Source organism: Haliotis rufescens, unplaced genomic scaffold (assembly GCF_023055435.1).
Source record: "Haliotis rufescens isolate VD_foot unplaced genomic scaffold, xgHalRufe1.0.p SCAF_3, whole genome shotgun sequence".
NCBI lineage: Eukaryota > Metazoa > Mollusca > Gastropoda > Lepetellida > Haliotidae > Haliotis > Haliotis rufescens.
This window is the reverse complement of record NW_025964001.1, coordinates 41,368,810-41,512,988: the sequence shown is the minus strand read 5'-3', so window position 1 is coordinate 41,512,988 and position 144,179 is coordinate 41,368,810. Positions and strand designations below refer to the sequence as shown.

General features: G+C 41.9%; 2 protein-coding genes across 8 annotated transcripts; one reads left to right on the top strand and one right to left on the bottom strand.

The window, feature by feature from the left end:
- Nucleotides 1-27,754: 27,754 nt before the first annotated feature.
- On the bottom strand, nt 27,755-112,426 carry LOC124123006. Of its 4 annotated transcripts, none has more exons than XM_046486245.2 (58): nt 112,086-112,426; nt 104,626-104,687; nt 104,288-104,383; nt 103,990-104,130; nt 103,321-103,468; nt 102,870-103,053; nt 102,599-102,647; nt 101,758-101,854; nt 101,511-101,624; nt 99,479-99,619; nt 98,969-99,082; nt 78,065-78,322; nt 77,467-77,611; nt 77,035-77,239; nt 76,610-76,762; nt 76,105-76,456; nt 75,484-75,790; nt 75,036-75,162; nt 74,695-74,931; nt 74,374-74,583; nt 73,939-74,210; nt 73,628-73,787; nt 73,296-73,517; nt 72,890-73,040; nt 66,144-66,427; nt 65,780-65,977; nt 65,421-65,556; nt 65,244-65,290; nt 64,938-65,061; nt 63,838-64,079; nt 63,330-63,494; nt 63,040-63,211; nt 60,386-60,640; nt 59,911-60,131; nt 59,111-59,216; nt 58,799-58,915; nt 51,804-51,936; nt 45,631-45,805; nt 44,754-45,030; nt 43,883-44,069; nt 43,195-43,409; nt 42,587-42,819; nt 42,224-42,377; nt 41,919-42,097; nt 41,066-41,203; nt 40,799-40,964; nt 40,372-40,510; nt 40,156-40,277; nt 39,913-40,052; nt 39,556-39,703; nt 39,246-39,440; nt 38,886-39,089; nt 36,205-36,963; nt 35,432-35,644; nt 35,169-35,264; nt 29,175-29,488; nt 28,860-29,055; nt 27,755-28,252 (listed from the first exon to the last, which is right to left on the bottom strand). In XM_046486245.2, exons 1-58 carry the CDS (start codon nt 112,396-112,398, stop codon nt 27,978-27,980), a joined length of 10,983 nt encoding a protein of 3,660 aa, XP_046342201.2. In that variant the 5' UTR covers nt 112,399-112,426; the 3' UTR covers nt 27,755-27,977. The 4 variants fall into 4 exon arrangements, with proteins under 4 accessions (XP_046342201.2, XP_046342209.2, XP_046342216.2 ...); XM_046486253.2 differs by having other exon boundaries at nt 63,850-64,079; XM_046486260.2 differs by lacking the exon at nt 112,086-112,426 and adding an exon at nt 106,650-106,810.
- Nucleotides 107,109-110,315, top strand: LOC124123030 (zinc finger protein 862-like). Of its 4 annotated transcripts, XR_007223100.1 has the most exons (7): nt 107,440-107,653; nt 107,913-107,999; nt 108,233-108,487; nt 108,615-108,730; nt 108,969-109,198; nt 109,333-109,893; nt 110,034-110,315. XR_007223100.1 is itself a non-coding variant. In XM_048402959.1 (5 exons), the coding sequence occupies exons 2-5, from the start codon at nt 108,259-108,261 to the stop codon at nt 109,418-109,420; spliced, it is 663 nt and encodes a 220-aa protein (XP_048258916.1). In that variant the 5' UTR covers nt 107,109-107,298; nt 108,233-108,258; the 3' UTR covers nt 109,421-109,893. The 4 variants fall into 4 exon arrangements, 1 of the variants encoding a protein (XP_048258916.1); XR_007223098.1 differs by lacking the exon at nt 107,913-107,999; XR_007223099.1 differs by having other exon boundaries at nt 107,440-107,999.
- Nucleotides 112,427-144,179: the final 31,753 nt, after the last annotated feature.

Sequence of the window (144,179 nt, the reverse complement as noted above, 5' to 3'; positions counted from 1 at the left end):
ATTAGTCAAGGGCACGAAAACCAGGCCACGTTGTCGCAGGATCATGGAACCATCACAGCTTCTCAAACTGCTAATCAGCCAATCATGAACGCTGCAACCCAGTTTGCCAGTCATCAACAGCTAAGTTTCAACGCCGAAAACATTGGGTTTCACGTCATACAGGCATTTAGGGGGAAAATACACTGGGGTGACTTCATTGACATGAAAACGCTGTTACCGCTAGATAGACAGCCAACACAGGAAGGATCAAACTTTATCATGGAACTGGATTCATCAGGCCAGGGAACCTTCAAACCCAGGCAACAGCCATCCAAACCTCTTAATGTCGGGTCTTTCTGACATACATCAGCATCGTCATAGAGCAAAGCACACACATCAACAAAATGCAGGAGCTGCTCACCTACGTCAAGACGATCCGCGGCGCTGCTGCATGCTTTGGGGACGACTGTTGGGCACAATACGACACACAGTTCTGCCAAAATATGGAGAGGGACCCTTCCCGGTCATGGGGTACAATCGATGGGCAGCTATGGCTGCAGCTGATGCTACCCAGCCAGAGGCAGGACAACATAACACCCTCAAGGGATTCCATCCAGGTACAGCGCCCGTCAACACCAGCCGAAATTTCAATTGGGAAGGATGGGACAGGGGGTAGTCATGCCGGTACACGCACAAATGCCAGTCATGCAACATCGGCAGCCACGGAGCCTCATCTCTGGTCGGAGCACCAGCACCAAGTGACCGGCAAAACTTCCCATCAAAAACACATTGTAAGGCACGAACCCCAATTAATATTTCACTGTTAGAACAATGGTTACAACGTTACCAGTTGATCAATCCAGGGCGGCCCCATTATTAAAACTAGGTTTTCGTCACGGTTTTAGCTGACAGTATTAGGGTCCCCGAGAACCTTAACGCCGCCAACGCTCTCCCACAAATTGTCAAGGAAAAGCTACAAAAAGAAATTGAACTAGGACACTTAGCAGGTCCATTTTCTCACAGACCTTTTCATAACCTTATAGTTTCCCCAATTGGCTTGGTGCCAAAGAAATCTGATGCGACACAGCAAGAGGCTGCCTTCCGCCTCATCCATCACCTATCTTATCCAGAGTGCTCGTCTGTCAACGACTTCATACCACCAGAGATGTGCACAGTACAGTACACTAGTTTCGATCAAGCAGTCTACATGATACAAAAGCTTGGTAAAGGCACAAACATATCCAAATTTGACATCAAGTCCACTTTTCAACTTCTACCGGTAGCACCAGCAGATTTTCAACTGTTAGGTATGAATTTTCAAAAACAATTCTACTTCGACATATGCCTTTGAGACTATGAGACATTATTTGAGACTTTCGCACACTATCTAGATGATTTTATCTTAGCAGCAGTCAAAGAAGGCACATGCACGCATATCCTCAATACATCGCTTCAACTTCTGCATCAGGTAGGGGTACCCATTGCACACGAGAAAACAGTACTTCCCACAACCTGCCCTACATTTCTCAGCCTTACCATAGATACGCTGAAAGGTGAAGTCAGGCAACCATGGGACAAGGTGCTTCAATTGGTCCAGCAACTGTCACAAATACTAGAAGCAACCAGCAGGAAGGTTACATACACTTCAATCAATAGTAGGTAGGCTCAATAATGTATGCAGGGCAATCCCCATGGGCCGCCCATTCCTACAGCGCCTCATAGCTGCTCAAAAAGGGGCACGCAAGTCTCATCATCGAATACGCACTTCAGCAGGCATGCTCTGGCTACAATTCTTCATCAATCACAACGGCACAACATTATTCCTGGAACAGGAGTGGGTCACCACCCCATACCTTCAACTATATACAGACGCAGGGGGCAGCCAAGGCTTCGGGGCATACTTTCAGGGTCACTGGACTAACGGAAGTTGGCCGGAGCAATGGTGGGTCAAAAAGATTACATTATTGGAGCTTTTCCCAAAAGAGCTGGCCATAAGGATCTGGGGCAGCAGCTGAGCCAACAATAGGGTACTACTATTCTGCAACAACCAGGCAGTGATGAGTTTCATCAATAAACACACCGCCAAAGGTCAACTCCTCCTGCAAAAGGTCCTTTTATGTTTACAAAACAACATCCATTTCAAAGTTCGTTATATACCAACCAAGGCAAACATAATTGCAGATAATTTCAGTGGGCCCGGTTTCGAGCAGCGGTGCCTCAAGCGGACCAGCAGGCAACCCAGATCCCACCAGACATTTGGCTCGTCTGACTACAGAAGTAAGCAATTTTGTGGCCGGCTCCGTGGCCCCTAATACATGGAGGACTTATGGTTCAGCGGTTAAATCGCTACAACTCTTCAGGGCAGTGTACTCCCTGGCCGCTGCTCTCTCAGGACGTTGATGCAAGACAGCATATCACAGTGGAATTATTACTTCGCATCTTGCAGCTCCTCCCCGCGGTATGTAGCAATTCTTATGAAGCATTGCTTTTCTCGTCAGCATACCTGTTAACCTTCTTTGGCTTTTGCAGGGTAAGCAAAGTAGTGGCTGGCTCAGCAACAGACACAACACAAAGGGCATTTTTGTTATCCGACCTGTTCTTTGCCAGACTTCTATCTTACATGGAGGTTGTCCTAAGACCATCGAAGAGGATCAGCAAGGCCGCGGCACTCGCATCTCTATACAGGCCGCTCCTCAGTCCACACTATGCCCTGTCAAATCCCTGGCATCTTTTCTTGACAGTTCGGCCAGCAACAAGTGGATATTTATTCATGCTTGCAAATTCTTCACCTTTAACAAAATTTCAATTTCAGACCATGCTGAAAAAGAATTTAATGGCAACAAAAGACGATATAAATGCTGATCTATATTCTTCACATTCCTTCCGTATTGAAGCCGCGACAACAGCTGCCTTACAGGATATCCCGCCGCAGCAGATCCAGCAGTTGGGGCGGTCGACATCAGCCACATTCAAAACTTACATCAGAATATCTCCACTACTTAGGTAATACTAACATCACTGCTTTGTGGTTTACAGGGCTAGCCTGGATAGCCGGGTCAAGCTACGCTGCCAGGCTGCGCAGCTACCTTGGGCCCCAGCGCAGCAACCTTGGCCTGGATGGGGTTGTAGTGTGGTCGGCCAATGGAGGCCCAGATGGCAGGATCTTAGGGGTCCGATTGAGAAGCTTATAAGGGAGTGGGGCCAATGCAGGTCGTATATAATATTACACCTTGGCTCCAACGACCTGTGTCGGGTCCCCGACAAGGACTTATTCGATAGTGTATATCAGGACCTCATCCGCCTGTACTGCCCAGCTGCCACCATTGTATGGTCAGCTATGCTGCCGTGGCTCGAATGGTGCGGAGCCAACGATGTTCGCGTCATTGAGACCAAGCGGAAGAAGCTCAACCGTCGCATCTCCAACATAGTGAAGGGGCAGCTGGGCAATCAGGTTGTGTCTTTCATCCCAAAGCCAGAACATTACTTGGACAATGTCCACCTGACACACAGAGGGATAGAGGCCCAGAATGACGCACTGCTGAAAGCAAATGATAAGTATAATAACACGGTTCTGTAGCCTCTTCCTTCCCCCCCCCCCCCCCCCCCCCCTCCACACACACACACACACACACACCACACACCACACACCCCACCTCCAACTCACTCTAACCTTTGTGGATGGCAGCCCCGCCTGCAGCCCAGTAATGGCCTGCATGCGCGGCCGTTTGGCATGGTGCTGGCAGGACAGCATATCAATATCAAATTAACACTGGGTTCTTGGCTGCTGGCAGGGAGTACAAAGATCCTATTCCTATACTCGTCTGCCATGCCACGTCGGAGGGCCACAATTACGCTGCTCATGCATACTGTCATCCACAATCATCTTTGTCTCATTTATAACATTATGTTGCTGGTAAAGTTTACAGCATACCTACATACAATATCTCTATAAAGGTCTGATAACATTCACCCAATGACAGTGTCTGATGTGCACCTTATGTCGATCATTGAACACTAAGACATGGGGGACCCGTGAAGAACCAGGGTAGAATAGGTGGTCTTGCAGTAAGAGGCGACTATGCTTGTCGTAAGAGGCCACTAACGGGATAGGGCGGTCATTGTATCCCAACGCGATTATTTACAGACCGCCGTCATATAACTGGAATGTTGCTGAGTGCGGCCTTTAACAACAAACAAACAAGCAAACAAATCTGGTCAAGTCCGATTTAGACAGCTTTATTTCAACAGTAAACAAGTTGTTGGGGCTTATTTTGGTCCAAAGTGTAAAAAGTCGAATCAGAGAGTTGTAGGACAGTTTGAGTAATGATAATTTATAAGAATTGAGAGGACGGAGAAAAAATCCGTTTTTCACCAAAATCCGAATTTGACAGAGACCGGTTTCGACAGATTCCGGAAGCAAGTACCATCAACAGTTTACTGAGATAACAATACGTAAAATGCTAAACTTCCTCATTGATAACATATACGTAAAATTGGGGGGGGGGGGGGGGGGGGGGGGGTGATGTAGGCAAGAAATAGACATCGGCATTAATTGTGTTCCCCTCCTTGCTTATTTCTGTTTCTTTATGTAAATGAATCATAATTTCTGCTCGCATTGGCAAAGTCAAAATTAAACAAGCCATGAGAGAAGTGTCACCTGTTTCATATTTAGATCTATGCGTAATCAACTTTATGTCGAGCAATAGTCCAGCAGCTCCACATTTTGGTGTCTACATTTCATAACTTTTTTCATACTCTTTCTGCCAATATTTCAAAGTGCGTCATACAACACTTGCTCAGAGGTTGTTTGAATTAAGGTTATAGCATTAAAGGCCGAAGTAAAGCTTTCCAAAAGATGCCATTTCCAAATTTGATGCATCCGTAACTAACATAATGTCTGATACAATTCCTTAATTCCATATGTTCCCGTGTGTGGTTTATTTCGGCTGAACAACTGTCTATCATTTGCATGTGTTTGTGACGGGTGCCATCGAAGGGACAGAATACGCTCGCCTGTTCTGTTACTGATACCAATACTATTTGATAGTAGAAATCTTAGAAATGGTCGGAATCGTAAAATCGAATGTGCTTTTAGAAGAGATTTCTTATTATATGGAAAGAAAACGTCCCATTTTAATTCTTGAAACCCAAAAGTCCAGAAACTCTACGGTCTTTTCCCAGTCTCGGTCAAAGGTATTTACGAAAATAAGCATGCTGTTTTCATGGGAACATACTAAGGAAGAAAAAATGAAAAAAAAAAGGTAAAAAAATCAATATTTACACCATCTCGCCCATGGGCGAGAATATTTTCCTTTACTCAAAACTCATGTGTTTGTTTCGCAAATACTTAACTTGTATTCCATCAAGTGTCATACACAAAATTTAACTCATTTTAAATTAATTCAACGATTTAAGAGCGATATTGAAATAGTTCGCCCATGGGCGAGAAAAAGGTTTGGCCCATGGGCGAGAATATTTTCCTTTACACAAAACTTATGTGTTTGTTTCGCAAATATATTTTAATGCATTCCTTCACGTATCATGACACAAAATTTAACTCATCTTAAATTAATTCAACGATTTTATAGCGATATTGAAATATTTCGCCCATGGGCGAGAATATTTTCCTTTACTCAAAACTCATGTTTTTGTTTCGCAAATACTTAACTTGTATTCCATCAAGTGTCATACACAAAATTTAACTCATTTTAAATTAATTCAACGATTTTAGAGCGATATTGAAATAGTTCGCCCGCCCATGGGCGAGAAAAAGGTTTGGCCCATGGGCGAGAATATTTTCCTTTACACAAAACTTATGTGTTTGTTTCGCAAATATATTTTAATGCATTCCGTCACGTATCATGACACAAAATTTAAATCATTTTAACTTAATTCAACGATTTAATAGCGATATTGAAATAGTTCGCCCATGGGCGAGAAACAGGTTTGGTCCATGGGCGAGAATATTTTCCATTATACAAAACTTATGTGTTTGTTTCGCAAATATATTTTAATGCATTCCTTCACGTATCATGACACAAAATTTAACTCATTTTAAATTAGTTCAACGATTTTATAGCGATATTGAAATAGTTCGCCCATGGGCGAGAAACAGGTTTGGCCCATGGGCGAGAATATTTTCCTTTACACAAAACTTATGTGTTTGTTTCGCAAATATATTTTAATGCATTCCTTCACGTATCATGACACAAAATTTAACTCATTTTAAATTAATTCAACGATTTTATAGCGATATTGAAATATTTCGCCCATGGGCGAGAATATTTTCCTTTACTCAAAACTCATGTTTTTGTTTCGCAAATACTTAACTTGTATTCCATCAAGTGTCATACACAAAATTTAACTCATTTTAACTTAATTCAACGATTTTAGAGCGATATTGAAATAGTTCGCCCATGGGCGAGAAACAGGTTTGGCCCATGGGCGAGAATATTTTCCATTATACAAAACTTATGTGTTTGTTTCGCAAATATATTTTAATGCATTCCTTCACGTATCATGACACAAAATTTAACTCATTTTAACTTAATTCAACGATTTTAGAGCGATATTGAAATATTTTGCCCATGGGCGAGAAAAAGGCTTGGCCCATGGGCGAGAATATTTTCCTTTACTCAAAACTCATGTTTTTGTTTCGCAAATACTTAACTTGTATTCCATCAAATGTCATACACAAAATTGAACTCATTTTAACTTAATTCAACGATTTTAGAGCGATATTGAAATAGTTCGCCCATGGGCGAGAAAAAGGTTTGGCCCATGGGCGAGAATATTTTCCTTTACACAAAACTTATGTGTTTGTTTCGCAAATATATTTTAATGCATTCCTTCACGTATCATGACACAAAATTTAACTCATTTTAAATTAATTCAACAATTTTAGAGCGATATTGAAATAGTTCGCCCATGGGCGAGAAAAAGGTTTGGCCCATGGGCGAGAATATTTTCCATTATACAAAACTTATGTGTTTGTTTCGCAAATATATTTTAATGCATTCCTTCACGTATCATAACACACAATATAACTCATTTTACCTTAATTCAACGATTTTATAGCGATATTGAAATAGTTCGCCCATGGGCGAGAAAAAGGCTTGGCCCATGGGCGAGAATATTTTCCTTTACTCAAAACTCATGTTTCTGTTTCGCAAATACTTAACTTGTATTCCATCAAGTGTCATACACAAAATTGAACTCATTTTAACTTAATTCAACGATTTTAGAGCGATATTGAAATAGTTCGCCCATGGGCGAGAAAAAGGTTTGGTCCATGGGCGAGAATATTTTCCTTTACACAAAACTTATGTGTTTGTTTCGCAAATATATTTTAATGCATTCCTTCACGTATCATGACACAAAATTTAACTCATTTTAAATTAATTCAACGATTTTATAGCGATATTGAAATAGTTCGCCCATGGGCGAGAAAAAGGTTTGGCCCATGGGCGAGAATATTTTCCTTTACTCAAAACTTATGTGTTTCTTTCGCAAATATATTTTAATGCATTCCTTCACGTATCATGACACAAAATTTAACTCATTTTAAATTAATTCAACGATTTTAGAGCGATATTGAAATAGTTCGCCCATGCATGGGCGAGAATATTTTCCTTTATACAAAACTTATGTGTTTGTTTCGCAAATATATTTTAATGCATTCCTTCACGTATCATGACACAAAATTTAACTCATTTTAACTTAATTCAACGATTTTAGAGCGATATTGAAATATTTCGCCCATGGGCGAGAAAAAGGCTTGGCCCATGGGCGAGCATATTTTCCTTTGCTCAACAGTTTTAGTTTCGCAAATACATTAAGGGATTATAAGCATACACATGATTCAACTCATTTTAACTTAATTCAACTAATTTTTGGCGTTATTAAAATATTTCGGGCATGTTTTCGTCAGTCCCTTTAAAGAATTAACTATTTTTTTACAAAGAATATTGTATCATGTGAAACACACTTTGTATTTATCATTACATTACTATTTTAAAAGAGCCTTCGGTTGGATGTTTCCTTTGCAGAAGTTTTACAAATTTCACCTTTTTTACATAGTGCAACGATCTTTAATGAACCCGGCCTTATCTCTCAAAACGTTTTGACAGTTTATCCTACAAATTAATGCGCGTGTACACCAATTCATTGGCGTTATTTTTCAACGAAATAAAGTTTAGTTTGTTTCTTTTTCACTTCCCATTTTATGTCCCGTTAATACATCACACTGGGAAATTAAGTGACAATAGATATGCAAAATACAGGTACACGTGCGCGTATTTAATGGGGAAAAAACCCGATTCGTCTTTTATTGCATAACGTCTAGCTGAATGTCTCACATTCTAACGAAATCTCGAAATAATTATTTCATTATATGCGATGCGATGTTTACAGGCGATTGAGTGAATATTATGACACTAAAGCAACTTTTAAATGCATTGTCACTTTTGGTATGAAAATGGTAACAGTTCAGAAAAAGACAACAGCCTTCTTATGATAATTCTCATATTCTCATGAGTACGTTGTATCTAATTACAGTGTCGGCATTATTTACAGGTGATTCTACAATACCTGCTCTCGGTCAATTACGATCTACCACACCACGCGCGAATAAACAGTTATGCAGGTGTTGCTGTGGGCAAATACCTAGCCTGTATATGCATATTTGTTTGTGGATACATGTATTACATATTTTCGTTGATATGTGGATATATTATTGACGCAGGGATTTGCGTAAAGTCATTCCGACAGCATACAATGCCTACTCAATGTCTCCTCAAAGTAATATAGTACGGTACTTAGAGTACATGTGAGATTATACTCAGGTTAGGGAGATGTTTAATCTGCAACTTACAAACACAATCATAATATGGTTAATCTCTATCACTCAGTATGACAGTATTGGGCAGCTCAGTAATTAGGAGGTAAGACCAGGCAGGTACACTGGTCACACTTGACTGGTCTGTCTGATGATTAGGTCGTCTGACAATTGGGAGTGAACTATAGCAAGTATCTGCAAAACTAGCTGCTCCTTTTATGGGACCGATTAGTTTTATGACCACGGGCCTCGGCACACGCGTGGCCTACTCTTATTAATTAATCCGCTAATCATGGGCTGTGACCATTGTTAAGTGGGTAGACTGGCTGTGTTTGTTTAATTAATCCCACCTACTCCACTGTCTAACAATGGGTGTCTCACTAATGGGATGTCTTACTTATGGGATGTAACCTGGAAGACAAGTTATACATGTACATCCCATATGGTGACTGTTTTGCGCGATTGATATTCTAAATTCATTCATAATACCACAACATTTAAGTACTCCTTGAAACTTTACAATCACTTCAATATGTACAATAGATTAAACGAGAACAAATGATATATTGCAGATTATTAAGTCATTGTCTCTTTTATCAGCCGCTACGTTTGTATAGTTTGCATTGTACAAAGAAATATTTTGTCTGTCCTTTTGCAGATTTAGCCTCAGAATGTGCTCATTCGAATTAGGAACGAAAATAATTGCTTATCATGAGTATATATGATACAGTTAAAAGTTACTTGTACACTGTAGATGTATTCACTTTAAAGTCGTATACGACCTTCGCGAGCGAGTTATATGATCCAGGTTAATTGGAACGAAGTCTAGAAAGGATTATACAGTTTTGTATTTGGTAATGTGTAGGTTTGTTAAATATGATTTTTTTTAATTCCTTTTATTCAAAATGTAAAAAAATAATTATGCGCTGAAAAATAGAGCTGACTTGCAATTGATGGGCGATATGGCGTTGGCCACCTGAGATTGTCTTGTGGACACGGTTTAACCTTACTGTGCCCTCACCCTGGTTGTTGTTGTCGTTGTTATAAGGAAGAAGAAGAAAAGAGAAGAAGAAGAATATTTTATTATAGTGTCACCCGCTGTACATATAAAATGACAAGGCAAGAATGTAAAAATTCAGCGGCCGGCCAAAATGGCCTACGAGACACTAAAAGACTCATTAAAACAATATTTTATATATGTACACACCACATTTAATAGTAATTATGAAAATAATATTCATAATATTATCCCCCATACAAACATCCTATATACACACAACCACATCCATTCCCACATCCAGGCCTTCACTCACAGCAGCTTACGCAAACCGCGCAAACACACCCGTACATTCAGACACATCCAAACCCTCATTGACATCAGTTCAATCACATCCGAACCCTCGCTCGAACCCTCACCGTCACACATTACCCTCACACACACCCTATTTCTTAAACACACCCTCACCTGTATACATTCCCACATCCACACCAACTCCCTCATCCGCACCATCAACCACGTCCTCACTCGCATCCACATCCCTCCCCGCCTCCCCAAAAAAGAAGCACCAATCACGCACAAAGACACCAACAAAGTAACAATCCACCGCCGCATACACACACACCCTACCAACCACACCACACCCCCCCCCCCCCCCCCCTCCCCCCCCGCCGACAGGCCCATGGGCGAGATGGTGTAAATATTGAGTTTTTTAACTACTTTTTTTTCATTTTATCTTCCTTATTATGTTCCCATGAAAACAGCATGCTCTTTTTCGTAAATACCTTTGACCGAGACTGGGAAAAGACCGTAGAGTTTCTGGACTTTTGGGTTTCCAGAATTAAAATGGGACGTGTTAAAGGGTTTAGTCGCTATTATTTTCATAAACAATGGTTAAGATAGTTATAAAAAGCTCAAACGATGATTATTTAAGAAATAAAACTCATTTTTCCAGGATTACAAACACAGACACGACATGATTGTTTGTTTGTTGTTTGACTGACATGAGATGCAAATGAGCGATTCAGTTTATTTGTAACTTTGAACCTATTGCTTGATCGTATATGGGATTAAGTGTCTCAAATATACACAATTGGTCGGAATCATACAACCGAATGAGCTTTTAGCAGAGATTTCACATGAATATGGAAAGGGTTTTGTAACATTTAATTTCATAAACAATAGTCAGGAATTCACTAAAGATGATTAAATAAGAACTGAAATTCATTTTTCCAAGATTCCATCGAAGTGTACACAAACTAAGACACGACAAGAAAATTAGCGATTCTGTTTATTTTGTAACTTTGAACTTGTTCCTTACTTGATCATGTATGGGATTAAAATTGAGTGTAAAAATACACAATACAGAATTCATGACACAATTCAGAATTTGGTTGAAGGTACACAAAATGAAGTTAAACTCACCAATCGACAATGCATGTCCAAATGCTGAAACCAGTAACAGAAGCATCATTGCTGCCTTCTCATAAACCATGGCCTCAACGACGCCCAGCCATGCTGTATAATGCACGCATATGTGTATAAAGACCATCCACGTATAGAAAGCATAGATCGGATGTGAAATGTTTGTCTGAATCTCACATGTATATATTTCACTTTCTCTTATACGCTTTTAAGGATATTTGCCTTCCCATCACCAGTACTACTTAGCGCCAAGTAAACATGATGAACAAAACGAATATATGGATTAGTATTCTTTCTTACCTGAAATAAAGGACATAAGCACACACAAAAATCTTTGTATTCCGGAAGCTATGAAGTTGCATTACCACAGTTCAAACACGCAAAAGGAAGGAAGAAATGGGGTTAGTGTTGATTCGAGATTATTGCACATGTACGTGTGTGTCCAGCCCCAAGGCACCATGTCGAAGATAAACATAGATACCCCTTCTTTGCACTGGAATGGTCAATGAAAGCTAATATTTCAGTTTAACGTTTTAATATTCCACAATTTTCACACAAAACAGAAAGTTAAATTTAGAACTGAAGTCAAAACACTACACCATACTACGACTTCAAAGAACGGCTTGTCAAACCACCAACTATCCTCTCTCCAGGCAATGGATATATACCATCTTGTCATGTCATAGATATTTCTAGAATCATCAGTTGCTATTGAATAAAATATTCTAATACCAATCTTTAATCGTCATCACCACTGGGACAAGGTTCAGATTGAGGGACTACCCCCGTAATGCTTATGTATTTTGAATGTTAAATTCCCTCTGAGTTTTAGTTACTTTTTTGGCGGTAACAAATAAACCACTTAATTACTTGCCCGTGAAGAGATCACCCGTTTAATAAACATACAGCTGTATTACACATTGTGTAATACCAAAACGCGTGCTTATGTACTCTCCGAACACGTTTCTAGAACAAATATTGAAAGCTCTCAACATCCCTTGGCTTATTCAACGACATTGCGTGTGGAGATGATAGATCACTGTGAGGAGCTTATGCACACTCGATGACCCAAGCAACCTTGTTGCTAGGCTGACGTCATATGGCATTGTTTCGCTAAAAGATCTTGCAACAAAATTCCACAAATTACGTCATCGGGTATTGTGACGTCATTGTAAACTTTGAGGTGCAAGGCCCCGTTCCACAAGGCGATCGTACTCTAGCGCAACGACAGTCGTTGGTCTAAGTTAAATTATGTGAGTTGTGATAGCCTTAGCACTACGATAATTTTGTGGGACGAACGCCTGAATTCTAAAGGTGGACCATTGTATGATATTAAATTCATACGTTTCAACTTTTGACGTGTTTGAAGTATTATTCTGTTAAACTTAATTGGATTATGCCATGGATCGTGTAGGTGTAAGCCTATTTACACTCAACAGTATAATTCTAAAAACATTATAAATGACAAGTAATAAATAAAATACTAAACTCGCTCTCGTGTTAAACCAATTTTATGAAACTCGTGAATAGTTGCGGTATCTGACTCGCTTTCGCTCGTCAGATACCAGAACTATTCACTCGTTTCATAAAATTGGTATTACACGGGAGCTCGTTTAGTATTCTATATTTATTGTATATTAATGCAAACGGCGCACCTCAGCATGATGGTCTTGTTACTTACCTTTGTTAAAATGCTCATCCCTCCTATCCGATTAAAGTTTGTTGAAAACACACTAAATAGCCTTAGATAGCCGCTTGGTGTGGAAGACTACTCAAAAGGTGGTGGCCTTCTCTGACGTCTGCGCTTTGACGTCACTCGCTGCTATAAACTATCTTGGAGATCCTCCCAAACTTGACACCAGTTTTTACGAAAGCGTTGGTGCCCTGACGGATGTTCAAAGACTAGAGTCCCAATATCAGCTATGCATACAGAAACTGGTTGAATGTTTTGATCCGATTGATATTCTTGTACGAATGACTTCTTGGCAGTCTGTACCTGTGTAGACTCTCTGATGCCCGCTGTGTAGTTAGATCGGGTAAGCTGTACATATATATCTACTAACGCTGTGTGAGTCCAATAATTCATTGCTTTCATACAGCCTCAATGCCTTAGCTTGGTTGTTTATGCATAATGTTAATAAATCCATAAGCTATCAGTTGGTTTATCTTTGTCAATGTGGCTAAATGTAATCGATCGGTCAAATTTGAAACTTTTATTATAAATTGTATATTTATATTACTTATCCTATCTCACACTATGCATTTCTCTTTCTTCTTTCGATTCTGAGTGGAAACGTGTCTGAAATAAAAGTTTCCATCTTCTAAAGTTAATTAAGCCTGTCATACCTCACATCGTCACGGTCACCTCCAAGATCTGGGTCATGCGCGCTATGCATGCTGGTTGACCTTCTTGCACTGACCATGTGTCTATCCTACTCAACTCATTCTCTTTCAAGAGCATATAGACTAAGGAATTGCGATGTGGGGATGGACAGGTGGGTATATAACGTGTGAGATAGGATAAGTATATAAATATACAATTTATAATAAAAGTTTCAAATTTTATCACACGGTTGGGTGATGGGGCGCAACTCCCTTGTCTTTAGCTCAAAACCGTAGGATATTTACGAGGAAGCTGGAACTTAACAGTGGTACAATACTTAATACAGTAACACAGTTAAGTGTCGTAAGACAAAAAAACCCAAAAAAAACCTCGTAGACAGGATAAGAAGAACGCTCTCAAAGAATGTTGAGATCCGCATACGCGAACAATTGAAACACAATAAGTCGGGTACAATATGTGTAACATGTTCAAACGTGAGGAAGCGTAGTCGCATGTCTCAAACGAACGAGTACGACTTGTAATCGAGAGAGTATGCAACCAGTCGTCGAATCTACAAGACGGGGTATTCCTATTTCCAGAGGCCGGTAGGTTGGACCCACTCGGCATCTCTTTTATCACTTCATCAAACCCTCAATCAGTGATTGAATCGATGGGTAAAAAGCTAGAAGAGGAAACGATCACAAATATGCACAAAATGATCATCGATCCGTTACTCAACACACATACCTTAAATAGAGGTGTGTGAATAAGGGGTCGGGACACCGAAATCGGCCGCGTCTAATGACGGACTTCAAATTGAAGACCAAGGTCTCTACAGACGAGTGATTATATACAACACGTCCCATTTTAATTCTGGAAACCCAAAAGTCCAGAAACTCTACGCTCTTTGCCCAGTCTCGGTTAAAGGTATTTACATAATTAAACATGCCGTTTTCATGGGAACATACCAAGGAAGAAAAAATGAAAAAAAAATTGTTTAAAAACTCAATATTTAGACTATGTCGCCCATGGGCCTGCCCATGGGCGAAGTGTGGCCCATGGGCCTGCCCATGGGCGAAGTCTGGCCCATGGGTAGGCCCATGGGCGAGAATATGTTCCTTTACTTAAAACTCATGTTTTTGTTTCGCAAATACATTTAATGTATTCATTCAAGTATCATGACTCAATATTTAACTCATTTTAACTTAATTCAACGATTTTATAGCGATATTGAAATATTTCGCCCATGGGCGAGAAAAAGGTTTGGCCCATGGGCGAGAATATGTTCCTGTACTTAAAACTCATGATTTTGTTTCGCAAATACATTAAATGTATTTATTGAAGTATCATGACACAAAATTTAACTCATTTTAACTTAATTCAACGATTTTATAGCGATATTGAAATATTTCGCCCATGGGCGAGAAAAAGGTTTGGCCCATGGGCGAGAATATGTTCCTTTACTTAAAACTCATGATTTTGCTTCGCAAATACATTATATTTATTTATTGAAGTATCATGACACAAAATTTACCTCATTTTAACTTAATTCAACGATTTTATAGCGATATTGAAATATTTCGCCCATGGGCGAGAAAAAGGTTTGGCCCATGGGTAGGCCCATGGGCAGGCCCATGGGCGAGAATATGTTCCTTTACTTAAAACTCATGTTTTTGTTTCCCGAATACATTAAATGTATTTATTTAAGTATCATGACACAAAATTTAACTCATTTTAACCTAATTCAACGATTTTATAGCGATATTGAAATATTTCGCCCATGGGCGAGAAAAGGGTTTGGCCCATTGGCGAGAATATTTTTCTTTACTTAAAACTTATGATTTTGTTTCGCAAATACATGCTGGTGTTCTTACTATTTTCATGGCACATAATGTAACTCAATTTTACTCAATTCAGCTATTTTACAGATTTATTGAAATATTTCGTCCATGGGCGAGAAAAGGTTTTGCCTTCGAAATCCTTGATTATTATATCATGCTAGAGTTCTGAAATTCAGTGACAATGTTGCTGAACAGTAGAATCTGATAGACGTTTTGTGCAGAACCTGTTTGACACTATGGGTTCCAGGACCACTAACACTCTGAGCTGAAAAAGTTTGGTCCTAACCGCACCCAACATCTTTAATGAACCCGGCCTTATCTCTCAAAACGTTTTGGCAGTTTATCATACGAATTCATGTGCGTGTACAACATGAAATTTTAGTTAGTTTCTATTTCATTTCCCATTTTATGACCCGTTGATACATCCCACTGTGCAATTACGTGACAGGTACGCGTGCGCGTATTTTAATGGAAAGAAACTATTCGTCTTTTATTGCATAACGTTTGGCTGAATATCTTACATTCTAACGAAATCTCGAAATAATTATTTAATTACAAGCAGTGTCGAACTGACCAGTAGGAATTATGTTTCAATGCGATTGAGGAAAACGTGAGTGAATATTGTGACACTAAAGCAACTTTTAACTGCATTGTCACTTTTGGTATGAAAATGGTAATAGTTAAGAAAAACGTAACAGCCTTCTTATGATAATTCTCATATTCTCATTAGTACGTTGTGTCTAATTACAGTGTCGGCCTTATTTACAGGTGATTCTACAATACTTGTTGTCGGTCAATTACAATCTGCCACACCACGCGTGAATAAACAGTTATGCAGGTGTTGCTGTGGGCAAATACCTAGCCTGTACATGTATATTTTTGTGGATACATGTATTACATATTTTCGTTGATATGTGGATATATTAAGCACCAAGACACAAAAAGTTTATGAAAGATGAATTTGTGCCTTGATATATATATTCAACGCGAACGACGCTTGTATTTTCTCCGCGATCCTGATGTGTATCATCGTTTAATTGGTCATTCATTAAAAGTATGTTGTGAGGCGATATCAAAGGAGCCGCTCAATATACACAGTGTCGTCCGTTTCGCGTGAACTACGACCCTACCCTGTCAGTAATTATAAGAGTTATGTAATCGGTACACAAATATATTTGGTGCGATGTCAGTGTGGAAGGAGTTTGAATTACGTCCGCCAGTGGCCACAGAAAGTATAGTACCAATCAACAAGGCCAATGCCGTACTAATAACCTAGTGACTCGCGTAACAACGGCTGTCAATATGTCTGCTACATCTACCATACCATCATCCCTGTCACAACTGGCGTATTAACGGCTTATTCAAAATATTAATTATAGAAATGTCGTTACCAGACTAACGTACGTCGTATTCAGTCCTCAACTGGATGTTACATTCCTTATATCAGTTAACAGCCCTGTTTGTGAAAATATTTACTAGACATAAGATTTAAAGACTAATAAAATCAATTGTAAGACCGCATAGACCATAAAACCGAATAAAATATGTCTTGGTATCATCTCTTGTGTATTAGATGATGGCAATGACCGTAAATGTTATAACGTTAGATTAAGAAGGAGAAACATTAAAGTGTTTTACAATACTTGGAAACATGAGCAATAAGATGTAGCAACATAAACATGCATGAAATAGGGAAAAAGGATGAAAACAAATTGAAAAGGATTTTAATACAAAATTATCGAACTAAATAACTTGCCTGAACAGAAGGGGTACCCAAACTTGTTTGACAGTTATTCGTGTGTTGTAGACTGTCGAATGGGACTCATGTGTGTATGTAGGGTACGCATATCTATTGCAAGTTTTAGTACTCATACACTTTCTCTTTTTGTGTTTTGTTTGTTTGTTAGTTGTATAATGCCACACTTAGCAATATTTCATCTGTATGACGGCGGTCTGTAAATAATCGAGTCTGGACCAGACAATCCAGTGATTGACATCATGTGCATCGATCCACGCAATTGGGATACGATGACATGCATCAACCAAGTCAGCGAGCCTGACCACCCGATCCCGGTAGTCGCTTCTTACGACAAGCGCTGTCGCCCTTTTACGCCAAGAATGGTTTGTTGAAGATCTTCACGGGTCTATTGAATGCAGGGATTTGTGTAAAGTCATTCAGACAGCATACAATGCCAACTAAAAAGTTATACTCAGTGTCTCCGCAAAGTAATATAGTACGGTACTTAGAGTACATGTGAGATTATACTCAGATTAGGGAGATGTTTTATCCATATAACGTGTTATTATTCTACCTAACAATGTATTTAATGAAATGAATGCAAAACAAACTCAACGGCTAAAAGGTTTCATTGAAAAAACTACCCCTAGTCTTGACTAATAAAACAACTGCAACCCGACACAGATTAAACGCAACTTACAAACACAATCATAATCTGGTTAGTCTGTATCACTCAACGAGGCCGCTTACTTTGCCCACAGTATGAAAGTATTGGGCAGTTCAGTAATTAGGAGCAAAAACCAGGCAGGTACGCTGGTCACACTTGACTGGTCTGACTGATGATTAGGTCGTCTGACAATTGTGAGTGAACCATAGCAAGAAGTATCTGCGAAACTATTTGCTCCTTTTATGGGACCGATTAGTTTTATGACCATGGGCCTCGGCACAAGCGTGGTGTTGGAAGACAAGTTATACATGTACATCCCATATGGTGACTGTTTTTCGCTATTCATATTCTAAATACATTCATAATACCACAACATTTTAGTACTCCTTGAAACTTTACAATCACTTCAATATGTACAATAGATTGAACGAGAACACTTGATATATTGCAGATTATTAAATCATTGTCTCTATTATCAGCCGCTACGTTTGTATCGTTTGCATTGTACAAAGAAATATTTTATCTGTCCTTTTGCAGATTTAGCCTCAGAATGTGCTCATTCGAATTAGGAACGAAAATAATTGCTTATCATGAGTATATATGATACAGTTAAAAGTTACTTGTACACTGTAGACGTATTCACTTTAAAGTCGCATACGACCTTCGCGAGCGAGTTGAATGATCCAGGTTAATTGGAACGAAGTCTAGAGAGGCTTATAAAGTTTTGTATTTGGTAATGTGTAGGTTTGTTAAATATAATTTTTTAAATTCCTTTTATTTCAATATGTAAAAACATAACTATGCGCTTAAAAACAGAGCTGACTTGATGGGAGATAGCCACCTCAGATTGTCTGTTGGACACGGTTTAACCTTACTGTGTCCTCACCCTGGTTGTTGTTACCGTTGTTATAAGGGATTAAGAGCTACGGCTCATTGCATTTTTGGTTACAGTCTGTATCACTAAAGTGGACATGTGCAGGTGAACTCTGTTCAATTAGTATATGAAATGCCCCAAAATGTGAACTCCAGACAATAATAACCTGAGGGTAAATCCACGTGCGTCTGCCTTTCCCCTCGTTCACCTTCGAAATCCTTGATTATTATATCATGCTAGAGTTCTGAAATTCAGTGACAATGTTGCTGAACAGTAGAATCTGATGGACGTTTTGTGCAGAACCTGTTTGACACTATGGGTTCCAGGACCACTCACACTCTGAGCTGAAAAAGTTTGGTCCTAACCGCACCCAACATCTACAAGTTTGTAAGCTTGTAGACATCATTAAGAAGTAATTAACAGTCCCATGCTGAGACCTTTCTCAAATTCAGACCGGTGGCAGGCTGCCAACAAAGAGAAGAAAATATCGCAACCCCGACACGAGTGTGCTCAGTCAAACAATGAACTTACGACCGGCAGAAAACAACTCCAGTTGAGTATGCCGATGCTGTATCTCAGCCGTGTTGGCCTGAAAATTTAAACATGCTAATTAAATCCAAAATCGTATAATTATTTTTAATAGAAACCGTATCTTAATTTGTTCTTGCACTGCATCATATCGTGTATTTCATCTGTATATGTGTAATGTGTATATGTATCAATGACTACACTTATACCGCATATTCTGCAACAGACTATAACTAATCACCTTATTATTGTCTCTCCAGTTACCATGGCTGACTGCACTAATACCCTTTTAACAGTGGACACCGATATCAGTATACATGTAGGCTTTTTGTTCAAAAAGGAATATGCAGGAAATTATATGTAACAATTAACTGTGTACTAATTACATGTTTGAATGTTATCAGTTTTACGTTCTGAGATACAGTGATGTAAGCATCTTCTAAAATCTTCTAAAAATATAATAAAATACAAAACTCTCTGCCGTAATTTTTTGTGGAAATCATTCGATCAAGTAAAAAATGACTGCGTGACAAGACGAATCAACTATTTATACCCGATAAAAGAAACTGCCGTATTTTAGGAACAGTGCTATAACAAGACATTTGAAATTTCTAACAAGCAGATACATTAAAGACAGTGACTAGACTACAGGTACGTAATCCGTATCAATCAAAGGTGTAAAAAAACTGAAAATCATATCTGTCGGAGACCTACCAAATTACCAAGTTTTATCATTACTATATTTATTACAATGCAAATACTTTAGTGATACATTTTTTAGAGGAGAGGGCATACACACAAGTATATTGCTTCCGTGTGTGAATGCAGGTTGTACTTGGTATCTCAGTTCTCAGTTTCATACCGGTTGTATAACTGAATTTGTATATGGAACCGTGCGTACAGCATGACAATTACTTGCTATTCGTCAGTTTACAACACACATAACACGGTCAAACAATTTTAGGCACCGCTTTTGCGAGTTATGTAGTACAATAATGTTTTATCAAAATCTATTTCAATTTGTTTTCACCATTTTCCCTATTGACAGTCGTTGTTACGTGCGTCACTAGGTAATTAGTACGGATTGACCTTGTTTATTGTTTCTATACTTTGAGGATTTCTGTGACAACTGGCGGACGTAATTCAAACTCCTTCCACACTGACACCGCATCAAATATATTTGTGTACCGATTACATAACTCTAATTGACAGGGTGGGGTGGTAGTTCACCGGACGACACTGTGTATATTGAGCGGCTCCTTTGATATCTCCTCCAAACATACGTTTAAAGAATGATCCCATTAAACGATGATACACATCTCGATGAATATATCAAGGCACTAATTCATCTTTCATAAACATTTTTTTGTCTTTGTGCTTAATATATCCACATATCAACGAACATTTGTAAAACATGTATCCTAAAAAAAATAAACATTTTCAGGCTAGGTATTTGCCCACAGTAACACCTGCATAACTGTTTATTCACGCGTGGTGTGGTAGATCGTAATTGACCGAGAGCAGGTATTGTGGAATCACCTGTAAATAAGGCCGACACTGTAATTAGATACAACGTACTAAGAGAATTAGCATAAGAAGGCTGTTGTTTTTTCTTAACTGTTACCATTTTCATACCAAAAGTGACAATGCAGTTAAAAGTTGCTTTAGTGTCACAATATTCACTCACGTTTTCCTCAATCGCATTGAAACATAATTCCCACTGGTCAGTCCGAAACCGCATGTAATTTAAATAATTATTTCGAGATTTCGTTAGAATGTAAGATATTCAGCCAAACGTTATGCAATAAAAGACGAATAGTTTTTTTCATTAAAATACGCGCACGCGTACCTGTATATTGCATACCTGGTGTCACGTAATTGCCCAGTGTGATGTATCAACGGGACATAAAACGGGAAATGAAATATAAACTAACTAAAATTTAATGTTGTGGAAAACAACTCCAATGAATTGGAGTACACGCACATGAATTCGTATGATAAACTGTCAAAACGTTTTGAGAGGTAAGGCCGGGTTCATTTAAGATCGCTACAATATGTAAAACAGGTGAAATTTGTAGAACTAAAGGAAACATCCAACCAAAAGCCTTTTTTAAATAGTAATGTGATGATATAATATAAAGTATATTTCACATGATACAATATACTTTGCAAACAGTTAGTTGATGCTTGAAAGGGACTGACGAAAACATGGGCGAAATATTTTAATAACGCCGTAAAATAGTTGAATTAAGTACAAATTAGTTAAATTTTGTGTCATGATACTTCAATAAATACATTTAATGTATTTGCGAAACAAAAACATGAGTTTTGAGTAAAGGAACATATTCTCGCCCATGGGCCAAACCTTTTTCTCGCCCATGGGCGAAATATTTCAATATCGCTATAAAATCGTTGAATTAAGTTAAAATGAGTTAAATTTTGTGTCATGATACTTGAATGAATACATTAAATGTATTTGCGAAACAAAAACATGAGTTTTAAGTAAAGGAACATATTCTCGCCCATGGGCCTGCCCATGGGCCTACCCATGGGCCAAACCTTTTTCTCGCCCATGGGCAAAATATTTCAATATCGCTATAAAATCGTTGAATTAAGTTAAAATGAGTTTAATTTTGTGTCATGATACTTCAATAAATACATTTAATGTATTTGCGAAACAAAATCATGAGTTTTAAGTAAAGGAACATATACTCGCCCATGGGCCAAACCTTTTTCTCGCCCATGGGCGAAATATTTCAATATCGCTATAAAATCGTTGAATTAAGTTAAAATGAGTTACATTTTGTGTCATGATACTTGAATGAATACATTAAATGTATTTGAGAAACAAAAACATGAGTTTTAAGTAAAGGAACATATTCTCGCCCATGGGCCTGCCCATGGGCCTACCCATGGGCCAAACCTTTTTCTCGCCCATGGGCGAAATATTTCAATATCGCTATAAAATAGTTGAAATAAGTTAAAATGAGGTAAATTTTGTGTCATGATACTTCAATAAATACATTTAATGTATTTGCGAAACAAAATCATGAGTTTTAAGTAAAGGAACATATTCTCGCCCATGGGCCAAACCTTTTTCTCGCCCATGGGCGAAATATTTCAATATCGTTATAAAATCGTTGAATTAAGTTAAAATGAATTAAATTTTATGTCATGATACTTGAATGAATACATTAAATGTATTTGCGAAACAAAAACATGAGTTTTAAGTAAAGGAACATATTCTCGCCCATGGGCCTGCCCATGGGCCTACCCATGGGCCAGACTTCGCCCATGGGCAGGCCCATGGGCCACACTTCGCCCATGGGCAGGCCCATGGGCGACATAGTCTAAATATTGAGTTTTTAAACAATTTTTTTTTCATCTTTTCTTCCTTGGTATGTTCCCATGAAAACGGCATGTTTAATTTTGTAAATACCTTTAACCGAGACTGGGCAAAGAGCGTAGAGTTTCTGGACTTTTGGGTTTCCAGAATTAAAATGGGACGTGTTATACTCTAACCAGATATTCAGTCCCGAATGAATACAATAAACACAAATAATCATGACAAATGTTTATTATAAATATATACTCAACAACAAAAGTTCCTGTGACACCAATATTTTAGTGTATTTTTCAATATTGTAGTACATGTGTGGAATTAAGTCACAAAAACGCAACTGCTACAGAAAAGCATGCATTCCATGCAAAAGTTGATTTTTATGCAAGCCCAATGCATTTCACTACCCAAGAATGGGTATAAAAAACATGTGCGGGATTCATATGCATTGTTTAGCATCGTGCTGACAACAACCACTCAGAAAAAACAACAAAATTACGCAATTATTCAACATTAGGAAATGCCACGCCTGTCCGAAAATGAGCGTCTGCGAGCCATTGGTATGCTTGAAGCAGGATCGAGTCAACGTGATGTTGCAAGACAATTTAACGTCCACAGAAACACCATTTGGTGTTTATGGCAACGTTAGCATCAGACGAATGCAGTCAGAGACAATCCTCAGAGTGGCAGGCCACGCGTAACCAATAATCGACAAGACAACAGGATTCGAACAACACACCTACGAAATCGATTCCAGCAAGCAACGGTGACTGCAAGAAGCACCCCTGGCCTTCGACGAATATCTTCACAAACCGTACGTCGTCGCCTCAGATGTGCACAGATTGTCACCAGAAGACCAGCTAGACGTCCCATTTTGACAGGACACCACCGTCAAGCACGTCTACAGTGGAACAGACAGCATCTACGCTGGACGGGCATGCAGTTGGGACAAGTTCTATTCACTGACGAGTCTCGTTTTCACCTCAGCCACAGCGATGGACGGATTCGAGTGTACCGACGTCGAGGTGAACGTTACGTCAATCATTGAGTTATGGAAGAAGATCGGTATGGGGTGGGATTACAGCAAGACAGAGAACCCGTTTGATAGTGGTAGAGGGAAATCTCAATTGACAGCGCTACCGCGACAAGATCGTTGGCGTTCTACCGTTTTTGCGTCGTTATGACCCAGGCATTACCTTTCAACATGACAACGCCCGGCATTGATATTTTGGCATGTTCATGTTTTGTTTTTATGAAATCACGCATTTTCTGAAGTCAGTATGGCAAATTAAACCATTTGAACACTTACAGGAGTCTTTTATCTGTTGCAAACCGAAATTGTTTCAGATTTGGTAAAAAAACATAACTTTACATTAAATCTTATTCAATGTCACAGGAACTTTTGTTGTTCAGCATTGATGGATGTAATGTAACGAAAAACTGGTTATACATCTCCGTATCTGCGCAGGTGTGTCTTGGAGATCTGTTGTGCGAAAACCAAGGGTCCAAACTGGTGAAGTCCTTGAACACCCGTTACTGTGATGTCTCCGAGGTAATGGGATGCGAACACGGTATCGGATTTCCAAAAACATCCCTTCATAACTGCGGTCAAGGAGCAATTACTATGAAGTGCCATGGTGGAAGCGACATCACGGGTTTCGTGAGGATCAGATGCGACTTGAGCAGGTAGGACAGCGAAGGTGTAGGCTTAAACGATCACTGAGCGTATCCAAAACGAGATTGTACTTCCATTGTTGGTTGGTTGGTTGTTTGTTGTTTAACGCCGCACTCAGCAATATTACAGCTATATGAAGGCGGTCTGTAAATAATCGAGTCTGGACCAGACAATCCAGTGATTGACATCATGAGCATCGATCCACGCAATTGGGATCGATGACATGCATCAACCAAGTCAGCGAGCCTGACCACCCGATCCCGTTAGTCGCCTTTTACGACAAGCATAGTCACCTTTTACGGCAAGCATGGGTTGCTGAAGACCTATTCTACCCCGGATCTTCACGGGTCTAATTCAGGTAAACGAACAGGTGATAACAATAATGTCTAGTAATGTTTTATCTCACATTTCAAATTTGTATTTACCAAGTTTGTTATCACCTAATTCACCACTAGACATTAAGATTTATAGTCTAAATTGTATTTTCTGTTCAGCTAGGCATTCCTTTATGTGCATAGATTAAGATTACCGAAGGTATTTTCTCGTAAACTAAGCCGGAAACGGCAATCAGCTGTACGCACGTTTTCTCCCAATCTGCGGCTGATTCGGTTAAATATTCCCCCAAAATTAAGTTTAAAAGAATTTGGTGCAATGATCGGCAGAATTGTATCTGAAACTATAATTTTATCAGGGATAATATATTCCAGTATCATGTTATTTTAGTTGCAGCTTTACAATATATATTTGAAATAATAACCATAAGTGTTGCACATTGGTACAGTTGATAGCTTATTTGCCGGATATTTTTACACGTGGAACAATTTGACCAGTCATAGTCGAGGCTCGCGTGCTCGCGATCGCGAAAACTTTATTTTGACACATAATAGTAAAACCACAGCAAACGTTACTTTTAACGAGTCAAACTATGACATTTAATATACGTAGTATATGTATTCATTCTCTGTCAACTAAAGTTTGTTTCAAGTTTTTAAATGTCGGTCACTTAACACGATTTCGCAGAAAATAATGTAAACAAATATATTCAAGAAAATACGATACTTTTTAAAGAAGATGCTGCCTGGAATCGAATATCATTTTGAGAAATACGTCTATAAATTAATCTTAGACCGTACATTTATACTGTGATGCGCATCATACGTTTTCTAAATTATTCCCCACCGTATCGTGTATATTTTCATCGGTACATACGCCGATACGGCCTTTAACTAGAGCCCTGCGAACGTCTATGCATTTATTGTTTGCAATATCAATACACAGGGACTTAAGTCTCCATCCCATTGCACACATAGTTTTAGAACTGAATCAACTTTAACATGAGAAAGTACCAAACTGATCTTTCCTGCACCGTGAGTATATATTCGCAATGAAATAATGTCTACTAAATGAATCTATAAGTTTAATGAAAGTGTGTCTGCTCGGGAAATGTACAATAGTAATAAAATCATATACGAGTGACGAGAACAAATGTAAGCAGAAATAAAATTACCTATATTTCACGTGAAGGAATATGTTCCGAAATATGTAGCCTTAGATTTTTTGTTTGTTTGTTTGTTGTTTAACGCCGCACTAAGCAATATTCAAGCTATTTGACGGCGGTCTGTAAAATAATCGAGTCTGGACCAGACAACCCAGTGATTGACATCATGAGCATCGATCAAAGCAATTGGTTGGTTGGTTGGTTGGTTTTATTGTTTAACGCCGCACTCAGCAATATTCCAGCTATATGATGGCGGTCTGTAAATAATCGAGTCTGGGCCAGGCAATCCAGTGATGCATCAACCAAGTCAGCGAACCTGACCACCCGATCCCGTTAGTCACCTTTTACGGCAAGCATGGGTTGCTGAAGACCTATTCTACCCCGGAATCTTCACGGGTCCTAAGCAATTGGGATCGATGACATGTATCAACCAAGTCAGCGAGCCTGACCACTCGATCCCGTTAGTCGCCTTTTACGACAAGCATAGTCGCCTTTTACGGCAAGTAAGGGTTGCTGAAAACCTATTCTACCCGGAACCTTCACGGGTCTGTAGCGTTAGAAAACTGAAAGAAACTCAACAAATATAAGTATTCTAAATGCAAACTGGCAGTTTGTGTCTTCATAGGTATCGTGAACGGTTTAGTATTCTCAAAATAACTTGCAGTACTTAAACCCATTGACTTACTTATGGTGTTCAAGGATGACTGAAAACTGTTGCATTTGTAGAAAATAGGTGTGATAATTTCTGTGAATTATTTCTTTTATTTTTGTGAATTTCTAAATGTATTCATAGTTTTCGGCCATGGGTTCCGTGTTAATTTACACTTATCTGAGGGGTTCACAAAGTACGTGATCTGGACTACCAGTTGTCTTGACTTCCATTTTTGTGGCGACGACTTATGCTTTGTGTGCTGGCGATACACGGCCGCTTCATACCAAAGGCCGTTAAAAGATGGTACTTGCTTTTAAGGTTATAAAACAAAGACTGGTCGGCCTGGAGTCACTTTACAGGGTCTGAGTGGGGTATCCATGCTCATCTGCGTCATGTTATCTTGGTAGGCGCGCGCGGAAGTTCCCAGGAAGGACGACCGCACACAGTAGCTCTCGTACAGGTAGAAGGATATGTAATCGTGTCACAAACATAGAATACAATTGTGCATGGAAAGATAAGTATCTGAGTAAGCCCATTCGCATGTACAAACAGTGTCTCTTGAGCAATATATTTTCGTTGTTCTCCAGTATTAGGAGACTCTTTCAAAGCTGATTGTTCATCCCAATGAACTCATTCTAATATGGCAAATAGCTTTCTTAAAGAATGGCGTCCGCTTCTCTCACAAATATATTAGGTGAGGTGAGGTGAAAAGCGGTTTAACGTCGCGTCCAAGATCATTGCACTTATATAGCGACGTGCATGCACCTGTGTGTGTGTGTGGCTGCTTGCACTAGTCCGGAGTGATGCCGATTTATAGTGCTAGATCACTGAGATACCATGTCGCAGTTTAACATGAATGCCCCACTCAGACACAGTATACTGACTCCGAGCCGACCAGTCCTTGTTTTAGCCCCTGAATGCCGAGCGCCAGACAGGGTAACAACAAGTACCATCTTTGAAGGTCTTTTGGTATGACGCGGCCGGGGATCGAACCCCGAACCTTCCACTCTCCGGGCGGGCGCTCTACCACTAGACCACGGAGGCGGTCCCACAAATGTATTAACTGAAGGCTAAATTAATGCCATCACATAAGCGATGATACATATCACAGCGGATAATATAGAGAGTGAGTGAGTATGGTTTTTTTCGCCGCTTTTAGCAATATCACGGCGGGGGATACCACAAATGGGCTTCACACATTGTACCCATGTCGGGAATCGAACCCGGGTCTTCGGCGTGACGAGCGAACGCTTTAACCACTAGGCTACCCGACCGCCCCGATAATATAGAGAGGCGGCAATACAGTTACTGTTACAAATGTGGTATTTGTATTTACATCAACGTTAAAAGGAATACAATAAACAATAAAGTCAACACTGCATCTTGTACACCGTTTAATATACAATAAATGCATATACACAAATGTCTTAGGCAACGATGCATAACATGTCTTTATTTATGTTTAAAGAAATTAACATTTAGAAAAATAGAAGAATATGCTGAGAGAGAGAGAGAGAGAGGGAGAGACGGGGACGTCATTCAAAATACGTTTAATAGCGTCAGTGAAAACCTGACATATATGATAAAAAAGATCCATGACAGGTTTAAAGTACTATTTTCTGCTGATAGTGAGCACTATAACCACATGGGTCAATTGCGGCCACAGCTGCAAATAGAGATTCTGGTTGCGAGTGGGACCAGATCAAGGTCAGTGCAATTTCGGAGTTTCTTGTGAGAACCTCCCCCAAAATATCTGCTCCTCCAACCACTGTTCCAATGTGAAGCTCATATTGGAGATCCTCCCAAGGAGAGACGAACAGCCTGTCCCAGTTCAGAAAGATTTGGTTTCCTTTCAGAGACACAGCTATCTCAGCAGATCCTACAAATATTGACTAGGTGTTAACTTTAGGATCAATGAATGAGTAAATACGATGGGTTTACGTGACATTTAACAATAGTACAGCTATACCATCGTGGGGAACACCACAAATTATCTTTCGACCAATGTGGGGAATGCGACTGGGTTCCATCTAAGCGAAAACGAAAGCTAAAAGAATTGTCAACTCGTTGTGTAATGATTCACGTATATTTCCCCCATATATAATGTATATTCCTGATACTGGAAACACATTGGGACTTACATTATTATACATTATAGTTGAATACATTTAAATGTATCTTGGGTATATTTTTAAATGCAAGACATATGTAAAATCAAAAATTATTCCTGATTGGTTTGTCGTATTTTCGCACTTTTCATTCATCGATAGGGGGACGAGTGGTGACGAATGGGGGAATGATGAGTCTCAAAATATGAATATATCACGGTCAGTATGCTGTCGTATGGGCCAGTAATACACATACATATATAGCTGATATGCCAGGTTGGATATTCATTATCATTACTATAATGTATATCTTTACACACAATAAGATTGTCATTGGATGTCAAATAAGCTGCCAAGTTTAGGATAAAACAATGTTACCTGTTATCGTCGGTGGATTGCCGTGGGTGGTAAGGTTAAGAAGAGTTGTTTCCCCTTGTATCCCAATGATGCTGTCTTGAGAAACTGCAACTAGGTAGGGGGCCAGGTTCTTGAAGTGCAGCCCACACAATGTGGCAAACTCAAAACTGGAATCTACTCTGTGCTGATGTGTACTAGACTCGTCAGTAACCTCAATCTAAGTATGAAATCAACAAGCACACGTCATTACTGACAAGAGTGGTTTGTCATTTAATCTATTTATATACAGGTCAGATACAGGTAATACACAAATAGATATACCACAAAAAGACTTACCACAGTTGTCTGGAGAATATTCTTTGCCCAATGCATCCGCACCCTGTTGTTTTTAAGGCATTGACCACGTTGATGGTAGTACCTGACATTGTCCTCCAGGAGGACTGCCGCTGCAGGTTTCAGCTGACCACGTGTCAGAGTTACGCCATCAGAGACGACTGACGACATCAAACCCACCGTGTTGATACAGCGAACTGTTGAGAATATCTTCAGAGGAAGGCTAATATTAACGCTTGAGATGTCAAAGGTAGCTGTTGTTTGACTTGGGGGAACCAATTCAAACATCTTGATGTCACCTTTGCCTGGAGTCGTGCCTAGAGAGAAAAGTTACTTTTTACAATGTCTTCAAAACAAGTTAAAAAATATAATTATGTTTCAATCCACAAACAAAATTAAAGTCAGGAAAAATTCATAATCAAACAATAATTTGTAAAGTAATGAATGAAATAACCAATAAGGTAAAAGTCTGTTTTCAAGAATGTCCGCAAACGTGGTTATTCCTTAGATCAGCCACAAGCATTTTTGACTCATAAAACATGAACACAAAGTTGTACTGTGAAGCATAGTGGTGTTGTGTGAGGTTATCAGTATCATATCATGTCCCTATACTTTGACTGGTAAGGTGAAATTGGGTTTAACGTCGCGTCCAAGATTATTGCACTTATATAGCGACGTTTGACTGGTAAGAAAGCGTCCCCGTGAAGATCTGTATCAGAATTGGTCTCCATCAACCAAAAGAGCAACCTCCCCGTGATGAGTGCTGGATAACGCTATTCGCTCTTCCCGCTAATCGTTGAACCGGGGTAAAATGTGTCCACAGCACCCCATTGCTGGTCGTAAAAGGCGACCAAATTGGGCAGCCCGTTTGCCGTGGGTTGCGTCCCTGTGTCGGCGGAGGGCGGTAGTCTGGTGGTTGAGGGCACTGGTTCCAGGAATAGCTTCCTTTGCCTAATACACCACTTCGACCCTTACTTCGCCTAGACGGGTGGTAGGATGGGCCCGATCCTATCAATCGGCTAGTCATGCCAAGCCCTGTGGATCAATATTGTGTTGCACAAGTTGTTTTAAGCTATTGAAATTATTTGTCAAAATGTTGCAATGATTTGTTGTCATGGCCAATTGTTATATTTGTTGAATTTCTAATGTAAACTTTCCAGTATGTACTTTGCCTAGAGTCCTAAGCCCAGAAGGCGGTGGCTCATGGGCCAATCTGGTGGATTAATTAATTTTCAATTAATTATTCTGCTTGAGTATATCACCTCAGTATCCTTGGTGCTGCCAAGTGGAGATCCACTGGTATTCAGCATTGTCTTTATGACACTCCGTGTTGGGTGGGGAGCTGGGGTGATGAACCAAAAATACACTAACCATGCCACACGCAAAAAAACGTGCATTAGAGGATTCCTCAGATGAGGAGAATGCAACCCTGAAGAATTTGTCTACTTGTTGGTCTCAATTTTTGGTGGTTTCTGCCACTGATGGTTCTCCATTGAAGTTGAACCCATTTGCCATTTCTAAAGCATTGTATGGCATAGCTGGAGATGTTAAAAAAATCTGTTCTGGTTTGCTGCTCGTTAAATGTAAAACTGCTAAACAATCAACAACCCTACAAGCTGCTACACATTTGATTTCTACTCCTGTTTTGATTGTTCCACACAAGACCCTAAATTCCAGCAAAGGCATTGTCAGAGATAGAGACCGCTGTGTCTACTTTAACATCGAAGTGAATAAATATATTCCCAATCCACTTAGATGCTACAAATGCCAACAGTTTGGGCATGGGACACAATCATGCCACAATAACAAGATCTGCCATCAATGTGGAGAAGGTGACCACAATACAGATGCTAAATGTAGCAAAACCCCTCACTGTGCCAACTGTTCTGGAGATCACATGGCTTCCTCAAAGTCCTGTCCCAAGTTCAAAATTCAGTTTCAGATAGTCAAATTGAAACATGGAAGAAACATAACCTTCCCTGAAGCAAAGCGTTTGGTCATGTCTACTGTCTCTACCCCCACAGCTGTGTCATGCTCAGCAGCTGTGACATGTACAATTTCCAAATCAGTTACCTCTGTACAATGCCAGACAGATATTACTTAGGTTAACACTGATAACTTTTCCATGGTACAATCAAGTTCTCATTCACAAACAGAAGATACATCACAAGCAACACCAGTGGCGTCAGCAACAAAACCATCACCTATTGTGACAAATATCAGCAAAAAAGATGATTATTCTAGAAATTCGGATCGTGTACCGAAGGGTCATCGTGACCCTATACAAATATATAATAGATTTCAAACCTTGGAGGAGATGGATGTCTCTCCTCATCCAAATGGGCGCAACAGAAGTAATTTGCCTCAAAATGGGAGACAGAGATCTCCTGTTCATCCACCAGTAACTTGAATAATATGAATCCACTGATTCAGTGGCATTGCAAGGGTCTTAGGACCAATTTTAATGAATTACATTTATTTATACAAGATTTTTACCCATCGGCAATCTGTCTCCAGGAGACATATCTTAAACAGACTGACAACTTTGATTTATGTCAGTATAGTTCCTCCAATTATTTGTCTCCTACAGGTGTTAAAGCTACTCGGGGATCTACTGTTTTGGTGAGACAGGGTGTGATCAAACCAATCTTCAAGCTGTCGCAGTCCGCCTGACTTTGCACATAACATTTACACTGTGCTCACTATATATTTACCCTCCTTCAGTGCTTCAGCGATCAGGCCTTAAATCACTATATGACCAGCTCCCAAAGCCCTGTATGATCATGGGTGATTTAAACGGACATAACCCATTATGGAGAAGTGTTGCCATTAATCCTAAAGGTAAAGTCCTCAAAGATTTCATTTCCAATAACAACTTGTGCATTTTCAATGATGGATCAAGTACTAATTTACATCCTGCTACTGGAACCTATTCTGCTTTGGATTTGTCGCTGACAGATTCCAATCTCTTAATTGAATTTGCATGGTCGGTTCACAGTGACTTGTGTGGAAGCGACCATTTCCCTTCAATCCTTACAGCAAATAATCCATCATGTTCCACCCACATCAAGGTGGAACTTTACCAAAGCCAACTGGACCACCTTTCAGGAACTCTGTATTGATAGGTTGTAACCAATCCAAAGTCCTCTGCAAATCCACACATTCGAAAACCATGGTTTGATAAAGAATGCAAACAGGCTAGGAAGAGTAGGAAAAAGGCTGAGAAATATTTCCGCCAACATCCAACTGTCAATAATTTGAATCATGTTAAAATTACAAGTGCCAAGGCACGCCGTACCTTCATGCAAAGGAAGCGTAAATCTTGGAGGAATCATGTCTCTCAAATTAATTCTCTCACGCCTATATCCTAGGTGTGGAACATGATTTCAAAAATTAAAGGTAAAGGTTCAAAATCAACTGTCCACCATCTCAAAGACGGGGACCATCTGTTAACAGATAAATCGGACACTGCCAATAAATTGGGTGAAACGCTGGCCAAACACTCTTCATCATCGAACTATCCAAATTATCCAAAACAACAGGAAAAGAAGAGGGTTGATTTTACTTCTCAAAATGGAGAGGATTATAATGAGGTGTTTTCGCTCCACGAGCTAAAAATACTGCCCTAGGTCAAGCGCACGATACTGCAACGTGAGATGATAATATTCATTATCAGATCCTGAAGCATTTGCCTAATTCATGTTTAGAGACAATTCTTGATTTATTTGATCAGATCTGGACGTCAGGAAATTTCCGTCTTCGTGGCGTAATGCAATAGTTGTTCCCATACCTAAACCTGGTAGGGACCATACTGATGCATCCAATTACCAACCAATATCACTAACCAGCTGTGTGTGCAAAACCATGGAGCGAATGGTAAACAATCGACTGGTGTGGTACTTGGAAATTAACAATCTTATAAGTAACATTCAATGTGGTTTCCGTCAAAAAAGAAGTACCATTGACCATCTGGTACGTTTAGTATCTTTTGTCAAAAATGCAATTATCAATAATCAGCATGCAGTATCAATCTTTTTTTATTTAGAAAAAGCGTATGATACCACATGGAAGCATTTAGTGCATTTCGAACATCTCCTGTTGACAGCCTATATGTTGAAGCTGATGAACCTTCATTGAAGCAACGCTGTATCAAATTATCACTACAATACATTACTAAATTACATTCTAACCCATTAAACCCTGCATACAACTGTGTTTTTCAACCACTTTACAAACAACTTTTTCACAGTGAGCCTAAGCTGGTACCACCTCTAGGCATTCGGATTAAACCACACATTACAGCTGCCAATATTAATCTTGATAATATTTCTCCTTTCAGGCTTTTGTCTTCTCCTCCTTGGCAACTTGTCAGACCGGAAGTAGACTTTACTCTCACACATTTAAAAAAATCAAGACACAAATCAATTAATACATCAACAAGAATATATATAAGTTTGAAATAAATACAGATGGAGCAATGATGGTAGCACAGTCTCCAGTGCTGCTGTCATTGGATCAAAAACATTATCATCCCGATTACCAGACCATAGCTCAATTTTCACAGCTGAAGCCAAAGCATTTTAACTGCTTTGGAATATATCCAAAAACAGTCCAGTTATAAACAGCTCATCATCTTTTCAGATTCTTTATCATGTCTACAGGCAATAAAATCAAGCTCTTCAAGTCATCCATTCATTTTAGACATTTTAGAACTATATAAAGACCTTGCTACTGACCATTACATAAATTGCATGCAATAAAACCAACTATCGGATACACTTACTTGGGTTGTCAGTCCAGATTTGATGAGGTCATTATGCCACGATGTCATATTGGCCATTCGCGTTATACACATGAGTATTTATTGCAAGGTGAAGATCCTCCATTCTGTATCCCTTGTGATGAAAGAATCACACCCAAGCATATCCTGCTTGACTGTTGATTTTTCCATCACAAGGGATAATTATTTCCAGGTTTCATCTATGAAGGATCTTTTTAATGTAAGTTCTCATTTAATTCTTGGATTTTTCAAAGAAACTGAGTTAATAGATAAACTTTGATTACCGGGGTATATGTATTGCAAAAAGCATGTGATTTTAATTTGGTAGAATGATTCTATAACTGTGATTGTTAGTGGCTGTACCTTCAAAGGGGGTTGAAGTATCGTAAAATAATTGACCCCCAGAGAGGGTGCGTAAGTCCCACTTCCTTCAATGTATGTTTCATTTTTCTGGATTTTAATCGTAGAATATTTGTTGTTTTTAAAAACTTTTTGGCTTAAAATGTCTAACAATCACCAGTAGGGATGGTGTGAATCCTGCTGGGGTACCATGCAGGAAGCAGATGTACCGTAAGTCCCCATGGTCCCTAGTATGGTGGCCTCACTTTGGTTGCTGGTGATCTCTAGCCCAATTTTATAATGTATTGATGAGAATAGTCAGATTTTTTATGGTTAGGTTTTGTTTGTTTGTTGTTTAACGCCACACTCAGCAATATGACGGCGGTCTGTAAATAATCGTGTCTGGACCAGACAATCCAGTGATTGATATCATGAGCATTGATCCACGCAATTGGAATCGATGACATGTATCAACCAAGTCAGCAAACCTGACCACCTGATCCTGTCATTTTTAATGGAAACATGCTAGCTTTAAATCTATATCTGTGATAGTCTAGTGATTTTACTGTCCTTTGTCGATAGATATTATAGTCCATATTTATATAATATTCCTGCACATCTTGATTTATTCACGATATGGCTGGAATACTGCCGACATGACTTTAAATTTTAACTCACTCACTCACTCCATCAACCAATACTTGTAAGAGGCGAGTAAAGGTATCGGGGAGGCAGGCTCCCTGACTTGGTTGACGCATGTCATCGTATCCCAATGATTTGGTGTCAATCACTAGATTGTCCTGGAGACTCCGTTGTTTACAGACCACCATCTTATAGTTCGAATATTGCACATGTTCTGTTTTGAATATGTTGCATACCTATTGCCCAGCTACAGTGCAGAATACTCGACTCTGGGTCCTCGACTGCCCAGTTTAAGTATACATCGCCCATAGCCTGGTAGTCAATGTCCATTCCTGCAGGAATAATGAAACATTCTTAATGTGACATGTACGTAATCAATGGATATAACTATTTAAATGCAATTATACGACTGTTTGAAACATTGATGACTCATTTTGTAAATCTGATATATTAAATCTAAATATGTGATTTGACAGAAACCACAAGTATTTCACTTTACCATCTCCATCATTGACGTGTAAAAACATTGGTGGAGTCATGTCGACAGTGATGGGTTCAGGGTGGGATACAGTGGTGAGGCCAGCAGCATTCCTGGCTGTGATGGTCAGGTATAGTTTCTGTTTGTGAGACAGCCTCAGACCAGACACAGTTCCATGTGCATGTCTGCCAACACTCTTATACCTCAGCACCTGAGTTCCTCCGGGGACAGTACCTTTACAAGACAATAATTGTATTGGCATCACACTAATTTGATCTATGTTTCTCTCATTACGTGTAAATTATAACACCAAAGGTATCTGGGTACCAATACGTCACATCAAAAATAGACGTGTTACTTGTAAATCTGACTGTATACTTGACTGATGCTAATGGTACAATGACGAACATGTCGTGCACATGAAATTACAAGTAACAGCACAGTAAAAAGTCAAAGTCATATTGAAAAGAGCAATTGCTATTGCAGATGAATTCTTGAGTGTTAAAATGGAAGACATACAAATTAGATTTGTCACCCTGTAGCTGCCTCCTTGTATTAAGAAATGTGATGTGAGTCATCTTTAAATACAACAGATGCTTTCCCGTGTTTTTTCAGGTGATCAAAGAACTTGCCTTTGCATGTGTTTGCGACAGGTGTCGCCGGTGGGGCAGGTCACTACAGACATGAACGCACTCTCTCACGCACAAGCACGCACACACTCACACACTTTTCCACTCCCAAAAGATTAAGCGAACAAGATATAGGTTGATGAGACATAATCTTATCACACGTACCTGCGGCCATTGTATATTCTACAATTGGAGATTCTCGATCATCATAGTGCCATGATGCATGGACTGATGACCAGTGCTTCCGGAAGACAGATTGAAACAGGGTGTTATTTTCTGTCACCATATTATCTGCATTCCCCACATAATCCACTCTCTGCAACAACACGTGATCCAGGGCCATTTCCATGTTGTTAGAGGACGTCCCGATCTTCAACAATGTTGTGGTGTTCTGTGCCAAGAAGGTGAAGCTATACTGGCTCCACAAGATGATCCGCCCTCCAGTATCATGACACGTATCTACACAAAGGTGAGGATCGAGGCTGAAAGTAAAGGGGTCATTTCCAAACGAGATGAAACCTTCTACTGCTTTCTGATTGATAGTTATGTCCAAAGGATACCCGACATGGATGGTTACTTTGTATTTGCCACCAACTTCAAGGTCCCTGACACTCTGTTGTATGCTGCCTCGTACAGAAACTAGAGTCTTCCCATGTTTTGCATGGGGAGCACCAGATGTCATTAGCTTGATGCAAGAGTGCCTCCCAGTCTCCCATGATGGTGGTTCAGGATGACAGTCACTGGATGCTGATTCTCGGCTTATGCTTTCCTCAAAGGAAGGATTGGACAACAAATTGTTTCCCAGATACGCAATGTTCTGAACCACAGGTGGAGATGAATCAATGATGACGCCATCTGATACAACCACTTTAGATGTGTGGCCAACAACGTCTACTGCATACACTTTGGTCCATATTTGAATTCCTGTAAATAATATTCATAAAGCCTTTAAGGACTCTTATAATCAACAGTGATAGTGTCCTGAATTGATAATACCAGTACCATAGTCAATATGTATCAGACAAATGCCTATTTTTAACTGATGTACCCACCTGAACTGGCAACAAAAGAAACCAGAGAGACTGACATGTCTGTTTCATATTTAGATCTATTCATAACGATTCAGTGACAAGAAACTGTCCACAAGACCGCATGACAAGTGAGTGAGTGAGTGAGTTTGGTTTTATGCCTCTTTTAGCAATATTCCAGCAATATCACGGCGGGGGACACCAGAAATGGGCTTCACACATTGTACCCATGTCGGGAATCGAACCCGGGTCTTCGGCATGACGAGAGAACGCTTTAACCACTAGGCTACCCGACCGCCCCACGGCATGACAAGAGGAACGATTTCAACTTTCAAATAGTCAACTTTCCCTCCATGTTGAAAAATATTAATATTCCTGCAGCTCAAGCCCTTGCTGTCTACATGTCACAACTTTCGAGGTACAATCGAGCATGCTCTATCCACGAAGATTTCAAAGACCGTCAAACGACTCTTGCTCAAAAGTTGTTTGATCAATATAACAACATTCAAGGCCTCAGTCAAGCTTTCAAAAAGTTTTATGGTGGACACACGGAGGGCATTTCCAAATTTGACGCATCAGTGACCAAAATTATGTCCCGAAGCAATGCTCTATTTTGATTTATGATTTGTGCTTGCTTTGAAGAACGTGTTCATGTATGTTTATTATCCACCTCCATGAAGTAGTGGGTTCGTCCGCCCGTCCGTCACGCTGATATTACTGGTCATGATCTAAAATGAGTTCGGAAATTCAAAAGTCTTAAATCCATTTTTAAGAAAGTTATGACCCTTCCTCCATGCTTTACAACTTACTTACTTTTAAGCATACTGTCTGAAATGGGGACAAGTTTTCTCAGAAACTACTGAAGTAACATGAATGAAACTTTGCAAGTTGATCTAAGAAATACTTATCAAAAGTTTGAAAATTGGTGCACATTTTGTTACAGAGTTAAGACCATTGCTCCATGCTTTTTAACTTATTGCAAAGTGTCTGCAATGGGGGCAACCTTTCTTAGACACTACTGACGTTACATGAATGACGTTACATGTTTGCATGCTTATCTATAAGATACTTGTCAATACTGTTTTCGATAATAGGTCCCGTAAATTATTTTGCGAGAGTTACTTCCCTTGCTACATGATTTTGAGCCTGCACCGTTAGAGCCCTTGATCGATGTTGTTTTACAAAGTGCACAGTGTCTGCAATGGTGACACGTTTTCAAAGAAACTACTGAAGTTAGCTTCTCTAAGAGATACAAGACTGAATTGGTGCCATAAATTATTGTTTCCATAGAAGGGTCTTTTTGTGCATATTAATTTCACATTTAATCAATTTTACTGATGAGATAAACCTACCCCAGTGCCTTCTTAAGACTTTATAGGACTCTTTTTCACAGTTTCTGTTCACTATACTATATGAACAAACAAAACTCTGTATTTATTTATTTTATAACTGCGAACCGTTATGTCTGACACAAACAATCAACAATTAGGTATTTAGTTATTGTTATTTACATCTATCTGTTGGATGAATAAATTATGGTAATTGCTACGAGTCTATTCTTTGTGGTGTAATTTCACTTCGTGGCTATGCATCAATGTGATAGTAATTGATACAAGAGCCTGGACCATTTTTGTCAGATAATGTTTATGTTTGGTTCAGTCCCTTGATTTGCCACTTAATGCAAAAGGTCCAAGGACCATCTCTGTGGGCACTGTGGTCTGATGTCACCACGTCGTTTGTCTCGAAGTATAATTATGTTCCAATAGTTACACTATATTTTCTTTTTAAAACAACTAGTCGAATGATTGATGTTAATACCATTATCAAGTGGTGAATCCAGGCGTGTCTTGGCTGAGGTATGTAGCCCCACATTCTGCCAATCCAAGATGTTGCATCCAGATGTATCATTGGTTGTACCAACACACCAGACATATTTGCTGATTGTGGAATCTTTGTCAGCAAACCCAAACCAGGAGGCAGTTACACGTGTCTGGGAGGGTTGGTAGTCAATATCACCGAGCCCTGGAGAGTGAAAGTAATGATGAAACAATGTCATGCTCACCGAACTACTTAAATATATGTGACCCCACAGACAGTATACATAATACGCCCTGTAATGATTGAATATTTAATGGTATTGGATTCTTGTTCATAACTTTGGTGAAATCCTATGCCTACCGTCGCCATCTTCTAATATCCCCGCTACTGGTGACGTGACATCGATCTGTACCCCATCTGAGAACGCCCAAGCAACCAGTCCTGCTTTGTTATATGCTAATATGTTGGAGTAGTAGATTGTGTCTGATTCTAGAGACAACCCAGGCAGTGTGCAGTTAGTTGTAGTCATGCCTGACGACTCATGTATGCTGTAACCTGAAACATACCGGCACAGGCAAAGTTTGCATTTAGTTCTAAGCATTCCGATTAATGCACACACATAGTTGCAAATGCTTTTGTTGTCCAAAGGTTACATGTTGTGGAAACATACCGCCGGGTGAAGTACTTGTATATGCCCCGTATTTCAGGAGTCCTGCCTGTGTGTCCATGAACACGTTGTTCCAGCTCAGGTATATCCTATCTACACGGCTCTGATAGTCGGTGTCTTTCCTGTCTCCAGATTCTAAGAGTTCTTTCACCTATCAAGAAAAACATTGAATTGTGACTTTGAAGTGAAAACGACTTTATCAAAAAGGCTCATTGTGATTATATTTGGACATTTGTAATACAAGTCCAATCATATCTTATGAAATATGTGATCATTATGTATTTGATATGTTTTGTAAGATTCAAAACTGATGGAATGAATTCATATCTATTCTGATAGTATATTACGCAAGTTTCCTACCGCTACTCCTTGTCGTGACGCTGTTCTTGGTCTTGTAATATCAATAAGGATACCATCAGATTTGTAGATTTTGTAGGTCTCCTCGTCATACCAAGCTCGCACAAATACACTGTAACTGACCCCTGATGTCAGCTCATGCCCTGGAATAAAAATATATACAGGCTCATGTGCGTTTAGATATAGAGTAAACATAGCATTTAGGCAAATACAGAACAGAACACACTTATCCCTCCACCCCCTTACCTTTCGGTAGTGCTATGACTGTAGACTTTAGACGTCCTGCATCAAACCACACTCGTTCCTTACTTTCCTCATAAATCCCAGCCGGATATGACAGACTTGAATACCCAGCACTGAACTCATACCTGCAAATAACATCGTTTAAGGCCTGTATCTATCTCAGACATAAGTAAACGGAAGTAGTATATTGGAAATGGAAGTGGAAATGGTACCAATTACCTCACAGGGTAGGCAGTTTGCATGTTGGTTACCGTCCATGTTGCTGCAAGGAATGAGTCATAGGGAGAGAAGTCCACGTCATCGCCCAATACCGCAGATTTAAGGTCAATGATGTCAATGACAGTCAGTGAAGAATTTCCTACATCAAAAACTGTCACATAGATTTGGGCATAACGTGGAGACAGGAGGCAGTACGATGTTTTGTGTAAAATGAAAATCTTTTATTTCTATAAACCATGTTCAGAATTGTAAATATTTTGACTATATTTAAACAAGGTCTTCAGTTACTTTATCATGACATTGTATTGGCCCCTCCGGAGTTCGATATCCCACTTGGGTACAATGTGTGAAGCCCATTGCTGGTGCCCCCCACCGTGATATTGTCCGAGTATTGATGAAAGCGGCGTTAAACAATACTCAATCCTACCATTTGGAAACACTTTGCATCCTTGACTGGTGCCACACGTCTTGTCCTGGACGGCACAGACGCAGTGTCCCTGACAGCTGTAGGAGCTGCACCGTCTCACCAATTCCAGCTCCCCTCCCCCTCCCAAAACCAGCTCGGAATGGAGGGGGCGGCTCTGTAGTCCAACCTGCATCACGAAACGAAGTGAACCACAAAGAAAGGAAGAAAAACGAGAAAATGTACACAACAGCAGCCAACAAGGAAAGTCAACTATGACAAAGTAATTACCCCATTTACTGCCCTCATGGTGATGAAAACAGAGGATGTTGATGACATGTCAGTGGTGCTGATGTTGAATGTCTGCACTACTCCCTCATCTTCCAGGTCGACGCCACTGATGTTGTGGTATACCTTCACCAGCTGGTCCTGGACATACACGATACATACATTCAGAACATTATTACTTGTTGGTTGGTTTGTTGTTTAACGCCGCACTCAGCAATATTCCAGCTATATGACGCCGGTCTGTAAATAATCGAGTCTGGACCAGACAATCCAGTGATTGACTTCATGAACATCGATCCACACATTTGGGATCGATGACAGGCATCAACCATGTCAGTGAGCCTGACCACCCGATCCAGCCAGTCGCCTTTTAGGGCAAGGATGGGTTGCTGAAGACCTATCACAGGTCTATTACTTGTCAATGCAAGAGAATAGCCAGAGTAAGTCATGTGCTGAAACAGATTCCATTTGGCTTAAGGGGCAAAATAGCCGGGCAAATTATATGAATGGAGCCCTGAAAATCAGTCATAAACCACACTACTTTTCTTCCTCTGAAACTTAATATTGCATGCAGATGTTACCTTAAATGAAGTAAGATGAGTTCTATGGATGAACAACTTCATCAAGTGATCACTTGCTTGATAAAGGTGTTAGGATCTACACCGAAACGTCGCACTAATTGTAATAAAGAAGTTGTTCATCCATAGAACTCGTCTTACTTCATCACAACAACTTCTAAATGTCACTCAAAGTAGTTACCTTAAATGCCTAAAATATAGATGTGACATAGGAATCGAAATCAGTTCAGTTAACCTCTAGACTTGTTAATACAATGTCAAATATATAATGTTGTAACCTGTGCCAAGTTGTTAGCAAACGGTCTAGAGCCAACTGTAGTTATATAATGATCTATGCCAGAGTGTAGATCGGCAAAACCCAGCCATGCAAGACTCAGGCTGTTTGTTGTCCAAGTCATCCAGCCAGACTGATTCCTTGACAGTTTGGCAGCATGGTCCGTTTGCACAGCAAGTGCCCCTGCAAAGATGAGATTGAATAAGATGTTCTTGTGCAGATAATTTCATTATACACACACTACAGTTCAATACTAGTATATAAGATATATTATATCAAAATCTATGTTTATGGTTGATATTGACCTACCTCTTGTTGGTTCAGAGCTGTCAACCAAAATGTCTCCTGTCTGAGTTTGTGTACAGAGACCAGCCATGTTGCATGCTACAACCTTCACCCTGTAGTGACTTCCGTCATGAAGCTTCAGCTGTGTGAAGGTAAATTCTCTCAACAGTCCTGGAATCTGAAGGGAAAACGTGTCTTCTGGTTAAGGTTGTTATATACAGTAGACGGATTGTATTACTTAATTACATACGTTTATCATGTTTGTTGAACAGATATTAATGCAAATCAAATCGAAGATTGAGAAGGTCAGCTAATGCTTTGAGTCTTGTCTTGTTTCAGTAATTGGTATTGGAAAGTCCCTGTCAACACCTGACTGTTGGCTCTCACCTCCATCAAGGAAGAATCAAACTCCCCCAACTGATGAGTGGAGATGGAGATGTACTGTCTCTCTATGAAAGACTCCTCGTCCTTCAGCTCCCAGCTGACACTCACAGTAGACCGACTTATCAGCGTCATGGCAACCAGCGATCCCTGCCCTCCCGCAATATATGGAGCCTTTACCACCTCAGGCGCGCTGTCGTCAATGATGAAACCATTCGATGTTGATGTGGTGAACGTTCCTAGAGTCATTTCCAACTGGAGTCATTATCACATAAAATACCAAAGCCCCGAGTATTTGAATATTCATAGCTTAGAGAAACGAAAATGATTTGAACCTAACTGTGAAATGGTATAAATTAATATATACTTATAAATGCTTTCCGCATCACTTGCCGCATAACATAAGTAGAATTATGTCAAACTGTCATTCCTAAAGAATGTTCATTATCTAAAACGTTCAACCTAATGTTTTTTAAAACATTTCTGACAGATAAGGTATAGGATATTCATCACTGTAGGTGATATGAAAGAAAGCTTGATTTCAATGCAGAGCACGAAGTGTTTGTATCTTGAAATGACTATTACTTTATCCTGAATCTTTCATTTACTCATACCTGCTTTGTTGAACGCTCTAACTGTTATATACATCCTTTTTCCGACTGGAAGCAGCTGGCTTTCATTCAGTGTATGGAATGCCACCTCTTCAAGGGCAGCATGTTGGGATGAGAGAATATCATTGCCTCCTGGTGTTGTCCCCACCTGCCATTCATAGAAGTCCAGACCTGACTCTGTGTCCTGGAACCCATGCCACTTGCAGCCCAGGAACGTTCTAGTGACAAGACATGTAGATATGAATTTTATTATATTAATCCTGCGTACATACAATCGCTATAGTATTGTATTGATAACTGGGTGAAACAAATGAGTATATATTGCGATGTATAGTGATTTTTGTATACATAATATAACCACGATGTATAGTGATTTTATATACATAATATAAGACCCGTGGAGATCCTGGGTAGAATAGGTCTAAAGCGACCCATGCTTGCCGTAAAAGGCGACTATGCTTGTCGTGAGAGGCGACGAATGGTCAGGCTCTCTGACTTGTTAGATGTATGTCATCAATCCCAATTGCGTGGATCGATGCTCATGATATTAATCACTGGATTGTCTGGTCAAGTCTCGATTATTTACAGAACGTCGTGATATAGCTGGAATACTGCTGTGGCGTTCAACAACAAACCAACCAACATAATATAAAGTTAATATGAAAATAACTTAGCATAAATATGAGCAAACCTGGATGCCTGGTACTGGGAGTCTCGGTCGTGTGTGCCGTCCATGACGCTGCCAGGGACCGGTGGACTTTGATCCAGGATGACACCGTCAGATGTGGCGCTGCTGCACAGTCCCGCCTTGTTACACGCTGTCACTGTCACGTAGTACCTGACACCCTCAGCAAATATAATGTGATGGAACACTACATCTGGAAATAAGCACAAGGTTACTTCAGTTTGCTGTATCAATGTTGCATTCAGTATAACATTCAGTAATAAGTGGTAAATGCTAAAATCTATTTCAGACTATTGATGGTAATGGGGACTAAACAGGGCAAAATGCATAACAAAACATTAAAATGCTGTTTGAAATTGAACGAAATCAAGACATATTGCCTAAATGGAATTCAGCTACGATCTTGGAGTGCCTATAATACACAAATGCACAGGATATCTGTAGAGAAACTCAATGTACTTGAAGCTGGCCTCCAAAAACTCGAAAGATTATACAAAGGTGCCAAAGGTGAACAGTGTATACGTTGTATGGTGCCCATGTTGTGTAATGAGGATAGAGAATTAAGTCTAAGATTGATTTAAGTGACAATACATTTAATCCTAATCTACCTCACATGGCACTGGGGTTGTCACAGTGAAATGATGAACACTGTTGCTGTATTCTTATAATAAAAACGAATTAACACCAGTATTATGAATAACAACTTGTTTTAACTTGATAATATTTTTTTAAATACAAAAATATGCCTTTATACTTTCAGACCATTAGTTCTGTCGATGCCATTTGAAGTCATGAACAGGAAAACATCATGTAGGTTCATTGTTTTGCAGACCTGACCAGTTTGTATACCTCTCATCTGGTACCTAATAAAACCCACCTGTTCTTGCACCAGCATCATATTCCGCCACTCTGTCCTCACAACCAGGGCAAGTCCCAACCTTGACCCAAAAGTGTGAAATTGCAGAATGGAAATCGGAAAATCCGTCCCAGTGGGCTCCCATGTCCTCTGTTCTGGTAATATGATCTCTATCCTTCACCCCTGCTGAACCAGCTAATGATCTCCCATCAAACACATGGCCGACACTAGGGGCTGTTGTATCCACTTCCAGGGCATGTGACGTGATGAATGTGGTGAGACTCACTCTGTTGTAGGCCTGCAGAGCGGAGGGAAACAGATACATTGTCTGTTCATTCACTGATAAATGAAGGACTTACATTGGCTTGAAATACATGTATGCTTTCATACTTTGACTACTGTATTTTCTTGAGTATAGTGCACCCTTTTTTTCCAAAAAACACAGGTGTGTAGAAGGGGGTGCGCATTATACACGAATTAATGAGTTTTGATGTTTTTTCCCCCATGGAAAGACATTACCGTGAGCACGTAACACCGGAAATACCATGTCAACAAATCAATACTGAAGTACACAAATTAGTCATGTAATTACACAAATTCCATGAATCTTTTTTTCCCCAAAATATTGAATCCGCTAGAGGGGGGTGCGCATTATACATGGCTGCGTACTATACTCAAGAAAATACGGTATGTCGTCTTTGATGCTTAATGACTTATGGTAAATCATGGAATTGAGGACTCATGCGATCGTTTTATCACAACCATTCAGCCTCTTCAACTTCTATAATAATGTAAAAGTGTCAACGTGCATTCTGCCACTAGATTCAACATAATTGTATCTGGACCTTAACTAAAAGCATGTTGGATATCCAAAGTTATATAACACTGACAAAATCACCTTTACTGTAACAAACAAACTGTGACCATCTTTCATAGTTTGGGAAATGTCAAGTTCTGCACAATGGTTCTCTACTCGTCTCAATTCCGAGATGTCCTGGTGACCTGGTCTACTTCCAACATAAACATCGAATTGTTTGATACCACTCTCATCGTCCATAAACACTCCCTCCCAGCTGAAATACAAAATAACAAGAAATACACTACTTGTTATCGAACTATTATTGAGCCCTATCAATGTCCAGAGTTGGAGTACACATAGCATGTGAAACTGTTTTATTGGCTGTTTGATTACGCTGTGGTCAGAAATATAGAACATGGTAATATAGAGAAAACCTACTTCATCAATGACTTTCATGGAGCAAACAAAATGTGAATGATGAAATCAATACATTTTAGTCCACTGTGCCTAACACAAGGTATACAAGCACAGAATGTTAAGTTGTGTGAACAATAATCAAACTTATGTTTCTGTGATTTTAAACTAATGAAGAACATAACCTGTTTTAAACAAATTTGTAAATTTTCTAATAAATTGTATATTTACATACTTATCCTATCTCACACTATGCATTTCTTCTTATTCTACGATCTTGGTGTGGAAACGTCCTAGAACAAAGTTTCCAGCTTCAAAAAACACCACTCACCCAAACACATCCCTTACATCACCAATCACCACTGTGATCATGGTTCACGCACCACTAAAATCCAGTGCGACACGACCCCAGTGTCCTGATCACCTGACATATCCAGCACCCTCATTCTCATTCCTGAGCGTTCAGGCTAGTGTAACTGTGATGCGGGGATGGTTGGGTGGGCATATAGCGTGTGAGATAGGATAAGTATATAAACATACAATTTATAAGAAAATTTACAAATTTTTAAACTTATCCTATCTCATACTATGCATTAATCCCACGGTTGGAAGGTGGGGCACAGATACCCTAGCCTGTAAGGACCTCAACCGTGAGACGTACACGAGGAAGCTTGAACTAATCAGGAAAATTCAAGGATTTTACAAGGATTAGTGATAAACTTGTGTAAGGGTTGCTTCAAAAAACCCTCTTTGTGCTACCAAGAGATATACATCATGACATCGGGGAATCATGTGTTCCTTGGTTTCACACAGGACGCTGTTCCAGGAACGACCGCGTAACCATGAGCTAGGCGACATCTACTCGGTCACGACTTAACCTCACCCCGGATAGGAGGAGGGGTCTTGTTTCAAACACCCCGTCCCCAGCGCAGGTTCTACAAGACAGACCTCACAAGGCGGACCAGCTTGGCATCTCTTTTATCGCTTCGTCAACCTATCAAACTCAGGTAGAGATTGAATAAGGTAAGAATGAGAAGAGGAACGATTGACGATACCCGTTTATCACACAGGTCTTCAATCAACTACTGAGACATCACATGCTCAAAGGCAGAAGTGAGCAGGTAGAAGATCGGGACACCATTTAAACAAATGGCCGCACCAGATGGTGACTTCTGTTGGTGTTGACCCGTTTATCACACAGGTCTTCAATCAACTACTGAGACATCACATGCTCAAAGGCAGAGGTGAGCAGGTAGAAGATCGGGACACCATTTAAACAAATGGCCACACCAAATGGTGACTTCTATTGACGTAGACCGAAGTCCCAACAGACAAGCATATATACCCTCCCAATGGGAGCTTGTCTGGGAAACCCGATTAACATGAGCAATAAATGAAATTATTGCAGTATATACAGGAAACCAGACTTAGGACTTGTAGTCCACTGGGCTTCCTCATCTGCACTGTGTGGCTGCTGTGACCTGGGAGTAGGAGGTGAAGACCATATCAGAACGCCATAATATCCCTCAATGATGGCTGAAAGTGTGCAATACTATGCAACGCCAAGGTGGAAGTCACTGCCCTCATCTCATGAGGATTGGAAGCAGCTGGGGTGGTAGTCCCTCAGAGGCGTAGACCCTGAGGATGATAGAACGCAGCCAGTGGAGATGGTGGTTCAAGATACATCCGAAGTTGCAGCCGTCGACAAGTGGATGAAAACATGCTTGCGACAGTGACGGATGGTCTGAGATGCCTTCAAGTAGATCTTGTAGGCTCAGGCTGGACAAAGTGAGACGTCTTCCATGACATCAGCTCTCAATCAAAGAGAGTGGTGGAGGCTGAAAAGACGATCTGTTTCACTTTGAATGCTATCTTATTGAAGACACTGGAACCGGACTCAACCGACGTCTAAGGCACGAGTCCTTCTAACACGAGCTGCAGGAGTCAACACAAGCAGGAAAATCGTCATGAACGTAAAGTTCGAGGTTTTATCCACAAGTGGTTTATAGTCAGCCAAGAGAAGTGACGGAGGAATACAGGGAGAACCCATGCTGGACGGCTTATTCTGGAAGATTGGTCCATAAGGTGGTAGGAGCGAATCAATATCCGAAGGTCAGTGACAGCAGAAACCTTGGAACCTGAAGTCATGGTAACGCCTGAATTACTCGCAGTCTGAAAGATCTGTGTAGATCTATCAGTTCGGGAACTGTAGCAAGTTTTATCCCATAAGTGTGTAGTTGGTACAAAACTGATCGCTGTCCAGTAAGTGCCCAGTGTCAAATCATAAGATGCCTTTTACTTCTTAAGTGACATAGGTAATCTGCTACTAGTGGTATGATAGCTTGGCTGCAGAAAATCCTGGATCTTGCAAACTTTCCCATTTATCATCACCTAGATTCTCATTGATTGACGAAGTGCTAAGGAGGCTGCCTTAGCTGCTCTAATGGAAATCATCTTACGAGACTGCTCTTGATATACTCCATACGTGAAGTTCGTATAATTCTGGTCTTGGATGGACCTGATTGGAGTGAGGATGTAGCAGTAGATGTGACCAGTTTGTAAGTCTTAGTAGTGGAATCTCTGCCAGTTTGACGATATCTGGAACCCAAGTTCTTGTCGGTCAGAAGGCGCTACCAACAGCAGTTGTAGGTAGCTCGTGTGTAGAATCTTGTAGAATCCTTGGTATCAAGGCTGGTGGGGGAAACGCATACGCGTTTAGGTCCTCCCATGATAATGTCAGAGCATCGATTGACCAGGCTAGTGGGCCCGGTGCTGGTGACACAATGTTATCTCATGCAAATAGGGTTATTAGTAGACAACCTTTTCTTTTATTGCCAGTTGGAATGCTTCGGCTGTAGCTTCTGGACAAGGTGTCTGCTAATCCACTTGCCGCTCCCGGTATATGTCTTGCCTTTATCTGTAAGTTGAGCTTGTCTACCAAATGTGAAAAGTCAACTGCAGGAGTGTCTCTGATTTCATTGTGCCTTGAAGGTGCATGCCATAGTTGAAATGAGTGTCCTGATCCTCAGACATTGGTTTCTTGTCTGTGGGTTCCAAAGAAATATTGCCCGGATTACAGCCTCGTATTCCAGATAATTGATGTGGTAGAGCTGTCTGCTTCTGACCATAGGCCTGATGTTACTTCCAAGTTGAAGTGAGCTCCCCGACCTTGAAGTGAGGCATCCATGTACAGGTGGTTGTTGTATTCCGGCTTGTGTAAACAAGTTCCTGCGTACATAATTGATTCCACTGTCCTTCACAAGAGGTGTTTCCTCAATTTGTTCTGGTACTAGGATGTTAGTCTGGCTCATTAGACTTCATCCCAAGGAATGGAGATCCTGGAATGGTTGTCATTCTGACTTCTGAAAATTTATTAACCAACCTAGTTGTGTGGTCTGAGTAATTGTTGATATCCAGGCTTGAATCCCTTCATCCAGGTAAAATGTATTACGGATTCCTGTGTGATGAACAGCAATTGGTTTAGTCGCTCGTGTGCATAGTCATGGGTCGAAACAATTCCAAAGGGTAGTGTACCGCCAGTGACAAGAAGGGTGGTTCTCCTTCTGTTATGTCAGTCCAAGCTGTCGTCTGTTGACTGGTGGCGGTTGGAATGGGGTAGCGGAGAGGTCGTCCGAAGTGTAATAGCTATTACCATACGTAGGATGTTGAACTTTCGAGTTGTTGATGTGGAGATGAGTTTGTCTGCAGATCGACGTTCAAGCACACATAACACAAAAATTGTGTTCTAAAGCGATTGTAAAATCTTGACGGTCGTGTGTGTGATCTAGTATCTAGTAGAAAAACGAGGCTGAAGATGCAGATCACCTCTTCTCACCAGGTGAGCAGTTGCTCTAAGCCAATCAACACTCACCTCTTGGATGTTTGGGAGGGCCTATGTATATATGACTGTCATTCATTGGACTATTTGTGTTGTGCTAACAAAGTGACTGTCATGGCTACTGAAGATGTAGTTTACTGGTTGGCTGTTTGTACGAAGCAAGGTAATCTGGATCACGTTGAAGAGCAGTAGTAGCAGAAACCGTGCCTTGAATAGACGAGGAGAACATTAGGATCATATACCAATAATAAAATGTCGATATTCACCAGCTCTCGTCTTGAATAAGTGAGGAATGACTTGTCCTGCCAGGTTGATCGGCGACGCGGAGAACTAGTGAAGAGATGATGGATTCTATCGCCTAAGCACCGGAAAAAAGCGCTGTGCATTTCAACATCGATGCGACGACAACAGGCGTTGTGAAGATGTGAGAGACCGTGCGTATAGTCATTGACTACTACTGTAAATTCTTCGCTCGGCTCGCATGAGATCAGTCTGTACCAAAGTCAGCATGGTAGTCTTGTTTACAAACAGCATTCTCGGCGTGATATGTAATTCACCCTTGCGCAGAAACAGGAAATACAGATCTTTCCGATCGCGTGGTCAAAAGCTCCCAACACACGAGCGGTGTCCCGAGTAACGAAAAACAAGGGTGTAGAGGCAGTCAGTTGCTTGTAGAATATGGTCATAAAGCGATATAAAGCGATATGTGTCGACGTATCGATGTATCCATGTGTCGCCGTATCGATGTATCGACGTGTCACTGTATCGATTTATCCATGTGTCGACGTATTGATTTATCCATGTGTCAACGTATCGATGTGTTGATGCATCGATGTGTATCGTAGAATGGGGATCCCTCGGTATCGATCTGTAGAAGAGGCAAAACTATTGATCCTCCGAGGTACGATCTGACGGACTGTCCATCCAACATCAGCGTTTTGTCGATAATGGTGAAGTCTGGTGATCTGTCAATCTGTCGATCCCTCGGTCGTCTATGATCCCTTGATCACTCGGTCGTTACGATCCAGCGAAGGTGGACGATCCTGTGAGTGAAGATCCGTCGTCAGGTGGCTATCACTTCCTCGCCGACGATTGTAGTGTTTTCGGTAGAAGGGTTGTTGCCATTAGAAAGCCTGAGAGGTGTAGCTGTATCCTCAGAGCGCTGTAGAAGCGATGACCCGAGTAACAAGTGTGTCTGGGGAAGAGGCAACCCTCAGTTGACGGCTTGACTTCCCAAGCTGAGTAAAGGGCCGTAGTCCAACACGATGAACTGGCCATTTAAATGCGGGATGACTGTAGAAGCCAGGGAGCGGGCACGTGCACAGGGGTGTGGTCCGCACAGAGGCGGGAATCTCAACAGTCAAACAAGACGGAAAGCGATCCTCCTCTACGGATAGCGATGAAATCATCGCCAAATTGACTATAATATTTTGTTAGGCAAGAAAACGAAGGTACAGCTACAGGAGATAACACAATCGTTTGGGTTTCAAAGCGGAGGAAAAACAACATGCACGAAAACCCGTAAACAACGCCTTGAACCGACGAACAGTCGCCTTTATCGAACACTAAGCTAAGTAAGTTGAGATCCAATGGCAAGGTGGTACACAGTGGACATCGTTATTAATACCACTCTCTCTTCGTGGTAATGGTAAACTTTAGTAGTGATGTCGTGTATTTAAATTTTATATATATATATTAAAAAAAACAAAAAAACAAAAACAAACAAAATTTCTCTGTTCAAGAATAACCTCTTAACACCACAGCGATAGAATTGAGAATGAGGGTGCTGGATATGTCAGGTGATCAGGACGCTCGGGTTGTGTTGAACGGGATTTTAGTGGTGCGTGAACCATGATCACACTGGTGATTGGTGATGTAAGGGATGTGTTTGAGTGAGTGGTGTTTTTTGAAGCTGGAAACTTTGTTCTAGGACGTTTCCACACCAAGTTCGAAGAATAAGAAGAAATGCATAGTGTGAGATAGGATAAGTTTAAAAATTCGTAAATTTACTAATATGTACCACACTGAAAGGATGGGCGCTGTGATGTATCTTTCGTCAAGTTGTATGTTTATGCCTGTGTGGTAGGGTGGAGTAGAGTCGATGACGAAACCTGCTGACGATATAGCTGTGTGGCTGTCGACAAAGTCGGTAGCTGTAAACACCAAAATCAAAATCATCTCAGGATAAGATAGATTGTGTACAATTTTTACAAACCTGTAGAGGTTATGAATTCTCTGATGAAATCCTCCTTGGGGCACTTATTGCATTTTCCTTGCTCAAGAAAATCTATATGACATAGTTGTAACCATTTTCCTTAATAAAAAATGTTACCACACAAAAAACTTCGTTTTTGTATGATATACGACCACCCTTACGGGGCCTCACCCCCAACGGCGCCTCACGCCAGGGGGAGCAACTCTCACCCAAATCACTTTCCATATGTCAAATGCTGACGGAATGTGGGGAGGTGGGTGGCCGTGCCCCAAGGAGGATTTCATCAGAGAATTCATAACCTCTACAGGTTTGTAAAATTCTCTTTCTGATTAAATCCTCCTTGGGGCACTTATTGCATCAAGACAGACTCCCAAAGATAATCTAGGAAGTGGCATCCGTCAGCAACAGGCGTAAATAAATACATCGTATTTGATTATTCAACAGAATAAAATATTGAGTTCAATAAATGGAACCAACCTTATCGTGAGGCACCACCGTCGAAAGGCGGGGGCTAGAGACAGGGCGTGGTCGACCATATATTATGATAAAGCCTGTTTTTTGCGGCTTGTCATAAGTTGAGAACTCGAAACACCTCCCACCCCCCCACACTTTTTTGAACAAGTGATATAAGGGCGTAGATCACGAGAGACCATAACCAGCGCTGAGCTAGGCCAGAGGGTCCCCGAGGATCGAAGGAGTGCGTGCGCAAAATACGAGTATTATCGAGTAGTAAGGACTGATATTTATCGACCGCAGAAGATAAAATCCGGACCATTACTGAGCAGTATAACCGGAAGACTGTCTAAAATCTCGAATGCTCAATCAGCTAGAGATTAGAACTTTGCCCAGTTCGGAGAACTGACTGACCAAACCGAGTACGCTCGCTTGAGTGTTTGTCGAGTTGGTAAGGTTTGATGAATCGTGCTCGGCTGGCTCCAAATAGCCGCGGAGCAGATCTGCTCAATGGGCAGAGCCGCGGCGTACGCTTTTGACGCAGCCACTGCTCTAACCTAATGAGCCTACAACCTGGTAGGGGGGTCCCTGCCTGTAAGCGTATACGCTGTACAAATGTTTGAAACTATCCACCTCGAGATAGATTGTTTACTCGCAGGTGAGCCAACCTTCCTACCGCAGTAACAGCAAAATAGTTGGTTATCCTTACGGACACCCATATTTCTGCTGATATAGGCCTTGAGAGTCGTGCGGACATCCAAGACATGAGCATGTCTTGCAGTGGTCCCCGACGAGGAAGGCTGTGAAAGAGCGGGTAGCTCAATAGGAGCCGTTCACGTGGAATTGTGTGCGACCCTAGGACGGTAATAGTCCGGTAGACGAAAACTGACTGTCCCGGTGATATTTATCGACCCCATGGAAGACAGTTATTTTGGGATCGGCTGACATAACACGAATGTCGCCTACCCGTCTGCCGGACGTTACCACCACAAGGAACGCCGTCTCCCAGCTCAACAGCTGAAGAGAGAGAGACGACAGATCCCGAAAGGAAGGACCGGACAGCCAATCTAGAATGATTGACAAGTCCCAAGGGGGACTGATCCGCCGGACTGGCGGTCGGATCCTGTCCACACCTGCTAAAAAGCGCTGCACTAATGGGTGTGCACCCAGAAGTGCCCCGTCGACAGGGACGTGAAAAGCTGCGATAGCTGTAGAGTACCCTCGGACTGTTGATGCGGCCAGGCCGTCATCTAGTCGCGACTGGAGAAACTCAAGCACGGATACGAGATCTGCAGAAAAAAGATCTGCAATCCCTCTATCGACACACCTGGGCGCATAGCAGGCCTATCTATCGTACTGAACGTTTGTCGAATCCCTCCGCGAAGCCAGTATTGTGTCTGCAACTCGTGCAGGAATACCGCTCTTCTGGAGGCGATTCCTGACAGTGGCCAAGCCACCCATTGAATCCTGAGATTCGGGTGGAGGGCCCCGTTCTGGGATAGGAGGTCCGGTCGTAAAGGTAATATAACAGGAGGCTGAGCCAGAAACCTGAGTATTACTGGAAACCCACTCTGCGCCGACTAAAGAGGTGCCAGGAGCACAATTAGTCGCGCAGGCTGAGTGCCTAGCTGAGACAGGACCTTGGAAATCAGAGGTACTGGGGAGAATGCCCACAGAACTGTCCGTCCAATCTAGCTGAAAGGCGTCCGGTGCCACCGACCTCGGGTCGTGGACTCGGGAGCAGAACGTTGGTGTCTGGTTATTTAACCCAGACGCAAACAGATCCACCTGTAACGACCTGTATAACAGGGAGAAAATCCCGAATATCCCCGGGTCGAGCCTCCACTCGTGAGGAGCGAGGATCCGGCAAGACAGAGCGTCCGCACGGACGTTGTCCACCCCCGGGAGATAAACAGGTAGCACCCTGATATCGTGAGAGTCGCACTATAGTAGGAACTGCCACGTCTTTCGTCGAAGCGACGGAGACGCCGTTCCCCCCTGCTTCCGGATGTAAGTCATCGCCGTTTGGTTGTCCATTTCTAGACGAACCACTTGGCCACGAAGCAGATCCGGGAAGCGTTGGAACACCAACCTGACCGCTCTCAGTTCTAGCACATTGATATGCAGTTTGATCTCCTGCTGGGACCATAGTCCCGAGGCAGTGTGATCATTCAGAACGCCTCCCCAGCCGGAGAGTGACGCGTCTGTTTGAACTGTGAGAGACGGAACGGGAGTGATTCCCGACCTCGGTCCACCACTGGAGGTGTGTAATGAGCCACTACGGAGTCTCGAGCACAGTCTCGAGATCTTCCGAGTTCGCCCAAAGTCGACGGAGTGCTTGTTGAATGGGACTCATTCTCAAGCGCGCCCGCCAGACCAAATCCACTGTCGCCGCCATGTTGTCCAGTAACTGGAGCCATGTACGAGCAGTGTGACTTGCGCTTAAGGGACTTGATATCTTGTGACAGAGATACACGTCCTCTCACCGTGTTGAAATTAGCCACTAGGAAGACTAGATTCTGAGTAGGGCTCAGATCTGACTTCTTGAGATTGACCATCCACCCTAGAGTGATCAGAATATCTATCACTTGTTGTGTAGCTATCTGACTCAGGGATTGCAATAGAGCTCTTAGTAACCTAGTCGTCGAGGTACGGATGGCAGAACCGACCTTTTGACCTGGCCACTTGGGCGGGAATCAACATCAGCTTGGTGAACACCCTCGGGGCCGTGGAGATCCCGAATGGTAGAACCCTGAACTGATAACACCTCCCGTCGAAAGAAAACCTCAGGTATTTCTTGAACTCTGGATGTATTGGTATGTGGAGATAGGCGTATTTTAAGTCTATTGACGTTAGCCATTCTCCTGTCTCGACAGTTGAGATCACTGTTTGGTGACTAGGAAACAAGTCGAGTAGAAGCCCTCGCTTTCCTGTCCCTCGGGACCCGGTTCGATCGCAGCTTTCATAAGAAGTGCGTCGACCTCGGCACGGAGGAATTCCGCCTTCTCTCGGGTAGCAGGCACCGGTGTGTGCTTTATCCCGGAAAAGTGGAGGAGCGGATGAGTTTTCCCGATAACTTGCGACTATGGGTTCACCCGGGGCTCTTCGGGCGCTAATGGGAACCCATCGTTCCCAGCCCCGCGAAAAAGCTGTTGGCCTCGACCAGCTGCCTTGCCCCGGCCCGTGCCTCTCTTGCTCCTCACGGCGCCCTTATACCTGAAGGAAGCGGCGGCTTCCAAGCAGGTGTGGACGTCTGACCCGTGCGTTAGCGTAGGAGGGGACAATTGGAGAGGCCCGCTTACGCGGTTTTAACGCTTGGTACCTCCAACAAGGCCTTATGAGTCTTTGATGGAAGTATACAATTGAGCAGCCTCTCGGACCGCCTGCTGAGCCCCAGGGAAGAGGGTGGCACCCTCTTATACGGCAAAGCAAGTAGGTCTTGGCGTGTGTAAGTCGAGTATTTAGATACCGACATCCACCGCCTGCGCATGCACATAACAGCGCACATCATCTGCGATGCACAGCTACGAATAGCGTCCCGCGCAAGATAATGTTAGTTGCGCGGCCAACTCCGAAGAGTCGGCCGGCCCCTCTCCCGCTAACTCCCTCTGTACAGCCGACAGATACGCGGAGTGTACGGACACACGGAGCTGTTGGCATGCATTATGATATTGCTCCTCGAAGCATATGTAAGCAGCCTTCAACTCCGCACCGCACACGGGAAAGGGGGGGCAACCGCCGGCCCTGCTTGACCTTAGTCAAGTTGGGTGTCTCCGACTCTGGCATGGGCGCAGCAACCTGAGGCAGTACATGGACAATCCTGTCCCGCACGTGTCTCTGCACCCGGCCCGAGGCCGAGTCCCGGTGCCGAGGTGCCGGAGGTTCAAGGGAACCCACCTGGCACTGGGCTAGGTATCCACTAGTGAAAGCCTTGGCCTCGGAAGAGGCGTCTGGCTCCGCTAGGGTAAATTGTGCGTCGGTAGTGCACGGGCCGGTGCCCGCCACCACTACGCTGGGGAGCGACCTCGAGCCGGAGCCGAAGCTCGGTCTCGGATCGTCCCCGAGACAAAGGGAACCAACCTGGCTCCGGGCTAGGTATCCACTAGTGGACGCCTCGGCCTCGGAAGAGGCGTCTGGCTCCGCTAGGGAAAATTGTGCGTCGGTAGTGCACGGGCCGGTGCCCGCCACCACTACGCTGGGGAGCGACCTCGAGCCGGAGCCGAAGCTCGGTCTCGGATCGTCCCCGAGACAAAGGGAACCAACCTGGCTCCGGGCTAGGTATCCACTAGTGGACGCCTCGGCCTCGGAAGAGGCGTCTGGCTCCGCTAGGGAAAATTGTGCGTCGGTAGTGCACGGGCCGGTGCCCGCCACCACTACGCTGGGGAGCGACCTCGAGCCGGAGCCGAAGCTCGGTCTCGGATCGTCCCCGAGACCAAGGGAACCCCCCTGGCTCCGGGCTACGAATCCACTAGTGAAAGCCTCGGCCTCGGAAGAGGCGTCTGGCTCCGCTAGGGAAAAATTGTGCGTCGGTAGTGCACGGGCCGGCGCCCGCCACCCCTCCGCTGGGGAGCGACCTCGAGCCGGCGCCGAAGCCCGGTCTGAGATCGTCCCCGAGACCAAGTTGCCTGCCTCGGCCGACGCCGGGCATATCACAAGGTCTCGAAGCCGCGTCCGGCGCCGACAACGGGGAAGGCTCGGTCCGCATCTCCTCTCGGAGCTGAGACTTTACCTCCTCCATCATCGACGCCATCTGCGACTTAAGTAACGCAGAAAAGTCTGCCAAAGACAGTGCAGGAGAGGGTGCAGTGCTTACTACGGGGACCCTCGAGCCTTCTCCCCCGGCCCCCGGAGAGGGAGCGGGGGAGACAATCTCGGCAGCTTTTTTACCCTTTTTAGATGGGGAGGGGGGGATGTCTTAGTAGATCTGATATCTACCCCCGCCTTTAATAGACCTCTTTTAAGTGGAACAAGTCAACTTGTCTCTTTTGGGGGCCCCGGGGGGTAAAGGCAATGTCCTCCGCCAGACATATTCGGCAGCGTTCGTGCCTGTCTTAGAACAACCCGTACACAGTTTGAAGGTCTTGTAAACAAGACCGTAATTTCTGAGGTGGGCGGGAAGGGTATCAACGTGTATCAGTGCGATATAAAGATCGGAAAGAAACGTGCATAAATTGTGAAACTAGAAGCAAAGGCGTAATGTAGAATGCGATTTGTAACGCGATACTAATAGCCAATGTGTAGTATAATTATAACACCAAAGGGGCGTGTTACGCGCTAAGGTGTAAAAACCCGTAAAAAAAGTAAGTGTAGTTTATGAATTAACACACCACCTTGGGTTTTGTAAAGGAAAAAATTGTAGACCAATGCTGTATGATATAACAAAACCCCAAGCCGTTTCTTAATGGCCTTGGTGTTACATGTATCAGCCCGTGGAACTACAATATGGACGCCATTACGGCCATTTGAATTCAAAGGTACCGTGCACGTGGCGTATTATTACAACTCTATAACTTCACAATGCGAGGTATTACGCCTTTGCAAAGAAAGAAATGTACCATACATACAGTTTGGTCAGCCATGGTTCTTGTCGAACGATAGATTTCTCTTATTTTTGTCTTGTGTGAAAAATCAACACGTCTGTCTCTTACAGATGACATAAGGAAAGTGATTTGGGTGAGAGTTGCTCCCCCTGGCGTGAGGCGCCGTTGGGGGTGAGGCCCCGTAAGGGTGGTCGTATATCATACAAAAACGAAGTTTTTTGTGTGGTAACATTTTTTATTAAGGAAAATGGTTACAACTATGTCATATAGATTTTCTTGAGCAAGGAAAATGCAATAAGTGCCCCAAGGAGGATTTAATCAGAAAGAGAATTATTACTTTGTTTCAATCTGCTGGAATCCACAAATACATATGAATACATTTCATGCTGTAAATGGTAGTATTATGAGGTCAATGACAACAGTGGTACATATAGTTTCTGTAAATGGTAGTATTATGAGGTCAATGACAACAGTGGTACATATAGTTTCTGTAAATGGTAGTATTATGAGGTCATTGACAGCAGTGGTACATATAGTTTCTGTAAATGGTAGTATTATGAGGTCAATGACAGCAGTGGTACATATAGTTTCTGTAAATGGTAGTATTATGAGGTCAATGACAACAGTGGTACATATAGTTTCTGTAAATGGTAGTATTATGAGGTCAATGACAACAGTGGTACATATAGTTTCTGTAAATGGTAGTATTATGAGGTCAATGACAACAGTGGTACATATAGTTTCTGTAAATAACATTACTGAATCATTATTAGAAGACCTGTTTCATACACAGATATATACATGTACCTCTGACAGTAGCATAGATGACGTGTCCGTCTTGTAGTTGAAGACCTGATAGCATGGTGTGATTGGCGTGTCCAACATTTGCAAACACCCTGATGTCTTCCTCTCCTGGCATTGACCCTGTTACATGAACGCGTTTGTCATTTCAGCAATGTACATTACATTCTTATCTATTAGTAGATTATTCAATACTCGTACAAAGTCCATGTTCTGAAACTTCAATAAACTCTGTTCGTAAGAAGAAAGAAACAGAAGAAAAAAACCTATAAAACATTATGTACTTGACATACATCTCAACGTACAATATTGTCCTACCTAATGCAACATGATAGAAGGCGATGCCGCTCGCATGTGAACTTGTTCCTTCCTCCTCCACATCAGTAAAGCCAGACCAGTTAACACTCACTTCAGATGTGCTCATCTGTGAGAGATATAGTTCGTTAATGGATTATTCATAATCATCTCAGGTTTCAGTAAAAGAAGATGCTAACTGCGTTTGAACTTTTGAACAGAATGTTTCATGTTTCTAACTCAGTGTGTAACAAAGCTATCACAACTTCCAGTTTGGATTATGTAAAAATTTCCTGAAAAAATGCTTACAGCATAAGAGCGGAACGTCCAATATATCCAGATTAGTTGCAATGAACCGCCAATAGTCAACCCTCTCTGTTTGACTAACCCCATTCCGGTCATACAGCTAGGTTAGTCAAATAAATAAAGTGACGAAATGTATTTAAATTATCAATGCAAGAGAACAACCAGTCTACATTATCTGCCGAAACAGATTCCATTGGCGTAAAAGGGTGAAATAGAATTATATGAATGAACAACTGAAAATCAGTGATGACAATTAGTTGTTTGTGGAAACACTTTCCATAATCATAAGAAATCTTGTCTGACCATTGTACTATTCCGACTATATCATAAGCATATGTTTTTGAATCACTATCAAATTGTGATGATACCAAGTATTCGCGAAAAGGTGAGTGTATCCTGCCCCATCAGTTACACTCATCACAAACACATGCAAAGGTAAGTCAGCTGTCACTTGAAAAAGGACCACGGAAACATATGTCACTTTTGTCACTGATGCCAAGAAATGAAATGTTACATACCTGATATATGTTTTCCTTTAGCCCCTGGATACTGACCGAGCCAGGAGATGGTGGAGTGAGGTCGACAGTGATACCGTCACTACAAGCATTCACCTCTTTCAGGACAGTCGCCCATTTCTCATTTGTCACCTCCGTCTCATCGGCTTGAATACAGATGTGAAACCTCTGTCCATGGGAAAGTTCTTCCTTGTGGTCAAAGTGTATGTTGACAAATTCTTTTCCTGGAAGATGAACAAAACACACAATGCCATTCATATTAAAGTGTCAATTTTGATATGTAAAGATAAAGTTTAATATACTCAGCAAATCGTCTTGTTCAAAGTGCCTGGAATTTGGTCTGAAAGTATTTTTTTGTTTTGATAAATCTACGAGCAAACAGTTGTATTAACATGAAACATTTCAAAATATCAACAGTGAGCCACATACAACAGATTTAGAAGTTCGCGGAGAAATAGTATGTCCTCAAAAGAATCACCCGTTTCTCCACATTTGACAACATCGGCCAATGCACATGGGTCAGTGAAAGTCATCAGACTCTCCCGCTTGTAGTGAGATGTGGGGTCCAACTTGTCACCTGCTACCACCGCCCACTTGTACTTCCTGTGACGTAAACTTGGCCACACAGCAGACAGGACGTTTTTGTAGGGAGTATAATCAACATCCAGCATAGGCCACAGGGCATTCTGTTCTAAGGTGATGCTGTTCCCAATGTCCTTTCCAATCATTATACCTGCCAGGAATATATGACATACAGGTATGCAACTCATATATGAGTGAGTGATTAAGTGAAGTGAGTGAATATGGTTTTACACCGGTTTTAGCAATATTCCAGCAATTTCGCGGCGGGGGACATCAGATATGGGCATCACATATTGTAGACATATGTGTAATCAAACTCGGGTCTTCGACCTGACGAGCGAACGCTTTAACCACTAGGCTTTCCCACCGCCCCCACTGAAGGAACTAAACAAAACGATGAACCGCACGTGGGGATAACTCCCCTTCATACTCAATTCTTTAAACGGTCAATTACTTGTTTTTAAATTTTTCATGATATTGAACCAACATTTCAGTGATTTCAAAATCTGTTAGAAAATCTCTGTCGCCAGCAGGGCCCAGATCTTCATAATGTGATTTAAAGTAATAACTAACATCGGCTAGGCTACGGCGACATATGATAGAATGGTGTGAAATTATTTTTCAAATATTTCTATAAACCTTCAAGGCTCAACAAATAATACAATCAAATCACGTGAAAAGAATATACATGCACAGCAAAGAGCAACTCGCGACCGAGCGAAAGCCGAGAACACATTCCGCATGCATCATATAAGGGTGACTCATATAGTATAGAGACCCGTGAAGATCCGGGGTAGAATAGGTCTTCAGCAACCCATGCTTGCCGTAAAAGGCGACTTATCCTTGTCGTAAAAGGCGACTAACGGGATTGGGTGGTCAGGCTCGCTGACTTGGTTGATGCATGTCATCGATCCCAATTGTGTGGATCGATGCTCATGATATCAATCACTGGATTGTCTGGTCCAGACTCGATTATTTTGTAGAATTTTCCTATTCCGAATATTCTATAAGTAATACGTTACCACTGTTATCTGAGGCTGTTGTCTCCCACAACTGCTCTTATAGCGAAATCTTCCACAGAGATCTCAATCACCTCATGCAGCACGTGCGTAGCCACCTAGCTGCCATGTGACACCCTTCACTCTTGTCTCTTGCGAGAGCAAGTGCTCGGGGGACGGACGGGCGGGCAGCAATGGTAACGTATTACTTATAGAAATTACATTAAATAATAGGTTACCACTGTTATACCGAGGCTGACTACCACAGTAGGCGATGGGGAGCACCCACAAACCAAAACCTTGGACTTCCCGGCTGCAGTATCCTGAGGGGTAATGGGAGTCCCCGACCGGAGGCCGCCGCGAAGGCTTTCTCCAAAGACGGCTTAAATCTGCGCAACAAAGTTGACGCGGGAAAAGCCTTGTTGACAGACTCGTACAGTGACTACGCTAGCCGCCGCTGTACCCGTCGACCCCGCGTCCGAACCTGCAGCCACCGAAGGGGCCGGGGACGGAACAACCAGGGCCTTATCCTGAGATAAGGCCACCAGTTTGGAGTCCACCAGTTGAGACAACAAAGCCGCGACGGAATCAGACATTGTTCTTTGAACAAAAACAAAACATGGTTACAACACACACACCAAACATATTCACAAACATAGATTTTCCGAAGAAAAACAAACGATAATAGCGAATACATAAAATACATATAATAGATATATATAAATATTAATAGGTGATGCAAAAAAACACCACGATATACCACTAAAGGTGGACGGAAGACACAAAGTGCTGACGCCACACCCCGTTAGTAGCGAAAACAAAGGCAGGAAAATTTAGGCGGGAAAATTTTCTAAGCGCCGTATAACGAACGCCCCGTAATTTACAGTTTACTTAGGACGAAGAAACAGTAATAAATATCACAAAAGATAGGCAGGAGGTGGAAAACCGTAGAACGCAAGTAGAGCAGTCGATACACGTCTTGCTATGGCAAGCGAAGAGACATGAGTAAAGGGTGTCACATGGCAGCTAGGTGGCTACGCACGTGCTTCATGAGGTGATTGAGATCTCTGTGGAAGATTTCGCTATAAGAGCAGTTGTGGGGTACAACAGCTTCGGTATAACAGTGGTAACGTATTACTTAATGTAGTTAAAGACCACCATCATATAGCTGGAATCTTGCTAAGTGCAGCGCGTTAAACAACAAACCAACCAACCAACCATACAGTATAAATACTGAAAAAAACATTTCTGGCAAATTTCAACAATGTTACTCAACTTTTGTTAAGGACCTAACCTTTGACTATTTTGGTCCTTGGCAAATGTTATTAGTGTATTTTTCACAAATAAGTGTTTTGTAAATGTATTCTGGAAAGGGTTATGAAACGTCAAAGGAAATTTGTTTTGAAAAATACTTATTACTTTTCATGTACCCTCATGTATGTATGAAGTAAATACAATATGTTATAATATTTTAATAGGACATCATACTGAGGCATACATACAGTTGTGCATCGATTTTGTGAACATTATACTATTATTTTACATTTCTTACCAACGGCATCAATGACGAGCGAAGGCTTCACCAGGAGTAGATCAAAGGCAGAGCAGTTTCTGACATCAGCAGACACTACAGTAGAGTGACCCACTTTGTTGTATCCTCTGACGGCTAGGCGGCGACACTTACTAAAGTCCAGAGGTCTGGAGAGGCTGATCGTGAATAAAACCTGCCACACAAAAATGAAATTCACGTTATCAACATAACTCGTGTTTTGCAGATATCAAGAATGTGTTTTGAATGGAATCGTTAGTTTAAGATGAAATGTATTTTATCATTAAGGTTACCTGAGTATCCTGATTACTAAGATTGTTCACAGGTGTCCAATGTGTCAGAAGGTTGCTGAAATGTCCACTATCTGTCAGACTCCACTCAAACCTGTCCATCACAGCATACGAGTTGGATGTAACAGGTATGTCGCCATCGCGGAAACGATCCAGAGCAACCTCGAGCTGTGCAAAAGTAAAGAAAACTTGCTATTTGTAGTTTTTAAGTGTTTGACTGAGTTCAACACAACATGTATTAGTCATTAAATCATAGGACAACGATGGAAGATTATGTTGGCATTAAATGTTCAACACTGTGTATGGATATAGTGTTGTCAAATCTTGTATTCCGAACCTATCACACGCCAATTGCATTCTAAGTGCCACCATAAATATTGATGTCCAAAGGTGGCACCTTAGACCAGTATGTCATCTGTATATAAAATATATTGAAGAGCCATCTTCTTTCAGTAAGTTATACGTCCAAGTATATTTCTGCATATTCTATGTTGATAATATGATTGGCTACCGTAGTGCTCACTTGTGACATCAACTCTGTCTCCTTGTATGTAATGTTGATGCCCCCTGCTACAGGAGGATGGGGTATTACTGTCACGCCGTCACTATGCACGGGCCTGGTGCAGACTCTCACAGCACAGAACATGACAGCAGCCCTGTAGGTGTGTCCTGGGGCCAGGGAAAGTCCACTTAACACTGCATAGTCCGTGACTCCCAGGCTTGTGAACCCATCCACGGTGTGCCACAGATCATCTGGAAATGCATTATCTGTCTCTCAGGCATTTGTTGCTATGTGTATACAAAATATGGATATGTACGCACATTATACTTTATATCTCATCTTTGAACACTTTACTTGGCATATGTATGTATAAGTTGCCACCTGCATTTTACAAATGATATCTTAATATTGAGTGCACACACCCGTGTTATCTTTGGTCATTTGTATTACATTGTCCGATTCTGTCCAACTTGTGTGTATGTTGACTGATGCTACCAGATACAACATTCACAAGGCCAATGATCACTTAACTAAAGGCAGACTGTACAATAATATCATTAACCCTATTGTTCCACTACTGCTAAGACAATTAGTTTTGATGCTTCAACCACGTAAGATGCTTTTCATTCCACATTCTTCAAATTTGGACATTGGTGCCATGGTATGGAAGCCATGTTGGACTGAATGTTCTTGTAATGCAATTTATCCATTTTTTCAAAACTATTTGAACATTTGGTCTGCATTTCTACTGCAGTCAGCCTATTTTTCTGAAACTTGCCATGGGAGTGACTTTCTTACTCCGAATGGTTTATAGCCTTTGCTAATTAGTAAGCCTCAGATATTTTGTTTAAGTGTTGTTAGCTTCTCTTTCACTTGTGACCATGTGACCCAGAGAAGCCTTTATAATACATGCGGCTAAGAGCCCTACCTCTCTTCTTGAATCAATACGTTTCATTAATAATGTCAGAAACAACATCTCAATTAGAGACTATGCCCCATCATACGGTGCATATCAAAGTGAAAGATTGAGTATATTGTGGTACAAGAAACCACACATGTCAGTGTATTGTGTTCTGATATATAAAACCGGTGATAATAAGATGATATACCTGACCCATGGAACTTTGTTTCAAGACGTATCTGGACATCAGTGTAGGGAATGTTGACACCAGTCGCTTCCCAGTTGGCGGTATACACGGACGTGGACACTTGGTAGATCAGATCAGGAACACACTGATGCCACAGTGTAAGGTGCAAAATCATTAAGTAAACATATACGAGAAACGACACATAGTTGGAACAATATTTCATCATTGAGGTCTAACAACTTCATATTCATTGCTATTGTGGTGTTTACAAATGTTCGATGAATGAGTGTTCAGTGAGTTCTCATGACGAGGTTTTGGTGTACTTACAGGTACATCTCGAACGTTAGTCTTGCTTGTGGTCCAATTGTGAGTCCCTGGATGGAAAGAAGTATTACACCTATACTCTCACTTATTATAACATTTAAGTTGCTAAGAAAAACATTTGTTTTAGTCATGCCCAAAAAATGTCCACATCGCACACTAATATATCCTATCAAGTCATACCATTAGGACATCCGTCTCCATCTCTAACTGTGACACGTCCACCTACATCCTCATTATGTTTGATGACCATGACCCCATCTGATGACTGACTGATTTCTCCAGCAGATGTCCTGGCCTGCACTGTCACATAGTACACCTGTGAGAGAAGAGGCCAACAACTGAAAGGTTGTGCTCAGCTACATATAAATGCCGATTAAAGGACGGGTCCTTTCTTCATATCAAACATATAATATATCATTATTGATTTTGTAACCTGAACTAACCCTATATTAAATATGGTGACTCTGAACATATCTCACATATGTGTTTGTGACGTAGCCTATAATGACAAAATGACAGGTATCTACATGTTCACTTACAGTGTGCAAACTTAGTATCAAGTTGTTAAACTTGTGTGACATGGACTTTTCAACATCTTCATAGACTCTGACGTTTTGCAGTCCAGGCAATGTACCAATACAGACACTATACTTGACCCCAATCAGGTCATCGTCAAACCCAGACCATTTTGTATGAAGTGTGGTGGTAGATAGCTGAAGATCTGCGTCCACAAAGTCCTGAAATGAAACAAGCAACCAAAACATTAAATGCAACTATGAGTGCACTATTGAATGTTCAATGTAGTGGTGTCTAAATAAACGATATCATGTGTTTTCTCTGTTAGCGTGAAATCTATTCTGTTGACATACAGATAGTTAACCTTATAGACACAGGTTGTTTTACCGTGATGTCAAAAAGTTCTTGTTCCTCCTGTGGACAGATATCAAGTACCACTCCCAGGGAAGGTAGTCTGACATCGTGGACGTACGGTTCTGATACACCAACAGTCCACAGTCCGACAATGTTGGTCACTTTGACTGAAACATAGTACATGTGGCCTTGATGCAGATCCCAGTGGAGGTCGCGGGTGGCTACAGCTGTGCATGATGGTGGCGTGGAGACAGAGCATCCTCCTCCTGACTGGAGAGGGAGGAAGGGGAGGATCCTAGATCCACCAGGAGACGAACCTGAATATGGTGAAAAATATGTGAAACCAGGAACATGAGTTTCAATTTCATCTAAAATCCTGTATGTGTTGAAGGATCAATTATCAATGTAGAGTTTTAACGTTTACAGAGTATACAAGTGGCTTCTACCTGAAATAATGATATCAGATTACAGTCGTTACCTGAACTGTCATTCTTGTGTCATATAAAAAAATGTGTTTTTCAGATTAAAAACGATGTTTTATTGGTCTGTTTTCAGTCGTACAAATTCATACAAACCTGTAGAGGTTACGGATAGAGGTTTACAGGCGACACACGCCAAGGGGAGCGACTCTCACCCAAATCACTTTTCCAATGTCTTATAGGAGATGGAATATGGGGGGGCGGGCAGCCGTGCCCCAAGGAGGATTTCATCAGAGAATCCATAACCTCTACAGGTTTGTATGATTCTCTTTCAGATTAAATCCACCTTGGGGCACTTATTACATCAAGATAGACTCCTAAAGATAATATAGGAAGTGGCATTCGTTTGCAAAAAGCGAAAATAAACACATCGTTTCACAAGACTATAGAGAATTAATAAAATGGAACCCACCTTATCGTGAGGCACCACCTTATCATGAGGCTTGAGACAGGGCGTGGTCTGACCATACGCTATGAAAAAAGCCGCAGTTGTAAAGCAAGTGAAAACTCAAGAACACCCCCCCACCCTACCCCCACCCACTTTTGTACAAGTGATAACGGGGACAATAATCGCTAGGGACAATACGCCTGGTAGCTAGGCAGGCTTTAGGGTCCCGTAGGATCGAGCGAGGGTCATGCGCAAAACGAGTACATTATCGATTAGTAATGGCTACCGAAGAATCGCCATTCCCGAATCAAAGACTCAATCGGCCAGAGATGTAGAACTCTGCCCAGTGTGGAGAACTGACGGACCGAACCGAGCACGCTCCCTGGAGTGTTATCGATTTAGTAATGTTTGATGAACATACTCGGCCCACAGAACTCTGTCCGTCCAATCTAGCTGGAAGGTGTCTGGTGCCGCCCACCTCGGGTCGGGGACTCGGGAGCAGAACGTTGGTGTCTGGTGATTCACCCCAGACGCAAACAGATCCACCTGTAACGACCTGTATAGAAAATCCCGAATATCCCCGGGTCAAGCCTCCACTCGTGAGGAGCGAGGAACCGGGATTCGAACCCACAATCATAGGTTTCTGGCGTGCTTAAGGGACGCAACACTGTACAGCGAATCGCGGCATGATCGCTCTCAATTCTAACACATTGATATGCAGTTTGATCTCCTGCTGAGACCATAGTCCCAGGGCAGTGTGATCGTTCTGAACGCCTCCCCAACCGGAGAGTGACGCGTCTGTTTGAACTGTGAAAGATGGAACGGGAGTGTCAAGGGGAGCCCCAGGACAGATTCCCGACCTCGGTCCCTCTGGGCCGTGGAGATCCCGAATGGTAGTTCCCAGAACTGATAACACCTCCCGTCGAAAGAAAACCTCAGGTATTTCTTGAACTCGGGGTGTATGGGTACGTGGAGATAGGCGTCTTTTAGGTCTATTGACGTTAGCCATTCTCCTGTCTCGACAGCTGAGATCACTGAACGCAGTGTCTCCCTCCTGAAGGACGGTACCTCTATTACTTTGTTCAGCCTTCTCAGATTGAGAATAGGCCTGAACCCTCCATCTTTTTTAGTGAATAGGAAATATGTTGAGTAGAAGCCCTGGCTTTCCTTCTTTTCATAAGAAGTGTGTCGACCTCGGCACGGAGGAATTCCGCCTTCTCTCGGGTAGCAGGCACCGGAGTGTGCTTTATCCCGGAGAAGGGGGGCGGATGATGTTTCCACCGAGGCAAATGGCCATCCCTTAAAATGGACGGGGTCCAGGAATTGGATGTAACTGTCTCCCATATTCCTTCAGGAATAGAGCCAGTCGGACGCCTAAGGGGACATCCAGCTTGAGGCAGTGGACCCCGGCTGTCAGCAGTTCGATAACTTGCGACTGTGGGTCCAACCGGGGGCCAACCGGGGGCCTTCGGGCGCTAATGGGAACCCAATGGGTCCCTGGCCCCGCGAAAAGCCTGCTGGCCTCGACCAGCTGCCTTGCCCCAGCCCCTGCCTCTTTTGCTCTTGTATTGGAAGCATACAATTGAGCAGCCTCTCGCACCACCTGTTGAGCCCCAGGGAAGAGGGTGGCACCCATCTTATACGGCAAAGCAAGGAGGTCTTGGCGTGTTGAAGTCGAGTATTTAGATACTGACATCCACAGCCTGCGCATGCCCATAACAGCGCACATCATCTGCGAGGCACAGCTACGAATAGCGTCCTGCGCAAGATGACTGTGAACTTTCGTTAGTTGCGTGGCCAACTCCAAAGAGTTGGCTGGCCCCTCCCCCGCTAACTCCCTCTGTACAGCCGACAGATACGCGGAGTGTACGGACACACGGAGCTGTTGGTATGCATTACGATATTGCTCCTCGAAGCATATGTGAGCAGCCTTCAACTCCGCACCGCACCCGGGAAAGGGGGGCAACCGTCGGCCCTGCTTGACCTTAGTCCCCCCCCAGGGTAACGGATTATTTTTTCCAAGCAGAAGTTAATCGACTCTTCCCCGAGAGATGAAGCAGACGAAGTCGGAAGGGGACGCCCGAAGGCCTGGGCCCTCGCATCCCCGGGCTGCACCCGGCCGGAAGCTGAGTCCTGGTCCCAAGGTGCCGGGGGTTCAAGGGAACCCACCTGGCTCTGGGCTAGGTATCCAGTAGTGGAAGCCTCGGCCTCGGAAGAGGCGTCTGGCTCCGCTAGGAAAAATTGTGCGTCGGTAGTGCACAGGCTGGCGCCCGCCACCCCTCCGCTGGGGTGCGACCTCAAGCCGGAGCCGAAGCCTGGTCTCGGATCCTCCCCCAGACCAATTGGCCTGCCTCGGCCGACGCCGGGTATAACACAAGGTCTTAAAGCCGCATCCGGCGCCGACAATGGGGAAGGCTCAGCTCGTAGCTCCTGCCTGAGCTGAGACTTCACCTCCTCCATCTGCGACTTAAGTAATGCAGAAAAGTCTGCCAAAGACGGTGCAAGTTGTTTATCACGAACGCACAGTATGGTTAATGCTCTTTGACACACAACTAATTATCGATGCGACAGGACAACTGCACGCGTCCGTTGAACTGCGATCGAAGTGTGGTCGACGTATAGTTTAGTTACAGAGCAACTCCCAGTATACAAGAACCAAAACAGCATGGTTAATGCTCTTCGACCCACAAGTAACTATCGATGCGACAGGACAACTGCACACGTCAGTTGAACTGCGATCGAAGTGTGATCGGCATATAATTTAGTTACCGAACAACTCGCCGTAGTCAAGGTAACTAAAAATACCATGGTTAATGCTCTTCGACACACAACTTATTATCGATGCGCCAGGACAACTGCACACGTCAGTTGAACTGCGATTGAAGTGTGGTCGGCGCATAATTTAGTTACAGAGCAACTTGCAGTATACAAGGTAACTAAAAAATATGAGCAGTACTATAAAGTATGGGAAGACGATGCATACACCGAATAACCATAATAAAAAAGCCGAAGTACTGCACGCAACAAAAAAACATAAGAATGCGTACATTCACCAACAGCTTTGTTAACATGTTATATGGCACGAAGTGTCGAGCAAAATGTCCAAAGTGAATGTCTTTTCTGAGAGATTAGTTGTGCCACCACAAGTTGACCAAACTGTTAGAGTCTTCTGTTGAGATATCTCTGAGATAATGCGAAGCAAACACTGAAGTAGATCTCCAAAAGCAGCCCTCCATAATAGCTTGCAGCGAACAATTACTGTGGAGTGCTAATGTTAAAGCTATGGCTCGAACTTCGTGCGGATGAGAGGAGGTGGGAGGTGCGAGTCCTTGTGCCTCCTAAGCTCTGAGAATGACTGCTCTCAACCAAAAGGAGAGAGTATTACGTGTAATCTCTTTCTTTGCATTGGTTGAGAGCGGTATGAACAGCCGTCAAAAATGTTGTCGTCGCTGTTCAGATCGCTGCAGGTAAATACGAAGCGCACAAACTGGGCACAGGGTGAGATCAGTGTGATCATGAGGGCCCATAATGGCAGACAAAGAAGAAATGTGCAAGATTCTCGAATTTTGGCCAGGAAGTTGATTTTTCGCTAAAAAATCCCATCTGAGACCAAGATGGACGATGCCATGGTTACGCTGATCGAACACAATCCACCCGACATCAATGGCATGTATTTCCGATACTCTTGCTGCCGTAGCCAGAGAGAGAAGGAAAGCTGTTTTCTGAGACAATAAATCGAACGCGACCTGATCTACAGGCTTGTAATCCTGACTAGACAGGTTGCGCAGAGGTCCCAGGCCAGCAGTCTGAATTTACGTGACTGATCTTGAACCATGAAGGCACGTCGAATCTGCTGCAACTACGGTACTTTAGTGAGCTTGTCGCCCGTAGGAGAGGGCACTACTGAAGCCAAAGCTGCCAGATTAGTCGAGATTGTAGACGCTTTGAGACGCCGAGATGACCGGAGATAGACTAGGAACTATGCCACCTGTGGTGGGACTGCTACCGCCGGGTTGAAGCCATGAGACCTGGCGAAAATGGAGAAAGTGGTCCACTTGTCATCGTACAGCTTATGAGTCGTAACTCGATGTGCCGACGAGACAAGCGCTGCTGTTTTAAGCCGAAATTATGATGTCACGCTCGGCTTCCCTGGAGTACTTGTCCAGAACTTCGTTGGTACGACCGTCAAACAACTGTTGCGATGACCACGGGGCCAGTAAGAGTGACCTGCCATGACGATCAGGTAGTTCAGTGCAGTCGATGTAACCATGGCGACATGCCGTAGTAATCTGCCCTGATACATATCGGGACTGGGCGAGGACATCCGAGATCCACCGTTGCATACAGGTGAGGACCGATGGCACCGTCCTGTCGTCCTCGTCCTGGGGTTCTTTCTCCTCAAAGTACACTGAGAGGGCCTCGATCGCTGTCGACAGCATAGCAGGCGGTTGTAGCTGGTGACGAACAGCAGTGTCTATGGATTCCAAATGCCTTTCTTCTACTAGAATCTTGGAGGGCGCTGGTTTCTTGAAGAGTAGCCCCCAATCCAAGTCCCTACTCATGGGTGACGAAAACGGCATGCCATAAATCGAGTAACGAGATTTACCAGGCGGCTTGCAGAAACTCTGCCCAGGCAGAGCAGAGGCAAAGTTCTGGTCCATATCTTGAGCCATGACTCTGAAGGCAATGGGAGGAGAAAACTGAAGAGACTGCGGTGTATCTCCGACCTTAAAGCCCGCACGCCTGGGTGTGTCATCGTCTTGTGATAACTCAGGGAGAAAGTTAGATAGCCAAGCAAACAACTCAATGTCTTTGGGAGGCCTAGAAGGGCTGTCCTCACAATCCATTGTCGACGTCGATTGTGGAGGCGTAGATAAAGGAGCTGGTGTACTGGTTGACGGTCCATGGACCCATCCTTCTTGGTCGACGCCATCGAGGCGAGGACCGCCGCCGTGATCTGGGCTATCAAAGCCGGGTCGATATGAAAGTGGGACGAGGGCGTCATTCTGTCATTATCTTCACTACGTTGCTGAACTCCCAGAAACTCCCTGCGAGAACGTCGCACGTCCCCGTGGGGACGAGGGCTACGATCTCTAACTGCAGAAGTACTACGATCCCCATCATAGTTATCGTCCGAATCGTACTCCCGATGACCACGAAGGCGATGAACAGCCTCATGTCGTTTACTGTCTCTCCACGGGGCACTCGACCTGTCGTCCCGACTTGAACGGAAACGACTTCTGTGTCCACTGTCGTCCCGCACGACGTCCCTTTCTTTGCTGGTAGAACGAGATACAGACCGCCTGGAGACCGTAGTCCCCTCATGTAACTTGGGAGGCTGAGTGACGCTCTCGATCAACCGATTGACGAAGATCAGTTGTGCGGGTAGTATCATCAGCAGGCAAACGGTCACGTGTCTTGTCGAAAATAGAAGTTGACTGAGGCGGGTCTTTATCAACTGATTTCTTCGGTGTGGCCGACTCGCCACCCCCAGACATGTTGCCACGTGTATAATCAAGTCGAACAGTGAAACACGTGTTGAACACAAACAATGGATTACCAAGGACTACATTCCAGGAGTCTACAGGTAAGACATATTTATTATTATTATTACTTTATTAGAAAAAAAATTGTAGACAAGCGATATGTACTAGCAGAATAAAAACTAGCAGTCTACCACGAAAGACTTTCTCAAGCGACCAGCTCAGAGGTGCGCTGAGAGATTTGTGACATGTCATAGGGAGGTGCGTGCACAACCGGACGGAAACAAGTTTTATGTTTACATTCCAGCTTCTGGCTTCTTTTTAAACGTGCGACTAGACGTGAGGGTATGAGCGATACCCATTTGTACGACTGAAAACAGACTGAAACATAGATATATCATTATGATAGCTCACTCGACAGATACGCACCAACAGCAAATGTGTAGGTCAGATAGTCTTGTTTGGCATCTGGGAAAGAACCTGATGTCCAGGTGGTGACAAGATGGTTCTGTTGTAGGCCAACAGTGATTGGTGGTGTGAACGCTGGTGCCTGGGTGTACACTGTTATAGGCCCCAAGACCTGCCATAATACAGAGCGTGTTGACTGGCGGCCGTTTCATATCAAATTAAATGAACTTTTGTCCGTCAAACTTCAAGCAAAGTCATGCAAAGCCTCCATTTCGTTTATATGGGCAAACCAATGTTGATATTTCTCTGACATATACTTGAATATTTGTGTCTTTTTGACAATGTCATTATTTGGTTCTTTCTACTTTCCTGTTTAGTGTAACATCATTTTGTAGACATTTCATATGTATGCGTGTGTCTGACGTACCTCAGTGACAGATAATGCAGCTTTATTGATAGCTTTTACTGCTATATAGAACTGTTGCCCTTCACTCAGATGCGGATGGAAGCCTTCATAATGAGGGTGGTGGTGCGTGGATGTGTAAGGCAGAATATCTGGAGCTGCTTCACGAGATGGATCAGACATCAGTCCTAGCTCATAGTCATAAATACCACTCTCAACATCACTGCTAGTCCAGTTGACAAAGAGCTGGAAAAGAACATTTGCAATGTGATAAGAACCGATTGTAATTATCATAAAATGTATGATTGAAAATACTTGATGTCACAATGAAACTGTCATTTCAGACTAGGACTCACGTGATGTTTCTGGGACATATAAAACTGATTGATAGAGCGGAGTCGGAAGGGTTGATGATGACTGCAGGAGGAAGCTTGGTGGATCACAGTTGAACCATTGAGGTGTTTGTGAAGGGGTAGGAGAGACAAGCTTTGATTGCTTGTTACTGCTGATCGCATTCTGCAAATATAGACTGTCAAGATACACGAGTACAGAAGCATTTGTTTGTGAGTACTAACATATTCATAAGCTAGTATATTATTCATACATTTCCTGACAAGTATTTTCTTCGATCACTGTGTTTTGGGTTTCAAGTGTGGTAATACTATACCTGCAATGAGTATCTGGTTCTTCAATCTGACTCCTCCTCCTGTCTGCAGTGACGAGCCACACTTCCTCACCATTCGTCACCAGACCTTCAGTAGTGTGGGAGTTAAGGACAGCAATCTGTCTCAGTGACGGTTCTGTCTGGTCCACAGTAACTCCATCAGAGCAAACAGGAAGAGATGGCTCCAGGGCGCGGTTGAAGGCTACGACTGTGATATAGAACCTGCCTTCAGAAGGGGCCGTCCAGGAGACGTGAGTGGAGGATGTTTCGGTCACCTGTGTGTAATCAGTGAACAGTCAGATTTTACACAATAGCCAGCAACCAGAAGACGCATAGTAACGATTTCATGAAAATAATAGTAATTACTTAGTTATATTTCATGGCTATCACAAATGTACTCCTATTTTGCATGGGACAAACAATTAATTCCATACTTACATTGGGTGATGGCAAATCAAGTCCAAAATTCCTTATCTCAAGACAATGACCAGCATATCCATACTGGTAAAACGTGACGCCACTTTCCCTATCAAAGAATCCCTCCCAGTGGGCATGGAGCTGCATACTGTCTTGGTAGTCAATTTCGGGATGGCCCCTTTGCCCATCTTGAACAGAACCAGGGTGAGGTGGACTGGAGTCAATGGTCACCTAGTCAAATATAACAGTTGAATAGCATAACACAACTTACCAAAATGCGTGCAATTGTCACTTCCATGTGTTAACAAACATACTTGTTTAATCTCAGAATGTTTTACAAACCTTAAAATCTAGGGTTGTTCTGAGTTTTGCACGATTCATCACCATGACTTCAAGATAGTAATCCGAGTCATGAACCCCCTTGTTCTTGTCATGAAAGATCCCTCCATGTGTCAGGTTGGCTGATACAATCTTGGGCTTGACCTGGAAGTGCCTGTGGTAGCATCCAACCCCAGGAGTGCAGTAACAATTAGGACCTCTGGCTGCAGTTTGGTATTTAGTTTCACATTCCACCAAGTCCTGTATATAATTTGTTGGACATTATATTTTGGTGCTGTTAACATTTCACATTTATCATATCAATCAATTAATGTGCAAACAAAGAGTGCAAACCAACTATTTACCTGTGCCTCACCCTGCGCAGAAATGCGCTCCACACCATGGACCAAATCTTCCCCTGTGTAGTTATCAAATAGTCGCCAGGTAACTGTCTCCAAACCACTGTGATCATCATAACTCACCCATTCGATACTGCAAGTTAAACAGAGGAATACATAATTCGTTGAATGGTGTTATGGATAACAGTGATTATCATATTTGAGGTAAACTCACAAATTGACAAAATTAACTTACAAAATAGGTATGAAATGAAATGATAACATTAGTTTCAATGAACAAGAAACATATTTCTTAATATAATTTCAATTTCCTGGCACAACAAACACATCAGTGCAAGTAATTCAAGACAGAACCTTTCAGGAATAGGCCCAAGGATCAGCTGAGTGATTTCTGATATCCTGTTCCCACTGAACCTATCCATGCATCCCACTTTTCACTGTGAAAATTACTTACACCATTTGATTAAATTCATCTATCTTGTGTACACTGACATTCAGCCTGTCGCCTCGGGTCAGCCACAGGTTCTCAATGATAGGAGGCGATGTGTCAATGTGGACCGTTACCGTCTCCTCCAGATACTCCCCCCGAACGTCATAAGCTCGGATCCAGTAGCGGAAAGTGTCCCCGTCAACCAGAGTGGGTGAGATTGTATGGGACTGGTTCAGGTAGAGGCTGCTGAAGTCTGGGTCATCTGGAACTGTTTCTATTGAAGTACCTCCCTTGTGATCAACTTTGTAAGCAGTTTTTATGGCAACAATTCCTGTAACAGATAAGTGTTAAAATTAACATTATCAGCTTTGCTCCTTGAATTTGAAACCAGATTGCTGATTTAACATTAAAAACCTTCGATAAAGATTAATTGTTAACGTGGCCATTTCAAATATATCAAATACATCAACAATAACGCAGCCAAGGCAACGTTAAGTAGTTTGAATGTATAAATCATTAACTGAAAGCTATATCCATTCATTGTTTACATGTGTACGTTGCCTGGAACATGTCAATTCTACAATGCAACGGGCATGGATATTCTCGAAAAGAGACGTAATTGAGACAATGTCTCGAAAATATCACCTTGTAAACTGGGGATTTTATCCACACCTCTGCTGTACCCTTGGTCATCATACTCCTCGTCAACATTAGAAACTGGCAATACCCTTTCCAGCCATCTGTTTTGGTAGTGTAGCGTGTTGATGTAGCGGTTGTTCCAGTCGATGTTAACTGAGTCTGATGTCCACTGCCAGTCCCATGAAGATATCTCAGCAGCTGACGTCACACGTAAGACAGTGTTGGGAGTCGTCTCTACCTTGGATTCTCCATCATAGATGATGATTCTTCTGCCACTTTTGAAGTTTCCAGCTTTGTCAATAGCTGTAATTTCTATTGAGAATATCCCCTTTTCTTTGAGATGTATCCTGCCTGTGTTCTGACACCAGAAGTCACATAAGTCATGTTTAATCATATAAAGATTTTTTTAAACTATGCCAACTTACTACTAACTTCTATGTTGTCCAGATGTTGGTTAAGGCTCTTTAAATATAAAAGAAACTGCTTGAATAATTTTTAACATGCATCTTACCTGAGAGGAATTAAACATTTGCATTTGTTTTATAGTTTTCTTGCGAATTCCATCTTCACTGACAATAAACTCCATTTCAAATACTTGTAATTCGAACCGTCGTATGCCAGATGTGTCGTCTCTCCATCCATTCCAGTAAACACTAAATGATGGCTGTAAAACATCAAGAAAACACATTTATACAGTTAAAATCATACCCCCAGTGCCAAGTACACATAGCCCTGACATTAAGTTCAAACTACAATATGCATTGTGTCTCAGCAACGAATGTACTAGGGTATAGTACGTTTCTAACTTTGTGTTTTCAATTGCAAATGGTGTCTATGCTAAAAACAGCTGTACAGCATGTAAATATTCAAAATGCCGCGATATTGTATTCAAAAGTGTGGAATGGGATATACCACCTGTTTGAACTATATTCTCACCTGCTTACTTGTCTTGGCAGCAATGAACATATCAGCAGAACATTCCCGTGTTGCAATGCAGTGATATGGATTTATGTAGTCGATACCTATTCTCACTGTTGCTGTCTTTGTCTGGCCAGCGTAGAAGTGTGTCTGCACAGTGTTTTTTTCCATGTCCTTTACTTTCACAAACCCACCATTTGAGGCCTCAAATTGAAATTGCAGCCTGCAATAAATCACAATCATTTAATACAGTGATTTTCAAAGTCAATTTTCTTGGGATGAGAAATGTAAGAACAACTGACATATAACAAATAATCAATCACACAGCAAATGTGAAATAAAGAACAACTATCTGTCTGTCTGTCTGTCTGTCTGTCTGTCCATCTATAAGCAAATCTAAATACATGGGCATTCTAAGCGATTTATTCGTAATAGGCAAGTTTGTCTTACACATCCCCTGTTGTTAGCTCTGATGACTTGAAGACATTAATGATTTTGACATCTCCATTGCATTTGAAGAGACCTTTATGGGGGGCTAGCTCAGAAACGTTCTCACAGTTGATGGACGTTGAGAAACTGGTCATCTCTGTGATATCTGTAATAATAAAAAGCATTTCTAAGTAGCTACCCATCAAGTCTCATCGGTTGCATGCCTCCACATAGCACATAGCTAACATGACAAACAATAAATGTTACATATGGTAAGGTTACATGATTATGATTTGTGATGAGGCTATCTTACCTTTCTCCATAACAGGTAGCAACACTTGACAGTGACGAATAAAGAAACAATTTTTCGCAAACACCTGGTGTCATCACTGATTTTCAGTGATCCACTCATATAATTTCCACTGCTTTTTTTCCTCTTTCGGTAGATAATCCATATTGAATAATCTTTCGCGATGACGATTTAATGTCAACGGGGAAATTTGGTTTAACGTTTATTGTCAAGACATAATATGAATTATAAAATAAATTTTGAAGCATTGACGTTTCTGCTGAAAATCGGAAGTTGTTCTTGAACTTTATATCACAGTTTATTATATACCTTTGAAAAGGTTTAATGCAAGTTTGCCTTGCACAATTCCAACACTGTAGCCATCTATAAACTTATGTCTGGTTGGCAGTAGTCCAGAAGGGATAAAGTTGGTGTGAAAATCATAGTTAATGTTGTGAATGTTCTTCAGGTTTGTCCATGAGTCCTCCTGACCCTCAGAGTTGTTAGGGTCGACTGGAGCCTCGGCTGTTTCATTTCCCTGGCCGTGCACAACTATCCTGTTCCATGGTATCAGGGGTGGTGTGTCAACTAAAGGGTTGAACGGTAAAATATCATAGTCAAATAAATGGTACAAACGATGATGGTGTTAAATCAAAGGTATGGGTTAATGTTGGAGTGTTATCACAATCAATAAGTGTTTGTGTATATTTAATGGAATTGGAAATTTTAGTAAATTGTATATTTATATACTTATCCTATCTCACACTTTGCATTTCTTCCTTTTTCTTTGATCCTATGTTGGAACGTGCTTGAATCATGTTTCCAGCTTCTAAAACTAAAAATAGCCGCCCAAGCCCCCCTGCATCTCCATGGTTATGTCCAAAAGCTAGGTCAATTACGTGCCTCTCGTGCACGCTGTGCCTGCTTGAACTGACCTCGTGTGCGCCTCTACCAATTCATTCTCTTTCGCAGAGCTTATTAGGCTAGAGTAAATGAGATGCGGGGATGGTCGGGTGGGCCTATCACGTGTGAGATAGGATAAGTATATAAATGTACAATTTATACTAAAATTTCCCAATTTTTAAACTTATGCTATCTCACACTTTGCATTTTATCCCACAGTTTGATGGTGGGCCGCAGATACCCTAGCCTGTATAGACTACAACTGTGAGATATGCATGTGGAAGCTGGTTCAAGACAGTTTAATTTTGAATTTGTTTCAGAATTTTGAAAAACTGTCTAGCGTCTAAAGACATGAACTCGTGAGCGGGAAAAAATACACACGATCAATCGGTGTTAATGATCCCGATAGGTTACTTAAACGAAACAGCATGAGATCGGGTGTACATGCCAAATGTTTTTTCCCGTATGTCATTGTACATATAGAATGACCTCGTAGCTATAAATCCATAAGCGAAATGGCAGACGACTTGAAATCGATCCTGGAAGGGCATCAATTCTTCAAACAAAACACAGCAACTATCTCCCAGGGACCATAGAGTGAGTTAGGTTTGGTAACTCTTTTAACGCTTTGTCATGGTTATCAAACACGTCCGAGTGTATGAAGCGAACCAAAAACGAGAAGAGGAACGATCGACAATATTCAATAGCAATGGACCTTCGTACCAAAACCCTACATCACAGATACCTTAAGCACACGTGAGTGGAATAAAGGTTCGGGACACCGATCTTTTTTGTTGTTGTGTTTGTTTTGTTTTGTTTTGATCGGCCGCACCGAATGGTGACTTCATAAATTAAGACTAAAAAGTCTCTACAGATGAGCTAATCCACCCTCCAAAAGGGGCTCAATCTGGGAAACCCGAACAATCAAAAAACATGTAAATGTTTATTGATTTATTCTGTATATACAATTGTAACCCGCAAGGATTACGCAGTATAACTGTTTATGTTCTGCGTGAACTAGGGTGAGACAGTTGTTGTGCCAACACCAACGAACCGAACTTGTTGAGCCCTTGTACGATTGTGACTGAATGTACACGATTGACTGCACCGATTGGTCACTTCGTAAATTTGAGCCGATACCAACTGACCAACCTTGTGGAGCCCTTGTACGTCTGTGACTGAAATTTCTTGCAGGTAGTGGGAAGCAAACACAGTATCCGACTTCCAAAAGCACCCTTCCATGATGGTTGAAAGGGTGCAGTTACTATAGAGGGCCATGGTGGAAGCAACCGCACAAGTCTCGTTAGGATTGGACGTTGTAAGTGGAGGCAGCCTGGCGAAAGTATACGCTCACAGAATGATGGAGCGGAACCAGAAGGATAGTGTCGTTCGAGAAATTTCCGATGTAGACGCGGTTGACAATCGGACGAAAAGTCTCTCTTCCGGGAACTTCTGTGGAGGCGCGACGCATAGAGATACATTCGAAGCGCCCGAACAGGGCACAGAGAGAGGTCTTCATGGTCGTTTGATCCCCAAAAAGCCGAGAGCGGGGGAATCATAATAGCCGATCCGGTTGTCCGGGAAGTTGGTTCTTTGCCACAAAATCCCAACCAAGCCCCAGGAACGCTTTGCCACGTCCGGATATGTCAAACTGGACCCTAGTGACATCCAAAGCATGAATTTCACTAACCTGTGCGGCAGTGGCCAAAGCCAACAAAAAAACGGCCTTCAGCATAACTGTGTCAAAATCCTTCTCCGTCGGTGATTCGTAATCACCGGAAACCAGTTGTTGAAGAATAACGTTTAGGTGCTACGAAGGAGGCCGAAAACGAGCAGCTTGGTCGGCTAATTTGTAGAAACGGATGAGCGATTGTAGTTCTGTAACCGTGGAAACCTTTGCACCGGAAGTGGTGGCAATGATGGAGTTAATTGCCGCGAGGTAGGTTGACAATCTTTCGTTGGCGAGCCTTAGCAACGTGGGGAACCAGTTGCGGGTTGGCCAATAGGGCGGGACAAAAATCAGAGACAGGTGATCGGTGGCTGCTACCTTCTGTAGGGCCCAGGGAAGGAGCCCCATCGGGGGCAAGGCATTGAGACCTTTCCACGAGATCGCCAACGCGTCGTGCTCCAAAGCCCTAGGGTCGGGAATGGGAGATACGAATCAGGATAGTTGAGCGTTGAAACGGGTGGCAAAGAGGTCTACTTCCGGGGCCCGATAAAGTTGACATATCCATTGGTACGATTGTGGATGAAGAGACCACTCGGTTGGTGATGGTCTGTCCGGTCGGGACAGGGAGTCTGCTATGACGTTGGATATCCCCGGAATGTGCCGAGCGCGGACATGTATGTTGAGGGAGTCGATGAGACGAAAGAACTCGAGAGCAAGTGAGAGTAGGGACGTCGACTTCGTGGATCCCATCCTGTTGATGGACCATACAACCGCCATGTTGTCGGACTGGATCATGAGGGATGTTGCCTTGAACTCAAGATTGTTGATGTGAAGACAACGTTCTACGTCGGACCACCGCCCTGCTACTTGCCGATCTTGAAAATGTGCTCCCCAACCGACAATTGAAGCGTCAACAAACAGATGGAGGGACGGGACGAATCGCGTCAAGGAGACCCTGTCGCAAACGTTTTACGTGACCAGCCGCCATTGAAGATGAGGGTGGAGATTGAGCGGTAGAGAAATCGGCGTGTGACAATCGTTGATCCTGATAAAGGGCGCGAGAAAACATTGGAGAGGTAGCAAATGAAATCTACCCCATACAGTGAGGGCCTGCGCCGATGTTAGGAGGCCCAGGAGTTGCCATTGACGCAGTTGAAGCGGCTGTTTGAGTGCTGACGGTACGAGGCGTTGAATCTTCACCCATCGGTCGTGGGGAATGAACATCCGACCTTGCCGAGTGTCAAACAGGGCTTGGAGTCGAGTGGGAATGAGTTCCCACTTTTGTTCGTTGATTAGCCAGCCGAGTTGTCTGAGAAGACGCACTGTGAAGGCGAGTTGTAGATGGAGGAAAACGGCATCTGCATGAACGTGAATGCAGTGGTCTAGATAAGAATCGAACACGATCCCGTGGGGCCGAAGAAATTCCGAACGGGAGCACCTTCCATTGGTACTGGTGGTCTTGAAAAACGAACCAGAGGAAGTGACGGTGCTCCCGATGGATGGGAATGTGCAGATAAGCGTCTTGGAGATCGAGACTGATCATATAATAGCCGGGATGAATGAGCGTACGAAGGAGCGCGATCGACGTCATGGGATGTGGTGGGGTTTCAAGGTACATAGCGTTGAAAGTCTTCATGTTGAAAATGAGCCGTAGTTTTAAACTGTCCTTTTTGGGGACAAGAAAAATGGGGGAATAAAAAACCTGGGGGTCGCGGGAAGTGTGCCGAGACATCAGATGGCGTTTATTGCTAGTAACGTACCCACTGTTTCGATCATTGTTGCCTGGACGGATACGTTTTCTGATGGGGATGGAGTGTTGTAGGTGGTGGTGAGATCATCGGTAATCGATACCCTTGTTGAAGCAGCTGTGTCACAAAGGGGTCTGCAAGCATGGTCTAATTGTCTGCAAAAATCTGGAGTCTTCCGCCTACAGGCGTTGCTATAACAGGAACAGCTGGGGGCGGAAGTTCCCAGTCGTGTCGATGTGCAAAGGAGTCAAGTTCCTGCTGACCCTCCCTCTTGGGAAGGTTCGCCAGCGCCCTTGGGTCCGGTAAAGGTGACCGATCGAGCCGAGGAGGGCTTCAAGCCCCGTTGACCTCTTCGACCTCATCCGCGCCCTCGAAAGGGATTAGGCTGAGACGAAATAAGGTCACGTAATACGCCATCAGCCTCGGTTCAAAATTTTGGCCATCGGTATCAATTTAGGGGAATAATGCTCATAACGATTTTTGGCAAGGTATGGACCCCTAGAGTTGGAAAATGTGTGATAGCATTGCAGCGGTGGCAGCTTTTTGGGTGTTATCACCTTTTTTCAAAATGGCCGCCAAAATACGAGTTACCACATATAAGTGGCCATATCTAAGTTCATAGAGCAGTTAGGACGGTCATTCTGGTGTCTATGACTAGGTTTGAGGGGTCAAAGATTTCATTTCTACCTTTACCAAAAACATCAGAGCATGTTTTTATATGAAAACCAAAATGGCCGCCAAAATGTTTATTACCACATACAAGTGGCCATATCTAAGGTCATAGAGCAGTTAAGACGGTCATTTTGGTGCCTATGATTAGGTTTGAGGGATCAAAGATTGCATTTCTGTCTTTACCTAAAACATCGCAGCCTTGCTTTATATTGAAATCGAAGATGGCTGTCAAAATGTCAAGATGTCAAAGATAATTTTGTTTGTCTTTACCTAAAATGAGAAATCATTCCTCTATATTTGAATCAAGATGGCCACCAAAATGGCTGCAGTTAAAAATTTAAACTCTGATTATATGCACATAGTTCAGGACGAATCTAATAATCATAGTCATTTTCCAGCTCCTCGTCATCCCTATCTGCATCCTCGCCTGTGCTGTCCTCATCATCTGATGTCCACTACTGCAATCACCAAGTCTGCACATATCAGTGCACTTGAGTCCATTTGTTAAACACTCACTCCTTGTTTACCGTAACCTCAGTAGTCTGATCCACAGGGATATGCCCAAAGGGGTTGTTGCTGGAAAGTGGCACCGAGAATTGGCCTGCCTTGAAGGCTCTATATACATCAGGATTATTCTCGAGGAGATTTGTCATCTGAGCAAAGGATGCAGACAGGTACCTGGCATAGTTGACCTTATTGTAGGCAAAGCACCATGGGATCATCGTTCGTATGGCATTGAGGTGCAAATCCCAGTTTCCCTCTCGTGAAGGATGCAGAAGGCCAAATACTATATCCTCTACCATGTCTATATAGGACATCCAGTATCCTGATAGCTCTCCATTGTTGTGACGGAGGTGTTCCTGGAAGTCTGGACTTGTTTTCCTTGCAAGGATCCACACCAGATTTTTGTTGCAGGCAATTTGAGCAGCTTCCTTGGCTTCCCGGACATGGTTCTCTCTGGTTGGTAAAGGCTGTGGGCTACATAGGCTTCAAGCTCTGCGTGCTCAATGTTGACTGATCTCTGCTTTAGTTTATCAATGATTGGAAGTTCAGCCCTGGAGAGGTGTGGTCAATAGACCGTAGGCTGGACCGCTATGCCATTGACTCGATGTGATGTACCCTTTCCAGTGAGAGTCTCCTCAAGTCTATCTATATTGTCCCATGCATGATTGGTAAACACATGAGGTTTGATGGAGGCTGGAAGTACAACTCTCTGGTTGAGGCCTATAGCTTACTTTTGGAGACACAGGGCAGTATCATTTTCTTCCATCTGGTAGTAGGACACTCCATGGCCAAACTTGTTCAGTGTCCAGATGATCTCAATGTTTCCAGTAAGTGCCTTTACCGTATAGGGAAGAAGAATATGTTTTGGTGGTTTATGTTGTCCACGTGTCACAGCGTATATCATGTCCTGGCTAAATGACTCGACCAGAGTGGTAACCCTTTGTGATTGAATCTTGGTGTCAGGATCTCCAGTCAGAAGCCAGACAAGAAACCGCTCTAGTTGATTTGGTATGGTGATATCATTCACATCAGATGGATGGTATGGCCAGGGAATGGGTGTCATGTCCTGTTTGATGGCCACTCGGATCTATGATGAAGTCTGTTCTATGATCTTGTTGACATCTGTGGACTTGGCTTTCCAAATTCGGGGCGCCCTATGTAGAGTTTGATTTTCAAAGACAACATCCTTCAATGATACAGTCAGGAACCATCAACAACTTTCCCTTGCCATCTAGAAATATATCTATTGAATCCACCAGACAACATGTATGATTCCAGTTCTGTGGTCAAGGAAGTGATTGAAATGATATTCTTGTTGGGGATGATATCAGTTCTGATGTACTGAAAAAGCTCTGCCTAAGCGTCTCACTCAATCCTGTGAAACAGTTCATATCCATCTGTTTCTTTCTCATGTTCATTCTCAACATTGTACTCATTAGCCCTGGTATAATTCTTATAACACAAAACATGATAGTGTTCCTCGGCAGCAATTATGTCTCTACTGGTTAGTGCTAGTAGCTTTTCATCTCCTCTTCGGATAGCAAGCTCCCGAAGTATTTGGTCTGCTCTCAGTTGTACAGCTTGTGTAAGCTTTTCACGTGTGTTGGAGTGCTTTTGATACTTGACCTTGCTACAGAATATGCAGATTGGATCATAAACCCTTGATTTTAATGATTTTTTCCTGGATGACCTTTTTGGTGCACAGTCACTAGTACTAGCCTCATCACTTATGCTTACATCTGTTTTCCTTTTCAGTGTCTCCAAATCCCTTTTCATGGTGAAGAGGCTTCTACATTTTCGATGATAGAAGATTTTTGGAAAATCAATGCCTTTAAGCTGTTTTGCAATGTCTAGAATAGCGGCATGGTTTCTCACTCTAGCTGCTTCAAGTAAAGTTAGCCAAGAGTTGTAGTTTTTAGGACTGGCTAAATGTTCATCTTCATCAGACACTCTTTGGTGTATGATACACTGGTCTTCAGGGGGTTTCTTTTCCATCTTGAAGGAAGGGGATTCTACTTATCTACTTCTACTTCTAACTGCAATCTACTTCTACTTTTTATCTATAGTCTTGGTCTATATGCAGAAAATAAATTACATAAATATTGCTATTGAAATCATACCAAATGTCCCTCGGTTCCATATGAGGAGAATAAAGCTCATAGTGATTTACAGCGAGGTATCCTCCTAGAGTTGGAAAGTATGGTAGTTTGGTGTAAAGGAAACCAAATACCTTATATTAGGGGTTGGGGCCCAAAATGTTTTTCAAGGTGAAGGGGTCAAACTGTCTAAAAATAAATTGGTCAAATAACAATGTAAATCTAAACTTTGGGATTTTTTTTCAGAACAGTTTGTCCTGGTGACCCCCCAAAAAAACAAAACAAAACAAAAAACAAACAAACAAAAATACCAACCCAAAACAAAACCACCATTTTAAGGCAGTTGCATTTTCTATGCAAGAAGCCAAGGTCCATGTTTGTGGGGTATTGCTATTTAGTTTTAGATTTTTTTTATAAATTACCGGATTTATTCCTAATGATGTACATCATCGGTTGTTAAACAGTTAAACATGGCTACTTAATGCATGCGGTGGCAGCCAGTTTGACTGCCATTTTGGATTTCAATATAATCAAGGCTGCGATGTTTTAGGTAAAGACAGAAATGCAATCTTTGACCCGCCGAACCTAGTCAAAGACACCAAAATGACTGTCCGAACTGCTCTATGACCTTAGATATGGCCACTTGTATGGCCATGCACTTATATGTGGTAACTCGTATTTTGGCGGCCATTTTGAAAAAAAGGTAATAACACCCAAAAAGCTGCCACCGCCGCATTGCTATCACACATTTTCCAACTCTAGGGGTCCATACCTTGCCATAAATCGCTATGAGCATTATTCCTCTAACTTGATACCGGTGACACTCTGGACCCATTGGACTATAAATCGCCCTGGGCAGGAACAAATTTGGGATATTGGCGACCTTTTTCTGTTGAACCTCCAATTGTCTTTTCTGGAGACGTAGAAGGTCCACCGTGACCTGAAGGCTATAATCTCTCTGCACGTCCTGTGCGACCCGTTGTATCACGTCAGCAAACAAGGAGCGGGAAGACCAGGGTTGCTGATACAGTTTGGCCTTAAACTGCAACGAAGAGCCGTCATGGAGCCGGCGTGGTGAGTGAGTAGGTCCAAAATCTGCATAAGCTTGTCTTGTGTAAGGTTGATTCTATCAGCTAATCACGTAATGTTCGATATTCCATGAGATTGCAATGCACATGCGCGAGTCAGTGCAAACCGCGCTTTTAGCGAGTGCAGACGCATTTAGAGTTGGAACAATTTTCAACTCATTTGCTATCAGACAGTGTATAATCACACTGTGTGGTCATAGTATCAGACAGAGTAAAGTTATTATTAACTTGCTACTAAGTAGATCTAAGCGTAAAATTACGCTCGAACTTTCCACAAGTCAAAACAATTGCTGAGGCCGTGTTGAAAAGTCCCCGGCCTGTCGACGCGGGTGTGTCTAAATCCTCTAAAGGGAAACAAAAAGCCACTAAATCCCCTAAACCGTCAACATCGACAGCTTCTGCCACTTCTCAAGCAGATCATACTTCCCCTCATCATCATGCGCCCGATGCTTCTGGGACTTTGCTTGACGAATTTCGCAAGATGAACGAACGCATGGAAAAGAGAATGTCTGATTTTGAAGGCAGAATTGACACCCTTACACAAGATTACGCTTACGATGATGAGCAGAATTTTATTTATGAGGATGATGATGATGATTATATTCCGCCAAGTCAGGCACATACTGCAAAAATCTACGAAACGGGGACTGTTGACATAGCAACAGAACTACTTAGTGGAGAGGAAGTCGTGCATGCGCATGATGAAATCAGTGCTGATCCTTCCGGTTTAGAAGTTGTAAACCTCATCAGAGAAACTCTGCCGATAACAACGACTGATGGGGACCCAATTGACACCAAACTGGCTGAATTGGTTCATCAGGTATTCACTACCAAGTTTGATGATGCGGTCATCGCACAGAAACTAAAAGACCTGAAAAAGCCAGCTAACTGTTCGGATTTGAACACGCCTGAAATTAACAAGCTAATATGGGATTCCCTGCAATCAGACACATGTTCGAAGGACATAAAAATGCAGCGTGTCCAGAGTGGAATGATAAAGTCGACCATAGCAGTGACAAATACACTGAACAGTTTAATTGCTCACAAGCAAGAGGTGCCAGCCACTTTGTTCAGAGATATTGTTTCCAAGTTGAGTGACTCACTTACGATGTTGGCTTATGTCCATAGAGAATTAAACCTCAGAAGGAAGGAACTGATAAAACCACAGTTGAATGATCACTATCGTGCACTGTGTACCCCAAGTGCTCCGACAAGTTCAGATTACCTATTCGGGGAGGATGTGGCCAAACACTTGATAGACATTGCTATGTCAACTCGACTTGGTCACAAGGCTACTAGCTATGGACATGGAAGAGGCCGAGGTTGGCACAGATATCAACCCTATCCATATGGTGGTAATAGATGGGCGAGAGTCCGTGGCAGAGGCAGATATTTCCATGGTACGCCTTTTTTAGGGAACGGCAGAGGCCGCTTGAACAAGTTCTCCGAAAAAAGAGGAGGGGGAAAGTCGGCCAAGCAATAGATGGCTGTACACAGACAACAGATGATAGCCAGGTAGGTGAGTACCTTGCTATGTCTGACTGCTCAAATGTTGATTTTATGGCTGGTCGATTATCTTCATGTTTACATGAGTGGGAGAAACTAACAAAGGATCCTTTTATATTGAATGTCATAGAGGGTCTCAGAATTGACTTTATTGAAAAGCCAAAACAATTGTTTGAACCTCATCAAATTAGATTTAATCTACAAGAAAGTGCTATCATTAGTGAAGAAATTCAAATCTTACTCAAACAAAATGTTATTGAACCAGCAGAGGAGACTGCTGATCAGTTTGTTTCAAATATTTTTATTAGAAAGAAGAGTAGTGCAAAATACAGACTAATATTAAATTTGAAACAGCTCAATGAATATGTTCAATATCACCACTTTAAAATGGAAAGCTTGCAGAATGTGTTGGACATGATCACTCCAAATGTCTACATGACATCCATAGATTTGACAAATGCCTACTATTCAGTAAATGTCCATGTTGCACACAGAAAGTATCTCAGGTTTAGATGAGGAAATGGTCTCTATCAATTTACATGTATGCCGAATGGCTTAGCTTGTGCCCCTCGTGTATTCACTAAGATACTGAAACCAGTCTATTCCTATCTCAGGTGTCAAGGTAATCAGTGCCTCGGATATATTGACGATTCTTTCACTCAAGCAACAGAAAAAGAAAACTTGTAGAATTTTCCTATTCGGAATATTCTATAAGTAATACGTTACCACTGTTATACCGAGGCTGTTGTCTCCCACAACTGCTGCTATAGCGAAATCTACCACAGAGATCTCAATTACCTCATGCAGCACGTGCGTAGCCACCTAGCTGCCATGTGACACCCTTCACTCTTGTCTCTTGCGAGAGCAAGTGCTCGGGGGACGGACGGGCGGGCAGCAGCCCAGTGGTAACGTATTACTGATAGAATATTCCGAATAGGAAAATTCTACAAATTACATTAAGTAATACGTTACCACTGTTATACCGAGGCTGACTACCACAGTAGGCAGCGGGGAGCACCTACAACCCGAATCCTGACTGCTAGCGTTTCTTCCGACCAGCGGAAGTAAACACCAAGGCGGAAGCACTCGATGCGCATGCACCTAGCTAGGCGTTACCCTATAGGAATACCAAAGCACTGTCAAGCGCATACCGTAAGGCTCAGTCGTCATTGCAAAAACGATTGGTGACTCCAAACGGCCCCACTGGATAGGTATTTCATCGCCGCAGCGGATGAGAACACTGTATCCGCGTGAGCTTAATCATAGATCAGGTTAAACAGTCGAAAAGAGGGAAATTAATTTCATTCAGACCGTATATCCCAGAGCAAGCCTACTAAAAGTATGCATGAGGCGCGTGACCTAATTCCAGTATTTGTAAGCATGCATCACAAGGTTGGGATACACGACAGACAATTAAATACATAATTGTCAAAATACAAATAAGGACAGAGCACACAAAAAGCCGCCCTCACCTGTGGTGTGAGTGCGCTGGTTTGCGGGACCCCAACTCCTGTACCCACGGCAGTGGGAACATTGGAGTCGACCCAGATTGACCACCGTGTAAGGTCTGACGCCTGAGGAGTTCGGAATTGCGCTGGGCACACCCCTTAGGTGCCCGCTTGCGCCGCGATCCGCGGCCCAAGACGGTGCACACTCTCCACGACGGCATCAGCGACCTGTTTGAGGTAATGATTGGCAAAAACCGAGTCAGAACGCCAGTAACAACCTCGTAATATTCTGCGAACAGAGATGTTCGAGTGTAGGGCAAATGTTGCCGCTAGCGCCAGATTGATGACAGAACGAAGCCACAACGCAATCGAGTTGCGAGTTATGTCAACCGTGCGATTAGGGTTACACGATATGAACAGACGGTCACGCCCTTGTCTACGTTCATTCGCAGCCTTAAGATAATACTTAAGGGCCCTAACCGGACACAGCGCTCTGTCCTCAGTATCAGCAGGATGTAAGATTTCTTTGAGGGATCTTACAGTGAATTCTCTCTCCGTTTGCCCGACTCTCTGATTCTTGGCGACGAAGCTCATGAGCAGGCCCAGGCGGACCGCTCCTTCGTCACCCCTATCGAATCGTACCTTGGCGACATCGAGTGCATGAATTTCGGATACACGTGCCGCCGTGGCAAAGGAGAGGAGAAATGCTGTTTTCCAAGTCACATGCCGGAACGAAGCACTAAGCAAGGGTTCATACGGAGCTTCCGTAAGTGATTGCAACACTAGGGAAAGATCCCAGGCCGGTGCCCGAAGGCGGCCCTTTTTAAGATCGTGCTGTTTGAAACCCTTGATAATACCCCGTATCACCGGCTCTTTGGAGAGACTGGTACACATAACAACGTCCCTTACCGTAGCAACGGACGAGACATAGTTGGCAATGGAACCCCCGGAGAGTTTCCGGGTCTCTCGCAAGTGAGACATGAAACGAGCAATATCCTGCACATATACCTTATCTGGCGAATGAATGTGATGTTTACAACACCACTTCGTGAAAATAACCCAACGTGCATTATACACCTTCTGGGTAGAATCACGATGCATACTAACGTATGCCCGAGACGCCCGGCGAGAAAAACCTTTACTCCTCAGACGCTCGGTGACAACATCCACGCGTGCAGATTGAACTGCCCTGCGTTTGGATGAAGCTGACAGGTGTGAGGGTGGATCAAGAGATCCGGTCTCACAGGCAGTGGAAGTGGTGACTGCGTGACCTGGGTCAGCAAGTCAGGGTACCACGATCTGTTCGGCCACATGGGCGCGATCAGTAACATTCGACAGCGAACTCCTCAGAGCTAGCTTAGAATGTGTGGTTTCAACGCTGTCGGCGGGTAAGCATAAGCGTCCAAGCCTGTCCAGTCTAACGCGAGAGCATCGTGATCGATGGCCCTCGGGTCCGGGACTGGTGATACAAACAACGGGAGTTGATTGTTGAACCGCGTTGCGAGCAGGTCGACCATCGGACGACCCAAACGTTCGCACAGCCACTGAAACACTACTGGGTTCAGCATCCACTCTGTGGGGCTCGGATCCTGAGGCCTCGATAGAGCATCGGCTAGTACGTTCCGCACACCTGGGATGTGACGGGCGCGTATCTGGCACGGGACACTGTCCACCAGAGCGTAAAACTCGAACGTGAGATCGAGTAGCGAGTGACTGTGGGTTCCCCCCAGTTTGTTCACATAGAACACTACCGTCGTGTTGTCGGTCGCCAGCATGAGCCGGGCGTCGAGGAGACGATGCTTCCAGTGATTGACTGCGTTGATCACTGCCTTGAACTCGAGACAATTGATGTGAAGACCTAGTTCGTCTACGCACAACAGCCCCGAGCTCACCTCCCCCTCTAGATGGGCGCCCCAGCCCACTAGAGAGGCGTCTGTATACAGGTTCAACGTGGCCCGGTAGGGCCGCATAGAGACTCCTGATAAGACATTGTAAGGGACCATCCACCACTCCAGATGCGGTCGGAGCCGATCCGGGAGGGAGACGGTCGCAATGTTCACCTCCGTTGCTAACAACTGGATTAAAAACCGTTACAGCGGGCGGAGTTGGAGACGACCCCGTTCGGTGCAGTCCTGGGCTGATACAAGTAGCCCTAACAGCTGTTCCCAAAAGTGAACAGTCTGTTGCACCGCTAAGACTTTGGCAATCATCGCCTGAATCTTGTGCCACCGGTCTGGGGGGACAAAGAGGCGATGGGACACCGTGTTGAACCGACCTCCGATGAACAGCAAGTTCTGAGAAGGGGTTAACTCGCTCTTGGGGAGATTGATAATCCACCCCAACGAGCCGACGTGCGAAAACGAGATGGCATGACAGGATGTCCATCATTCGATTTGCTACTAGCGAGTCGTCCAGTTACGCGAAGTACCGGACACCCCTCCTGTGGAGGAACCCCACTATGGGGGTGGTTAACCGGGTGAACAGCCAGGGAGCGGACGTGTGAATCATTCTGAGTTCGGCACTGTCCTACTTGGGAACGAGAAATATCCTGGAGTAAAACCCCGGTGTTATTTCTGGTAGAGCTAACTCCCGTACTGCCCCTTCTCCACCAACCTGCCGATGGCATCGGCGTGGATGGGAAGATCGGTTTCCGAATCGAAACCTGCCAACGGGGCAACGGTGAGCGGCGGATTCGCTTTGAGATCAAGTCGAAAGCCGTACCGAATCGTGTTGACCACCCACGGGTCGTCGAACACTTGTTCCCAATTCTCCCAGTAAGTCTGGAGTCTGGCTCCCACTGGGGAAGGAGAGGGGGCCCTGACAGGCTGCGGCAGGCGCAACTGTCCAGGGCCAAGTGACTCGGGTTCGCCTAAGGGCCAACCGAAGTTGGCGCTGTCGGCATACGAACCCCTCCAATGAGAGTCACCTGGAGGGGCCCTTGCCGTCCGTCGACGACTTGGGCTTCCCCCAGTTCCCCGTCTTCCCGCGAAAGGGCAGCTGATTGCCCATACCGGAGCCCTCAGGGCGGGGCTACTTCCCAGAGGAAGAAGAACCTGACCCCTTAGACCTACCGGCCGCAGCAGCCTGGGGCGCGCTCCGGTTAGGAGCGGCACCCAGGCGCCTATGCAGGGACCCAACAAGAGCAAGTGTGTGCCGAGAGTCCTCGGCAACGTACTCCAGGGAAACATTTAAACTGAGCAGGCAGTTGTAAATGCGCTGGTCACGGTCCGTGGGAGAACCTTCGACCAGACGGGCCGCTGCAGCCAAGTAAGTGTCTCCGTGAGACATGGAGTGCTGAGCGAGGGCGTCCAGCTGGTGCAAGGTAGCTTGCGTTACCGTAGCAGCCGGTGGGGCACGGACACCCAACCGCTCAACATGGGCCTCCGCGGTAGGACCAGCCTCGGGAAAGGCAAGGTCATGTACCGGGAATAAACCCTTTCTCAAAAGACGTCGGAGGCAACGGGAGACCCCGACCGGAGGCCGCCGCGAAGGCGTTCTCCAAGGAAGGCTTGATACCGCGCAGCAAGGTTGATGCGGGGAAAGCCGCGTCGGAAGACTCATCGTATACCTCGGAGGAACCCACAGTCGTGGATTCCCCGCGGTACCGGCCGGGGCATGTCCTCAAAGAGGTCATAAACCATGGCCACGCAGTCCTTAACCGATAGCGGGAGCAATGGTTCGGGGGAAGGACCGGTGACCACGGGAGCCGTCGCCGTACCGGTTGACCCTGCGTCTGACCCCGCGGCCACCGAAGTGGCCGGGGACGGAACAGCCAGCGGCCTATCCTGAGATAAGGCCGCCAGCTTGGAGTCCACAAGCTAAACCCCGGACAGCCCACGGGCCGCCAAGGGATCCGCCGCAGCCGTGGTGGTGGTACCCGCAAGGGGACCCCGACCGGACGAGCCGGCCACCACAGGGGTGGAAACGGACTGCACATACAGCCGGTAGCGCTCGCTTGCGGCACACCCCGCAGCTCCTGGTGTGGGGGTAGAGGGGGTGGAGGACGGCGAAACATCCATGTCAGACATTTTGTTTGTACTATGAACAAAGAGCAAAACATGGTTACAACACACGCACCACAAATAGTCACAAACGAGTATTTTCACAAGAAAATAAACGAGCAATGGGAATATAGAACATACACATATAACATATAGAGGAATAAGTGATGTAAAAAACCCAAGATATACTAGAACAGGGGAACGTAAGACGCAACGTGCATACGAGACACCCCGCAAGTATATAGAAAAAAAAAAGGGCGGGAAAAATATTTCCTTTTGGCGGGAAAAATATTTCCAAGCGTAGTTACAGCAAACGCCCCGTAAAAGCACAGTTTATTAAAGAGAATAAACAGTAATAAATATCACCGAATGGTCGGAGAAACAGGAACGCTTGAGCAGTTTATTGTACGTCTTGCTAGAGCAAGCGAAGAGACAAGAGTGAAGGGTGTCACATGGCAGCTAGGTGGCTACGCATGTGCTGCATGAGGTAATTGAGATCTCTGTGGTAGATTTCGCTATAGCAGCAGTTGTGGGAGACAACAGCCTCGGTATAACAGTGGTAACGTATTACTTAATGTAATTGTTCAGTTTCAGTATGTGAAATGTCAAGAGCCTTCAGTTCACTTGGCTTTACAGTTAATTTTGAGAAATCTGTTTTAGAACCATCTACTAGAATAAAATTTCTTGGTTTCCACATTGACTCAGAGAAAATGACACTGGCTTTACCAGATGACAAAGCTCAGGCTATCCAAACTAAATGTAATTTAGTTTTGACTCAGCAACAATGTTCTGTAAGGACAGTGGCTCAGTTGCTAGGTCTATTTGTAAGCACATTCCATGCTGTCATTTTCGGACCACTGCACTACAGACAACTAGATAGGGAAAAAACGGAGGCATAACGGATAATTATGGTGACTTGATACGATGGTGGTATTATCAGAGGATGCTAAGCAGGAAATAAAATGGTGGAAGGACAATGCCATGGGTGCTGAGAAACACATTACAACTTCCTCCGAGCCAGATATGGAAATTAGTACTGATGCTAGTCTATTAGGATGGGGGGCTTGTAATAACAAGAAGTCTATAGGAGGGCGTTGGTCACTCCAGGAGAAGCAGCTCCATATTAATGCCTTGGAAATGAAAGCTGTCTATCTAGCCCTTCAAGCTTTCTCCCTGACTGAGTCATTTCAAGGAAAACATGTCCACATTTTATGTGATAATACTACAGCAGTGGCTTACTTAAAAGCTATGGAAGGTTCAAAATCTAAAGTTTGTAATGATCTTGCAAGGGAAATTTGGTTCTGGTGTATAGAACATAGTGTGTGGTTGACAGTGGCTCATGTGCCGGGACTGACAAATGTTGAAGCTGACAGAGCGTCAAGAAATTTTTCTGAGCGAACTGAGAGGTCTTTGGACAAAACTGTGTTTCAGAAAATCCTTGAACACTTTGGTGTGAATCCAGCCATAGATATGTTTGCTTCACGTTTAAACACGAAGCTTCCACGTTTTGTCAGTTGGCGGCCAGAGCCTGAAGCCGAAGCTGTAGATGCTTTCAGTTTGTCATGGTCAAAAGAGCTCATTTATTGCTTCCCACCTTTTTGTCTCTTGTCTAAGTGCTTGCAGAAAATACAGTCAGATAAAGCAGATGCGCTTGTTATTGCTCCACTACGGTCAACCCAGTCATGGTTTTCGCAATTAATCAAAATGATCTGTTGTAGGCCTGTCAAGTTGCCCAAAGGGAAGACTGTGGTGACGTCACTGGACGGGAAGGTTCACCCGCTAGGAAAGAGACTGAATCTGACAGCTTTCCTACTCTCCGGCAAATATGCGCAGACAGAGGCATTTCTTCGGATGCAACCAGTGTCATCATCAGTTCGTGGCGTTCTGGCACCAGGAAGCTACATATATCCGGAAATGGAGACTCTTTTGTTGTGAAAGGGAAATTGATTTTACTAGACCACATCTAGGACAGGTGTTGGACTTTTTTATGTGTTTATTGAACCAAAAACTTGGTTACAGTTCTATACACACAGCACGATGTGTGTTATCAACATTTATTGATTTGGACGATAGACCTTGTGGATCACACCCTGTAGTGTGTCGGTCTCTGAAGGGTGTTTTCGAGATGTTGCCACCAAAACCACGTTATACAGAGATGTGGAGTGTGACAGATGTTTTGTGTTTTGTTCAGAAGCTTACACCGCTGAAAGATTTATCTTTAAAGGATTTGACTATCAAGTTAGTATTGTTGCTTTCATTAGTGTCTGCCCAGAGAGGTCAGACCTTACACTTGTTAGATATAGACCTTATGACAAGGAGTCAGGATGATACTTTGTTTACATTTCATATTGACAAATTAGTCAAGCAGTCTAGACCAGGTAGATTGCCTAAACCAGTTGAAGTCAGGGCCTATTCTCATGACGAGTCACTTTGCCCACTGAACACTTTGAAGTGTTACCTCAGCAGAACTGAGAGCATCAGAGGATCGGTTACACAACTATTTATAACTTACATTAGGCCTCACAATGCAGTGTCAAGAGACACACTGTCGAGATGGACAAAACTCGGACTTCATAAGTCTGGTGTGGACATTCAGGTATTTAAAGCTCATAGTGTTCGTGCTGCCTCCACCTCTGCAGCGAGGTGTGCATCTGTACCCATTTCAAACATTTTGGAAAAGGCTGACTGGTCATCAGAGAGAACATTTGCCACATTCTATCACAAGCCTATTGTAAGGGACAGAGGTCTGTTTGAATCAGCAGTGTTGGGCAGTGTGATTGAGTAAATATTGCTGGGTTGGAAAAGCTGGCAGGACTTGTCAGTCAATGCAATGTACTTTTAAGTCAGTGTACACAATGCTTATGTGCGACTTATGATGGTTATATTGTCAAGGGTAGCTACCTTCACTGTCATTGTATTTGAGAACAATACATTTAACAATAAAAACTCTTTTGAACATTGCCATTCTTATTTCATATTTGGAATAAAGGTTTCCACTTATGGTGTATTCCCAGCTCATACGAGTGTATATCAGTCTTTAAAATCTTATGGAATCTCGAACATTACGTGATTAGCTGATAGAATCTAAAAGTTAAACGAGACTTACCTGTTAGTTGAAGGTTGACTGTGGTTCTATCAGCTAATCTTAAGTAATGGAGGGATTACATGCCCTCCCGTGGATTCCCACCCTTTTTTCTGGGTATAAGTAATATTACTGATACACACTCGTACTTTAAAGTCTGACTCGCGCATGCGCATTGCAATCTCATGTAATCCCTCCATTACTTAAGATTAGCTGATAGAACCACAGTCAACCTTCAACTTACAGGTAAGTCTCGTTTAACTTTTAGATTAATCCCCGAGTAAAGGCATCTTCTTGGGAATGAGTGGAGAGAGAGACGGAGAGTGCGTCCATGGCTGACAAAATAGTAGACACGAGTGGGAGGGTACGGCGGACTGTGGTATCTAAGTGCGTTAGGTCCCGATCTTCAACCACGTAAGACGAGGTTGAGCGCTTCTGAGACAGAGTAGAAACGTCACTGTCAATCTCTGGGGAGACGACCGTAGTAGACATGCCATGAGTGTCTGTGTCTTCAAGGATGAAGCGGGGGATATGGAGACGATCCCGAAGTCGACGAAGGACGCGAAAGCCGTATCTAGCTTAGAGTTAATGTCCAGTAAGACTGGTCTTGGAGGGAGCGTGATCTTGGACGAACTAGCCGATTGAACTGCGAATCCAGAGAACCTATCCACAGGCGAAGTCTTCCACTGTAACTGCAGTTTATCAGCTATCCAATGCAAGACTGATTCAGGGTCCGCTGGTTCATAACTCCCAACAGGAATGCGTTGACACGGGGTCGTCAAGAACGCCTGACAGGTGTGAACTGTCAGTTGGTTGAGCCTGGATATTGGGATCGCCCGAAGTCTGTTGTTGATCCCTGTGATCCCAACTCGTGGGTAGGATAGGTGGACAAGGGTCGGGAGGAGCCGACCTAGAAGGATTACACTCCGACTATCTGTGCGTCAAACGAGAATGGCTACGAGAATGACTTCTCGTTCTTTATACGACGACGAGCACCGATCCTGTGAACTGTGAGGTGGGTAGGCGTAGCCGGCAGAAGAGCGGTAGTCAGGAAACCGTGACTAAGGGTATCGTGGACGCTGGTAATAAGCGTCATGGTAGATCGGGTAGGTATCCCATCCTCTATGGGCCGCAAAGGTATCCCCCGCCAACAAGGTCCTGTGAGAGTAGCCGCTATGCTGGTAGTCAACGATGGATGACCGGTCTCTATCGTTAGTCAAAGACGATTGGGAGCGGGGTCGATGACGCTCATGGAAACTCAATCAAGAATGTCGATCCTGTGAGCAAGATCTCCGATCCTGCGAGCGCGAACGTCGAACCCATGAGGGAGAATGCCGATCCTGTGAGCGAGAGCGCTGATCTCAGGAGCAGGAACGCCGATCCTTGGAGCGGGAGCGCCGATCCTGTGAACGAGAGCACCGATCGTGGGAGGGGGAATGCCAGTCAGTCGTCTTGGAGGGTGAACGTTGTACCGAAGTGTGACGATCTAAAACGACCCGAGATAAAGTTGTATCGACGACCGTATCTCTAGCCCCCAGGGGGGCTGCAGAGCTAGCCGAATCCAAGAGCGGGAGTGGAGCTATCTGTCGCTGGTATAACGAGAGCTGGACCCGGGTTGATCAGACGGACCGAGCGCACATCGACCTGCATATCTTGCGTTGGAGTTGTAGACAGGTCGCGAGAGGACAAGTTGTCTGTAAGGAAGCTGTCTGAGAAGGTGTCGTCTGTGACAGAAATTACAGGTTCGACAGGATTGTCTTTAAGGCATGTTGAGCTGGTACCAGCTTTGGAATCCCCTGCTTTGGAACAGCTATCGGCAATACGACGACAACGTTGCAGGTAAACTTTAAACGCCGAGTTAGTTAGGGAATTACATTCCGCACATCGGGAACCCAGGGTGCACTGTCCCCGACAGTCGCAATATAATGAGTGGGGGTCTGACGTCGAATAGGTACATCTGCATTCTTTACAAGCAGGACGTTAATTGTCCTTCTTTCCCATATTTTTGTATTTAAGATACTCGAACAAACTGGCGAAGGACAATAATTCTGTGTTTTCAAACACGTCGCCACACGGGGCATGAGAAAGAGAATGAATTGGTAGAGGCGCACACGTGGTCAGTTCAAGCAGGCACAGCGTGCTCGAGAGGCACGTAATTGACCTAGCTTTTGGACATAACCATGGAGATGAAGGGGGGCTTGGGTGGCTATTTTTAGTTTTAGAAGCTGGAAACATGATTCAAGCACATTCCCACATAGGATCAAAGAAAAAGGGAGAAATGCAAAGTGTGAGATAGGATAAGTTTAAAAATTAAAAATTGTCTTTGGCTACATTTCGCAAATGAAGCTACTTTATATGTAAACACACACAACAACACACGAGTGTGCGTGCGTGTGTGTGTATATATCTTTTAATAATTTATACAAACCAGTTGTGCCAATCATTATTGTGACTGAATATAGAATATTGATGGAAGCAGAGAAGTAAGTGTTGGATGTAACAGTAAATTAAACTTACTATTCTGACAGTTCGGACCACTGAATCCAGGAGCGCAGGTGCAATTACTGGCCAGTTCATCCCCGCACGTTCCCGGGTAACACCACGTGCTGTCTTGTCGCCATGAACATGCCTCTAAAGTTGATTAACAGAAAATAATATATTCGACTTGCGTTGAAAAATATTTTTCGGGAGGTGGGGTAGCCTTTCCGTTAAAAATTTTGTTCAATACCCTGAAGGGTCAGGATCAATTGCCCACATGGATACAATGGGTGAAGCCCATTTCCGGAATCCTCCACTGTGATAGTGCTGGAACATTTGAAAAAAAGTGGCCCAAAACCATACTCACTTACTCAAATCAAGTGTTATTACAAGTACAATTACTCCTAACTACAAATATAGCTATTCCAAAGACATGATGTGTAACAAAATAGCAACAACTCAAACTAATTGTTTCAACCCAACTTAATCAGACCAATACTCGGGGGATAACCTTCGCATTGCCACTTATCTTTTTCTAAGCATCCTTACTTGTGCAGTATTTTCTGTCCTTTGAAATGACATAAGCTCTCTGCCCTGGCCCTTCTGTCACAACTCCTTCACATCGTGAGCACACTTGGCAGTCATTACAAGGACACTCCTCTGCTTGACAGTTGGCAATGTGCTGGCATCCTGGATAAACAGAGCACTTGACAAGTCACTTGAAATGGAACTTCGGAAAGATGATATATGGGCACAATAAACGTTACTAAAAGATCGTAACTTTCTGGGACTGAGCAAAGCTCATCACTACTTCAACCATGGCTCCTTTGTCTTTGGCTGGGTATTAACCGACTGAATTGTCAGTTAAACTACAATCGGCAATAAGTGAACTTCTTTTTTCTCTTATCATAGCCCTTGATGATGAAACAATTTCACGATAAGCGTGTGTTGCCAGCAGGATTGGAATCCGCGAAGTGTAAATGTTAGCAACGGTTTAACAAGGGTCAGACCACTGGGATCCGATGTTTAACTGTCCATTTCAATGATAAAACATCGGATCCATGTGATCTATTATATACATATTCCTCAGAAGACAGTACTGAGACTGAACTTATAAAAGGTAAAACACTTTAACTACTTACTTGAATAGAAAATTGATGGTGGACCTATCATTAAAACTACTATAACCGGTCATTGAATTCTGATTCCAGGTGCGTCATATTTCAGTAACATGTATTTGCTTGTCTAAGGATGTAACCGTCAGCACTATCCCTATACTAACCCTTGCACCATCTCCCGTACTAGTCCTACACTAGCCCTACAATACTCCCTGAAGTATCCATGCACTACCCCAACATTACCACACACACACACACCCCCAACACACACACACACATCCTGCCCCTCTTGCACTTTCTCTTGAGTTATGAAATCCCCTACCACTGTGCTCTCATTGCATTACCCCCTGCAACCCCCCCCCCCCCCCCCCCATTCACTATTTGTCGCAGTCAAACAAACATGTTTGTTTACGCATTATTACCAAATTGAATATAGGAACAAACACTGTTATAACTACAGAGATATTAATTGATCAAAAATATACTTTCCATGAAGACACAGGCACAGAACCCATCAGCAAAATTAATGTCGAATGTTACATTTTAATAGAGAGTAGTAGAACTCTACCATTGATAACAAAGGCTATTGATCTGAGCTGATCCATCCCCATGAAAGAGTATTTGCTGACAAAAGCGACAAAACCCTTTCCATAATCATGAGAAATCTCTGTTCAAAAAAGAGTCCATCATGGGAATCCCCCTATATCACATGCATGCGTTTATGGATCCCTATCAATCTATGATGATGCCAGGTGTTTGGAAAAGGTGAGCGTGTCGTGCCCAACCGGTGGCACCCGTCACAAACACATACAAAGACAAGGCAATTTATCACCTGTACAAACACAGGAACGCATAGTACAAGTCAGAATCGGGAATTACATGTTTGACAGTTTTACTAAGGTCTTGAATGTTGTAATCGCGATGAAACAACGTTTGGTCAAGAGTCGTATGACGATGTTTGAAATGCTCGATTATGCATAAGTTGTGGCATGTTGACACCCAAGGCAATCTTGTGGATATTTTATTCTCATCTGAATCTTTGTACATAGATCTAAATATTAAACAAATGGCGTGGTCTCTTTGGTCTCTTTTATTTCTAATTGAGTTGAAGAAAAATCCCTATTTGACAATTATTGAACACTATCATATCATCAATATACCTGAAGTTGAAGTTAAACTTCTTGGTTAAATTCCTGTTTTTGATATTGCTAATCAGCAATACCAACTCATATACAAAAAGAAACATGCCACGAAGGTGGGGGGCTTACTTTTTACCTATCTATCCCAAAACATTACATTGATGGCATCTATGAGGAAGTCCAGCATTTATCATAAAAATGTACATATATACAATACTCAATGTACTTGAAAAATTGCTTTTTCTAGGCGCACTCTTTTCCATGAATACTACACACACAAAAACAGATGTTTGCATATACCTGCCTGTTGGCTGGAGTACTTACGGTAACATTGTTTTTTAGTTGCGATCAGCTTATAAAAGTATCTTGAGTCTGAGGGTAGACATTTAGCACAGGTAGTGCACCACTGACTGCGACAGTACCCAATACTTGAACATTCTGTGACATAATCAGAAAGGGTATTAATGTAAGAAGATAATAGTATCTTAGACATATAATTACACAAAACATTTATGATTTAATACAACTTAAATAAAGTTTGTTTCACAAAAAAATAATATTGTACACTTACCATTTTGGACCGAGACAGTTCTCTTGTTTGTATGGGACCCCCCAATCCAACACCCACAATGGAATACAAGCGTTCTGGAATCTTCATATATTTCAACCTAAAATCCAGGAATAAAACCTGCATGTTCACATATTTGTTGTTTTCCATTATTGTATCATTATTAGGTGTATACATTTACTGAACTTCGAAACCATATACAGTCGACCAACGTTGTGTCGAAGTTGAAGGGACCTACGCAAATACTTCGAGTTATACGAGGTTCGACACAATCGAAAATGATAAATGAATAAGGAATACGCAGGGGCCAAGCTTTTACTTCGAAACAACCAGTCGAAAACAACTGTGTTTGACTGTACGTTTATCTGTCACATGAAGAGGCAAAACAAACTGGAAGAAACACATTGTAAACCTGCACTTAAGCAGACAGAAACATTCCATATCTATAAAGTGTCTCTCTTAAGGGTGATGTTAAAGAACAGGGCATATGTTAGTTATATGTAGACTGGTACAAATTCACTTTCTTTTTCGACAATGTCAGCGAAACATCGTTTACCTGGTATGATTAATAAAAACTATCAATAAAAAAAACTACACTCAGGTTGAACATCGGTTGATTTGCGTTTTATGTGTTCACCAGTGTATCGGTGATATGTTCTAATGTTCTAATTTGTAGCAGAAATGCAGAATTGTTTTAGCCTGAAGTTTTCTACTTTTATTTGACTCATACATTGTGGGATAGCCTAATGATAAAAACATTCGGACATCACACCCCGGACCCGATTTGAAGCATTACATGGGTATCTAGTCACTAATGCTTAGTGATTGCATCTATACATTATACCTTATTCAGATGCCAGCCAGCATAAGAGCCTCCGCTATCTGAGCGAATGCTGTGAAAAGAGAAATTGAACTTTAATCAAAACAACATTCAGGATATGCCCGAGAAACATAAAACACAATTGCTAGCTCAATTAATTCGAGTCTGTTAGTTAATGCTTAACATTTTCTGCTATATATTACATAATTCACCCCAACAGTTGGATTACTAATCGGGTATTTTAATTTGTTGTTTAATATGGAATATCGAATTCTTTGAGTTTGTGTTGACAAACCTGATTTGATACAGTCGTCCTATATCTCCAACATTCATATAAGTCGTATCGACATCATCGCGTTCAAAGCTCCCAGAGAGTTTATTTTCATTGCTACTGGTAGTCCGGCCATACACCCGCAAATACAAACCAGAGTCTGTGCCAGCAAGAAATTTGTCACTTGTATAAACTGTTACTCGGAGTCCTGTAAAACGATTTTGTGAAACTGGATTATGTAGAATAATTGAACATCCATCAATACTCCTCCATCCCCCACGCACACGCACACACTTACTTATATGAACGTTTACGTGGAGTGTTGTAGAACTGGGAGATGTAAAATAGTACAACCCATTCATCCACCCATCACCCCACCCTCGTGCACTTAACCAATACACAGTTACGCACATAAACCATTACTTATATCAACTGATATTACTTTATGATTGCACAGTATAAATGCTCGACATACCTCGATTGAGAGCTGCTCGAACCCTCCTGATGGCCGGTCCAAATACCTGAACCGACTGAGTGCAGGTGAAATATTGACTTTGTGACGAGAGGGTGTTTGTCACTGTCACTCCTTCTGGTCGCCAGGGACAGCCTATGTCTGGATCATGCTAACAGAAAACTAAATTCCGTCACACAGAAAAGGGGAGAGGCATAGTCAAAAGATTTAACTGCAGCACGAGAAAATAATGTTGCTCCACTTGATATAATAATTTGGGTGGTGGGGTAGCCTAGATTTTAAAACGTTCGCTCGTCAAGCCGAAGGCCCGGGTTCGATCCCCCATATGGGTAAAATGTGTGAAGCCTATTTTTGGACTCCCCAGCTGATATTACTGGAATATTGCTAATAGCGGCGTAAAATGATATTCACTCACTGATATAAATATTTGAAATTGCCAGATGGAAGTAACATATAGTACTTTTGCCGATCTTGGTCACCAAACGACCAATATACACAATTTTACTACTATTATGTCTTTTACGCCCAATGGAATCTGTCTCTGTGGATAACCAAGACTGGTTACTCTCTGGCGTTGACGTTTTATGGTATACAGATGACAACAAAGAGACAGATGCCAAAGTCAGGACTACTTATATATCAAACGGTAGACATTAGGTTGGTTACAATTACCTCAAACCAAATTAATTTGATTCTTCCTATGTGTGTTGAAATGTCATCCCCAGTTTTCCCATTCTCCCACAAGGCTGGCCGGTCAGGATAAAGGCACGTCCGAGATACAGTCCCTTTCTCTCCCTCAATGTACATACGCAGCTGTTGGAGTAAAGAGAATTGTCATTAAACAAGTGCAATATGGATACACTAGGTCCGCGTTTCATTAACCCATACCCTTTAAGTCATGTCTTCATTGCCTGATAACCGCCCATACGTCGATTGACTCAACATTTATACACGAACAGACAACACTCACACAACAGCTTGGGTTATCATGACGTCCCACCAGGGCAAAAAATCTGTATCCTTTAAATCCTCCTGGCAACAGCTCTAGTTGCCGTTGGTACTGATTCTGCAATAAAGTTTATTTAAGTCTTCAACAGTGCATGACATTGTTATATATAGAAAATTATATCGGTGTGACATTCACCTTGATTACCACAACAACTATATTTTGTGCTCAGTAACCGCCTGGAGTAGGGGTTGTAAAATGGAAACACTGAAAGCAGTTTTAAGATTTACAACTGGGTGCCAGCTTTGAGACGGTTATAGACATAATCTGAGGAAAAAATAACGCCAACTTCATATACTTACACTGTAATCCCTGAGTGCTACGGCGGGCGTTTCTTCACACTTGTATCTACCAGCGTCTGTAGCTTAATCAACATAAACAATCAGTCAGACATTACTAATTCCACACACACACACACACACACACACACACACAGACACAGACACAGACGATCGTCAAAGGGACATGGACTACACGTGACGCAACCCCAACTGGGACATGGTATATAGACAAAATAGCTACCTGATTCAATGTTCAAATAGCGATACGAAATTACAGTGAATACTTGTGTATATGTGCCCTAACCAATAACAGAAAACAACTTCATTTGCGCCCCTGTGTGGTAGAGGGCACAGGTTCCAATACATATTGTATGTTTGCCACACACCACTTCGACCCTTATTTCACCTAAATGGCCCAATTATATCAGTAGGTTGCTCACGCCAAGCTTTGACATTTCTTCATGAAATCATGTCAAAATGATAAACTTTTTCGTCATTACTATTTAAATTTTTGTTTCACATCACATCATTTATTAGGGATACAAAAGTGCAGTTGGTATGTTGCAAATGTAAAGCCACCATTTCGGCAATTTGAGCGGGGAACATAAGAAATGTACCTCAATCGTCAGCGGGATGCATTGAAAATAATAGAATCAGTCTCAGCCAATCAGAATCAGACATTCATGTGTTAAGTAAGATCTGATAAATTCGGTTATTGACGTAGTATATGTAAACAAGTATACTGGGACAGTTGTGTTCTGAAACATGGTAGACAATAGCTGCAAATATTTGTTGAAATTTTGACCAAACTATTGTGAACCATTGTTCTAATATATGCTAATTGTTTACATTCTTTTTAGCAACTTTTAGTAATTCCAGCGAGGCAACACAAACAACTTCAAATAGTATACCATATATGTAGCGTAACTGTTGGTGAGTTGGCCTTGTGGAGAATGCAATCACTTGCCAATGCAGAGGTAAAAACTGGCTGACCAGCACATGTAGATGTGTACGTGCTTGTTGACCCGACCAGGTCATACCAAAAAGACGTTACCCTGCCTGGGGCTCGGCATTAAGAGGACTGGTAAGCTCCAAATCAGTATGCTGTGTCTGAGCGGGGTATTCATGTTACACTGTGGCATCGTATCTTAGTGGGCTAGCACTATAAAATCGGCATTGGTCCGGACTAGTACAAGCAGCAACACACACACACACACATAGATAAAATACAAAAGTCCAAAGAGGAGCTGTATAATTATATATGTTTATACATGCATGCACCTCGCTATATTAAGTTCCATAATCTTGGACGCGACGCGACGTTAAACCCCATTTCATCCGACCTCAGCTCCTTGTTGAGACTAACCACGGACCTATATATACAAGTCTGTGGACTAACGTACTACGAGACAGTCATAACGCAAACTGAAATTGAATCATTACTGCTTCCTATCGTGTCTTACTGAGTATATCATGTGTAAAAATACCTTATTGCATATTGAGCTTTGTCAAATGTCGTCTTATCAGCGACCATGCACCGATATTTGCACAATATGTTACCGTTGTTGCTTGGTAAAAGCAATACTACCAAAAGGAGCCCAATAAATCTATGCTTCAAAACTCGCGTATAGCTGAAGTTTCCTTCCGCTAAGTTTTATGACTGTAAGAGGGTCAAATGTGTGTCTGTTTAGTGGTTTATTTATGACATTAAGTAATGTTTACGCACTACTATTTACCCAAGGATTTTGGTAAACGAACGTTAAAAAACAAATAAATTTCATGAAAGACAATTGAAATAACAACCGAGGAAGAGAGCTTGAATCAACTTTGGATTCAAAATTCATATTTTATTAAGTCAGTATGATTTTACGCCCCTTTTTATGGTTCGAAATTAACGCTCGCCCGTTAGCCCGTGGCTAGAGTATTTCCTACAGGGCTAAGAACATCCGCAGAACGCTAGCCCGGGTGGCTAACTAACCTAAAGCAGTGTTGGCTGAAGAGCGCGTTTTTGCGTCTTGGACGAACAAAAATAAGTTTGAACGCACCTGCGTACATGTGTGGGTCTCGTGGACGCAGTGACTGGGGCTATATTAATTTCATATCGAATTGACACTGTTATCGTAAATCAAAGACGTACGTCTTTGCGTAAATGTATTTGTTGCCAAACAAGACGGCCAAACAAGACAGCGAAGCATGTTGATTAAAACTTCCGTTTGCTAAACCAAACCAGTTTCGTTATTCTCTCCCTTTTTATGACAAATACCCAAACCGGTTTCTTGACCTATATCTATTGTCGGTTTTGCATGTATTAATTTTCGGTATGGTCCGTAGCTTTGCTTCAGCCAATCAGGTGCCACATATTAAGCAAGTCGGATATAGTCGTAATTAATTTAGCTTGCTGATTGGTCGAAAATATCCTGACCTTGTGTCAAACTAAAAATAGCCAGGCACATCAAGGGTATACTTCAGAACGTGGTAACCTGGTAACAGCAACCCGCGAAATCGAGCGACCGTGTACGATGATACGCTATGTTATCGCGGTAGTTAATTTATAATGGATCGTAGTGAGGCACGCATACAAACTTATTAAATATGTGATTCACAAAATGTTTGTTGTTCATTGGATTGATTGATGCTGATTTTCTTTACCGAGTTCGGTAAACAAAGTACCTGTCATTGGTGAATCTTACCGCAGTAAGTAAGGCTGTGTGGATTATATGGTATATCACTTCCTGTTTTGAATTTTGCATACGACCGAGGTTTGGTCAAGGGACTTCGTTTGAACAAATGGGTTCTTTTTCTAATCAATTTTGAATGGAGGAAGGGGTAATTCCACTTCAAAAACATCTCAGGAACTGTCATAAAAAAAAGTTAACGTGTGTACAAGTAGCCGTGACATACCGCAACGAGTCCTGTATTCGATCATGCGATGAAATATATCGTGCTTAGATTTGCATAAGTAAACAGTCGACAGGTTGTGTGGATTACGAGATTTATCAATACCGCGATACTGTATATGATGTGTACAATGTGACGAATGTACAATGATGTAAGCATTGTTTTTATTTAGCGGACTCTGAATATTTAGTTATTCTACAACAGACTTATCAAGCTGATAATAATTCAATATCTTGTGAGTCATATTAAGAATTGCAAAACACATTTTTGTTTGGGACCCCTAATTTTATGATGAAGGGGTCCAAGTGACCCCAAGAAAATTTAAGCCAGAGCAGACACTATATTGCTTTCATATTAAATGGCAAACCATTTCAGTTACATATTAAATCAAAATCAAGTCATTTTATTAGTGAAACCGCAGCGGCGTAATCCCGGAAGTTTGTAGTAAACACGCATTCGGAATCTACTCCAGCGAACTTCCATTTATAGCCTTATTGGTAGGTCACAGTATTTTTTTAGTTTCAATTTTTTTTATAAAGAAATTGTACATTTACAAACCCTCAAGTTTAATGAAATAATAATGATTTAATAAAAATTTGGTAGAAATATAGAATAGTCAAGGCATGCTTGGTTACTAACCCCACTTTTGGTTTACGCATTTAAAACCCAGAAACATTGGCCTGGAGAAAATAATCATGCATGATCATGATGACGACTTTGGTCTTTCCAGGTATTGCAACTGATGGTGCCTCCGTGATGGTTGGAAAGAAGGCAGGTGTCGTGAAGAGGCTAAAGGACCAGACTAATCGAGCATTCATCCAAGGTATCCACTGTTCAGCCCACCGGCTTGAGTTGTCATTTAAAGATGCAACAACGGACCTGTCGCTTTGGACCAAGGCTTCCAATCTCCTACTGAGTGTTTATCTCTTTTATCGCAACAGTCCCCTGAACAGGAGCAACCTATTGCAGGCTTTTGCCATGGAAGGTACTCCTCTTTCACTCTTATTTCCATTATTATTGAAATTTGCAACCATTTTATATTTTTATATTATTAAATGAATCGATTAATTGAACATGGCATTTTTATGATATGGCTTGCAATTCATTTGCAGATGTGGAAGTGCTCATACCATCCAGTGTTGGTGGCACCAGATGGGTCAGCCATATCAAGAGAACGTTACGAAACCTCATGACATCCTATGGACCAATAATTCAGCATCTCCAGCAAGTAAGATGTTTTAAAAGCTTTCCCTAAATTTTGTTGTCCTCCACACATTGCTTTGCTTCCAAGTCTAAGAATTAAAAATGAACACGCAGTAACTTGTTTTGTAATATTTAGGCTTTATTTTAATAGTTTTCTGTCAGTCTGCATTGTTCTGCTTTTCTTCATAATCTAGGTCTGAAAATTTAAACAATTTATCAAACATTTGCATAGGGATGATCATGTTTGAATTTGATATTTGTAGATCCAAAACCCTTGCGACCCAGCACACAACAAGGAGTCTGCTAGGAAAGCAGTGAGTTTCTTAAAACATCTACAGGACAAGTCCATGGTTGCTTTCCTGCTCTTCATGTGGGACATTGTCTGCTGCCTGTCTGCCGTCTCTGAGGCTTTTCAGAGAAAAGAGGCAACTTTGAGAGATGTGTATGTCGAAATCCAGCTGGCTAAGAACACCCTGACAAACTTCTATGAGATGTAAGTTTCTTTCTGTTACTGTTAGTCAGTGACATTTGTGCTAATTAAATTTATCATAGGATGAAGTCTGTTGATTAATGTAGGTACACTATGTTGAAATTGAGCAACAGTTTCTGTATTATTATTTTTTCCAGGGATGGTCCAAAATTAAAACGTTTAACAGCAACTGATGACAATTCTGAGTCTGACAGTCTGGAGCTATATGAAGGGCATCATTTGTAAGGAAACCTAGTATCCTTCAAGGCTGGAAGAGTCAAAGTACTGGACAGACTGGTCAGCAGTAGGACAGACAGATTTGAAATAGATGCTGGTGTTGCAGAGGCATGCTGCATCACAAATCTGAACCTATGGCCCCTAACTTTGCAAGCAGGGAAACTTAAATGTTAATAGTTAATATCTGTGAAATAGTTATTTGTCAAATTGAGGTATTTGCGTCAATTGTGTTCTGTAAATAAGTGGTGCAAATGTATATTTAGTGTGATCAGAATTACTGGTGTTCATCTGAATACTAAGTAAACCCTTGATAATTTTCTGATATAAGTTTTTAGTTGTTTATGTTCATGTTGATTCAACAGACTTTGGTGATGTTCATTTGGCCAGCTTAGTGAAAACATTTAAGCAAGGATTGGAGAAAGCTGGATTTGACCCATGGCAAGTAGAACCAGAATGGACAAGACTTAAGGAGTAGTGTATAGGTAAATTCAATTTCATTTAATTTTTTTAATTATGATATATGTTTAATTTAAGATTATCTGACTGCCCATTGACCTTTTCATTTTATTTACATTATTTCATGAAAATAATATTCAAAACAATGTTTTTGTTCTTTGCACAGACTTTATCCAGAGCCATCAAAAGCTTCATGGAAGGACCTGAACAGTCAGCTGAAGGAACAAGGTTATGAAAATGTCCTTGGACTTGTTGATTTGATCTTTACCCTGCCTGCCAGCTCTGTTGAGACAGAGCGGGGCTTCTCAGCAATGGGGCGGGTCAAGACAGACTGGCGGAGCAATCTGAAAGACAGTCACCTGTCAGACCTCCTTATGGTCTTGATCGAAACCCCAGAGGTCATGTCATTTCATCCTACTCCATCTGTCCACCTATGGAATTCTAGATCTGTAAGGCCAAGGAGACCTGATTTTATGGAATCAGGAACACTATCTTTCAAGTATTCAAATCACCTCTGTCAAGAAAACCTTCTCAGACTTGAGGAGAGGGCTCACAATCTGTTGTCTGCTGCTCTAGTCATTGCAAAGGATGTTGCTCAGTCTGATAACTCTCCATCTCACTGTGAAGAGTGTTGTTAAACTAATGAATTGAAAGAATTTGCGAGAAATACTCAGTGAATCAGTGCTGTTGTTATTTGATGTTTCAGTGGCATTAATTTTAGAAGTTGAATGTGGTTGTGATGAGAACAAAGATGTTTACTGTTCATCTTATATTGTTTGTACGAGTTCAGTACCTGTCTCAAAAACCTCATGAACTCACAAGAAGTTGAACTTTATTAAACTTAATAGTTATGAAGACATGATTTTCAGACTTTGTTATCTGTTGTGTAGTCTGGGCTAACTGATCTTCTTCAGGGCTAGTAAAGTTCAGCTGCAGTTAGCCCTGTGGACTGGATCACCTTTTCAGTTAATTTCTAACCCTGGCCGGCTGAGTTTTAGCAATATTCAAGCAATACGGTGAGGGTCATCAATAATGGTCTTCACACATTGTACACATGCGGGGAATCGAAGTCGGGTCTTCGGCGTGACGAACGAAGCATTTAATCACTAGGCTACCCCACCGCCCCATGTTTTATATAGAAAATTAGAAATCGACCATTTTAGTTTCGTATGAGTTAAATAATGTGAGTAGACTGCAGTATTTGGTTCCCCACTTCGGAACGAACGTTTTTACGTGTTTACGGAAGTTGTCGAATGGAAAAACGTTCCACGCATGCGCAGTTCGTTATTTACGGTCGAAGCGCACTTCGCAACGAACGTTTTTACGTGTTTACGGAAGTTGTCGAATGAAAAATGTTCCTCGCATGCGCAGTTCGTTATTTACGGTCGAAGCGAGAGGATTTGTTGGCCGCCATTTTTCTACCGAACGCTGTCTGCAGTTCAGTATTTTCTTACACAGACAACACACGGGGGGTTTGTCCCCCCTTGTCGAAATATTAAAGTAAAAACAAACCTTTTTTCAAATAAATCGCACGACGGTAATTTCATTCTGTTTCTTGAACAATATATTTTGTTGGGCCAAAGACGTATCGTAGTAACGAGTCCATATAAGGAACGTCACATGATCAGACACGTGACGTCTTACGTCATTTATGTCCCGCCCATAGCAACACGAAGTCGACAATAGAGGGGTTTTAGTTGCCATGATGCAATGCGCGGTCGCCATGTTAGTTGTCGATAATTCGGCTTCACTTTCTATCGTAAAACCTCTCGGCCCCGACAGGGGCGGAATTTTAGACCATACTTTTCACGTCCAGCTCATTTTTGGGGTCCTTTTTGATAATAAATGCCCCCTTACGGATTCCGGCACGCTTGCGAGTGCGCGCTTACATACAAGCAAAGCTGCCGAAGGGCAGCGGTTTCCTTACGGAAACCCCCAAAGTGGGGACCCAAATACTGCAGTTCACCCAATAATGCAAAGTAGAAAACATAACTTCTTCATATTTGAGTTGCACAATCCTCATTAGGTTAAGGGGGCGGTGGGGTAACCTAGTGGTTATAGCGTTCGCTCGTCACGGCGAAGACCTGGGTTCGATGCCCCACATGGGTACAATGTGTGAAACCCATTTATGGTGTCCGCTGCCGTGATATTGCTGGAATATTGCTAAAAGCGGCGTAAGACCATACTCGCTCGGTCGCACAAGCTTAAGGGGTCTTACCAAGCTGGCAACACTTGCCATGCCAGCCACTTTGGCATTCACACTGCGCTGTCCGGAATTCTCCTCCGTTGTAACAGTTCCTGTTACAGCCTTGCTGCTCCATTGGACGTCTCTCTGGGCCACACCTGCGTTGACAGTCTTCCCTTGGTTCCCCAGGCTGACAGCAGAGGGCAATGTCCCTCTTCTGGTATCCTCCCCCACATGGCGCTGTGCACACATCCCATTCTCCTACTTTCCAGGTACAGTCAGAACAACCTTGTACATAGACGATGGTATACCAGAGCCAACACCACAGCCCAGCACGCAACATCATTGCGGCGCAATGACTGAGGAGTTTTGAGGATCAGCTTATACTTCCGGTGACAAACAACGTCTCGTGTCAATGGCGACAGCAGTGATGCGTCGGACAGGGCCCGGCTAATCATATTCGGAACACTCTGGTGTAGCTTTGAAAAACACGACATTGTCACAGGCATTAAAACACTCTAGTTATGTGGCACGAATAGCAAGTGCATGTTGGCTTGTCAAAGCAGTTGCAGTGTTGTCAAGACGTCCTATGATCGATGTCAAACTGGCCGCTACCCATTCATAAAAATTGAGGTAAGTTTTCACTCTTCTCACACTTCTGATAGGCTGGTGTAATTGTCAGTGTTGATAAGTCAATACTGATCGGATAATCATCACACGGAACAGTGATGATGGCGTTGAAATATGAGCATAAACAGTCGTGCTGTGACTCGTTTGATTGAATTTGTTGTTATATATTGTCAAAAAAGAAAGACGGTATTTGCAATTGCAATATGCTCCCAATTTATGCATCATACAATGTTATTGAAAATTTCCATTACATCTATCCTGAGCCTTTTTCCAATATTAAATTATCAGGATTCAGCTCTGACAAGGAACGTCACAGAATTATATTTATGAGTCCAGGGTAGATGATACAAACTATAGGCATAAGAAGGCCTATTATGTGCATGTTGGCAATGTAAATTGTTATGATTTTTTGTCAATACTTGTACTATATCAGAGTAATAATGTGTTTTTTCAAAGAGACTTATAGGGGTGTCTGTGTTAACAGAGACCATACATTTTTAAATAGATATGGTCTCTGGTGTTAATAAAAAAAAAATGTGCCAATATCATGATGATAATGTTATGTGCACTGAAAAATCAGGGTGTTTTTTTTCACAAACAAACTATTAATCTAATTCGTAAATAATGATGATTAAATCCTTGCAGTTATTGTATTTAAGATCTCTGAAAGGTGACCTCACTTTTAATACTTAAATGCATTCTGTATGATGTGAATAGACTTGATCATTACAACCCCATTTAGCATTTGTTTAGCATATTCAGTTGAAGATACAATGTACATGCTTAATTTATTTATTATATCTTGATGTAGGCATTGTAAGAAATTGTTGGTATTTTAGAAGTATATGTTATATGTTCTCATAAGAGTTATATTTCTTTTGCAGTTGGACCAGCTTTCCATGTTTGAGGGGAGAAAGCATCTCGGACTGTAACAGATCTTCAGATTTCTTTGAATATTTTGTGGTCAAGCAATACATTGCCTATGAAAGAACAACTCTTGTTGTGTATACAGTTGTAAACATATTAAAGTCTTATCTGAAGTACTGGTACTGTAAATGATTTCTGTGACCATCAGAATACACCATGTACACTGGACACTTGCTGGAATAGGACCTACTTGTCATCAACATGGTGTTGCAGAACATCTTGGGACTCTCATATAAAGTCCAGTGTGAATCTAGATACTGACACTAGTGACAGTGCATACTGTTGAAAATAGTCCAATTCACACTGGCACAGTAATTTGTTCAGACTTGGCTTTTGGGAATATTTGCCAAGAATGTTTAATATTTTGAGAGTAATCATGACCTGGTAAAAACAATTACTGAATAAATCTAAAGCTTATTTATTGTTTTTTTAAGTGTGGATAATGCCATACAAAAGAGAGTTGTTGTAATATTTATGGTATCAGCCATGATACTGAATTGATATTGAATACAATATCATAACAAAGCAATGTATGATAATAGTTTTTCAGTTTATGGGTCAAAATCTTCCTAGAAAATACATATGGTCCATATGAATACTGGAAAATGAGAATGTCAGTCACCCCATTTGTTAAGCTTGGCTTTATTGGCAGAATATTTGAAACACAAAAATAAATGAAAAACAGGTACAATTGTTTCTATCTCTGCCTCAAGTCAATGTTTTTGTACCAAATTGTGTTCATCAGTGTTCACTGAGTGATAAGTTGAATGGAGTAATGTTTTGGACTTCTGGCAATTCGCCGGTTTATTTTTGACTATTTGCATATCCACGAACGCTTGACTATTATTGCCTGAATTTCAAGTAATAATTGATTCTGAATTATGTGTACGTGCGTATGTATGTTATCTCGGAACTAACTTAAATCACTGTCGTACATGTACACATAATTCAGAACCACCAGGGGGTATTTAAAAGTATCAAAAATATTCTCTTGAGAGCCAGTCTTAAATCATACCAGGTGATTAACATAAAACATTCTAATGACAGATCCCGTTATAACCTGGGGTAGAATGCGTCCCCAGCACCTCATTGCTCATAGAGGCGTCTTAATTTGGATCAAATAAATATTAGCATGGTCATCATAAGAACACAGGCTCCGTTCTGCTGCTCTCCATCCTCGACGACACCTCGTCATGACAAACTCCTTTGCCTTGGTACCGGCGCCATCAACGTCTTTTCTCTCCACATCTGTTACATAATTGCTGAGTCAACTTCAAAAGAAATCATTGGACCAAGACGTTAAAACTGCCCCCACTGTGTTGCAAAACGAACATATTACTTCAACGTTTTACTTTACTTTTAGGCAGCAGAATTCCTGCACGTGTACACAACAAATCCAATTACAGTCGTGTGACTGGATTGTCTTGTCAAGACTCCATTGTGTACATGCTGCCGTCCCATGCTGCGTTGCTTCAGGCAAAAACCCAAACACTTATTTGTTTCTGCAAATAGTACAGTGTAAGTGGCAGGATCTATCAGCAGGGCAAGGCATGCTGGCTCTTTTCGCGAACACCTGGTGTCATCACCAGTTTTCAGTGATACATTTATATAAACTACAGTACTCAAAACAAAGTTAAGGGTCAAACGTATATCCCTGCGCGATCGTTAATTTGACATAGAAAAGACAGGAATTAGACATTTCTAATCGCAAATCCGATTGAATGTGTCCTAAAGCTTACCATTGTGGCAAATCATATGCACTATGCAACCACAACGTCTGTGAGAATCTTTTGAAAAATCACCAATTCAAGCTGAGAAACAAGGGTCATCGAAACTGTTTTCATCGCCCCAACGCAGTGTTCCCCGATCATCGTGCGTTTGTTTTGTCAATGCATCTGCAATCTGTGTTCCCCGTGAACAGTTGGGACATACAAATAGCAGAGTTTGCGTCTACCGACGGCCTGGACACAGATTTGCTGACGTCAGCGTCAGGCTGCGTCATCGATTTGATGGTGATACAGTGATGGTGTGGGGTTGAATTTCTATGTACCACAGGCCTCCTTTGTACGCCGTCCAAGGAAATTTGACCGGTTTCAGATACAGAGACGATATTTTACACCCTTTTCTTGTTCCCACTCTTCACCAAATTGGAGCTGGTTCGATTCATCATGATAACAATGCAAGACCCCATCGTGCCAGGCTAGTAAATAATTTTCTCAACCAAAATTGTATTTTGTACACCAATGACTGTATTAATCTTAACTGTTTTTGTGTTAAATTTGCATACGACGCTGCACTTTTCAGAAATAAAGAACAAAAATGAAATCTCTCTTAAGGACATAGGCAGTATCTATGTGCAGCAAGTAGAAGCAGCAAATAGAATATTAAGCGATATCTCGCATGTTCTACTTTCGAAGTATCGACTTCTTCCTTCTGGCCACCGAGAACAGGACCGGGAATTCATATACACCATCTAGTACCAAGTTCTGAAATGCGTTTTATGATAAATATAAATTGTTGAGCATTTAATATCTAGTGCCTCATTTACGTTTGTGGTGTTCTTATTTATTTGTATATGTGTTTATCAACACGCTAAGACTTTGTGCTGATAAGCCAAATTTCTTTTGGGATAATAACGTGTTATCTTTTCGTATCTTCTGTTCTACCCTTTGTTTAAATGCAGTGACGTAATGTCACGTTGCAGCAGGATAATGCCCGCCAACACGTTGCACGTGTTGTAACAGAGGCAGCATGACATTGATGTACTGCCATGGGCGGCTGTTTCTCCAGACCTCTCCCACATACAACACGTCAGGGATGAGATTGAATGATGCCAGGACTAAAACCAGCCGGTAACGCCAGCTCCATGGACCTATCTTTGGTTGACATTTGGAATAGCATCCCCCATGCTGTTTTCAGTCATCTGATGTCTCAATCCACCGCCGCTGTATCAACACAGATGGTGGTGAAACCCGATACTGACAATGTGAATTGAGCTGTTACACCACCACTCCTTTAGAGCGTGATGCTCTATCTCCTATGACCGTTTTGGGGTTTTGTCAATGAATTTGTGTCGATAAAACAGCGTACAGACGAATGACCAAATGTTTTGTTGTTATTTTCAATAACATAACATTTACACCTCTTAATATGAGGCACAGTTACGTTTTACCGCCCGCTAGTATATTTATTTATTACTTGCCCGTGAAGAGATCACCCGTTTAATAAACATACAGCTGTATTACACATTGTGTAATACCAAAACGCGTGCTTATTCTTCCCCGCCCTTAAGGCGGGGAAGTGTACGGGAAACGTTCATTTTGAAGTATGTATGTCGACATGTTGGTTTATTTGAAATTTCAAGCCACGCATTTACGGAAACAAAACATACAAATCATGTGCGTGGAATGTTGATGCTATTCTTTTCCAGCAATAAGAGATACTTCAAAATCGTCTTTATGTAGTTAATTGATGCATCTGGCCGTTTCTGGTCATTAGCTGACATTATTAAACCATTCATGTGTAATCCGATGTCCTTTCTTCCTCAAGGACTAATTTTCTGATTTTCATGGTGTATACAAAAGAAGAACTGTGCTCCGGAGATCGTAAATAACAGCATAATAAAAATTATGTTCTGAATATGCTTATTCATGAACAACGACGACATCTCAATTTAAATGTAATATGGCTGAATTCCACATTCTACATACCACACTTTTGATTGTTTGGATGCTCATGTTCCCTGGAAATATTTGGAATAGTTACTATTCCGTATTTTGAATTAACCCAGTCCCCCGTGGTTTTTTTAATCAGTGCACCGCACATAGCCACATGTGAAACGTTTGGTAGCAAAGTCAAAGCAAAATCGGAGTAGTGTGTCGCCGAATTTGCATCAAGGCTGTAGTATTTTTTAACCCTTTTAATGGAATTCAATGTACAGCCGTAGCTCTGGTCACTCATATATTTTGTGTCCCATGGCTCAAATCTATTTGCGTCTGTACCGTGTTCCACTGACCTCGATAATCTGTTGGATGAAGGCACAGCTCTCTACAGTCACATAGTTAACACCGAAGGCTATGAGGGGTATTTAGGTCATAATCAGCTCCCAGCAGCCACTGCCTCAAGCGATATTGTCTACATAACAGATCAGTTTTATGGCTCCGTCACAGGTGCTCCAAACATTGAAGCAGGGAAAACAAATTTCATAGAATCATTTCAACAAGCAATATTGATATCCCCGTCACTTTTGGTAACTTTTAATGATGTCTCCATTGCAATTTTTACGGATTTTGATTCGTATGCATTATTTGACTCTCATCAGCGGAATGGTTTGGGTCAGATTGATCCGAATGGACAAGCGGTTTTACTTCTGTTTAGTAGTACGGATGAATTTTTATGTTACATCTTAACAGTATATCAGGCGACTATATATGCTTGTCGTAAGAGGCGACAAACGGGATCGGATGGTCAGGCTTTAGATGATGCATGGCATCGATCCCAATTGCGTGGATCGATGCTCATGATATTAGGCACTGGATTGTCTGGTCCAGACTCGATTATTTACAGAACGCCGTCATATAGCTGGGATATTGCTTAGTGCGGCGTTAAACGACAAACCAATCAATCATCATCATATGAACTCAAACCAGTCATTGTTACAAGTAAACCACATTCCACAACAGTTACTGACACTGGATAAAAAAAACAGTACATAGAAAGAAAAAAAAGTAACTCAACTCATCATGATCACAATTGCTATTCTTTGAAAGAAAGAAATACAAAAAAGAAACTGACCAAAAAACGTAAAACAAGAGACGAGGAATCTCCGTTATTGACTATTAGCCCCGGTATTGAAATGTTCTCCAACTACGTGATAATATTTTGAGTATGTGCATCTGTTGTTGTGACAAAAAGACCTAATCTAGTATAACGTTTTTGCCATATGGAGCCCTTAGTATTTTCATTTACATTATTATAACCAAATGCCAAGTGTAAAAAGAATGTGATCTATTATTTGAGTATGTGCATCTGCCAATGTTGTTGGCAGTTTTGATACTATTTCCACATGTTTACATTTGTGCCAGAAATTGCTTCCATTTCCTTCGATCTACTTTTTAAATAAAGACCCAGCTAGGTTAGAATAGGTCTTCAGCAACCTATGCTTGCCGTAATTTAAGAGGCGACGAACAGGATTGGGTAGTCAGGCTCGCCGATTTGGTCGATGCATAACATCATATTCCAATTGCGTAGTTCGATGCTCTTGGTGTCAATCACTGGATGATCTGGTACAGACTGGATTATTTACAGACCGCCGTCATATGGCTGGAATACTGCTGAGTGCGGCGTTAAACAAGAAACTATTTTTAAATAGACCTACCCTATGCAAATGTATCAACTGTATTGCCCAATACTCAAAATAAATAATATTTTTTTCCACAACAGCGTTGTGTTATTTGTGGTTAATATAACTATGCTCCATCATGCCTTTCAGTAACATCATAATTATGCGTTTGTGAGGCATCACATATGGCGGGGAACTTTGATGCTCTGCATCAATGTTTTCTTGTGTACTCTCGGAACACGTTTCACGAACAAATGTTGAAAGCTCTCAACATCCCTTGGCTTATTCAACGACATTGCGTGTGGAGATGATAGATCACTGAGAGGAGCTTATGCACACTCGAAGACCCAAGCAACCTTGTTGCTAGGTTGACGTCACATGGCATTGTTTCGCCGAAGGATCTTGCAACAAAATTCCAAAAATTACGTCATTGGGTATTGTGACGTGATTGTAAACTTTGAGGTGCAAGGCCCCGTTCCACAAGGCGATCGTACGGTAGCGCAATGACAGTCGTTGGTCTAAGTTAAAGTATATGAGTTGCGATAACCTTAACGCTACGATAATTTTGTGGAACGGACGCCTGAATTCTTAAGGTGGACCGTTGGATGGTATTAAATTCACACGTTTCACTTTTGACGTATTTGAAGTATTACTGTGTTAAACTCAGTTCGATTATGCCGTGGATCGTGTAGGTGTCAGCCTATTCACACTCAACAGTATAATTCTAAAAACGTTATAAATGGCCAGTAATAAATAAAATACTAAACTCGCTCCCGTGTAAAACCAATTTTATGAAACTCGTGAATAGTTGTGGTATCTGACTCGCTTTCGCTCGTCAGATACCAGAACTATTCACTCGTTTCATAAAATTGGTATTACACGGGAGCTCGTTTAGTATTCTATATATAAGCAACTTGTGCGACATGGTTTTTTTACCCATATTCAGACTGTGATTATGAGCTTGGTGACAAGTATGATGTCAAGATGCACCCGTGAGATCCAAAATGGATGGTTGCACAGTCATTATCTAAAAGACCGTGTCTAGCAGTAATAGGTGTGAACAAGCTGTTACAGGGTACCAAGTGTACTGCCTCAAAACCTGGCCTCCTGTTGACTGTGAGACTTTTCCTTCGTCATTAATTTGAGTGAGTGAGTTAATATTTAACGTCACATCGGCAATATTGCAGCCATATCGTGACGAGACAAAATTTGACTTTGATAATATATATGTAAACTGTATAAAATTCTGTCGACGAAAGACAGTAAAACAACTAGATTATCACAGATATATGTTTAAAACTAGTACATAACCATAAAATATGACAATTCATAACATTACAATAGATCAAATTTGGCTATATATCACCAGCAACTAACGTGAGGTCACCATACTGAGGACCATGGGGACTTACAGCACCTTTGCTACCTGCATGAACCCCAGCAGGATTTACACCATCCCTTTAGTCACTGGCGACCATTGGCAGGGTTTTGCCGGAGATTCATTAATTTGAGCCTGGATACATATTCAAAAATGTAGAGTGAGGTTTCTGGTCATATTGATCAAAGAATGATTAAAGTTAATTGATATTAAATTTGAATGCAAAAACATACAACCTCAAGCGACTTTTAGTTAGCTTATAATATACTGAGTCAAATTAAAAACTTCACATTTTTAAAAGTAATCCCATATATGATATACAACGGACAAATGTATCAGAGGAGGTAATTTCTAATCATTAATGTCCAAAGAAGGATTTTAATTAACGGTGGTAACCATAATTTGTTCCAAGCACCTACGGTATTCGGTAATAACATCAACAGTTTAAATCATAAGTCCCAAGCACGAGAATCTGATGGCACTAAAGTTCAGTAGCGTGTATGGCCACCATGAGCGTGTACAACTGCCACACAACGCCTCCGCATGGACCTTGTGATGCTTGTGAACACATGATCGGGAAGACGACGCCATTGTTGCTGCAAAATGGTGCCAAGATCTTGCAAATTCTGTGGTTGGTTCTGGAGAGTGCGCAGACTTCTGCCAAGAGCATCCCAGACGTGTTCGAAGGGATTGAGGTCGGGAGACCTTAACGGCCAGTCCATGACGTTGACTCCCGCATTCTGAAGGAAATTCCTTGTCAAAATTGCTGTGTGGGGTCTGGCATTGTCGTGTTGGAAGATCAAACCGGGTCCGTGTGCTGCCATAAAAGGCAGAAGTTCTGGTGCCAGTACCTGGTCCCGGTAAGCAGCAGCGTTGAGGTTGCCACGGATGACAAGAAGCCTGGAACGTGCATTGCCACAGAAAGAAACCCACACCATGACACTTCCGCCTCGAAATCTGTCAACGTCCTGTACACAACACTGGGGGTATGGTTCATGACGGCGCCTCCACACCCTCGCCCTAACATCAGCAAATCGAAGGTTAAATCAGGATTCATCACTGAAGACGACTTGATTCCAATTCCTCTGAGTCCATCGTAAGTGTCGCTGTGCCCACAACTGACGTTGACGTCTGTGTAATTGAGTCAGAATCGGCCCGCAGTATGGCCGTCGTGCTTGAAGGTGAGCAGTTCTCAGACGGTTTCGAACAGTTTGCGCACTCAGTCTACACCTAAACAGTTCATTTCTGGTTGATGTAGCCGTCAAAAATCGGTAATGGAGGTGACGTAAGACAATCTGACGATCCTCTGCATGTGACGTTACACGTGGTCGACCTGGCCGAGGGCGATCAGCGGTGGTACCCGTTTGCTGTAGACGCGTCTGTAAATCATAAACAGTCCGTCGACTACAACCCATCGTCCTTGCGACTTCAACTATGGACGTTCCCGTCTGCAACATGCCGATGGCACGTTCATGTTGCACATTTTAAAGGCGTGGTATGACAAATGGCCGTACAGACTTTTGTTTTCTTGTGTTCTTCTTTTTTTGTTAATGACTGCTAACAAGTATGGCTGAAAACACGTGCGGTATTATGGCCACGTGACCAGTTGCACGTGAAAAAACACTTTTGCCACTACAGTGCTGTGCACATGATTTTGATCGATTCACCTGCACAAAAACGGGTGTTATCTGAAAGACAATACGTGGCCATTACTGTTTAAATACACAATAAGGGCCAAAAATGATAACTGGGCACAATGTTAAAATTTTAGGATTGTGAAGTTTTTAATTTGGTTCAGTATATATATCTACTTGCATAAAGTAGAACGTGTATGCATTGTAAGCTGCGACTACACTACCGACGAGAAGAGAAAATCGACCCATGCAGGAATAAGCAAGTAATAATATCAACGTTACCAGAATGTGTAACGCACGCACGTTGGTGCTTTTTAAATCGTGTAAGGATCAAAGTCTGAATGATTAATAGGACAAAGTCTACCTAAAGTTTCAACTATTTACACTGCACTGTCAAAACTAGTATGTTTCACAGATGCTGACTTCTCCTCAATGTGATCATTAACTATTGACCCCATTAGATAGGATAAACGAATCCGTCGAAACTAGTGAATGGCGCTGTTTGCTTTTTCAATATTGAGGTTCTGAATGTTTGTGTCAAGATTTGGTGACCCGTTTGAACTCCATGTTAACACCTACACACAATGACATGTCAAGGGTACTGATAGCTGACCTCAAACATAGGAATTGAAGGGGGGAAGACAATAACAATTTGAAATGACTAATAAATGCCACAAATCAATTATGTCGTCATTGATACTACAGCTTCGAAATGCCACTTAAAGATGCAATGATCTTGCAATATATACTTCACTTTCAGGCTATAAGATCTTACAAAAATATAATAATCCAGTTCGGTTAGTTCTCAGAATGTTTTAAATTCAAATCAGGCGACCTCACTAAAATATTCAACACCAGAATGCATCAACTGATGGGCAACTCCAATTCCTAATCACAGAATGACATAATGGTAAAACTCAATATAACTTGTTGATTTTTTACTAATCTTGCATGGCTAGTTACTGATTTGATCATTTATTTCTTTACTTAACAACTCATTAACAGTAAATGGGATCTCAACTGCGACCTGAATGAAATTTGCTCTCAACTCTAAATATGTAAATAAACATTTTTCAAGGCTATATGAACATGCTTATTGGGAAATCGGTTTGCTAGGGACAGGAGATTTGTTTGATAGGAGGGGTTTGTCGAAGTATGTTGGTCAGGATTTTGTTAAGTTTAGGCAGCTGATTTTGTTTGAAGATTTCAAGTAGTGTTACTGAGATTAAGACTGATTTGGATGATCAGAAGGTAGATCATTTACACCAGGCAGCGACCTTGGCAGATGATTACTTGGTTATTCACAACGGTTCAAACCCCAGGCCGCCGAAAACAAAAATGGTTATTTCAAAGTGTTATTACGACTGTTTCTCCTGTTGATTGCAGTTTTGAGTTTACAAGTAAGTATGTGAAGTTTGTCGATTTGGTTTGGAAGGTTATCTCTAAGCAATCTAACAATGTTAGCTCACCTTCTTTGAACAATCATCACGGGCAAAATTGTCTGTAAATCTGGCCAAGTGCAAATTTACCCAGCCTCCTGTTAAATTCTTAGGTAGAAGGGGGTCAAAGGTCAGTTACAACCAGTTAATGTAAACGTAAAGAGAACTACAAGTTTGAAACATTGATTGTACCAATGTACACGTGCAGGTTTGCTGAATATGCATGTATTATTGAAACCTGTATAGTATTTTATCATTGAAACAGTGCATTTAAAAGAAAGTTTTCCCTATGTTCAAACAAAAGAGGTGAGTGTTATATGGCACTGCAAATTATAATTGATATGTTTATGATGAATGTGACCCTGTCTCAAACAAACGCTGATGCGACGTTACATTTAACTCACACTGAGAATGAAAGAACATTGGCATCACCGTTCCTTTACATTTGATGCATAACATTTAAACTATGCATCGACACAAACACAATGAGTGGATAACTTGCTCTGATATCACAAACATAAGGATGAGTCCACTTCAGACATGATCTCAACCTCCGTGCTTGTCCTCCCGAGAGGCACATCCTGCTCGCGGTCATGTCCACTCAAGCAGTCGTAAAATACCAGAACACATACAGATCTTCAGGATGTTGGACATTTTATACAGTTCACAACGTTTACCCATACATATAAATATGACTTATGATTAACTAAGTGCGCATTAAGAAGAATTTGGATTTGGATTATGGACATGACAATGACCAGCGGCCATATTGAATTAAGCTATTATACAGTAAGGCTTGGGTGCCAATGGGCTAACTGAGAATGAAGCGCAGTCATTTAACAGATAAAAAGTTGACACGACTTTAACAACAGTACACTATTCAAGGTCATCAATTAATGACGCCAAGGAACACTTATGCATGTTGCAGTACCTCTCTTTTACCATCTGGTTACAGTCAATTCGCAAAGAGCTGGTAAAGCTCGTCCTCACCACTCTATCTAGTAACGTGACCTTCTGTATCTCTGGTCTAACAGCGTCTTGTGCTGTACAGGATTTCAGCAAGAAGCACGCATCCGGCCAGGACGACACCCGCCCCAGACACATAGAAGAGGCTCTGTAAGGCCAGTAGATTAACTCTGTATGGTTGTTGTCTCGACTGCATCTGACACTGGCTCTTGGACAACCACCGGTCGTACCAGTATCGTGGTAGACCGCTTTCATATAAATGCAACACCCTGGAAGTAGATACAAAAAGGATATTTCAGGTGAAGAGTGAAATATCAAGTTTCTCTCGTCGAGTGACGCGAAGGGGGGACAAAAGGAGATATTTTCACAAGTGACGTTTCACTTCTTATATACTTATCATATACCTTTTGTGATGTTGTCTACCGGAAGATTACATTATTTCATTACAAATGTAAAACCTTGCAACGTATTTCTCCCCACCTAACACACAGGGACAGTTCACCACCCCTTGTATTTGCGACTTAAATAACAGTTTCGTGTTCTTAAAACAATATATAACAAAAGTACCAAGAAATATTTTAGAGTAACAAATTCTTCATCATACATTAAGACATGATTATATACAAAATCAACTTCAACAGAAAATATTCTTGAAAACTACAAGGACGCTGTTGGTAGCGAGAATACTAGCTGGTCAAGTAACCAAAATTGCGCTTTGCGCAACGAACAGTCTCAATTGATAAGTTAAATTTATAATTTACAGTATATAAAGAAGCATTTTCGACAACAAAGGCCAAGAAGTGAAAGAAGGCCACAAATGAAAATCGGTCATTATTTTGCCTTGTCAATGTGGAACTAACATAAAATGGACGTCAACAGTTTGTGTACGGGCTATACACTTACGATAAAGGGAGATAATTTGAGGGCAGGTAACTCTTGTGTGACAATAGTTCCGTCAACGGGTTATGTTCACTGCAGTGAAATATCAAGTGTTATGTTCACTGCAATGAAAATATCACTTTTCTCAACTTCAGAAACGTCTTTCTCACTAAAGTATATAATAACAGAATTCCGGCATAACTGTGGACTTAATTTGGAAATCTGGCGTGACGAGGCAAAGCTTTAGGAGAAACGATGGGCAGGTTGAAGTGGACAGTGGGTGCGTGAGTGAATGGGTATGTTTTTTTGTTATTTACTGTAATGTCACGGCGGGGAAAAGGAACATGAAATGTTACTGTTATTTCAGAAAAGATATTATTTGACTAAATGTAGGAAATGCATACATGTAGTACAAACTCTGGCTACCCTGCAAATATCTACAAAAGGGTATATGTCGTTCTTTTCCCAGCTAAACCGACTGACTTACACCATTTTATGCAAAACAAAATATTCGTAACTCATTCTTTGACAGTGGCATAACTACATATAGGCAAAATAACAATTGCCTTCACGTATTGTTTCTACTTGTCTTTCGCGGCAAGCCACCGGTTTGGCCACTAGATTACCTGCACTTTATCAAAGGGAAGCTACTCTAATCCTGGTATTTGAGACGTCACGTTTGTTTTGAGTCTGGCTGTCATGTCATAACGTTATGAGTAAGTGAGTTGGTTTAATACCGCTTTTAACAGTATTCCAGTTATATCGCAGAGTGTCAGCTTAATGTGGGAGGAAAGCCGGAAGGTCTCAGACGTTTACCACTTCGGTGAAACCCACGAGTATGGGTATGGTGCTGACAAACCTAGAAACATGACCGGGGCGAACCGGGATTCGAACCCACAATCACAGGTTTCCGGCGTGCCCAAGGGACGCAGTTCTACACAGCGAATCGCGGCGCATTAGACGACCGGGCCACCCGTGTCCCCAATAACGTTATGAAGTGCAGTCAGATGTACACTCAGCGACAAAACGAAACAAGGTGACAATTTGGGACATACTTCGGCCAAATGCAACTGTTTTAACTTTAATTTGGGGAAAAGTCCCCACGCCCCAGAGGTCTACAGATATGGAAACGCATTCCGCTAGGCTTGTGTCACCGCTTGTTTTGAAATTTATATCTCCAAAGTTGCCCATACTTGTAAAAGGCCTCAGTTACGTCCCAGTTACACACTGCTTTTCAGTATCTTAGACTATTGTTTTGATAATGATAACAAATATCCCAGCAGTTTCTCCAGATTCCCGATCTGATTCGATCGCCGATTGACAAGGTCGATGCCATGTTTGTTTGAAACGCTGAAAGTAGTACCTACCTGACTTGCATTTTTGCATCTGATATTACCCTAAATGATACCGTTTTTAATCAAGAAAAGAGTCTAATTAATAAAACAAAAATATATTTATTTGTTGAAATCTTACTTACTCATTTGAGAAAATCTTGGTGTTAACACTGTTATTAGGAAGACCCACTGCAAACTGCATTGAGAAGAACTGTTCTTTCATAAACTGTAAGTCGCAACTTTTAGATTGCATTAGTTCAAAGTCATTTTCCACTCCAATGAAAGCATATCGACCTTTTAGAACACTGCGCAAGTGTACGTCAATATTGATACTATCTGCATCCGGGTCTCCGTCACTGTTGATCTCAATCCCCTGCAATATTGCCTGATAGTCGCTCAGGTTAGAGTTCTGGAAATAAATGCTACGATATGAATCACCGCCAAAAAAACGCCGAATTTTAATATTATTTTTGTGCGTGGTTATTTCGCTTACAATATTTTTCCAGCAGTGCTTCTCTGTACTATTTTCCATTTGTTTCTTAAACCTGCATATCAAGTTTCAGTTTTCTATGCATCATAATGAATTTCTTTTTCAGAAATTGATTTGAGCTTTAGGGCCGATTCAAAGAAGCCACTCTCGATTAAAATACAGAATATTTTAAATCACTTTTGAAAAAGCAGAGCATTGTGTCGGGGCACTTCAAACACTTAATACCAAGAATAGATGAGTTGTCATGTCAATAAACATTTATATTTAGCATTTCTCTATCCATAAGTAACCCATCGAGCGTAACAAAACAACAATTGATGAAAATTCGTAAACGGTTTATATGTTTGTATCTATAACAAACGACAGGTCCTTAATACTGGTTACTGTTGACATTGCCTTAGGTCAATGAAACGGCTGCCAGCAGTTTATTATATAGGGTACACTCAATATTACTGTCAATATATGAATCAGTAAACTATGTCAGTGATATCACTGTGTTTTGGACGAAGACCAAAAGTGAGCAGGTCTTCGTCGTGTACCAAGTATGTGAAACCCACGAGCAACGACCAAAAATCCTAATCAAGGAGACTTTAGTGATCTGAACTCACAATCGGCCCCGGTATGGTTTTCGAACCCACGAGCATATGTCTCTGGCGCGCCTAAGAGACGCAACTCTGCACAGAAGATTGCGGCGTCATAGACGACTTGGCCTCAAAGAAGGTATTTCCTTCTCACAGTCTTTTGCTATCTGTATGGTTGGTTGGTTGGTTTGTTGTTGAACGCCGCACTCAGCAATACTCCAGCTATATGACGGCGGTCTGTAAATAATCGAGTCTAGACCAGATAATCCAGTGATTAATATCATGAGCATCCTCCTAGGATCTGCTTAGGCGGTTATTAGCTGATCTCATACATATCACTGCTACTCAAAGGTCTTGATGTTTTGCACGGAAAGTATCGCGATGTTTGATGAAGCTATAAACAGTAGTCTCATGGGATAAAAGGTTGGCAGTGTAATGTGACTCGAAAACATAAATGATGCATTGCGTAGCTATTAACACGAACATAGATGACAGATCATGGATAAGGGCGAAACTGGGATTCGAACCCAGGTGCACTGAGTTCTGATGTCAGTGATGGTCATAACCTTGAAGAGAGTCACGAAGCTCGTTCCTCCGAGGAGTCCCCATTGATAAGTGTCCTGCTGGGCCAACTCTGCCAGGGTGGAGAAAGGTACTTTCTGTCTCCCGTCAGTCATGGATGCTATCAGGTTCCCACTGTAGGCTGCTGCCAAGGTTACCGTGAACACCAGCCAGGCGCTCAGTAGGATGCGTGACGACGCCATCGGTGGTGAGTTGCATCCTTAAGAATGGTAACAAGTAATTGAAAATACGACATACAAGTACATACTCAAGCACAGGCGTTTGAACGCAAAACGACATGTGCAAAACAATTTGAGTGGAAAGTTTCTGGACTACTTAGACCTATAACAATATGTGATTACTGAGGCTAATAGTCTGGTATACTCTATCCTCTTACAAGCAATAAAACAATATTCCAAGTGTAAGAATATATAACTTCTTAATTACGTCAGCCCCTAATATCACATTTCCTTTGACTATTTGCATAAGAGAGCAGTGGGGGATGTAGAATAGCTTATGATACATCAAAAAAGGTACCCAACCATGTAATAACTCAAAAATGTATCATTCATAGAATTATAACTACAAAATTCCATATAAGGAATCCTTTTTTGTAGGTTCTTAAAACAAAAACAAAACGCTGTTCACATGTTCTTTAATTGTTGAATGGTTAAAGATATCCGGAACAACCTTGCAAAATTGATTAAAGAAAAAACTGAAATAGAACTCGAATTTTCAAAACTGGTAGTATGTTTTCAATCACATTTTAACTGTTACTAAACAAAACATTTCCGAATCTCTACCAAATGTCGAAAACGAAATAACCAGATCATATTTCATCGACAGCAATATATCATATTCCCTATTAAGATACACACAGTTTGTGACATTTTGGTCACAAAGTCACTATCAAGAGCCAACACAATTCCAACAAATTCATACCATCCTGACTCTGGAAAATGTTTGTCATTATCCATAGACATTCATAGTAACTTGTATGTTTTTAAGATTGTTTGTGAACAATATTCTGTAAACCTGTTACTTTTGTACTCCAAAAAGAGTAATAGAAAATTATAGAAAAAATTTTTTTTTTATATGTTTATATACACCAAAGGATAAACATTTCAATTTACTTCAATTTATTCTGAAATTAATGATGCACCTTTCAATATATATTCATGAAGACATCACGACTTTGAGGTCGTGATTCATAATTTTCTCAGTGCACAATTCGTATGTTTGCTAGGAGTATTATAATCATACACGTGAACAGCACAAAATGATTGTTCAGCTATCAGGTGCTCATAAAATCACTCTTGTGTAACCGTGAATAGTGCTTACGCATCAGAGGTTCAGAAGAAAATACTGGGACAGTATACTGTTCAAGGTGACTCCAGGTTTTGTCTCGACAGCTTTGATGCTCGTGCAAGGGTCTACAGGCGTCCTGGAGCACGTTGTTACGACACTTGCAGTACTCGAAATATTCAGTTTGGGAGTGGAATTGCATGGTATGGGGTGCCATCACAACCCAAGGGAAAATAACCTCATCAGTGTTAATGGCAATATGAATGGCGTGGCTACATTGACGACCCATTCGAGATCATGTTAAACCCCTTTGGGCAAATGCAGGGATTTAACGTCCTGTTGCAGCAGAATAATGTCTGCTTAAACGTAACAGACCTTTTGAGGCAGTATGACATTGTTGTATTACCATCCCCTACCCCCACCCAACCCCCACCCCCAACTACCCAACCCTTCTCCCTCATAGAAATTGTCTGGGATGAAATATTTCACTGAGTTGTCTCACCAGGCCTCTTTAGAGTTATCAGGTATTGGTTTTGTCAATGCATTTGTTATGATAAAACATTGACCAGATGGATGACCAAAGATTATGTTGTTATTTTCAATAGCATTACATTTACACCACTTTATATGAAGCAAAGTTCCACAGTTATCTTTCAACCAAGTTAAACAGGCAATGTTGTCATTTCCGAAAACGAAGATGGATAAAAGAATCTGTCCTTCCTAGCCTCACTTCGTACGCAAAACAAGTGAAGAACGTGTATGCTTCTGCTCTGCACAATGACAAAATATGCAGGTGGACGAAGAATACCCCACACAAATACTTTTTAGCACTTTTAGTAAGTCATTGAAACATAACCTTACAGACATATTCAAACTAAATCAGAGTGTTAATAACAAGACTGAACACGAATGAGAGATACTACAGAAATACACACCTTGATACATGAGGGCGCCAAAGATGTTAAAGGCTGTATCTCCGTAGTGCTTCAACTTGTCAACTGGCTGGAATGGAGAGTGGTTCGAACTCACCTTCTCCATCAGTAGCAGTAAAGCTGTTGTCAAGAAGAGTGATATAGCTATACATATGTGGACCTTGTACTGGAAGGGGGAGATAAGCGTCAATAATGTTCCTGCTGACGGCGTCCGTACAATGATTCCCGAGTCGACGTAGAAATAGGGGACGGTGAAATCTATAACTTCCTCTCTGGATCTACTGACTGAAATGGGTGCAATGACCAATTCTGCTTTCTGCAAGAAACAAATACAACAAATCGAAAATGTTTCCGTGTACTAGAAATCAGTTAAGGGCGACTGGTTATATATGTATCATGTGCCACAATGTGTATTTTGGATGCGATTAACTTCAATATATATTTAGTAAACAGAATAAAGGTAGAGATTCACATATTACACGTACGCTTTGTGTATCTTGAGGCAATGAATAAATCCGTAAAAACTGATGAACTTGACTACTTTGTTATCCTAATAAATGAAAAGGATCATTGGACATTGCATTGTACATCATAAGGAATTTAACATTGGTGTCAACTATCGTGATGAGAGCTTTCTTTCGATTTTGAAAGATACTAATAGAGGTATAATAATAATAACCCGACAACAAGGCCAACACATCGTGAATAACTTTCAGAGGAAGCAATATAGGGATTTGCCAGGGTATTGTTTTTCGGACCGTATGAAGTTTTATTATCTTTTAGCTAATACCTTTTCAACAAGCTGCCCAATTAGACCAGTCCATTTGCCATCGACTGGAACCCCCCATTCGCCATCTTCTGGCTCAACAATGGTGTAACTGGAGGTGACAATACCTTTTGTATTTATGTGATTGTGTGGAGTACCTGATACTTACAGGTAATGTTTCTGACTTCAAGACAGGAAACAAAAATGTCAATACTACAAATCAGCACAAGGAAATTTATTGAAAGAACAGTGCAAATAATACCTCAAGTGTATTGACAAATGCTAAATTGAATCTGTTGGTCAGTCATGTATGAGATAATACATACCTAAAATTGAGCTTCTGTGCCAGTTCGTTGAGTAGATCTATAGAAACTCCACTGAAGATGATAGAATCATTCATCTCTCTTCGGAACACAAATGGTGGACTCTTAAAATATTATTGAAATAATGATTCATTAATCTTATTAAAGGTCAGATCTTTTTTCTCGGTTACGATTTTTCGCTGCAGTCCTCTTCAATAGAAGGAGGAGATTAACCCTGAGCGAACTTTGACTGTGATCAATGCATACGTTTTTGAGCCAATCAGTCTTCATTTTTTACTGCCTCGATTACCAAAAACAAACCCACAGGGAACACAACTATACCATAGATGGTACACCTGTTTAGGTGTAGTTGCCATGGCGAATAGAAACGACAGGATGTAAAAATTATCTGATGAGTAAGTTCACTAGAAGCGAAATCAATACGACAGATCTTAACACAGAAGTATCCTATTGGAGTAAAAGATTTTTAATGAGCAATATAATCACATGCAGTGAAATCTCGTTAGTTTGTACACAAATATTACTCAACCACACCTTCCAGGCAATCTACGTTTATTTACACACAGAAACTCTGTATCCCTGATTCGGTAATCCAAACATTTGATGATGTTGGCAATTACAGTTGCAATGGTACCTTTATTTTCAACGAAGTTTCCCTGTATTTTCATAGTTATTATGGAGTTGAAACCTGATATCTCTTTTAAACACCCATTGACACTTCCTTGGTAGCACCAAAACATTATGACTAAAGAAAGTATTCATTTTGAGAGTGTGAATTGTTTTTAAGGCCTTGGCTAGGGAGCCTTGAGATTGAAAACGATTGTACAAACACACCCGACATCATCTGACATCAAAACGTACGCACAGTTTGATCAAAATCATTTGTCGAAAATTTGGTATAAAACTGGACGTTTATGAGAAGAAAACTTGTCTGACCGATTGGTGGATTATCTGGAACAGATGGATTAACGACAGTCACTGTATCATATCTGAGAGGTGGCGGTTCATTTGTAAATCTGAGATGTTATCTATGTCTTCTCAGAATTCTACAATCTTGCATTTTCACTTCATATGATATATCTCCTACTTGTCTCTCAACAGAAGCTTTCTGCCATTGCCGATCTCTGTTGTAAGGCTTTACTCTCACCGTTTCAGCCTTTCTAAACACAGGTCATGTATGAGCAGTTCTGTTGTGATATTTTGCTTGTTTAGATTTTCTTTTCAGCAATTTCATTTCTTCAATTTCACCTTTTCTTGATTTCTGTAATGTTAGAGATGTTGGAAGAAGTGTCTTTGTTCTCATCCCATACAAACGATACCTTCGGTAGGCACATTTATCTAATCTAGTAGAGATAGAAATGGATCAGTTTTAGCAAGCTTGGATTTAGTCATGAGTCTCTCCACTCTTTTTACTGCATTTTCATTTGACTGAGGATGTCTTGGTAAGGACGTGATGTGCTCAAACTTAGTTAACAGCAAATGTTGCAAACGTTTATGAATTGAAAGCCGGTCCATTGTCAAACATTAGCTGGTCATGTATTCCATAATGAGCTAACTGGTACTTGAGTTAGGCTATCACTTACTAAGCATCCTTCCCCTGAAGAGGGGCGGTCGGGTAGCCTAGTGGTTAAAGTGTTCGCTCATCACGCCGAAGACCCGGTTCGATTCCGACATGGGTACAATGTGTGAACCCATTTGTGGTGTCCCCCGCCGTGATATTGCTGGAATATTGCTAAAAGCAGCGTAAAACCATACTCACTCACTCACTCCCCTGAAGACGATTGACTTCAAAGTAGTCAGAGAAGAAATCTACTTGATCAGGTAATTATGGTTGACAAATTCAAGCAAAACACATGTAATTTTCTCCCATGGAATTGCCTGACTCATGAGTGGTTCTCTCCCTTGCTCTTGTTCTGCACGATTGCATATCTCACATTTACTTATGTGTTCACCATTTTTGGCCAATAGTGTAATTCTCGAGCCATCCTATTACATACTTGAATATCATTATGAGTTGCATGTTTCCTCAATTTCCTCAATTTCTTGGGAATCAGTATACATTCACCCTTGATGATGATGTCGTCCTGTACTGATAATTCTTCATGGGATGTGTAGTAATCCCTTGCTGCAACAGGTTAGTTCATTTTATGTTCAGGCCATCCCTGAAGTATTATTCTCTTCAGAATCTTCATGGGGCATGGGTGGCTCAGTCGTCTAAGGCACCACAGAGTTGCATCCCTTGGGCACGCCAGAAACCAATGATTGTGGGTTTAAATTCCAGTTTGCCCCAATTATGTTTCTAGGTTTGTCAGCACCATACCCATGCTCGTGGGTTTCACCGAAGTGGTACACGTCTGAGACCTGCATAACTTAAGGCTTTCCTCTAACATTAAGCTGACACGCCGCGATATAACTGTAATACTGTTAAAAGCGGTGTTAAACCCAACTCACTCACTCACTCAGAATCTTCATGTTAACATCTGACCAAGAAGCAGTCTGTATCAGTGACAAGGTTTTGTCTGAGATATTAACATAGTCCTTCATTTGTATTGTTTCAGTTTCAAGCTCTGTTGTGGATCTGAAATCAACATTGAAGATGTCACCTGAGTCACTGGATTCCTTTGATACGGGGATGAGGTACGTATGCATGATTCAAGGTGTCTGCTACCTACATTTAAGATCCTTTCTTGTAGTTCACTTTCAGGTCAAACTTCTGGATCCGTAGAAGCATTCTCTCTTAGCATTTGGGTGTGCTCAGATGACTTTTGTGCATGTTGGACTCGGAAGGTTTATGATCTGTTTCTACGTAGATCTTCCTACCATAGGAGTACATCACAAATCTCTCTCACCCGACCACTATTCCATAAGCTGCTGGGTGACTTTCTTGCATTAGGCAGGCTCCTAAACCATTTTGAGACGCATCACATTGCAGGTCAGTCTCTTTTGAGTCATCAAAATACTTCAATACTGGCGGTTCGGAGAGAACATTCTTGATCTCTTCAAAACTTCTGCCAGGAACATTTGGATCCCATCTGAAGTGTGTCTCATTAAGAAGCAATGATCTCAATGATAAAGTTATAGCTGAGATATTTGGTACAAACATGTGGACGAAGTTCACCATTCCTAGAATTCTCTGTACCCCTTGCTTGTCAACAGGATCAGGCATGTGTGTGATCGCTTTCACCTTGATTGGATCAATCTTCAGACCAGATTTAGCCAACACATGTCCGAGATAAAGAACTTCTGGTAATTCCAGCTTGAACTTTTCTTAATTTAGCTTGATATGTTTCTCTTTACAGCGTTCCAAGAAAGCTCTGAGATTTCGATCATGGTCAGCTTCTTCCTCTTCATCACTCTTGCGACAGCCATAGATTAGGAAATCATTATGAATTGCTTTCACAACAGGGAGTCCTATTAGTGCTTCATCCGTTCTCCTTTGTAACTTCTCTGGGGCAGGAGAGATCCCGAAAGGCATTCGAAGTCATCTGTATCTTCCCCAAGGCATTTCGAACATGTTGCGTAAGCTACTCTCTTTGTCCAACGCAACGTCCCAAACACCATTTTTAGCACCTGCGAGAGTGAAGTATTTCGCATTTGCTAGTACAGGTTTGATATCATCTAACGGTCGGAATCAAATGGTGACTTCTTTTCAACGACATAGAGCCATCCTGTAGATCTTCTAACTTTGGATCTTCATAGATTGTGGAGTACAGATTTTCAGGTAAAAGGTTGACCGTTGCTCCACAGTCTAGTCGAAACATAACTTTTTGGTTTCTCAGCTTCATAATTGCAAAGAGTTTCTTTGGATACTGCTTTTCTTCTTTAACACTTTCTTCATTTATTGTGTTCATTGTCATTATATACACAAAGAAAAAAGTTAAGCACACCCTAATATACTTCATTATTGTTTGGTCCCAATATTTGTAACGGTCATGAAAGATATACTTACAGGAAGAATTATGTTTTCTCGAGATGATGTAATCAGTCATGCGTGACAAAGCTCACGTGCCATGCATGGTATGCCTGTGCAGCATGCTACCCTCAATTATCTCTAAAAGCAGTATATCAAAACGTTAAAATTACTTTCTTAAGCTCGTTTTAAACAGTTATTCCATGACATTGTGTGACCATGACACGAAGGCGATTATCTAATGCCACAATATGGCAAATAATCGGCATGCATAACGCAGGAATGTCTTGTAATGCCATTGGTCAGAATTTGGGGTATCATCATACTATCGTAAGCCGTTTTGTTGCGAAACACAGGACAGGACCATCCCAGATCCGGAAGACCTCCTGTGACAACACATCGCGAAGACAGGGACCTCCTTCGTCTCATACGCCAAGAACCCTTTTTATCAAGTACTCGTCTAAAACAGCTGGGGTTGCCCAATCGTCGTTTCAGCACCAGAACCGTCAGGAACCGACTGAAAGCAGCAGGACTGAGGGCTAGATGAGTCATAAAGCGTCCATTGTTGAGAGATCACCACAAAACTGCTCGTTTAGCATGGTGGCCTTGTCATCGGCAAATCAGTGCTGCAGCACATAGGGCCTACAGACCCTGCCATGGAACATCGTCATAATAGACGTCAGAGGGCGCGAACCATGCGACGTTGGCGCTGACGTTTTTTATCAATTGTTGTGTTCATTGACGACAGCAGGTTCAACTTGTGCCATCATGATGGTCAAATGCAGGTGTACGACAGTAAACAGTATCCTCGCGGTTCATCCTTTAGGAGGTGGTGGCGACATGGTGTGGGGATTGGATTTGTGGTGAAAGGAAGGCACATGTTGTCATAATTCCTGGAAAAGTGCCAAGAGTTACAGTGATGTCCTTCTGCAGCCAGCTGTCCTTCCCGCTCTCTGGAGCCAAAAGGGATACTTTCTAACAGGCCAATTCAAGGCCCCACACTGCTCGATTAACTCAAGACTTTCTCAGCATCAATAACACACTTTCGTTGCCCAGCCTGTAATGCTCACCCGAGTTCTCATCGATAAAACATATCTGGGATCATCTTGGGCGACTGATAAGACAACATTCGAAACCTGACGAACACCGTACATCAGCTGGAATTGGAGGAGTGGGACAGCGTACCCGTTTTCAGATGCACAGCATCCAAGTCTGTGTGGATGCCCGAGGAGGTCAAACAAGGTATTGTGTTATCAGAATTTCATTATATCATACTTTTTGTGACAGTTATGACCCCACATGTGTGCGTTTAAATTATTTCACCCAAAATGCCATGAAATTGCCTTTTAGCTGGTTGTACAGTAAATGATTGAGCTTTTGCAGTGGTCCAGGTTTATGTTTACTCTCTTTTGATCAAAAGTTTTTAATGTTTTTCAAGGCTTTGAGGAGTAATGAGACAAACGATTAGAAATATCTGTTATTGAGTTTAGCTCTGAAACACGGTAAACATTGCTATCATTTATATCAAGAACTTACAGCAATTATTTTCAATTTTATTACCTCCAACACAGCAACGGTTAGCGATTTATTATGGAATCCATATTTCTGCCTAGGGAATATAGTTTCCTTTCTGATCAATTCTTCATTGCTTCTTAAGGCACCAACTTCATGTACTTCCCTTGCGCCACTGGTTCCACTCACTGAATATAGCTTGGCTAAAGAGAATGTATCCTCCATGGCGATATTCTGCAAGACAAATGTCAGCTATTTTTAAGCAATACACAGAAGAGTAGCTCATGGCCAATGAAAGATGTCAGGTGTTCCAAGAACCTTAACAGGAGACCCAAAGAAGAACAGTTATTTTATAAACATATTTATGACACACGAAACACTGATTTGCTATACGTGACTTCTCCATATGATGAGGAATCCCCTGAACGAAAGGTACATCACCCCCTGATGCTGGTTCACTGATTTACAGAATGATGAGGAAAATTATCTTTCAACTCCGCAGCCAAGTCAGCTTCTCTCCGGTATACAAACCAACCTAATTGGATTTTGGACTTGCCCCATGGGGAGGCACAGAACCCACCCAAGAATGCCTTGGAGGCACCAGCTAAAATCCTCCCTTCTTGAGTGTGCAAAAGCAACAGGGTGGCCAAACAGTCCACGAAACAATGTTAAATTACCGAAGCAGCATTGAGACAAAGCCATGCCAATGTGAGATAACTGCCAACAACATTGCATTGCAGTTGCAGACCCGAAATTGCAAATGAACTTTCGTATTTTTCTTCCTAAATTTACTGATGCAGTTGCCATCCACACATGGGCTCACAAAATGAAATCCCTGACGTCGCCCTCCCTATTCCGACCCTTCTTCTGTCAATGATGTTTCTGGTGATCTCTTGTAAATATTTTTTATGTCATTTTATAATCACATCTGTGATTTACCGATTGAGAAATGGAGGCCAAATAAACAATTTAATCAATCATTCAACTTAAATCCCAGATTCAACTTGATAAATTAACATTATTTCTATTCTATTTAACATTGCATGACATTAACAGTTACATGTATGCTGCTGCTCGAACACTTGAGGAACTCCAAACAGTTGAACCAAAAAAGGGGAATAAACAAAATCCCTAAAAGAAAACCTGGTTCCAAATAAAACTAGGTGAAACAAGGAGAGATATAAACTTTGCTTAAAATTACGTTCCTCGGGGCAAAACAATATCAAAACGTCAAAAATCAATTTGGAAAAATCTGAAAACAAAGTATGAGACAACAAAACTGAAATTTCTTAATCAAATTATTGATTCCTTTAAGACAAAGTTACATTAATGTAGTGTATTGACCTCCCTGAGCAACTATTTGTTTTACTCAAGTCTATTAAATTGGCCAACTCAATTTGAGATGTATTTGCAGGGGCAGGTGATGACTTTGGAAACCCATTTCTATTACAAGAGGAATATTTCAGGGCTATTTTATGTTCTTTGTCGTTCTGTTTGTCACTTAATCCGTTCAGCATTTTGCTTAGCAAAGAGGTTGGTTATGCTCCTGGACCTCCTTAGCACAGATCCCCAAAACTCCTTACCCACTCCTTACGCCCATACGTACTCCAGAATGTCCATATCAAGGGAAAACTTCAGGCAGAGTACTAGGCTAAAGAAAATCGGGAGTTCAGAGCCACAAATACTTAAGTTGGACGAAACAAGAAATCCAGGGTATTGAGACCCTCACACGACAAATCATGTTAGACAATAGATCGACACATTTATTTTTCTGATGATCCTCCTGGAAATCATGTCAAGACTCCGCAGGTCTTTTTTAACGAGCCAAGGATGTGGGACCAAATCTGAATGTCAATGTTGATTTTGTTTATGGTTCTTTACTGCTGGATGGCGCAGAAATGACTGTCAACCAAGCGAGGTGCCATGTCAAATCGGCCAAGACTCAATGAGAGGTTATCAGAATAAACTGTGCATAAAGTGTATGTGCAGTATGTTGAGAAATTCCGCAACCCTGCGGAGTACTTCGCTTGGATGAATTCGGTTGGCATGATGAGTGAAACGGAAGGCTTTCCGTTTGCTTCCTACCTGACACCGTCAATGTGTGATTTTGCATCAAAATGTAAATATGAAATGTAGATTATGCAATGTATTTCATGAGACTGCCCAACACATTGCCATTGGATGCCCAGCTTTGGCACAAACACAGTATCTTAAACAACATGTTGGAATGGCTTGATAATTTTCTTACCACCTGCGCCATGTTTGTGGTTTTGACTCAAAAGGTCCTTCCATGGAAAGACCCAGAGTATGCAGAGGGATAAATACAAAATTCTTTGGAATAGCCTCAGACCTATCCACGCCAACAAACCTGATCTTGTCCTTTATGATAAATCCAATGAAATCATTTATATCATTAAATTTTCTGTCACTTTTGACACTTATGTGATTGACAAGAATCAGGAAAATATGCGGACGTTGCTTTCCAAATGTCACGCTTGCATCCCAAGTACCAAGTTGTCCGACTCCCCATTGTTCTTGTACCTTAGGTTTGGTACCTCCCAACCTGTTGACTGACATTGGGAGAACACCCGGGTTTTACTGCAAGGAGTACAGTCCCTCTGACAATGTGGGTGATGCAGAAGGCTGCAGAGTTGGGGAGTCTTCTCATTCTCCAAAATGTTCTGGATGGGTTCGACAAGGCAGTGCTTCCTGGGAGAAGTCCCATTTGCTGTCTGGGCTTCGTGTAGAGGGGGCAATATCCCAGAGCTGATGATGAGCCTAACCAATATGATTGTGCCAGGATCACCCATCCCTCTTTGCTGCATTTTTAATTTTAATCTATAAATAAATTTTAAAACTACAATAACAATAAACATTATCATCATAAGTACTGCATAATTACAGGCATACTGACGTTTGCTCACTCATATGACAAACGTCCTGTTTTTGTCATTGTTTACAATTATTAAAGAGTGTAGCTTACAATGTGTTTGATTTCTCTTGATGTGGCAGAGACAACAGTATGGACTCACCTAAGGTTTGACATTTTGCTGCAATTGGATGAAGGAGAAGTTTAATTTACTTAACTTAACTTGATATCTTTTTCAAACGCCTGCGCAGCCATTCCTCTCTTTCTCTCATTCTCTCATTCTCTCACTCGCTCACTCTCTATCTCACATGGCAAGGAGGATGGTAGCAATGAGTAGTCTCCAAGATGATCATTTGAGTTGTCTTGATGACCCCACGAGTATTAGCGATGTCCTCCAAAGCCCCTGAAGTGGGTATGACTAGCCATCTGGACACGACCTGCTTAGCTTGTTCCACCAGGTCAGTCTCCACACAATGGGCCTGGGACAAACGAAATCAGTGAATGATGAACACATACATAATATAGGGACCAGGGACCATCGAAAATATATGAAATTAGTTCGAGTCGATAAAAGACGTCCATTATTGAAAAGCCTTGAACGAAATCACACATTTATTTTAGAATTGACTTTCACTTTGTGAGTTCATTTGCGTACGAGGGTGAACACAGTGTCTGTGATATTGTTCTTTATAACTACTTTCTGTCTTGTAGGAATGTATCACTGATTCACTCAGAACGAGTGACCTGATTTCATGTGCAAACTGTATCCTCAAAGAAGCGATAGCATGAATATGTTCAAAATACCCTTGGGTAACATTTTGTATAGTTTGGTTGCAACACATAGATTTAAATAATGTTATCATCAAATGAACATCTTTTGTTATGAATTACCTCTGCAAGTCAGCCACATTGACCCTTGGCCATACGTGCCACAATCGAAATGGAGTGCCATACACTAGAAGGATATACCACTTCCGAACTGCTCTGCAGTCAAGATGTTATCACAACAGATAAAACATGTTTTAGAGAGCTTATGGTGGCACAGTCGTGTAAGGCGCTGTGTACGACCATGGGTTCAAATGCCATAATTATGTTTCTTGGTTTCTTAGCTCAAAATACCCTTGCGTAACATCCTTTGTAATTTGTTTGCAACTCATAGATTTGAACAATGGTATCATTGGGTAAGCACCTTTTGTTACGAATAATCTCCGTAAATATTGATTGTCAATGTAATAGAATAACTAGCCTAGATTTCTGCCGAAACTCATTCCACTTGGCATGAAAGGCAAATAGCTTGGGAAATTATATGCATAGTGCGCAATTGATACTGGGGCACACGTATCACATTCAAAAAGGAAGACTTTGCACCAGGAGGTCATACCATTTCCGAATTGCTCCGCAGCTTATATGCTATCACAACAGATAAGACATTTTTGAGAGAGTTTAAGGTGGCACAGTCGTCTAAGTCACTGTGCAGAGACGCGTCCGTTAAGCCAGCCAGAAACCTAAGACCATCGGTTCAAATCCAAGATTTGCCATGATTACATTTCTAGTTTTCTCAGCACCATGACAGTGCTCGTAGGTTACATCAAAGTGGTAAACGTCTGAGACCTGCATCACCTCAGTTTTACTCCAACATCAAGTTGGCGCCTTGAAATAGCTGAAAAAACTGTTGCAAAGCGACGGATAATCAAGCCTGGTTATACTCTTGCTTTGACATTTCCTATTTATAACTTAAGATTCAGAAAACGTATAATGTGGCCGTACCTGACGGAGGAGTTCAATGATACAGTTAGCGGAGCACATCACAATGACGTTGGGGTCTTTCTCTGGTCGTAAATTATAGATGCTAGCCAGGTCCAAACTTTGCGTTCCATTTAAACTGTTGTGGATTGTGAGCATCGTGGCTGTTGAGGGTGAAGACGCAATGTCGCAAGGGAAATCGCTATACTCTGAAATATCATATCACATCATACCATACACACCATTCTTCTTAAACATGCCACATCCCTTGTTTGTTTGTTTTGTTGTTTTTTCAATATGATTTTCCTTTAATTTTATGCAAATAAGACTCGCTCCCAAAGAGAATAAATAACTTAAAGTTCCTATCATGAACTGTACCTTATGCACCACAACCCTTGATATCAGGCATAATATATATGTGTTAAGAAAGTTCCACGCAACTGACGTGAACACCTATGTATGGACACATTATCTAGATCTGAAGAAAGGTAAAAAGACATACAGTAACGTTAGAACGTAAAACAAGGCGGGGAAACAAAGAAACTCACCCCACATATTCTACCAGTATGCTTGGGAATCATACTTCAAACTCAAGAGTGAGGAACTAACGCATTAACTATAGAGCTACTTGGCCTTATTGCCCTTCATTAAGTTTCAGCTCTGTGGGATTTTTAGAGGTTTATATTTTCTTACATATATGTAAGTGACATGACCAAATTTGAATCCCATTTTGTATTTTCATAATATTTCAATGATTCAGGAATCTAGAGATTGTGGTTCAAAAGAAGGAGATTCTTAAAGTGTTTTTAGAATTTGACTTTGTTTACCATTTTTACACAAACACATTTGGACGCCTTTAACAATTCCTATATGGGGACCTTAGTAACTAACCGGCTTGTATTAACTGTACCTTGTGTACCACAACGCTTGATATCGGTCATAATATATATATGACCTACCTGTAGTCGTTATCACAGTGTATGAGTCCCAGGCTTCTGTTGATAGAATGGTGCAAACTGCCTGAATATTAGCAGCTGTCCCAAAACGTCCCATTGGAAGAATAAAAACGTTGAAATCCATAAGTTGTTTCTGTCTTCATCTCAAGGATAAAACACGACTCCGAGGTTTTGGCTGAAAAAAAACCGCGTGGGAGGGAAATGCCCTCGCCGCCTCGTGGTCCAGGTTTTACATTTTCAACCAAAACCGAGGAGGGGTGTTTTATCCAATTAATGAACCATCTAAATGCAAGAAATACCAGAAAAAGATAAGAAAATATCGGGATACTTAATTGTGAAAAAATACAATGTGTCGCGGCGTAGAAGGAATAAAAGGTGAGGGAGAAGGACCACGTACAACATAAACACAACTGAAGTCATAATATGTCTTACAAAACCTTTTATCACCTGGCTCGTTGGGAAAACAGTGGATTACAAAACTTTACACAATATGTCATGTTGCAGGTTCCATTCATGTCATGGAATTTTCATGTGAAAAAAGAATTGTGACTTTTAGCCAATCAAAACCACCATTATATTCATATCAAAAGGCCTGTTTATTAAACTTCAATTGTAAAACCTAGGGTCTTACTTTTCAAATGTATAACCCCTGAGCAGGTCTCACTTGAAAGTAGTACTTCTCACAAGGTTACTTTGAGATGGGAAGATACCTACAATACAACAGGCAAAAGTGGCAGTAGGTTTATAATGCTACTTCTATATACCTCTTTGATATATCATATATTAGTCAGTTATCAAGTCCATGACACACACTCGCTCTGATAGTATTTGGAAGTACAGTGCCTCAGAATTTGCATAGGATATTTGGAAATGAACTTGTTGCTTTTATTAGTTTTTATCAATTCTATATCATTATACAGTTCATTTTTCAGTTGTAGAATTCGTTTCTTCCAAATGCTTAAGAATGTTTACTTATGACATCATGATGCATCCCATGTAAACTTTTATAGTTCCAACTTCCAACAAGCATGAAATACTCATATCCCCCACCAATATGACATGTCTGGTTGTGTGCAATGCATTAGCTCCTGTGAACTAGGTTCACTGGGCCTTTTTGTAAATGGCCTAATTGCAGCACTAACAAGTCCAACTTGTTGCAATGGAAACGTAAAAAATAAAAATTTCTTAAATTCCTAAATAGCAAAAGGCAGTTCAGTATGTGTGTGGTAAACCTGCATAGTTTTGTTAGAAAGTCTTGAATTGGTTTTGAGTTATGCTCCAGAAACAAACACTACCCAATAGAACCTAAGTCCAACTTGTTGCAATGGAAACGTAAAAAATAAAAATTTATAAAATTCCTAAATAGCAAAAGGCACCAGTTCAGCATGAGTCTGATAGACACGGTTTCTGAGTTATGCTCCGGAAACGATTTCGGGACGCACACACGCACACACGGACGGAATCCATTTCTATATCCCCCGCCAACTTTGTTGGGGCGGGGGCTAAAAAGTAAAAGAATTACTTCATTGCCCATAGCAATACATAGATAGACGCAAGCAGAATATGTGCAGCAATGAAGGGGTCAGTAGTAAAGGTCCGATAACGTTCGCCAGATGGCAGTGTCTACTGTGCACCTTATGTCGATCATTGC

Bases quoted from the DNA above. Each gene is read 5' to 3' on its own strand.
- LOC124123030 (XM_048402959.1), top strand. From the start codon at position 108,259: ATGGTTGGAAAGAAGGCAGGTGTCGTGAAGAGGCTAAAGGACCAGACT. The intron at 108,488-108,614 runs GTACTCCTCTTT...ATTCATTTGCAG, and splicing joins GCAGGCTTTTGCCATGGAAG to ATGTGGAAGTGCTCATACCA. The intron at 108,731-108,968 runs GTAAGATGTTTT...TGATATTTGTAG, and splicing joins TAATTCAGCATCTCCAGCAA to ATCCAAAACCCTTGCGACCC.
- LOC124123006 (XM_046486245.2), bottom strand. From the start codon at position 112,398: ATGATGTTGCGTGCTGGGCTGTGGTGTTGGCTCTGGTATACCATCGTC. The intron at 65,978-66,143 runs GTAAAACAACCT...GTTTCATTTCAG, and splicing joins AAGAACTTTTTGACATCACG to GACTTTGTGGACGCAGATCT. The intron at 40,053-40,155 runs GTAAGGGGGTGG...TTTTTATTCCAG, and splicing joins AGTCATAGCACTACCGAAAG to GGCATGAGCTGACATCAGGG.